The sequence below is a fragment of the Ammospiza nelsoni genome, chromosome 1, assembly GCF_027579445.1.
Source record: "Ammospiza nelsoni isolate bAmmNel1 chromosome 1, bAmmNel1.pri, whole genome shotgun sequence".
Classification (NCBI taxonomy): domain Eukaryota; kingdom Metazoa; phylum Chordata; class Aves; order Passeriformes; family Passerellidae; genus Ammospiza; species Ammospiza nelsoni.
Window position 1 is genome coordinate 40,467,052 of NC_080633.1, and position 144,179 is coordinate 40,611,230.

Genomic DNA, 144,179 nt, shown 5'->3' on the forward strand with positions numbered 1-144,179 from the left:
CCCTGGCAGAGAAGGAAAAGTAAGGAGTCATTGTCTGTCTGGGAACAACAGATTCTGTGTGTTTTTTTTTTATTCCTGTGTAGGACAGGAGCTCTGGGATTCTGCTGTGCTCCTTCCTGTTCCAGCTGTAGCCAGCATTCATCCTGAAGCACAAAATGGACAGCCTGGCAGATCACTTGGTTTCTGTGAAAGGCAAACGCTGCTGCACTTAACTGTGCTCTAATTTCAACCAGAAATCCTTATGTGCACGCAGGCACTGATGATCCTGCATTTGAACATTTGAAACCTGAAAATTTCTCAGCAATATTAAAGCTGGCCTGCCAAGTGGCAAATACCTCAGACATGCTGAAACTTCTAGAAAACTCTGATAAGTAAGCTTATAGCCACATTCTTGGAAGAAAAGACTGCAGCTGGAAATATGTGAAAATACCTTATTCACCTGCCAAAAAAAAAAAAAAAGTATGTAGGTATTGCAGAATTAAATCTCCTGGTTATGCACTCTGTAGTTTCAGTCTAAGCAGTATCCCTGGAGAATCAGAGCTCAAGTCACCCCTTGCACCTTTGCACTGTACAAATAAGTCTGGTGTTCAGGATAACCCTCAGCAGGCAGAGGCTTTGCCAGGATCTTGTGTCTATATAGTCAGGGTACTTCAGGTGGAAAAATACAATCCAGTAAGTACGGAACATAACAAATACATTCTTACATTTTCATGTTGCTGAGCAGCACTGGTATCTAATTAATAGGATCCCAGGTTGAAGGTAATTTTGTGGTATTTGAGGTAATTATTAACTGAGTTAATGTCTTGCATTTGAGTAATTAACAAAGCCTATCATTATTAAACCAAAGTAAAGCAGTGAATTAACTGGCTTTATGGCATACTCACTTCCTTTCTGTGACAGACTCCAAACCTACAAGAATTTTATGTGCTTCAGTGGGTGAGAAGACATGGCATTCCCAGCCCAATCTCACATTACCCACCTTAAGGGCTGCTAGTGGTACCTGCAGGTGCAATCACAGTGCCCAGGGAGGGTAGACTGGAGAGCAGAATGGGATGTGCCAGTAGGACTGGGAGACAGGATTGCAGCATTTTAGTGACTGAATTCTGCTCCCAGTTATTTTCATACAGATGTGCTGGTGCTCTGTATTTGTTTTCTAGTCAGGATAACATCCTTCCCTCTTTCCCATTTCTCTGTTGCTTTCTATGCAACTCAGGTCTGTTTGCATTTCAACCTGTTCCAAGTGCTTTTTTTTCCCTAGATTTGTGCAATCCAATGGCCTCTATTGAGGAACTAGGTTTGACTTTTTCATTTCTTGATGTTAGCATTCTTGCTTACACAATTCAGGTCTTGGTACTACAATGACAATTTCCTCCCTTAGCTGTCACTTATACTCCTTACAGTTTTGCCATGTACCCTCCAAAAGGGTAGCTATATTTTTAGAATGATCAAAAGGCATTTTATCAAATGAGTGGGACACATCCCTAAATTTTCTGTGTCAGAGTTGAACTTATTTGCGTAGGCAGGTATTTTTCTTGCCTTGTAATCTTGAAATACTGTGGTCACAGCAGATTTTTGCTTTGCCATTTTCAAATGATAATGTGTCAAAACCCTCCTGGGTCTGTCCTGCTCACTTAGTTCTAATCACTGTGCCCTTTCTTCCCTTGAAGTTTTCTTTTCCAATCAAAATATGTTAATTCAATCTCCCTAATTTCAGAGGCAGATGAAGTGCAGCTGACAATTCTGAGGCAGAGAAAGGAGGAAACCTGGTTTGGTCACTTATTTTTTGCTATGAAGCACTTCAAAGGCCCGGCCTATGAACGTGGAGAGAGCATCTAGCGCACCTGGGAGCCCCTCTTCATAACAGGTCCTGCGGGCATCACCTCAGCAGAAACAGCAAATGTTCATTTTCCAACTGATTCCAAAATCCTAGCAGAACACAAAGCACATTTTAAGCTGTAAAAGCCCAAGGGCCGTCCTTATGTTTGCGTTGTACCACATAACCAAATAAGCTGCTGGCCAAAACACAGCTGCCAAAGGCCAGAAGAGGATTTTGTGCTGGGTTTCCCTCCCTCCCTCCCCGGCACCCAGGTGTTGTGCAGAGAGCTCTGGGATCGGCCCGGCTCCAGCCCCGCTCGCTCGCTCGCACCAGAGGGCACTGCAGGCTCACACATCGGGCACACGCACCGGGCACGCGCACCGGGCACACATCAGGCACACGCACCGGGCACACACATCGGGCACACACATCGGGCACACATCAGGCACACACATCGGGCACGCGCACCGGGCACACGCACCGGGCACACGCACCGGGCACACACATCGGGCACGTGCACCGGGCACACATCAGGCACACACATCGGGCACGCGCACCGGGCACACACATCGGGCACACATCAGGCACACACATCGGGCACACACACCGGGCACACACACCGGGCACACACACCGGGCACACACACCGGGCACACATCAGGCACACACATCGGGCACGTGCACCGGGCACACACATCGGGCACACACACCGGGCATGCACACCGGGTACACATCAGGCACACACATCGGGCACGTGCACCGGGCACACACACCGGGCACACACACCGGGCACACACATCGGGCACGCGCACCGGGCACACACATCGGGCACGCTCCCCAGCCGCACCGCGCTCACCCGGGCACAGCCCGGCTCTGAACTGCTCTGCTCTCAGTGAGGAGCCCCCTCTCCCCTCACCCAGCCTGGCACCGTGTGGCACTGTACACCTTGCACACACAGCAGAATGTATCACTCTGGGCTAAAATACATACCCAACTTTGAATCAAATTTTACAGTTATGGTTTACCTGCATCCCCAGGGATTTGAAGTCAGGGAAAATATCAGAAGCGTACTTAAAAAAAATTTGAAATCCCAGTTTATGCTACTGAACAATCTTCTGTGCTTGTTATAATGTGAATATTTAGATTACATTGCCAAACAGAAACCTAGATACTCATTCAAGGAACAACTTAGAAAGAGCTCATGGCAAATTCAGGTGAAGGGTAGTAAAAACTTATTAGTGTGTCTGCACATTTGTAAATAAATAAATAATGTTCTGTCCCCTGGATTAGAGTGTTCAGAGTTTCCACTAATTCAGATACAAGTAATAAGCAAGATAAACCCCAAAATATCAGCCTGCCACTAACACAACCTATACCTGTCAGAGTTAGTTAAGTTTGGACTCCCCACTTATATTTATAATGAATATTTAGGCTCCCCACGGTTATATTTGTAATGAATACCAAACAGCAAAAAGGTGAAATACTTATGTCCTGTCTCAGCACCTCAAAGTACCCAATGTTTGTAGCTCTCAAAACAAAGTAAGGTAAGTCTGTCACATGGAATTGTATTTATGTTCTGATTTGACTCAAGTACTGGGTGGAAATGTAGGCTATTTAGAAAAAAAAAAGTTCAGGATGGGAAAAATTAGAAGATTAAAATAATATCTAAATCAAAGAGTGGCCATTCCTGGTAAATCAAAGAGTAAGAGCATAAGCAAACCCCACTTAGGCTTTTAGAGTGCTTTTCATTTGGCACTGGTGATTAACAGAAGTGGTTTGAAAAGAACAAATCTCAGCAACATGGGTTGAGATTTCCAGTGGGGAAATCTGCAACCAAATTTTTGCAATGAAAGGGTGTAGAATTTAAGGGGTTCCTATGGGGAATCAGGATTAAACCACATCAAGGAAGTGTTAAGCATGATAGTCCAGAAAGAGCTCAGGAAATCCTTCAAGCTGGTGCCTGGAAGCTCTCAGGAGAGCTATCAATCCCAAATGTGTCTTACTCTGTATTAGCTGCTCCAGGGACAATCCCTGCTCAAGGCAGACTCTTGGTTAATGCCCCATGACCTCTGTGTCCCTGTGCCCCCCTTGGCACACAGGAACCCCTGGCCACACTGACCCTGAGAGATGACACATCAGGCCTTCAGCCTGGGTCACTTCACCTTCCTCTAAATGCTAACATGCAAAGCACAAAACTTCCAAGCATTTTCCTGCTCTTAACACCTTTCTTGTATCTCCTTTTATTTCTCAGCCTCACTTTTACTAACTCTACATCACTGAAAAATCCCACAGCTCACCAGCCTTAGTTATGGCTTCTTTATGCTGTTTTATCCTAGCAGACTCAGATTAAAAAGGCAGCTAAAAGTCTATGACTAGCAGCTGATATCAATTAAAATTTGCCAGGTCTCAGGACATCTAATAAATTCTGAACTTATTAGCAAGATAATTAGAAAGCCACCTAGTCACAGCCTCTCTCTTTCCTGTTCTTTCTTCTTTGCTTTTACACTTTTGTCTTCTGCTGTTGCTGTGAAGCAGAGCTGGACAACAGAAAGCACAGCAAATGCTCAGCAGACTTCACCTAATAACAGGACGTGATACCATCCTTATACCATATAAAAATCAACCAAAAACCTCAACCACAAAACTGTCTTTGAAATAGAATTGCAGATTTTTTTTTAGTTTAAATCCTCTCTGGAGCTAATAAAAGGGAAGTAGGGGATATTGGTACAAACTTTCTTGACACTACAAACATTTATGTCCCTCCATATCTTCAGAAGATTCAACGTGCTCATTTTTTGGCACAGTATTTCATAGACCAGTATCTCTGTTCCCAAAATGTCAGAGAATGGTTACTTCTGTATGGTGACAGTGACACAGAGACATCATGAGCTCTGAGTCCTTTATTCCAATAAAAAAATAACACCGAACATGACATGGAATCAAATAAAAATTCTTAAAATTCTCAGCAAAGGCACAGCCTAAACCCACATCTGGTGATCCACCTCTAGATTTCCTAGGATTTATCTCCCATCTTTCTTGTGCCCAGACACAGCCATAAATTTCTCCTACTTCCATAAAGATCACCTTTTGTGAATGGAAAAGTACTTTTCTGCACTCAGTGCTAGCATTATAGAACAGAAGACTTGCCTATCTCTGAACCACTGCAAACAACACATGTGAGGTTTGAAAAGCTGATGGTGTACAGCCAGTTCTAACATTTGCTATTTACAAAAACAAAACAACTAGAGTAAATTAATTCTACCAAGATCCTTTGCACTAACCACCGGAGCACTACAGGTGCATTTGTAAAGCCAAAGGGCATAGCACTAAAACAGAATAATCCCTCGTGACATACAAAAGCAGTGTCTGATTTGCTTCTGTCATCCAAAGACATTTGCTTGTAGCCCTGTGCTACCTAAATCTAAGGTGTTAATGTACTAGCCTGACTTCAGAAATCTCAGGAGCTGCTCACCCCAGGCAAAAGATATGCATCTTTTTGGGGGCCTATTATGGAATATAACACATGAAAGCTCTATTTCTAAGAGGAATAAGGCAGCACCTTACATAATATCTAAAGGAATAGATTTTTTTTCCCTCCTTTTCTAGGCTAATTCTTCTCTTATTACATTTGTAGGAAAAATAATCATGTTGTTCTGCCACCAACCATCCCCCACACCTACAGAAAACCTGCCAGAACAAAAATCCCAAATCCCCTCAAACCAACAACTCTCAGAGCCAATGCAGCACTGGACCATCTCTGTTCAGATCCATTTTAAAGAGCTACAATTTTGTGTTACTAACCTAGGGCCAAATTCAGCATGTTCTACTCATATTAACTTCAACAGTGATGCACAAATAAACAGCATTCAGTGGGACATGTAAGCACCACCTATCAATGTGCAGACTGCCCTATCCAGGCCTTTGTGACCCTGTCTCTCTTAGCTACTCTGAGGGCACCCTACCTCTGGAAAGTCTGATTCCAGCCAACCATTTCAGAAACATTGCCACTTCTTCGGGAAAAGTTTTCCTACTTGTATCCTACTTGATCTTTCTCCTAACCGCACTCCTTTGCCTTTTCCAAGCTACATGTGAAAAACTGCATGCTAGATCATTATGCATGTACATACCTTTCTGCATATTTAGGAGCATGCTAGAGGGTCCATAACCACAGAAACATACCCTGTTTGCTGTGACAAGTGTTACATTTGCAATCAGAAATGCTGGAGAGTTGCAAGCCCAGAAAACAGGTCTGTAAGGCTTGTATGAATTACTGCATGGAAGCTGACACTATTAAGTTTATGGAAGTCAGGCATATCCCTCAAGGCTGACACCTGGAACCTTCCTCCACCCTGGGAAGGCTTCCTCCTAGGGCTGTCCTTTTTAACTGACGTATAATTCTTACCATTTAGGAACAGCTCCAGAAGTGAGAAACACCATGCACAGATGCAGGGGCTCCTGATGGGTCTGAAGTGTGCTGATGGGTCCAGCTCAGGTGCTGAAAGGAAGTCAGCTTCAGAGCAGACATGCACAAATGGGATGTAATAGGGACTAAAATCCTGCACTGGCAAAGAGAATCCATGTGCAACTCCTTCCCACCTCTTCCTGATGTGACTCTGTGCTGCAGAACTGGACTTCATTTTGTGGAAATAAGCAAGAAGCTCCAATTTGGCTTTTAAAAGCTGCAGCTCAAGGGCTTGTCCCTGGGAAGTGCTGGCCACTTGATTTTTGCTGCAGTCAGTTCTTTTTTTCAATGCCCAGCAGCCTACACCCTCTGTAGATCCACACTCTTCCTTAGGGATTTATGTCCAACTTTTCATCAGGAGCTCAGGCAGGGAAGATACCTGACTTACTCAGAAAAACATGAATATCAGAGTTCAGCTGCTCAATGATTTTGTGTGACCCACAGAAAAAAGCAGCAGACTGCCAGGACTGTACAAGAAACAAACAGGGAATTTCTCATTTGGAATGGAAGAGATCAAAAGTGTCAGAGTATTACATGGAAAGCAGACACAGGAGCCAAGGAACCAGCTCCTACTGATCCATTTCAGTGGAAGTTTTGCTCTCATATAATGCTGCTTTTAATAAACAGCAGTGAACCCAAGATACTATTTGCCCCTGAGTGCTGTCAGAAGGCAGCTAGCTAAATATACTTTTACAGTTGTAGGCTGAGGCCATAAAGCAAGACTCTGCCTCAAAAAATCTATAGTGGTAGAAAACATTCAAAATTATTTGATCTGAAGCATTTTGGACAGTTGGAAAAAATTATGAGCGAAAACCTTCTGTTTAAATTCAGCCTAATTCCATAAGAAGGGTTATTGTATCCCAACATGGTAGCAGAATATTTCCATCTAAAAGACAGCAGAACTCTTGCCTTATTCATTACATTGCATGGAATTTTGGACCAACTGCTGCAGCAGGCTACTGCATAGAAACTTCAGTGGTATTTTCAGTACAGGTAATACAATAAATACCTTTATTTACCTGGCAGATTGGCACCTCTCTTTAGAATTTTGACTCTCTTCAGCAATTTAAAACATTAGTCCAAGAAGAGATTTTCTTGATACTAATTTCCTGGTACTATATCATTATACAACTGATGATGAGGCTGTAATAATTTATGGCACTCTATGAGCTTCTCACACAGTTGCAAAATAGAAACTGAAGGTGCATTTTGCTTATTAATAATAATAGTAGCATCCAAAATTCATACTGCATCAAACACACCTGTGACAGTGACAATTCTGTGACTGAGGGTTAAGCATGACTTCCTAGCAGTTACCAACACTTCTTTAAAACTGAAATACAGTGTTTATCAACACAATTCCATAAAATGCTAACTCTGGTTGTAGGGCAGTTAACATCAGATTTAAAAAGGTGAGAGAATTATGTAACACAAAACACTATGTTTCCATTAAATAAATTTTCTTGATAAAAACTCTTCAGCTAAGTCTTGAAAGGTACATCAGAATCCTGGAAGGCATCTGGAAAAAGCCTCTAAGACCATGAAGTCCAAGCCATTTACCATGCACCACTGTCATGTCCATCACTAAATAATACCCCCAAGTGCCATGTCTAAGCTTTTGGTGAACACCTCCAGGGACAGCAATTCCACCACTATCCTGGGCAGCCTGTTCCAATGCCTGAGCACTCAGCAAAAACATTTTTCCTAATATCCAATCTAAACCTCCTCTGGTGCAACTTGAAGCAGTTTCCCTTTGTCCTATTGCCCATTATGTGGGACAAGACCTCCCACCTGCCTACAATCTCCTTTTGGAGAGTTGTAAAGAAAAATAAGTTTTCCCTGAGCCTCCTTTTCTTGAGGCTAAACAGCCCCACCTCCCCTCAAAACACTTGTGCTCCAGGCCCTTCACCAGCTTTGTTGTCCTCTTTTGGACACGCTCCAGCTCCATTCCTCCAGCAGGATTTGTTTGATAGTTAGCACATCTTCACCCCTGCTCTGCAACTGACCCTCCTCAGATCTCCATTCTGTACCTCCCTCTTCTCCACTCCCAATGCTCCACAGTGGCATGCCCTTCAACACTGATCCAGGCCTCCAAGTTTTCTCTTTTCCTTGGGTACCCACCAGAGCCAGGCCTCCCTTTTTCTGCTACTGAGCCACCCCACCAACCTCCAGCCTGCTCTAGATCCAGGCTCCATCCTTGTGCAGGCTGCTGCTGAGCAGATGGAACTGGGTCCCCACACCAGTCAGCAGAACACCCTAACACCAGCACACCAACCCAGAGAGCATCCATGCAGGACCCTACTGCCACTGCCAGGCCCTGAGAGGCCTCACTCCATCCACCACTGCCTCCAGAAATGAAACCTCCCAGCAGGAACTCAAGGTGATGCAGGGCTAAGGCTCCACACCCCAGACAAGCTTCCCTCATGGCTCAGAGCAGTAACAAGCTCAAGGGCTGCTGGAGCATCCAGCTCCTGCACTGCCACCAAACCAGTGCAGAGAGAAACTAAAATGCTTTTAGTACTCCCACTTACTTGATGAAAAGAGACAAGAACAAGGCACTGCTGAAAGAGGGGTGGGCACTCAGGGAGAGACAGAAGGAGTGAGAAAAGGGCAGCTCCAAAAAGCAGCACTCACCCCTGAGGATCTGAAATCCCAGGGACTGTGGCAAAAAATCCCAGAGGAACCTACAGAAAGCACCTGCAGTCTGAAAACGGATGTAAAAAGGAGATTGCTTGGTTACCCCCCTCACAGGGGTTATAGGATCACAGTGGGACAGCTCACACAGCTGGACCGCTGCCAAGGATGAATCCAAGCTCCTGAGGACAAACACACGGGGAAGGTGAGGAATATGGATGACTTAGAGTCCATGCAAAGGGCTGGCTGCAAGACACACTGCTTTGCTTTGAACAAGAGACAAGTGAGTCCAGACATGGGTGAGGATCAGAGGGTGAGGTCCAACCTGATGGCTTTGTACCAGGGGCCTGCTACCGACCTCCTGGGAGAAGCCTTTGTTTGAAAGCTGAAGGAAGCCCCATGAGCTGGTACTCCAGAGCTCTGGTCCCCACGAGTACGGAGGATGAAAACAACCCTGATATCTGCAGACAGGGTGATGCACCTGGGCAGGCACAATTTCCAGTTGATGGTCATTTCTTTGTGCATGTGACTGATGAGTCTTCTGGACTTCTTACAACGGGATGTAAAGGGCAGCTGTAAGATTGGGATTAAAGCTCTGAGAAGTGAGAAGACAAATAATACAGTTACAAAATGACACTTCAGGGCAGAATTCAGCTTAGTTCAGAGTTGTTCTTGGTTAGGATCCCGTGGAAGACTGCTGAGGAAAGGAGAAGGAGAAGGAGAAGGAGAAGGAGAAGGAGAAGGAGAAGGAGAAGGAGAAGGAGAAGGAGAAGGAGAAGGAGAAGGAGAAGGAGAAGGAGAAGGAGAAGGAGAAGGAGAAGGAGAAGGAGAAGGAGAAGGAGAAGGAGAAGGAGAAGGAGAAGGAAGCTTGTGAGATCTGGCTGGTCTTCAGGAACCACCTCAAAGCATGAGAAGCCCATTCCTGAATGTAGAAAGTCAAACAGGAATGGTGGAAGGCCAAAGGGATGAACAGAGAGCACCTTACTGCTGAGTTCAAACACAAGAATGAAGTCGGTGTGTCATTCCTGAATAAACAGCAAGACCAAATCAAGAACCAAGGTCTTTACTGCTTTTTGGTGGGTTTTTTTTAAGACTGAAGAATTACAGCCCCCCGTTTCTGAATGCACACATCAGCTTTTTTAAATGAGACAAAGATTTGTGTAAGCCACTCAGACTAGCTGTGCCTGACAATGCCCACCACACAATTGTGCACTCTTTCTCTCCTCAGGTGCTGGTGGCTGGAATTTCCAAGTGTGCTGTGAGATGACAGCAAACATGACATTTCCTATGCAGCACACATGCACCACATCTTAATCAGCCAGTCCATAATAATTAACTTCTAGTTTTTTTCAAATTAGCACAGCCTGCTACTACTCATACACTGGATTTTAGCTTTCTCCAATGGTAGCTTCCTCCCAAAGATAAAGGAAACATTTTCCACTCCCAGAGCCTGACACAGAAGTTGTGAATTCAGTGCATATCTCCCTGTTCACAAATTAGTCCCAGGAAACCTATCCCAAAAAGGCTGTAATTAATTACAGTTAAATTTGGGTGATATTGCAGGGTCACCAGCCTGCACAAGGAAAAGTCACACACTCCAGCAATATGTGCATTACTGTCTTCCCTGACATCTCTTCCTATCTGATCCGCACATTTCCTACAGCCATGGCACAGTGAGTGACTTTCCCAGGGACTTTGGCCTTTCTGGACACTCAAAAGGAACAGAAAGACATGAAACATTTATCCCAACAGCCTGGGAAAACACCGTTTGATCTGAAGGAGAGAATTTTGTCTTTCTGAATGATAAAGCTGCAATTTTGCATCACAAAGTGAATCAACATGAGACTACACCAAAACCAGATCCTGCCCTCTCCTTGCACTGCCTCTGCTCTGGCTGGGCCTTAGCTGAGCTGACCCAACTCTAGAACCCAACAGAATGCAGCTGTCCTTTTTTCCTGGATGTGTTTTCTGCCAAATCTGTACAATGAACCGACTCTCAGAGAAACCTGGATGAGCCCCACAGCTGGTGCAAGGTAAGAAATGGACCTGCAAGCCAAGCCTAAAAAGGAAAGAGATGGGTTCATATCTCTTTCTCACAGTAAGTGGAACCATGAATGAGCCCAATCCCCCTCCCACAGATTCACTCTTCCTCTTCAGTAAAGACAGCATAAGAGAGCTTTTAGTTTTAATGCCATACTTGAGAGCTTTGGCCTATTAACCTCTGTGGCTGTTATAATAGAGAACGTTGAAAGACAAAAGGACTTAATCTACCTGCTGCCCACCAGGATTTTTTCTAGGTGTGGTTATGGTCCATCTTTAAACTTTTCTATAGAGAGTTTTTCACTCTATATGTCGGTGATCTTCAAAGACGATGGGCAGCCATTAGCACCTCTCAGCAGAACAATTTGAAATATCAGCGTGGAGAAGGACGAAGATCAAGCGTGATGAATGTGAACAGGGTGGAGGAACAACTTGTCTGCTCCCTGCTGCTTTTGCTCTCCCTGTAACTCCTGGCTTGGAGAACATCCCACCAACAAGAAAATGGATCTGTGGGTTTGGGTTTTTTTAAATTTCCAGTCCTGGAATTATTTTTTAATTTTAATCCCAGGCTAGGTTGAGAAAACATTAGAAGGGCATTGTTTCTCATTTTCTAGCTTTGATGCTTCTCTACAGAGAAGCAGAATTAAGAGCAGAGGGAGACACCTTAACCACTTACCAAAAACACCCACAATCCAGTCTAGCAAAGTCAGTCATCACCCCGGAGTTCAGAACTACCCTATCAATAGCTGTGGGATCTATTTTTTTATCTCTGTGGTGACATATTGCACTATTTTTTGCTTGTCAATTTCTTGTATAGTGTACTAGAGCCAAACACAGCCCTTGTTCCAAGCCAAATGTGAAATGAGAAGCAGCCTGCCATAGAGCATCCTTCCTGCAGCTCCAGGATACACTGCCCTAAAACTTCCTAAACTCCTAAAACTTCAGCCCATTTCCAGGGGAATGGATGGCACCTCCTCTAAGGTTGCTCAGTCAGTGAGAATGTCAGAAAGAAGAACTTAACCCACCTGTTAATCACAGTTTTTTGGAGCAGAACCACAGTTGCACATGTTCCATTATACTGTGCAACGATTAAGCTTTTTGTGGTACAGCAAAAACAGGGAGCTCCTGTTTGCTGATACCTATGGGAAAGGCTCTCTCTTCCCATGGTTGGAGAAAGGAAATTTATAGAAAGACCCAACCAGAGTCAAGGAACCACAAAGTAAATTGTAGAACAAGTGCATGCCCATGGACAACTGTTTTGGGGTATGAGATGTATGTAAACCTACATTTCACCATATGCCCACAGACAGCTCTAAATGCTGTGATTGTACCACTGTGGCATCTCCATCCTATCCAAAACTCCTCTCACCACTTTCCAGAGTGTTTATATCAGCCTGTTTAAATGCTTTTGAAGTTCATTCAGTACCTAAACTGGCCAGGTCAGCATCCAGACATTCATTGTCATGTGCTGTAATTGAGTGCTGAGGGGTGGTATGGAAGGGGAAAAGATAAACAATCACAAATACTGCTGCTTAAACTGCTGGAAGCACTCACCAGCACCCCTAGCAGGAATATACAAGTTTTTCACTCTTACATTCTGCTCCATGTCTTCTCTCTGCTCAGTGCCAGCATGAGCACTTCTGCTGCTGCACAGTGAACTGAAATAGAGAATTTATGTGACTGAAAAAAACCTCGTTGTTCTCTCCCCTATGCTGAGGGAGACATTTCCAAAGCATTCTTATGCACACATAATTTAAGCAGATGAAGTAGAGAAATATGTTGCATATTTGAAAGAGAGATGTACAATGCAGATTTATCTGCTGTTCAGGATCATTACTGGCACAAACTTTAAAAATAAAATTTTTCCTCTGAGTAAAAGTAAGACCACTCAAATTTTGCCAAAATCTTTTTTTCTGGATCAAAGATATTTCCCCTCAAAACAAGAAATTTACCTGATAGTTCCTTTCAAATTATGCTGCAAAGGAGCTGAAAGACAAAGGCAGCAGAGCTGAATCCTGCCTTCACTGAAAGAACTAACAGAAGAGTTGGGTTAACCATAATCTTGCAATATACAACACAAAGTTAATGGAAAATGAGCTAATCAAGGTATCAGAGGACACCAGGCTACACAGGTGAGGCTTTGTCTGTCCTATCTGGAGCAAGAGATAGGATAAAATTCACATGCTCTTGTGAATAGCTCCTGAAAAGAGATCTTTGCACTGACATGCTCTCTGCAGTGTCAATTGAACAGGTCTGCTTGCTCAACTCATACCTTCATCAGGGCAGGAATATCATCTTATAGTGTTTGGAATGAGAAGTGAGGAGAAAAAAGCAATAAAATTTCTGTTATTGAGAGCTTATCACTAAAAACAAGCATGCTCTAATATATTACCAAACTATTTTGTTTCCTAATAAAGGTTGTTTTCTTCCTCAAAGGAAGTTTGAAACTATGCCAAGCAATTTGCAAAAACTACATTACTTTGTGGACAAATGGAATTATAACTACTCCATGAAGTTTAATGATCAGTGCCCTACCCACAGCACAGAAACCTCACCCTGCTCCAAGAAATCCAGGGATCACTACAGAGCAGAGCCCTTTGCTCTCCTACTGTGTACTGCCATGTAAAACCACAGTGCAGAGGAACCTTAACACAAAGTTTCCTTTTCAAACCTGCTAAAATGACACTACTTCATGGGTACACACTTTAGCAGTGCCTACTTCATCCACAAGAGTCCTTCTATAAACCAGTAAAACTGCAGAGCTCATGCTGCAGCAGAGGAGAACACGGACACACATGGAGCTCCTAATACAGATTTGTTAATGCATGTCCCACTCCACACATCCCTTCCTTATTCACAGACATCACACCCCACTGATGAGAAAGAGAACTGATATTTTTTCTGGGGGGTCTTTCTTTCTCTGTGGAACACTCCGGGAAGAAGGAAATCACTTTGCTTTTTGCCTGAGCTTGATGATAAAAGACAAGTGACTTTGGAAAAAGTTCTAAAAACACCTGATCAGATTTGGGTCTCAAAGAAGTCTGACAGTGAGCAGATGAAGAATACAGGCTCCTTTTCAAGCTGCAATCATCATCATTATATGAATTTAGATATCCATTACTTTAATTCATTTTAGTGGTGTGAACCAAGAAGTGGCACGTGCTAGGAAAACCCACGTGCTCAATGCTTACCCAAAAAAGCAAGAGGGATGAAGAGCAGTCAGCCAGGGTTTAGTGCTGTTACAGGAACCACATCATCTGAAGCCCTGTCCCATCCATCTTCTCAGACCACCTTTTGAGGGGCACTGGTCAAAATAGGTTGGAAATCAACCCCTCTGCTAATAAACATCAGCAAGAAAACAGTTTCCTGCTGCAGATGAAAACTGAACTGCACACAGCAGACAGAAAAATCAATTTTGCTCTGCAGTCTGGAACTGAGCTAACATTGAAAGCCTGGGCAGGAGAAGCACTCTTCCTCCAGAAACAGAGACTTCCTGCGCCTGATTAACATCACTCACAGGTGGAAGCCCTCTGCAGGCAGGTATTTTCCCCTGCGACTAAAGTTAGGCCTTTATTTTTACTCACCAGGATCAGAACTGCAGATTTACCCCCTTTCCACCCAGCACTCCCTGTGTTTATGCAGTCCACACAGCATTCCATCATCTCTCCTGTATTTCCCCTTCCTCTCCTGCATTTTATCTGACTCTGAAATGAAGAAGGGGGAGAGGGTGGCAGGTTAGAGGAAAGCCTGCAGAGGATTCCTCCTCCACAGATTAGGATTTAATTGTATTCCTAGTGAGTCCCTTCTGGTTGCGCTCGGTCTCTCAGATGAATGTTTCATCAATATGATTAGGATCACATCCCTCAGTCTCCTCCAGCTACACAATCGGTTCTGACAGCTCAGAGTATAGTACTCCCTAAAGGAAATATTAGATACCACCCTATCTTTTTATTCAAATCATATTTTACACTCTGTACTTTCAGGCTAATGTCATTCTCCCCTGGATTACATATCTGTGATACCCAGAAAGCACTAAAATCCTTCCAATAAGGATTAGATTAATATTTACATTAGCCATACCCGCATCATTATGATCATGGCTATGAAGATCTGGGGAAAAGGATGAGTGGGCTACAGAGCTCAGGGGGCTGGGGAATTGGCCATGAATGAATGAATGAAATAATAATAATAATAATAATAATAATAATAATAATAATAATAATAATAATAATAATAATAATAATATAGTAGTAGTAATATAATAATATTGTCACAATTTCATTGGGTGGACGGGCATGAGGAAAGTGCCAGCAGCCCCCGTCTTTCTCACCTCGTTCCCTCCCGCCTCGACTTTCGACCCAGAGCCGGGACCCCACAGCGGACACCCCTGGCTCGGCTGGCCGATATTCCCGTCGGGAAGGGGAATTTCTGAAAGGCAACGGTACCGCAGGAATCATCGGGGCCCTGTTCCACCGCCTCAGAGGCAGCCCTGGGCGGGGGCTGTAAAAATTCACCTCTCCGGGGAAAGCCCCCCTCCATGAAGGCCGCGCTCCCCTCAGGGAGGAGGAGCTGGGAACACGCGAGCAGGTGTTAACGAGGCGGCGGCGTTGAGGAAGGTGGGAGCGGAAATTCAGACCGAAAGTAAAACCCCATCCCATTGCTCGAAGAGAAAACATACCGAAAAATATCTGTCCCCTCCTCCCTGGAGCGCGGTGGCGGCGGCCCTGAGGAGAAGGAGCCCTTTCTCCCGGGAGGGTCGGGGCGCTGCCGTCGGAACAAAGAGCTGCGGGGTCGTTTCGTTTTCCGCCCCGGGTGCGAAGCCGCGGCCGTAGGGTTTGGGGCGAGCAGCGAGGGATGAAGTTTCGTTGGAAAAAAATTACCAGAGGGCTGTTCTCGACGTGCCAGGTATGCTTTAACGAAAGCAACACAAAAAACCAGAGTCTTCGCCGAGGAATGGCCTCAATCCATGGGACGAACCCGTCTCCGCTGTCTCTGTTGCCCCGTGGGGCGTTTATGCTATTTAAAAATCAGGGCTGCGCACCCAGAGCACCGACCCGCTCCCTCGGTTCCGGGAGGGAATATCCCAGAGAATTGCTAACTCGGGGGAATGGCCCCAGGGTGCGCAGCCCCTTCTCGGGGCCGGGGACGGAAGAGCCGAGCCCCGAGTCGGGCAGAGCCTTTGCCCCGCCGGCACCGCCGAGATTCGCATTCTCCCTGACCTAGAATGGAGCTTCCCTCTCCATCGGGCAGGGCTCGCCCTCCACCTCCCGCCGCACAGTGGTGTAAACAACCATTATTTATTTCTTTATTTCGCTCTGGACCCGCCGTGCCCGTCCAGCTCGCGTCTCAAACTCGCACGCAGTTTTTCTTTCATGCGAGAGCGTCGGAAGTGGCGGGGCCGGGGCCGTTCCCCGCTGGCTGCCAGGCCGAGGTGGTGCCGCGTTTCCCGGCACACGCCCGGGGCCGTGGGGCTGCGGAGGAAGGGGCGCTCACCCTCGGGGTGTCCCCCTCCCGCCAAAGCCGCCAGAAAAAGCCCGGCGGGGCGAGGCGGAGCTCCCCGCCCGCAGCCCGTTGTTTGTGGCAGTAAATCACATTACGAAGCAAAGTGCAAGGGTAGTTAACTTTATCTTTTGTTAATGTAAACAAATAAAAAGCATTCAGTTCCTTGATCTTTATTTAAACCTGGCGTTGTTTATCGGTGTCATCCTATGAAGATTAATTAGATACCTTTATTCACAATTTGGCGTCTGACACCCCATTTTAGGAATGCATTATAATCACAAGGTGTTAATTGGGGCCAGCCAGGCACTTACGTTTCTATTAAACAGTGTGAGGACTTTTCACAAGTATTAAGTTATTTTTTCACCGCGCGGTGCAAAAACATACAGCTTTTATTAAGAGAGCGCGGCGGAATCGTGCTGTGTAATCGGCGTTTGCAGGGCGGGTGGGGACGGCCGCATGCCGCCGCACCCCCGCCGGGGACAGGGACAGCCCTTCCCGGGGCTTTTCCGAGAGGGGATGGCCCCACTGGGAAAAAAAAAATAAAAAATAAAAAAAAAAGGAATAACATGCTTGGTCTTTATTATCTTAAAAATTGCCCCCATCCCGTTCCAGATGGGGCAGAGGAAGAGCTGACAGGACAGCTTGGCACCGCGCAGAGCGGGAGCGGCGAGGCGCTGATCGAAATCTCCCCGGACACCCGCCGTGTCCCGCTCCGGAGGAGGGGGAGCCCCTGCCGGTACCCCCCGACAGCGTCACCTCCACCGGGGACAGCCCCGGTCTGAGCCCCGCGTTTATTTGGTTTGCAGCCGGGAATCGTTAACAGCTTAATCCCATTACTGCCTGCATATCCTCAGGAAAGGTCCCGCTGCCGCGGGAGCTGGGATTCAATCGCTCTGCCAGCAGCTTCGCCCTCAGATAAGCGGGCAGGGGAATTTCGTGCCTTGTTCCGGGAAGCAGAGGGGATGAGAAGGGGGCGGCGGGAGGAGGCGGGCTGCGTTCACAATTCGCTGTCCGAAGAGGGGGTGGAAGGGGACAGGAGGCCGTCGTATTTTGGAGCGAGCCGGGGACTCCCAGCTTGTGCAGAAGATGCACACGAAAATGCAAAGCAAAGAGACTTAAAAAAAATTAAAGGAAAAAAAAAAAAACCCACACAGCGAGTACAACAGATAAAGCGTCAGTACTTCAAGGGATGGTTAGATATAAAGGCCCCTCTCCCCTCGGATCGCGCTCCCTCCTCCCCCCTCCTCCCCCTCTGCTGGACACCCAGCAGAGGCAAAGATGAGGCAGAGCCATATCGTGTTATGCCTGGCACCACCACATTTATTAAAAATTATTACTATCTACATAGAAAAAACAGAAACAACTTTATTGGAAGGGGAAAAACTTTGTGGGCCAGTTGCTCTGGGGCAGTTTAAAATGGCTGAAAGTATAGGCAAGAATGGGTAAAGTTACATCACTTCCAGTTTCATACAGGGCAGCTGTAAAAGTCACTTGACATACACATAAATAGAAATCTCCTTTTGCAATGTGTCATAAGCTAAGTTTGATTAATCAAAAAATGCATTTTGAACTTCAATACACCACCGGATGTCCTTCCAGCTGAACAGCTATAGGTCAACTATTTATACATTATTCCACAATATTCTACAGTGTACCTAGACAAAACACCAAATTGTACACTTGGTTTTTGGCCACCTTAATAAAGGTTAGGCTTTTGGGATGGAGGCAGGGTTTTTAATGCAAGTTCTAAGCTAAGAAAAGTCAGATTTGTCATTGTAATCCCGTTGGCAACAAAACCTTCAAGTCAAAATCCTGCCTGGCAAGCAGGCCTTATTTTGGCATTTCTGCCAAAAGAAAAAGCTGTAGCTGAGCAATATCCAACTCAGCCAACTGTGTTGTAGATGGGTTGAAAAACAGCTCGGTCTAAAGCAGAACATAGCATTTGTGCATTTCCCTGCAACCCAGTTCCCTTTTATTAAGCAGGGAAGGAAATGAAATTTGGGATCCCACCCCCTCTTTCCTTGCTCAGGAGTGCATAGATTTAATCAGGCTTCTGAGCAAACCCAGACTGTATACTTTAGTGTCTCCAATAAATATGCCACATATTTAAACACTAGAGTATACTCCTTACAGCTTCTGCATATGGTTCCTTCTAAAAGAAGGGGAAGAAATCTCCTATGGTTTGCTCTTTCCCTTCTTTGTTACCTGCAACAGTCAAAAAGCTTTGGCACCTTCTTTAGAATTGCACACAACAACTCAAGGTGGAAGGCAAGAGTCTTTTTGGCAATTGTAATGCAAAAAAAACCCAAGGCCACCCTGAAAAAAAAAATAAAAAAAACACCAAAAAACCAAAACAGCCAATTGGAATAAAAAAGATGCTCTAAGAACTAGCATAGAAGGCATAGTAGCCCATGCCTTTTGAAGTGTCTTTGCTATAGTCCTCAGCATTAATGTCCTCACATTTCATTGTTGGGGAATTTTCGTTGCTGGAAGTGCTAGGGGAAAGCCGCCTTCTCTTACAAGCGCCTGTGTACACCCCAGAATCATTTGAATCTAGAGACTTTATAGAGGGTGGAGTCTCTATCCATGACGAGCCAATTTCTTCTTTCACCTTGTCCTTGGAAAGCTGGTCTTCAGTGAATCCCGGGGGACTCGTTCTGGAGGGCCAAGTTAGTCCTGTCGTCATTTTCCGCTGGTAAGAGCCCCTGCTCCCCCAGCCTGCCATGGACGGGAACGCCGGGTCGGGGTAGTATCCCAGAGCGTGGGACGTCTGCAGCGGGAGGGATTTGATGCCATAGGGGAGCAAGGTGCTGTGAGAATACTCTGTCTCGTAGGAGTTCATGTCCAGTTTGTTGGCACTGGGCTGCTGCACGGGCGTCACGAACCAGCGCTGGGGAGAGCTGGCCACCTCCTCGTTCTGCTGCGGGGACAGCAGGCCATTGCTCTGAGGGACAGTCCTCTCACCGTTGTAAAACCTGGCTGGGGGCAGGTTGTTGACAAACTGTTCCTGGAAGAATGGCTGCACGCTGTATCGGGCACCAGGGACGATCTGGTGGGATCTAGGAGAATCCGTGGGAGATGGAGTTAATCTGTCATTTTCGGAAGCTGTGTACATGCTACAACATAAAAGAGGAACACTGAGTGTTTTTCTTTACAATTCCACTATGACAGTAACACAACACAAAAACAAACACAAACTAGGTATTTTTTAATTAGAATCATAACTACATTTAATTGTATGGTGATAATCTGATTTAGCAGGTGCTTTTCCTAGGCCACTGTAAATTTTCTGCTACTGATACAAGCAATAGCGCAAGTGAAGGTAGAAAATTATTGCAAGAATTCTGCTGACAATTTAAAGACCCTGTCTGTTCTGTGGAGACACCCAACATACTGCTGCCAGTAAAAACTGCAGGCCAGCTGGGTTCTGCCAACACAGGTTTCCTACCAAAATTCAGAAGCCAGCAGAAAGACAGATCATCTAGACAATACACTATTCAGACATTTTAACATAAGCAAAATCACCAGTAGAAGCACTGCTAACACTGAATAACTGAATTAAAGTCTAAAGAAAAACCCTTCCACAGACATTTCAGGCCAGAATCATGCCTCCTAGACTGACACATCTGCAAATGAGAATAGAGGTATACTTACGAGTCATAGTTGTCTCTGAAGCCTTTTGCAAAAGGATTATGGTCAATTTTGAGCTGTGTAATCTAAAAGTGAAAGCAGAATATATTAACATGAGATGCTGAACCCACAAGTCAATTTTGTTCTTAATTGCAATTTTATACATCGATACTTACATCAGTGTTTTGATATGCTGTAACTGCTATGAACTGCGTTTCAGGAAAAATAAACGTTTGAGTCTTTGAGGAATCATTCAGATCTTCAACACCATCTTCGGTCACTTCCACAATGTGAAGTCGGGGCTGGTACTTGTGTAGGGACTGAAGTACTATCATCTAAAAGAAACCATGAAAGAGACAACATCGTTAGACAAACAGCATCTAACATTAAGAGACTTATTTTGCAGCATGACATTTTTTCCCTGTAAATTGTAATCTCTTGGTTTAGAAACGGAGCAGTTTTAACTGTTATCAGGAGCTGAGTCACAGCTTGCAGCCCTGCTATACTGAGAGCTATCAGCTATCCTCCCACTTTTTGACCAACTCCAAGGGATCAATATAATAACTAAAACAAAAGTGATTCGCACATCGCAATCGAACATTTTCAACTATTCATACGGCAAAACAAAGAAAACAAGCTCTATGACCCAGTTCAAGAAGGGAACTAGTCACAAGCACAGTGATGTAGCGGCTCGATGAAATGTTGTAAAAGCCCCAAAACCCCGCTGAGCCACCAAGAGCCCCCCAGGCCTTCCTCTCCCTCCTTACCTGTGCGTTGTTGTTGTTAGCACCTTTATTGTTCGTTAGCTTCAGCTTTCCGAAGGAAATCTCCTGCCTCATCCAGTGCGCCCCGGTGTTGGGCGACTCGGGGTGCACGTAGACCTTGTTGCCTGGGGAGGACAAGGCAGTGAGAGGCGGCCCGGGCGTGGGGCTTTGTTCCCCGCCCGCGCAGCCCCTCGGCCCCGATGGCCACCCCCACACAGCCCCGCACACCAACAGCGCTGCGCAGAAAGAGCCGCAAGACGATCTTAAGCGAGGAGCTCGACCCTCAGCAGGATGCCGGGTGTGGGAAAGACCCTGGGGGGGGGGGGGGGGGTGGGCAAACTGGGAACCCTTCCCGAGAAACCGACCCGCGGCGAAAGGGGGCGAGGAGACCCCCGGAACTTGCATCTACCTTGCATGTTGTTGTCGGCTTTGCCGCAGGTCACCCACTTGCCCCCCTGGAAACGCCAGTGGTTGGGGTCTGCCAACACCACCTCCACGAAGACGTTGTAGTGGGCCGTGGGGTTGAGACCGGTGATGTTGAAGCTCAGGAAGGGAAACATTCTCCTGGGGAAAGGAGGAAAACCACAAGGCATGGTGAGGCGGGCGGGGGGAGGGGGCGCGGGCTCCGGCGGATGCCGTAGGCGGCCGTGGAGTGCCCCGTCCGTCCCAGCACCAAAGAGACTAAGGAAGCGGCGAGCCCCAGCCGACCCCCACCTTATCTCCGGACCGCCGTGTGTGGGGAAACTGGGGAATAGTTTCTCCGGGAACACATCCCGGGGCACCACCGACGGACAGAGCATGCACCCCGCACCCGGGGGAGCGGGCAAGAGCCGCCCGACGCGAAGTGTGCCCGGGGGTGCCACCTCCCCCCCCCATTCCCAACCACCACACCACTTCCCTCCGTTTCCACCATCCCCCGCGCCCACTTACCGGCCCTGCTTGGTGATGATCATCTCCGTCTGATGCCGGTGGAACTTGAGCCAGAGGGGCCGGTTGCAGAGGAAGACCTGCGCTCGCATCCCCGGGCCGGCGGCTGGCACCCCCAGAGCCCCGAGCCCGCCGCAGGAGCCCGACGCGGGCGGGTAAGGGCCGTAGAGAGGTCCGCCGCCCGTCGCCTGCCCGTACTGGTACCCGCCGCCGCCTCCGAACTGCGTCCGGCCGCCGGGCGGGCACACGGCGCCCGCGAAGCCGCCCGGGGACAGCACGGAGCCGTAGGGGTAGCGCGGCCCGCCGGGCTGCTGGTAGACGGCGCCGTGCTGCGCCGCGGGCGGGTACGGGAACAGGGAGCAGGGCCCCCCCAGGTCGGCGGCGGGCGGCCCGGGGGACTGCAGGTAGTAGCGCTCGGGGCTCAGGCTGTCCATGGAGTAGCGGGCGGCGGCGGCCGGGGGCAGCTCCTCGTCCCCGCATGGGGTGGCCTTGCGACCGTCCGGCTTGGGAGCGGCGAAGGGCGGCTCGACGGCCTCCGTCTCGCTCAGGATGGCGGGGGCCGCTCCAAACTTCTTGGGCATCTTGTCCAGGTCGAGGCGAGGTGGCGATCCCGAACCGGGCGGCCCGCGGGAGCCTCCAGCAGCGCCTGTCCCACCTCCTGCTCCAGCGGCTCCGGTGCGTCCGCCGCCCTCCAGCGGGTAGAAGGGGGCGCCCGGCAGTGCCCCCGCCGCCGTCAGCAGCGGCTCACCCAGCTGCATCCTCGATGGGCGGTGCGTTCGAGCTCCCACTCTATCCTGTGCCGACCCCGACCTGTGGCTGCACCGTGCTACGCTCCGGCACGGCTCGGCCGAGGCAATTTATACCACACTGCTCGGGCTGCCGGGGAGGGGCTTGCGCCGGGCTGCCTCGCGTCGCCCTCCACCCCCGCCGGCCCATTGGCTGGGCCGCGTGACACTAATTTAATTAGACAGCTACTAATTGGAACAAGTCACCTGTGACTTTGGTGCGCGCCCCGTCCCCTTCCATGCCCCCTCCCCCTTCCCGCAGCCGGCTTCCCGAGGGGCTCTTGCCCGCTCCCTGCGCCCACGTCGCTCGGACTGAGGGGAGCTCTGCATCACCCCACGGTGGCTGCAGTGGAGGGCCCGGCTGCCCCTCTTCCAAAATAATTAAAAAAAAAAAAAAAAAAAAAAAAAAGACCTTTTGCTGAGGTGGCACCGTCCTACCGCTCGGGCGCGTAAGGAAGAATCCGCCGCGCTGAACGAGAGGTGGGGACGAAATGGAAAGGTTTGGGTGGGAAAACCGGCACCCGCCAGGTGGGGAGGGCGGCGATCAACCGGGCCGCTGAGACGGGGCGGGGGACGCCGGCCTCCCGCAACCTCCCCGCCGGCCGCCTCGCCGCTCAGACGATTCGGCTTGTGTCTCTGCTGCGTCCAAGAGCCTCCTTCCTCCCGCTCCGCTCCCCGAGCAGCATCCTTATCATGAGGTTAACACGTTTCACCTTATCTGTGGGAAGTGGCGGGTTCGGTTCGCAATTCCAGTTTTCAGGAACTCTGCAGTCGGTTTCTCACAAGCCGCGTTCCCCTTCAGCATCTCCCACCGGGAAGGCAGATTTTTAATTGAGGCGGGTGCCAGATCTGTTTAGCGCTTTCTCTCAGTGCAAATCCCCGAACCTTTAGCCTCAGAAGGGTAGGGAACAGCCCTTGGGAAGGGGTAGATGCCCGTGTGATTTTGTGGAGCGGGCAGAGCCGCCGTGAATGATTTGCAGCTACAAATCCGCAGCCCCTCGCCCTCTGCTCGCCACCGGCCATCTCGCAGGGAGCGCTGCAAACACCTGCCTCCACCTCACGGCTGAATTTTGAACCAGACCCGCTGAGCGGCCAGGATTTCGTTGCCTGACAGAAGGATCTGGCCGGGCTGGAGCAGCCCAGCTCTGCCGCCCTCCGCGCCGCCTCGGCCCGCTAGCCCCCCGCTCCCGCCGGGCCGCGCCGCATCGGGCAGCCGAGATAAATGGGGAAGAGCTGACCGGGGCCGCCGAGAAGCCGTGGCCGGGCGCTGCCGGAGCCCCGCCGGGATGCGCGTCCTGCGCAAGCCGGGCACCGGCAGGTGCGGGTGGCGGGGCACTCCTGGTGGTGCCCGCCGGGGACGGGCAGGACTCATCCCCCATCCCCGGTGAGACGGGGGAAGCGGCCTCTGCTGTGCCCACCTCGGGCTGCGGCCACACAGCCGGCAATGAAATACCAGCCCCAGCCCTAACCACACGTTCTCTCCGAGATAATGTTTGCCTCAGTTTTTGCGCGGATCTCGTTCGACCGAAAAAGACAACCATGTGTCGGAAAAGTCCGACGCTCCGGCACGAAGCGGAGCAGGCGCTGGAGCCGCGGGGTGCGAAGCGGAGCAGAGCTCGGCCGAGCTGCCCTGCTTTGAAAGCAAAGCAAGGCGAGGAGCGTCCTGCCGGGCGCTGCCGAGGCCGAGCCGCTGCGCCCCTTGGCGCGGCCGGCGAGCCCGGAGCGGCTCCTCCCGGCGGGGCTGGCTCCGGCAGCCCGCTCCCTCGGGCTCTGCCTCTCCCCGGCCAGGGCAGGGACGGAAGGAGATTTTAGAAAACCACTATGTAGGTTTTAAGGGAGTTCATTTTGCGGTCTTATACACTGAAAGAGTCACATTATTTCAAACATTCCTTCGGGTGCCGCGTAGTTCAAAGCTATTGCGGGTTTTCCCCCCAAAACTCAGGTGGTCTCGCGTTCATCTGGGCAAGGTAGTAAAGCTTTCGATGTTGCTTAGGTTTCTTGCGGATTGCACCGAGAGGAGGGCATAAAACCTGTGGCTGTCCCGGGAAAGGGAGACCCTTCCGTTTTGGTTCGAAATATGCCCGGGATGAAGCTCTCCCTAACGAACAAAGGATTGATGAATCCTTCTCAAACTTGGGGTTATTTTCAGCTCATCTCGGGAGAACAGCAGCCTGGCTTCCATCCCTGCCTCCTATTCCGCATCTCCCGCCGAGCCGAGGCTCTGGCGGCGGTGGCGGGGGAGGCTGGGGTCGGGGCTGCGGCCCCGGGAGTCCCGTCGAACCAAACTGCCCGGAGACCTTCAGCGAGAAGGAACCCCGGTAACGCGGGGGCTTCTTCATTCACTCTGCACGCTGAGGAAAGAGCTGTAATTCACCCCCTCCAGAGTCCCGCAAATTAAATGAACAGTCACGTTACCAAATTCTTGGTACCCAGTATTTGTCATTCCTATCGCTGCCAATCTACCGTCCCTGGGAACCAAGGGGGCAACCGGGCGAATGCCCCCCAGCGCCCTACAAGCCGTCTCCGTCCTTTCTCCCTGCCCCGGAGCCCTACGGGCTCTGCCCAGGAACTTCGCCGCAAGAACTTGCGGGATGTTTCAGTCCTGTGGGACTGGAGACTTCTGAATGGGTCCCGCAGCCCTTAGCTGTTATCTTAAAAATAACACTGCAGAAATATCAGTCTGGTGAAGCAGAAAGGAGCATGTTAGATTTGTAAATCTACCAGAATAACCTCTAAACCACACACAAAACCCAACAACAACAACAAAAAAGTTTTTGAAAGAAGACGTAGGTCTTTGAAGGGTTACAGATTATCTTGTTTCGTTGGGCTTTATTCAAATATATTCACGGGGTTTATTCAAGTAAGGAGCATCTCTGGCTCTAAAAAAGCTGTTCTTCTCCAAAAGAATAGCTTTTTTTTTTTTTTTCCTGCAGCCCAAGTTACAGCAGTGGCACACTGGACTGAAATATTTAATATTTTGCTTTGGGGCTGAGATTGAGACCTTTCCTTTTTCATCAGAGTATTGAAAAACAGCCTCTGCTTCAACAAATTGCTCGGACTCTTGTGACTGAAACTGTACAACCTGAGCACCCTGCTCAGGAGGGCCTAAGAGGAGAAATTGGGAACAATGGGATCTATCAGGCTGTTACACACTTACATATGTGTGTATGTACATATGGAAATCCACATATCACCATTTATAGCCATATATGACCTTTATCCTTATAAATATGGATCTGGATACATATACATACTCCATTGGATCTATATGGACACTTTAAAAAGGCTGCTTATTAGAATGACGTGTCACACTATTCCATTGCTGTATTCTTTTCCTGATGTTCTGCTGCCACCATGGCAGGATTCACAGGTATTTTCTGAATGCTACATCTGCTTAGTTTAAGTGAGGTAATTTTTTCTTTGTTTGATTTTGGTTTAAAAGTAGCTGTAAGTTTCTGGATATCCTCTTCAATTTGCTAGCATCTGGTTCCCAAACGGCTTTAATACTTTCACCTTTATGTCCAGCTTGTGCGGAGATTTTGCAGATTTTCTTTCTACTTTTCCAGTAATTCATTCTGTTGAGTTTTTTTCCCCCTCTTCAACTTACACACAGAGTATCACACTGGGCAAATGAAGGAAGACACTATTCACTTCCACTCTTGCACCACGTTTCAATGGCATTTTAAAAATCACTAAAGCTGGGATTTTTCAGATAGGGCCAGAAAAATATTAGTGCTTCCTTTTAAAATTCTTTACACCTTTCTTTTCACAGCCACTGAGTCCTTACAGCACTCAGAATAAAATCAAGGAGGTATTACTATGGCTGTGCAAGGCTTGGCATTTCAGCTTGTTGCTGAACTTCAGGGGCTGTTTTTATGAGGAAGCCAGCTACACCCTTTCAGTGCCCAGGGACGTTCTTCTGTCACATGCAGTCAATGTCCGTCTCTTTCATGGGAACGTTAGGAGACTGAATTAACTGAAAATGCTCCTTATTTTCTCATGAAAACAAGTCCTGCTATAGCTGCAAAAACCATCAAGCCATTTTATTTATGCCAAGTGGGATTTTCAGTGTGCAGACATACACAGTCCTGAAGAAAAAAGTGTTGTTTAAAATCTACTACGAGGCTGAGATAACTTGAACCCAAAAGGGTTGAAAAGTAGAGTCAAGTCTTGTTGAAACACATGTATATGGACTTTAAATAGTGGAGATCAATAGTCCTACAAAGCCAAATAACTCTTATCTTTAATATTGACCAGGAAAGGTGTCACATTAACAGCAATTTTATCCTTTGGTAATGATTCAATTTAGCTGCCACTTTCTTTAAAAAGGCAGCATACAGACATACATATTTTTAAAAATGGCCATATGTGGACATAAACCCCATAATAAAGGCAGGGCTAATTTATAAAAATCAGAGAGTATAGAATAGCCCTTTCCCCAGAACAGCCCTTTCCACCCCAGGTATACAAAGCAGAAAGGGCAGACAGAAGTCAATGAAACAGGACCTGGAAGAAGCAATTCAGGATTTGAAAATAAAGTGGTATTCAAAGCAACTTCATTAGTCACTTCCTTTCTCCCCCTTCAAATAAAATAGCACCTAAAAATCTTTAGTTGTAATTTTAAATTAAATGGAAATGCAATGGTTAGTAAAAAATATTTAAAGTCTGATCCTAATCGGTAAAATATGAACAGACAAGGGAAAACATATTCAATGCTTGAAGTGAATTTTTTGCAGTGGCTAATTTTGCTTGGTAAGACCATACACCAACTTTCTCTTCTTGGGCCTAGGATATCCTATTGGCTAAAGAAGGAAAAAGAAAGCGTTCAAGAAAGTGTAGGTCTTTCTAAGGTGAATGCCTTTGTTACTTTAACCAATATGTGGGAAATGTATAGTAAGGGAGATGGGAAAAGTATTAAATTGTCATTAGCTTCCAGATGACTTTCCTTGCTCCAAATGGAATTGTAGAAACTTAGTGAAAGAAAGAGCCTGAAATTAGGATCACAAACACAACCATAGCCATGACCAGCATTTAATATTTTTGATGTGGCTCATGGCTTGGGCAGGTGGACACTCTGTTGGGTGAAAAAACATCTGGATGGCCAGACCCAGAGAGTGGTGGTGGTCTGAGTTACATGCAGCTGGCAGCTGGTCACAAGTGATGTTACCCAGGCATCAGTGTTGGGCCCAGTCCTGTTTAACACCTGTATTGATGATCTGGATGAGGGGATGAGTGCACACTCAGCCAGTTCATGGATGACACCAAGTTGGGCAGGAGTGTTGATCTGCTGGAGGGCATGAAGGCTCTGTAGAGGGATCTGGACAGGCTGGATCGGTGGTCCAAGGCAAACTGTATGAGGTTCAACAAGGTGAAGTGTCAGGTCCTGCAGCTGGGTGATGAGAACACCACTGGACACTGCAGGCTTGGGGAAGAGCAGCTGGAGAGAAGGAAAGCAGCCCAGTGGAAAAGGACCTGGAGCTGGCTGGACATGAGCCAGCACGTGCCCAGGTGGCCAATGACATCCTGGCCTGTATCAGCAATAGCGTGGCCAGCAGGACCAGGACAGTGATTGTCACCCTGTGCTCAGCACTGGTGTGGCACATCTCAAATCCTGAGTTCAGTTTTGGGGCCCTCACAGCAGAAAAGACATTGAGGTGCTGGAGCCAGTCCAGAGGAGGGCAACAGAGCTGGTGAAGGGTCTGGAGCAAAATTTATCCAGAGCAGATGAGGTAGCTGGGGTCATTAACCTGGAGAAAAAGAGGCTCAAAGGGAACCATTCTGTTCTCTACAGCTGCCTGAAAGGAGATTGTATCAAGGTGGGGGTCAGGTTTTTCTCTCAGGTAACAAGCAATAGGATGAGAGGAAATGGTCTCAAGTTGTGCCAGAGGATGTTTAGTTTGGATGTTAGGAATAATTTCTTCTCTGGAAGGGTTGTCAAGCATTGGAACAGGCTGCCTAGGGAGGTGGTTGAGTCCTCACCCCTGGAGGGGCTGAAACAACTTATAGGTGTGGCAGCTGGGAACACAGTTTAGTGATGGACTTGGCAGTGCTGGCAGCTGGACTACATTATTTTAGAGAGAGGTCTTTTCCAACCTAAACGATTCTATGATTATTTATGCATAGGGATCTCCAAACAGCTCTTTGTAAATGCTTGCTTTTTCACCCTTCAGTAAATTTAGTGAGGGATGCCTAGCACCTTTTCCCTGGTTTTAAAGCAACATTGTCTAATCACATATAGATTTGTGCCCATAACCATCCTGACAGTCACACAATAGAGACGTGAGAACATAATAAGATCCATGTCATGGGTGTGACAGCCACAGATCTGGGCAGTTTGATCCTATTTGTATTTACAGATCTGTTACAGACAGTTTTAAAGAGCTAATTTTGGCTTGCTTCTCCTGTGTTGTATGAGAAATGACTATTAAAAAGCCTGGATTCAGCAATCACAGTAATTAAAATTAGCAGCTCAAATCCAGTAGAAAGATGTTTTGCTTTTTTATTTTCTCACTTTAAAAAGTACAATTTCATCATGTGAAGGCTCTGATAAACTTCATGCTGCTCAGGGCTTATGATGTCAGAGCTATGAAATATTTCCTGCTGGTAACATAATAGCTGAGAAATATGAGTTTTGGAAGGTTTGGGGTTTTGTTTGCTCTCTGTGCATTTGGTATGAGGCGTACAGTGGGAAAACAATTAACTCTAGGGGCTGAAAAAGCGAATAGCAGTGGGCTACAGTGTAATTGCAGAAACAATGAGGAATTTCACCTGGTATTATTTGTGACAGCAATCAAATAGCAAGGCCTAGCAGGGAACCACATATTAAATAACCGCCGTGACGGGCGAATCCGCTATAAAGATAAGCAGAAAGCAGAACGGGGACGACATATGTACTCTCTGGGAAGGTGAGAAGATAGCTGTAGGGTTCCCCTCCCAGGGAGGGCTCAGGCTTGCTAGCTGCCCGCCCCGGTTCCCATCAGCATCCCACTGCTACCGGGGGCGGGATGGAGCCGGCATCTTCCCTTCCAGCCGCTCCGCACCTTTTCCCGGGATAACCGGGGCGGGAGGGGAGCCCAGCGGAGGAGGGACCGCCGGGGGACCGTACTCCGAAGGCGCCCCCGCAAGCGGGCGGGGGTCCGTGGCGGGGCCTGCGGGGCAGCTCCAGCCCCGCTGTCCCCGGGCGCTCCCCGGTGCGAGGGCCCGCGGCAGCCGCCGGGACGGGGCGGGACGGGCCGTGGGTGGCGGGGAGCTGTCCCGGCCGGCAGCTCCGCCCAAGGCCAGCTCCTCACACGCTGCCCCGCAGGCAGTTTCAGGCTGGGGCGTGGTGGAGGAGGGGGACGAGGGGACATGCTGGCCTCCGCCTCTGTCCCCGCTCTTTTAACCAGTTTCCAAATATCGCTGCCAAATCTTCCGACCTGCGGAACGCCTGGGCACACGTCGCCCCCCGCAGCTGCCGCGGGGAATCCCGGCAGAAGCCGCTGCGGCCCCGCGAGTGAGCCCTGGTGGGCAGGCGGACATGGCATCCCCATCTCCATCCTCATCCCCATCGCTTAGCGCGAGATCCGGCGGGCGATCCGGCCGGATTAACGCCGGGCGCTTTGAAATCGGGTGCCGCAGTGATCCCGGGCCGGGGTGCTTAGGGCTCCCCTTTCAGTTGTTAATTACCACTAAGCGTTTGTAAGTACCTGCGCTCACAGACCTCAGCGCCTTCAAAACAAGGGCATGCACGCAAATAGCTCCAAAATTACCCATCTGGGTACCGGCAAGACCAAAGGCACAAGCGAGCGGAGTCGTTAGAAAATAATTGAAGCAAATGGGCACTTTCTTTGCCACGTGAATTTCAGCTGGGAATCCCGTTGGCAGGAGCGGCGGTTTCAAAGGTGTCCGCACCTGCGGAGCCTGCGCCCGCGGGAGCGCCGAGCCCGGGGGGTCGCCGGGCGGGGTGACCCCCCCCTTCCCCTCCCTGCTCTGTTTAAATGGCCCGAAAAAAAAAAAAAAAAGGAAAAAAAAAAAAAGCCATCAAAACAACTTCCACCAGAAAAAACATTAGCTAAGAAGGAAACGGCTGTGGACACCCCGGTGGGATATCTCCTGACTCCGGGCAGGAGGGTTCCTGCCATTGGTACCAGTCCTGCGGAATTGCCCTCCTCGCTTTTGTTTGTTTAGCAGCTGAGATTTAGAATATACACAGCAGAAGGAATTATCTTCCATTATGAAGAAACAAAAAAGATGTGACCTACATCTTCACCCCCGAGCCCAGCAACCCCCCCCCCCCTCCCCACAAACCATCACAATTTACTTTTCGGTGACACAAGGACAATGGGAAGTGAGTGATCCTTGCACCACTTTTCTCCAAATAAGTTCAGTGTGAAGTATAAGCACCGTGTTTTCTATCACTGATGACTGTGTTGATTCCTAACACATTAGTGAAGGAAACTTTTAGCTAGAAGAATTTGAATTTTACAGATGAGTACAGACAAATGAGCAAATGTCACAGAAGACCGTTAAAACATATCACAAATGCATCTTCTTTTCTTATTGCTTTTTCATTGTCTGTTTTTCTGGGGTTTGTTTGTTTATTTTTACCATTTTTTCCTTTTCCCGCTATTCACATCTCGGGCAGTTACTGGCTCTCCTGTTGCTCATGGGTATGGATTGAAGGGTAGAAAATGATGTAACAAATAGGAAAAGGATTTAAATTAAAACACGGCGCTCTTAAGGGACGGCCCATTAGAAAGTAGCAAGGAACTTGGTCTGAGCAGCCAGACCTTGATGTCCTCATGGTGGTAAGGCCTTGATAAACATTATCATGGCAACATTTCTGCCTATTTTATACGTTATTCAGCTCTACTCGGGCTAAAATCCCACCTTACAGTTTCTCTTGTATATAGCCTAAGGCGTGGGGTTTGACAGCTGGGGAATAACAGGGCAAGTAAAACGCAGAACCTCGGTATGGTGATGGAAAACAGGGGCCGTATCCTTCTATCCTGCAGATGTCTTCCTAAGGCCGCGTTCCTGCTACCTGCAGGATGGATGTCCTTGGTTCCTGAGAGGAATGCCTGCCTCTGCTGCTCCTCCGGATCTCTTCCCAGCCTCTTCTCCTAAATGACACGTGAGAATGAGTCAGAGATAAGCAGTCGGCCGGGAGGTATCACAACAAAGCTAAGGACACGCTTTTCCTTCGGCCCAGGAAGCCACGGGAGCAGGGGCTGTTTACCCGCGGGGCAGATGGAGGCCACAGCTGAGCCGAGCACGGGATCTCCTCCTCCGGTCACCCCCCCTCGGAAAGAGGAGCGGGACCCACAGGGTCTGTGCTGTGGTACCAGCAGCGGTCCGGACAGCGAGCAGCGATTAGCAAGCGGCAGAGCCGGACCCAGAGGAACTTTGGCGAGCAGGTTAAGCTGAGTTGTGTTTGCGTTTGAGCCATTGGCTGGATTGGGATCCTGGCGTGCTCCTGCCAGGCAAGTGCTCTCAGTATGCAAGCCTTCACCATTTATTTCAACACTTCTCTACATGGAGTGTAGTAGGTAGGAGGTTCTAAAGGGGTGGATTTTTAGTGCATTGCCTGTCTCTGAATGCTAACTCTGGGGACTATTTGATGAAAGGTGGATATTGGCAGACCCTGAGTAGAATAAATGTTCTTTAAAAATCCACATTTGAAAAAAATCCTGCTGCAAAAGTGGAAAACCATCCCATCAGGCAGCCATTACACAAGTTTCAGGAAAAAACAAACAAACAAACAAAAACAGAGCGATGCAAGCCTGTGTTTCTATCTGGTAGCAGAACAGCTCTGGAAGTAATTGTCCATTTTGTTTCACCTTTCTCCTCCTGAAGTTTTGGGTCTTGCCTGTCACGTTTCACCATCGAGGAGACCTCAGTGAGGAGCTGTGGGGTGGGTGGTGCCTGTAGGGAGGGCAGGACCCACGTGGGGAGCAGCAGCAGCACCCGCTGGGGGACACCAGTGGGCACCAGTGTGAGCCGCTGTCCCGGTTCGCTGAGCACTCCGCCGGTCCCTGGGGCTCCCCGATTCCGGAGAAAGTGGCCAATTATTTTTCTGTCTGAAAGAGTCTGTGATGTGGCAGAGAATGACAGCTCCAAGGGAGAAACCACCTCTTCATTAAAAAGTGCTGCTAAGCACACTGAATATCCAGATCCCAGCACCCAGTTGCACAAAGGTTAGGATGAGAGCCAAGAAATTATGCATTTTCACAGATATTTTTGTACACACATACATATATATGTGTGTACAATGTACATGCAGACACAAATACACACACACAAATATCTACAGGCTCAGGGTAGATAGATAGATTTCAGCACAGGGTAGCCAAAATCCTTTAAGTTCCTACTGAGACAAAAACTCCTGCAGAAGTCAAGTTTTGCTATCAGTTTTGATGTGCTAGGAAAAAACCCAATTAAATTGGTTGCCAAATGCAAGAAGACAGTCAGCTTTGTGGAAGTAAATGATTAGGCATTTGTTGAGGAAAATATTAAACAGAAAAGAGAAAGCAATAATCTCTGTTTTGCACACCTCTCTTTGAGAGACTACTTGAAGTGAGGGCCAGGCTGCTACATTTTGTAGGTTTCATTTTAATTAATTTCATTTTGGTGATTTAATGATTGCAGGAAGCAATTTCAATGAATGAGAAAATATTTCTAAAAAAAGATACAAAACACATATGAATAATGTGACAATGAAGAATTGGGTTTACTGGTGAGGCACATGGTGTTGTAGAAGAGAACCACTTCTATACCAAAGAAAGATCAAAATGGAAGCTGCATTTTAACAGCCCCCTTTTTCTTTTCCTTCAGAAATTCTGGAAGGCTGAGAAGAAGGCAGTTTAAGGCAAAGGTGGGAGAAAAAGCAGTGACATCCAAGGCTACCGCAAGCAAGCAAGGTAGAAGTAATGGTTTCCACAATGGCTCTGTGGGAGAGTTCAGGCTCCAAGATGAACAGAAGCAGCCCTCAGCCTTAACCTAACTCCTCATGGCCCAGCAGCTTTCCTCAGCCCAGGTCCCTGGCTGCCTGCACTCATGCCCTCAGCTGCCTGGGCTCAGCAGGCTGCTGCCTCTCTCCCTGGTTACCAGCCTGACTCTCCCTTAGCCTACCCCAGGAGGGTGGCCCAAGTGGGATGCTCAGAGCGTCACACCGAGGTTGCTTTGCAGATGAGCCCCACTCCCTCTTGCTCACATGTTTCAGTGAAGCAGGAAACAGAGTGAGGGCATGGCAGCAGTCAACCCTCCAGTTATTGCTATCCACTTTTTATAGGGGGACATACTGAGATAAACCACCACCAGTTCCATCAAATCTGGGGGAATATTCCAGCTGAACTGTAATCCAGGGGCACAGTGATGAATAAGGAAAGAGACAGATTCCCATATTTGTTTTTCAGAGATGGGCACTGAGAGATGTGAAAACCCTGTGCTGACAAAAGGGTTAAACCCCTGTGACTTTGAATATGCTGCTATTACTGACTTGTCAGAATCACTAAACAACATTTTTCTAACCATTCCTGCAGTTTTATTTTAAAATTTCCACCTCCCTGTGTCCTCTCACCTGACCAGATAACACAATGCCTTCTTCAGCATCCTAAAGAAGGAATCTAACCTGCAGCAGGGCAGAAGTACTTGAAATAGAACAAATATGTTATTCTCATAAACAATTTACAGAACATAACCATTTGTTCTCAATAAGGATTTTAAGCCAAAATCACTATTTTCAGTAGAACTTTAAATTCTACAACAGTGTATTTTTGTTCCCCTGTTGCAATGCAGAATTGCTGGGGTTGATTCTGTGATATTCATATTTGATTGTTTTCTGTTTTAAATGTGTGCAAACATAACCACAACATGATAGTGCTTTTCCATGCTTAGCATATTCATCACCTTATCTTCCTCTCAACTTCTTGATTTGCATGCAAGAAATCTGTTGTTAGAGAGAATGCAATCTGCAAGGCAACAAAATATTGTACATACTTCATATTCTTCATCTGATCTACATGTACCACTTTGACTCCTTCCCATGGGGGGGAAGGAGTCAAAGTGGTACATGTAGATCAGATGAAGAGTATGAAGTATGTACAATAACCTGATCCTGCATCATATGAAAGGCCCACAGTCCAAGTGCAGTGTGCCAGGGAGAGAATAACTATTGCAAGAAGCAGTGAGAAGACTCTGGTTGAAGTTCTACCAGGTATTTGCTTTATTGACAGGAGCAGACCATGAAGTCTCTAGTTCCCTGGTGGCTGCCTGCCTAATCCTGTGGCTCAGGTCTCTGCCCCTCAATCTGTATGAACATTTGGAAGGCTGTGCTGCAAATCAAACTTTGAGGGTAGTTGTACTTAATAATTACCACCTCCCACAAGAGTGTGATTTTAACCTTGATTTTTTCATTTGGTGATCAGTGCAATCTTACCAACAGCTGCATCAGCACAATGAAGACAACAAGCAGCATTCCAGGAACAAAACCAAAAAAAACCTGTAGGGTAGGAATTTCTTCCATTGGTTTTGCAGGCATCCTGTTGAACCTTCCCTCGCAGATGAGCAGGGGCAGGTTAGCCAGGTTGTTGCTGGTTGCCTGCCTTCAGCACCCAGGGCCAGGGCTCTGTGCTTAGCAGGGCTGCATCTGTGCACTGCCCAAGAACCCATGGTACTCCTCTGGCCCAGTTTAGGCTCAGGCACGTGGCCACATTTCTGTCAAATTAGTCCACACACCCATTAGAGGTTTAGCCCTCTGCAGGTGAGGGGGCAGCACCCAGCTCAGGGCAAAGGCTGCTGGTGCAGAGTCAACCTGTTGCCATGTTTTGAAGAAATCAGAGCCCAGGCAAGAGTTTACTGACCAACGCCCTGAGGCCCACAGTGCTTCTGATTTAGTACTAAGAACCTTCAAAACAGATTTGTGGAACCATGGTCTGGTGGGCTTGCAGATCCTGACCCACTATAGCATCTTAAGGCATATGAAGATAAATGATAATTTGCTTGCAAATGTTGCACCCTTGACTCTGGCTGTCTGGCAGGTAGTCTGGCCACAGCACAGCAGTATTTACAGCAGGGGCTGGAGCAGTAACACTGTCAGGCCTTCTAGCTCCAAGCAGAGCAGCAACTAGAGAGTTAAATCAGTCAGCACTGGTTTTTCTCCCCAGATTTGATCTCAAACACCCAGGACAGAGGCAATTACACCTCTCTGAAACAGCTCTCCACTGCCTGCCTTCCTCTATATTCACTTGCATAAAACCCAGAGTCAAAAATTTGCCAGTCCAGAATAGTAATAGGCAGTGGCAGATCACACCTAGTTGCACTTTCTGTCTCTCTCACCAAAGTGTAATCCAGTGGTATCTGATATGGCTAAGAGCTAGAACGATGATTTACTATGCTTGGTTAGCATAAAACAGCTCAGGCTGCTGCAGGTTCACAGGATTTTGCTTTGGGGCACGCCCTTTTCATCACTCCTATTCTCAGCTATGGCCTGGTCAGGTAGTCTGGTCATGCCATTGGTGGGATCTCCTTGTCAGCCAGAAACCTAAATTAGTGCTTAAAATTCATGCTCATATCCCCATCCCCATGTGCTTGTGCTAGGAGTCATATGCTATGCTGCAGGAGCCAAAACCCATTGCAGAGGGGCTAGGTGACCCCAGGAACCCCTATGACCACTAAAGCATGCTGAAACCACAGCCTTGCAAACTTCTGTAGCTGCATTTTGTGCCCATTACCTGAGCAAAGGCTTTGCCAAACTTGACTTTGAATTTGCTCCCCATTATCCAACCTCTCCTTCCAAATAACTATGAGTCTGCCAGAGACTTCTTATTTCTCTGCAAAGGTGCAGAGTCTATACAGTGCTACTCAGATGAAATTTGCCTCAGTCTATTTATTCAGCTAGTCACAGGTCTGTGTGAAACTCTTTAACCTACTGCAGAGCCTATCGCACTAAGCATCAATAGTTTTCAACAGATACATCTAAAGCACCCCCAAAAGCTGACTGAGAAAAGTATGTTCAGCCATATATTCAGTAAAACTGCAAGAGTTTCAGAAACATATACTATTTTTTAAAGAATATGTTGCATTTTCCATAGAAAATATTCAAAGGTCTGTGAATTAGAAGATGTGCTCAGCTCTGCTGTAGTGAATCCCTGAAAGGCACAGGTGAACAGCCTCCAAAGGAAAGAGGACCACAGTGATGTCTATTAAATCCTGATTGAATACTTGATTTGCCACAGCTTGCTGATTTTGGAAATTCTGACTTAATAGAAGTTGCAAGCAGTTATAAAAAACAAGAAGTGGAAATGATGTATGTAAAAAGAAACACTAAAAATTGCTTAGCATAATACCACTACAAAAATGTAGTTAAACAAAAATATTATATAAAAGGTGTAGCCACAGTCCTGCTAAGGCAATCTGCTCTAAAGCATACATGCAGGGGCATTTGAACGGTGACAGCTGAAAAAAGTTTCACAATTACATCAACTTTTCAGGCTGAACTGTTACTATCATTCACAGGAAAACAAACCAGTGAGTAAATGAAAAAAAAAAAATTACAAGGTTCCCTCCATCATATTTCTCAATAGCAATGAGAAGAACTCTCCCTGGCTGCAACTCACATGAACATGTCTGAGATTTACTGGGGTTGAAACATCTCCGCTCAGTTTAGCTACTGTGTTTTTCCACACAGCCCCATCCCAAACCCTTCTCCCCTGCGGCCTCAGCAGGTTCTATCCCCAGCACTCCAGCAGGTTCTATCCCCAGCACTCCAGCTTCACCTTTCCTACTTCTGCTTTTTCAGTATGGGCAAGTCTGTGGTGCAAGCATCCTTACTATTGACTCTCCTGGTCTTGCACCAGCACAGGTCTGTCCCAGTGCCCAGGCTCAAACCTACTTCCCACCTTCCCAGGAGCACTCTGAATCTGTGTCTTGCTGTCCTGTGAGCTGAACTGTCTGTGTGTTCCGCTGGGGGTGACCAGGGTGGCTGCATGCTGAGAGAGGCCCTAATGTCATCCCACAGCTGCTGGTACCCATGCACTGCCCCAGCAGCCTCTCAGCGCATCACATCCAGGGAGCTGGCTTATCCATATCCAGCTGGGTTTCCTGTAGCCAGCACTGAGGTACTCCAGGGTATACAAGAAGCTTTTTCTGGTCTCAACACTTTAAACTTCTGCTGGAGGAAAAAGCAGAGCAGATGGTGCCTGGACTGGGAGCAGCTCACCTTTGACGTCTTCTGAAAGCACAGCCTGGCCAAAGGCCACTAGCAGTTCTGAATAACCTGAGCACCTCATCTCTGTCCTTTCCTGCTCTTACTCTGGCTCTTGTTGCACCAGCCATATGAGAGGGGCTCAGCCCCCAGTGCTGATGCTCTGGAATTGAAAATGCCTAATGTTAGAAATTGATTATGCTACATTCTAGTGGACAGGTGTAGAAATATTTATAGGTTGAGCTTGGCTACCTTACCTGTCTTGGCTACAAAATAATTTGTCCTTCTTTACACTGAAATAGAGACAAATCTTACTAAACAATCTTTTATAGTTAAATATGTTTTTGGGAATAGTGATGGCAGTTGAAATACAGCATTAAAAACCCCCAAACTCTTGGTCATGTAATTTATTTAGAAGAAAAAAAAGTACAATTTTATTTTCCTACCTTCTCCTTAACCCCTACAGGCTGTGATATCACATGTGTAAATTCAAATTAACACTTCTCCCATCTGGATTTCTGTATATTTTAATAGGAGTCTTGGAATAACATTTTTCTCTTTATATAAATGCTTGTGAGTAACTACCATGTTTGAAGAGCAATGGGTTGGGTTGCTGACCAGTCCTCATGCCCAGCTAGGAAAACCAGAGCCAACTCTGAAATTACTTTGTCAAGTTTTTTTTTCATGTTTAGCCTTCACAGCCTGAGGAGACATTGGTGTCTTTGAAGGCAGGACACATTAGCTGATAAATGTTTTTCTGCAACACTGCTAAGCCTTTATTTTTACCATAGGCATGACCTACTACCTCTACCTTTTTTTCCCTCAGTCCCCTATGCACCTGGGCACTGCCAGCAGCATCAACCCCTACCTCTGGGGCACCCTGCCCCATGGGGGACCATGGCAGCTGCTCCACTCACTCCTCACTCAAATCTCCTCTGTGAGGCAGGAGGGCACGTGTGGGTATAAAGGGATGAGTATAAAGGGATGGGGATAAATGCTCCTTCAGCTGCTGGGAAACCCAAATCCCCAAGAAGAAACTTCCCAAGACACCCATTGCATCAGTAATTGGGGCAGAGCAGAGCATCACCAGAGCCAGGCTGCACTGCCCTGCTTGACACCCTTATTGAGAGAGCCAGCACCTCTACCTGCCCCCTTCCCCCTGGCAGATGGGCTGAGCCTGAGTGAGTGCTTATGATTTGCCTGCACATGCTCCACTCAGCTGTAGAAAGGTGTTAAAGTCCTCAAAACCAAAAGCATCAGTGGGCAGCTCCCACCTCTCTCTCTGTCGCACTTTTGCTTGCAGCTTCCCCCAGCTCATCCTTCCCTCACAGCAGGGCAGGATTCAGAGAGGAAACTTTGCTTTTCAATTCCCGAACATGCTCTGCCAGAAACCCACCAATGAACAGAAACAGCTGCTCCTCAGCTTCCTCCTTGCTCTCATGGGTGTGTGAAGAGTATTCTCCATGTGGAGAAACAGGGAGGAAGCATTCCCTGGGCTCTGGATGCCCCGTCCCTCTCCTCCCTGGTGCCAGCACAAGAGGCAGGAAGCAGCAATAGCTCAGCAGATTTGCCTCAGCTTGTTTTGGCTGGCTCAGGGGAGGAAAAGCCTCAGAAGTCAATTGGCACAGCTTGAAAGGAAATCCCAGCACTCCCCACTCCCATCCTGCCTGGTCCAGACTCCAATGCCTATTCCCAAACCCAACAAGCAGTATTAAGCTGAGATGCTTCACTTGACTTCAGCTGCTGTGGATCCCCACTCTGCCCACAAACGGGTAAGGGGAGAGCTGGACTTCCTGGGACTGTCCTGAAGCATGGATGTGAGCAGCTGGAGGAATGCTGCTGCTAGTGCCGGGGGTCAGCATGGGGTGCGCCACAGTTTCAGCAGGAGGCTGGGGGGAAGTGATGGGCTGTTTGCTGACATGATCACAGCTTTTTAAAACAAGCTTATGCTGCAAAGGCCAGGACATCTCAGATGATGCTTTTCAGCATGCTGCTGGCTGGTGTGGTGGCTCCCAACAAGTGGAATTCAGAAGGGCTCCACGTGAAGCCACACACGCACCAGAGAGCAGCCAGAAACCTGGGGCAGGATGCTGCAGCCCTTGGGCCAGAGGGGAAGCTGTGGGTGATGGGCCAGGCAGAAAGATAAACCTATGGGCTTTCAAGGACTCTCCCTTTCTCCATCCCCACCTGCAGCAGCCACACACATTTCACTTTGCATGCTGCAGTGTCATTTCGTGCTCTCAAGTAAAGTTTTTATGTGACTGGAACTGGTGCCAGGTCCTCCCCAGCCTGAGCTGGTGCCATCAGGCCAGTGGGAATCCAGTCTCATCTCTTCAATGCAGAATGAATCATGGATGGCTGGTGTTCCTCTCACTCCCAGTGCATCTGGAAATGCTCCTTCAGCTCACCAGGTGGTCATGCACCAGTGTCACAAAGCCCTCATGTCCCCATATGCCATGGGACAGGCACAGTGCAGAACAGTGCAGTGTCACTGTGGGCACAGCAAAGACTCCAGCAGCTTTCACCCATGCTGGGTCTGAGCCAACAGCTGCACACATGCAGTGCACAGAGCCCAAGTCTTGCTTACTTTCATTCAATCGGGAAACAGGACTATGGATATCATGGACAGTGGGAGAGGATGTAGCCTTTTCATAGTGGTATCACTACCTCTAGAACATATAAGTTGAGCATGTTTTTGTACATTATGCAAGTAGCCTTTTTTCCCCAAAAATGAAGCCCCAAAAGAGCTGCAGTTGATGAATTTCTGCCTCAAGTGGTGACCCCATTCCTCTTACACTCCACTTCTCCATTTGCCTGTTTTTGTCTCAAAGACTCCTTCCCACACTGAACTCCCGGTTGTTCGTGTGGCCCTTCAATTCACTCAGCTGATGAAGAATCCTCAATATGATTTTCCTGTGGCCATTCACACGAAAATCATGATTTACTGTGTGTTAACATTTTGCTGAGTGGAGTCACAGCAGGGTCTGAGGAGCAGACTGGGCAGGTGGAGAAGAGAAGGGATGAGCAGAAGGAAACAGGACATCTTCCTGTTGATGGCAGAGACCAGCACAGTTGCATCACCTCAACTCCTCTGATTAAACATATTTTACAGAAGCAGCTTTGTTGATTATTAAAAAAAAAACTTATTTTAACATTAGAAGATCATCTTACCAGGCACTTTGTCACTCTTCCTCCAGATCTGATGTTTAACTTTAGAAAATGCTCTTGCTCAAGCAGAAAGACCATGCTTTATGCAGGACTGACTAACAAATCCTACAGCTTGTGTTGCAGAGAAGGGAGCTTAGAGGCACTCAGAGGTGATTACCAGTTTAACCAGCCAAAGGCACCAGGTAAGGGTACAATTCTACTGCAGGTACTCAGTGCTTTGCCAAAGCCAGACCTCGGTGTCCTGCTCACACTTCACTGCACACTCTTACTGCCAAAAGAAGTAATTGCTGGCTTTCTTGAACTCAGATAAGTCTTTCTGTAGTTAATCAGTAATATCTTACACTTCTTGAAAGATGTGTTATTATCAGCATTCCGGCCCATCCAACAGTGTTTCCAGTTCCTGCCTCTGATGTTCTTCATTTTTGTCAGGGGGATCTGAGACAATAAATGTTAAGTACCGCAATTATTGTGTGTTGTTACTTATCATGGGTGGTTACCGTGCATTGTACTTGGAGAAGCCTGAATCCCCAGGGTTGGAGGCACCTTTAAAAACCCAAAACAATTAAGCCCATCAACGATTTATCTGTATGTTTGTTAATACAATGGAACTTGATCCAAAATAGCATACAATGAAAAGACCATATGTCTTCAAAAGAATTTCCTTTTGACCACACACATAAATGTCAAATTATTTGATTAAAGGAGCTGAGATTCTGCAGTTAATTTATTCCTGGCCAACTGCATGTTTCATCACATGCAAATGTTAATTTTTTTTTTCTGGGGACAAAGGAAAAGATTTTTGCTGTGTTGTTCTATCCACTATCTCCTTAAGCAAGTTGAAAAATCATTTTGGCTTTGCTGGGATTTTGAATCAAGTTACACAAATCTGCTGATTTTATTAGGCAGTTTGGGTCTGACAACAATTTAAATCACCTAACAAGGTTGCCACCATTGCATGCAGTTCATCTGGTACATTTGGCATATCCAGTGCTCAGTTGATGACATAGCGGGCTGTAGGTCCAGCATTGTTTGACTGGCTCTTACCCCAGCTCTGGGGTAGAGCTGCAGTGCATTCAGGAGCAGGGAACCCACGGCAGAGCTAGCTGAAAAACAAGCAGAGTGGTGGGAAGGATCAAGTTCATGGCATAAGCAAATACTCTACAAATCATCAAGAGACTAACTGGATGGCCACAAAGAGATTTTTGTCAAGGGTTTTATGCAGCTAAAATCAATTCATTCACTTCATCTGTTTTGAACATACTGGAGATGCAGCTAAAGATGTCACAAATGGTTAGAGTTGCCTGGAAACCTTCAAGGTGTCAATTGACCATATTTTTAGGTGCAGGAATGTTACATGGACACACCACAATTTCACCAGTGATTTGTTTAAAAAACGAATGGAGTCAGAAACCTACAAGGGAATAAAAATATCAGGAGAGTGAAGCTGAGTTGAAGCAGGGTAACTCAAAATCAATATTTTGCTTTTAAACTCTTAAGGGGAGGCCCAGGAGGGCTGCACTCATTTTGTCCTCCTTCCTTATTGTCCTCGGAGGATTGGCTGAGAAGTGACAAGGCTGCTCCGTTCTTACCGCAGGACATTCCTCACTAACAAGCCACTTGTTAGAGTATTCGCTTCCCTGCCCAGGGCCCGGCTTTCATCACACAATGGTCAAGCCAAATTTGAAACTAGAGATGGAAAAAGGGCTCTTCTCCTTTTGCCGTAGGAATATGTTGAATGTCCCTCTGTCCACAAACTCGGATCTGTACAAGAAAACGGGTCACTGCACCTCCAGCATCCTCAGCACAACCCCGAGGGTTTGCATTCAGGAAGTAAATTCAATCTGAGATTGCTCCACAGACTGAGCTTGTGATGAGGGGAAGAAGTGGCCACATAAGTGTACCCTGCCCCTTTTGCTCGTCGTTACTTGTCTGTGGCTTTGTCTAATACGACTGGGAGGAAAGAAGGCAAACAGTTTGTAGATGTTTTTCTAAGTAGAGGTGGACAAAAGGCCATGAAACTTCTGGGGTGCCATTTTCTCTAGCTTTTCCAGTGTAAAAAGAAATGTCTACAAATTATTATGAGGTCCTTAGATGCTTGACTCCCAGACTGGCTCCTTGGGGCCACACATACCCAGACAAAGCACAGCCACACTGAGGGATGGGTTTCAGGATGATGGGCTCAGACAATTCACAATGGTCATGATAAAGATGCTGCATTGAAAAATTCAGAATCTGTGCTCTCATGTGGTTGTGTTTGCTGGACTCAACAGCTGAGAGTGAACTACTCATCCTTTCATCAGGGGTGAATGAAACAGAATTTTTTTTTTCCTGCCTTAAACAAGGACTACTTTAGAGACTAGTGGCTGGCCAGCTGAAATTCTGGATGGTCCATTAAAGACCTTAGTTTACCAATACCCACCTGTGCACCCCTCTCACCTCTGCAAGACTCAGAAAGGGGCCTGTGGTCCTGCAAGCCCTGTCTTGGCAACACAAGGGGGCTGTAATCATAGCAGAGCCTCTTTCCTGACCCATGAGGCAGCAAACACACCATGAGCAGGGCTACTAAGGAGAACGGGGGGGACAGCAGAATAAATAACAAAGCATGTAAGTCTACAAAGTCATCCAGCACCAAACTTCAAAAACTATTTTATGCAAGTCCTAAGCTGACAGAAGCTGGGTGTCTCATGACTTTCAAAGCTCTGGACCTAAATCCTTACAAAAAAGCAGGGCAAGATCTCAGCCATCCCTTTGGACTCTTTGCAAGCCAATAAATCAGAATCAGCACAAGCAGAGGGTAGAAGAGTCATGGTCCTTGTCCCTGCTCTGCTTGGTTCATAGCTCTACAGTTCAGTAGGAACTTTGCCTTGCGTTCAAGATCACCTCTTGAAAGAATATTTCCAGAAACGTCTGTTGCAGAAGGTGCAAAGATTTGTGGAGCCTGAGCCTTGAGATCAACACCAGAGCAGGGTGTGAAGGCTGTGTAGTATCTTGGGAAGCCAAGGTTCCCGTTTCCTTTCCCTGTGAAGCAAGGAGAGTCACAGACAGAGCCACAGGATTTCGTTTTTACGGAAGTTCAGGCAGCATGAGAGCTTGCTGATACAGCTGAAGCCTGGAGCTATGCAGTCTTCATCCATCTAAACCATCCCTGGCCGTGTGCAGCTCAGCTGCCCTGATGACAAGCAAGGCTGCCTTTCCTGATGGGAGGCCCTCAGCCAGTGCAGGCTGCAGTGCAATGCCATTGGGCACTTTTCACTCACTGTGTCCTGGGGATGGAGGGGTGCCTTGGGAGCTGGCTTCTGCTCACAACAACAAAAAAAATTCCAATCAGAGGGAGGATTTACACTTTGAGGTTTTTTTTTGTTTCAAATGAGTCCTCCCCCAGTGGTGCTGCCCACTGAAGGTTTGATTGGCCCAGACAGTCCCCTCTGAGTAGAGCTGCTGGTGGACCATGTGCTGGACTTCAGATCTCCCAGAGAGGACAGATGTGTGCTTCAGTGCCACCTCATTAACTCATTTGTTTTAAGCCCCCAAACAATCCACTTCCATGCAGATGGAAATCCCAGCCTCCCCCTTTGCACTTGGATGTGTATTCGCCTGCAGATACAGCAGATATGTGCTGATCTGCTCAGTTAAAAAACCTCAAACCCCTAAAGTTCTGGTCTTTGACCCTACCCTAAAACTAATTTGAACTATTCTCAGCTGATCTGAAGTTGAAGGAGATGGCTTTTGACTAGAAATACCTTATCTCTAGACAAGTAATCGTTGTTAATTAAAGCAGTAAAAAGACATTAGCCTCTGCTTACTTAAGTTTCAGCCAGTGAATTAACAAGCAATCTACGGTGTCCTTTTAAATGAAGAGGTTCTCATGGAATAAGACAGTCCCAGAATCAATATACTTTTCCTGTGAGATTTGAAAAATAAACCCTGCAGCATAGACTGAGAGTAATTTCTCCTGCAGAAAGCACACATTTCTAGAACTTGCTTTCTCTCTTTAAAACATACAACTCCTTTCTCTCTTTAAGACATGCAACTTCTCCAATTATTTTAGAAGTAGTAGATAAAAATCTGGAACCAGTTGCTAATACAGAAGTCACCATGTGGAAAAAAAAAGGGGATGCATGTGTGTGTTTGTACACGGAGCCTTCCCTCACTGGCATTTCTGTATGAGTAACAACGAGCAGGTGCTGCAGTTGTAACTGCAGGAAGCTTGACAGAAGATGGAAAAGGAATAGGCACAAGATTTGACAGTGGAAGAAAAAATATTTACGGTAAAATACTTCACATTTTATAAAAAAACTCATTTGCCTCACTGTTTACCTGCAGAAAGACAAGGATTACTGTGATAATTGCAAATATGGTGATAATACACCGAGAAAAGCTGCTGGGGAGATGGGAAAGGGCCTGGAACAGCCCAGGTAAAACACACCCAAGATGGTGCTGCCAAGCACATACATGTGATGCAGGAAGCCCGGGAAGCATTCCTTGATGAAAGTGTGGCATAGGTACCACTGCCAGGGAGAGGACAGATGGATGTTTGGACTGATCTACTGATGTATACACACACCCCCTATATAAAAGTTTTCTACTTGAGGTTTGACTCTCCTAAATCATTAGTCTGTGTCAGCCTTTAACATGGGCCAGAGCTAAACACCTCCAGTGAGTTGTAATGGTTATACTTGCTGATCTTCAGCGTCCACAGGATGGATTCTCTGTGCACTGTGTCCTTTGCACCAGGGGAAAGTGATGCCAGCTGCAAAATGCCAGCACTTGACACTTGTTTGCTATCAAAAATATATTGCAAAATGATTACACAGAAGTTTTCGCATTGACTACAAACTGGAGAAAGCCACACACAACAAATTCTGCTTGTGAAATATCATATACAGAATGACATTTCTGTTTTTGCAAATTAATCTAGTGGTCCTAGATCTCTCTTATCTCTAGAACCTTCTTTGGAGGTTTATTCCTTCTGTAGAGTCCTGAAAAAATGAAAAAAAATCAAACCCCAATTATTCTCTATACTTAAAATTACCATTTCCCTGTCAAATGGTAGATTTTAAAAGGTTGTGAAACCTGGAAGAAACATTCTGTCTGCACAGAGAACTGCAACCACCTCAACCACCTCACTTTGTAGTGAAGAAATACCAATGCATCACAGGCCAAGTGAAGCTGAACTTTTACAGCTTCACAGAAGTTAGCAAACTTGCTGGAGTTTCTCCCATCAAGTTTTCATGGCTATTCTCCTTTCAAATGGCATCAGTTTTTTTTTTTCCTCTCTCCCTCCTCTGTCTGTTGCATGCAAACATGATTCCTATTACCAAATCAAACCAACAGAGTACATTTTCTATGCCCTAATTAAGGTTTAAAATTGATTCTGAAATTTCACATATAGCAAAAAAACCTGAACGTGATCCTCAGCTATGATCTATTCTTCCAGAAGAGCCTGTCATTTAAGGTACTGAGAAAAGATAAAGATGAAGAGCAGATAGAAAGAGATCAAAGAAAAAAATTCCACTGCCATTAAACCCCCTCTGTGTTTCAAGTTACTGACTTTGAATGTCCCATCCAATATTTGCTAAAGAAAGCTACCTAATGTCTGTTTTCCCCCTCTTCACCACCTTAGCTACAATGGGTGGGCACGTGCTTAGGGGACATTGGGATACAACAGGGGAAAATCAAAGCTTTGAAGTGCACAGACTGGCAGCCACAGCTGAGGCCCTGACCTGTCAACACCGGGCAGCTCCAGTCAGAGCAGACATTACAAGGAGACTGCACAGCACCCCTGCAAAGGGCACCTGCACCCAGGACCTGCCTCTCCTTTTACCTAGGAGCCACCACAGCAGCAGGATAGGAGCAGAGGCACAATCTCATCCCCCTGACCTACCAAGTTCACAGAGAAGAGAGACACATTATTAGCATTTAAATGGGATCTGCAGCGTGTTTGTTGGTTTTACACATCTGGCTCGGGGAGGGCAGCAGCTGGGATGACTCCAGACAGAAAATACAGACTTCGGTGCTTCAGAGTCCCAAAGCCTCCTTCAGCAAGTGGAGTTCATAAACCTCCTGGCAGCCCCAATTATGATATCCTCACTCATAACAAGCAGTACCTTACTCCAGGGGAAATATCTTTGATTTTTAATTTAGCCTAAGTTGTCACATAGGTGTAAGACACCAAGACTCAAAAGTTCCTGGAGAGTTAGAGAATACTGGCATTTGCATTTGAATCTCAGCTGTTGGCTTCAAGTGTGAGGGAGGAGAAGGGGCACAGTCTCCCCTCTCCTTCCTACTTACACTTCTTGCATATGTTATTTTGGCAAGAAAAGGAATTCTGGAAGAGCAACAAATGCTGGGGTAGGTCCCAATGTTTTCAAAGGCTGTCATACTAAAAATGAACTTCAAATTTGATACTTTTTTTTTTTTTTTAATTCAGGCATTTAATTCTTTATTTGAGAGACTTTGAAGAAGTGTAGTTACAATCTGTAATGAGTTACAGAAGAGATCCCTAGCAGTTTTCTATGCCTGTCAGCCAAATCTCCTGCAGAGCCACTGGTTCTTGCCATTTTAGCAAGTAAAACCCTCATGTTAAAGATAGGAAATGGGGCCATCAAAAAAGTCTCACCACAGCCAGTAAAAAAGTCAGAAATAGCACCTTTGTCCTGACTGCTTCCCGCTCGACCCACCAAGCCATGCTTCTTTCTTGGATGCAGAGAGAAATTTTTGCTTTTTAAGCTTAGCACAAACTCTCAATTTTCTGTTTCAGTTCTAGCACTATGTGCCTTTGCTCTTCCTTGTGGTGTGTTCTTCATTCAGCCCCACTGCACCCGCGTTTTCCTGCCCACAAACACCCTGTAACAGCTCCTGCTGGTGACTCAGCTGCAGTGGAGTTGGGCATGGATGGGGTGTCTGTCCAGCTGCCACTGCTGCTTTGTCCCCCACATTCACTGTGAAGGGTCTGAAAAATTTTCTGTGCTGAATGTAAAGTGGAGAGAAATGGAATTAGTGCAAATATTAAGACACTAGTGTGATTGCATGAATATTTAAGAGTGTGTGTGTGAATTTGATGGCTAAGTGGCCACCAAAGGAAGGGAGAAAATAAACCCTGACTGCACTGCATCACAGGCTGTAATAGCTGCAGATGAGAGACTGCTTTGTATTCCAGTTTTTCAGAGGGTAATAAGGAGTCACCTGTTTGAAAAGAGATAAACAGGCTGGATCTTCAACCCTCCCATTTGGGAACATTGATGTTTAAAGTGAAATGTTTATTGGCTCTAATGAAGTTGATGCAAAAGGGTGTTGGGTATTTGCATACCAATTTCTAAACCTCCAAAAGAAAGGTGGTGATGTCTGAAAGCATAGAATGACACCCACAAGCACTTCTCTGGTTTCAAAGTAGTACCGGTTAGAAAAAAAAGTGACATCCCAGATATTTTTTTTAAATGCAAGAGCAAAGAAATTTGCAAAGTAATTAAGAAGCAAATAGCCTAAAACCATCAAGGAGACTAGATTTTTAAGAGTTAAAATGTTGTTATAGGGTTCTCTGGTAGAACCTACCATTAGCATTAAAAAGAAGAATTGGACATTTACATGGTGGTAGGCAGAAGGAGCACAGTTCTTTCCTAGACAGCGAGACATACCAGGATAGAAACACTTTGACATTAGAGCATTAACAAATCTGTAAATGATTAGCCAAGAAAAGAAATCTGGCTGATTGTTTGTCAGTTCATTAACTATCCACTGCAAAGTATATGGCTATTGTTTCCTGCAGGCAGAACAGGGTGATACAATATAAATAATAAAGATAACAGCCAGAAGACCTATTTCACTATGTGGATTGTGCACTTGGTCTTGTAAATCAATTTTTGCATACCTTGTCTCTCTGCAAATAATATCTGCAAGGTGAAGAGACAAAGTAACACACATCTAAAATAAATTGAATTAATCTGGAAAATAGGCTCACTACCATTTTTTGATCCACAACTTAACGTAAGAAAAAAATTAGCTTTGAGTCACAATACAAATGTCAGTGTTTTACCTTTTCTGTGCACAAGTGAAATGAATTTGATTTGGCTGAGCATGTGCCCAGCTTTAGACCTGTGCCCAAGTCCTGTTTTTAGCAACTAAACACTGCTTGCACTACTTTGCTGAGTCAGGGATTGGATTCAGTGCTCCCATGCATAGGCAGCCATATGCCAGGCACATTTTGGTATACAATGCTTAATTTCCCAGGGGAAAATAAACCTTGCAGAAATTTTTCTTCATCAGGCCTTTTATTAGACACTGCTAGATCTGAGTCCCAGGAGAACATGTTTTCCTTGGCTCCAATGGCATGTACCCTCCTAGAAAATATAGAAATTGGCTGGACACACTATAACCAGAACTGGTAGCAATGCCAACAGCCAACTAGACCCTGGCTTGCACGGTTATTAAACAATGATCAGGAAAATATGTGATCACTACCTATTCCTATTTAACTCAAGGGAAAACTAAGCCCACTGCTGAAAGGACACTGCCTATGATCTTTTTGCCTTGAAATGCCACGCTCACCCAGGGGCACTCTCCCCTTCCCCCTGGTGAACAGGCAGTTGATGCTGGTGTAGGATGATATACTTGATGGAAACTTGCTGACTGCTGAGACATAGGTAACTGTCCCCTCTCAAGATCACCCTTCTCTTTTCTTTCATCTTCCATCATACATGCATGGTAAGATTTTTTGAGCCAGGATTTCTCTTGCCATATTCATATGTAGCAGCTACACTGGGTCCTGGTGACAGATGGGCACCAGAGACAAAATCCAAATCAGTTTAGTTCCTGATGATTTATTTCTTACCCTAATGTTGAGAAAATTATTTGCCTTCCTGCTTTTCTACCTTCCCTTAACTCATCTTGAGAAGAATTCATATCCTGAGATACACTTGCATTCAACAGGCCAAGGGAAGGGATCACCATCATAGACCACTTTTAACACAGATTATTGTAACTGTAATTTTAAAGTCAGTCAACTCCTTGGCTTTTTAATCTACAGATTATCTTGCTATGCCTTACCTGCATCTCAGAAAGTGATACAGATGGCCAGAATTTTCAAGTTTCTTACTGATTTTCCAATAAAAAGGAATTACACAACAGCAGACTTTGCTTATCACCTATACATGATCTATACATAATTAGCTTTCTTATGGTTAGTAGATCCAAGGTGGAAGAAATCTGCCAGCTGAAGACAAATGGAATGCAACAAGTAACTCTTAAAAAGGCTTTAGAAAGAAGCATCCACTTGTGAATGGAGAAACAAGCTCAGCTTAAAAATAACAAAGCAAAAGCAAGGTAAAGATTACCCTTAGAAGCCATGGACTCCTAGATGATAAAAGCCCTGCTCAGTCATAACTAGGAGCTGCTGCAGGGCAGGACAAAGCAGCCAGAGGGGAAGAAAGTGCTGCTTCAGCCCACTTTGCTGCTGGGAGAAAAAAAACAGCCATGAAATCATTCATGCCCAAGGAGGGGGTGTTAGGTGACCTCCATCCATCTGAGAAGAGAGGACATCCACACAGGACTGATCATAGATCAAACACAGACTCTGTATCTGTGCAGACTCCTGCTTTGCTACACACCCAGGCATGAAGGAATTAAGGCCTGATCTGCAACACAAAGTTAATCACATATTAAGACATCTTCAAAGTGTGGAACTTTTCTTGTGTGCTCCAGGGTTAGCATAGTCCAAATCAAATAATTAATAAAATTTAGTACTAGTCCTGAAAATATTAAGCATCTCCTGTTTTTCCATGCTCCACAGGGCTGTGATTTCATGATACAAAATGTTTGGCCACAAAACAGGTGTGTGGTATTGTTGGAATTCCATCCATGGCTCTGCCCTCCTGTTCCCTCCAGCTGTAGCCACTGATTTCTGCTCCTATACTGGGAAGAAATAATCAGGCTGGGATGTCAGAGGACACATCAAGCCATGTGAATATGACCACTGTCTTCATGCCTAGATGTTGTTTACTGAACCAAATGATCTATGAGGAAGAAAGAAGCAAATAATATCAACACACAAAAATAATGGCACACACATTGCAAAGAAAGGCAATGTATCAGACCAAATAGGGTTATTGTCTCTGTATCTCAAATATTTCTAATCTAAGTCCCTATAAAAGATAAGCCTCCTTCATCTCTTCCACAACAGCTTCCTTCAACATTGCAGAAAAAAATCCCAACTTAGAAAATGAGAAACACAAATTAAACTGTGTATACTGCAGGGATTTATCAATCTATATCACCAAGGGAGCAGAAAAGGATGGACCAGCCATCTTTGTCTAACATGCTGTAGTGAGAGAATTGTCATTGTCTTTGGATTCTTTTATAAATAAAATAAATATAAAAAGACAAGTAATTTTCTCACCTAATTTTCCTGTAGAACTGATAATTAAGTGTTGTTGGCTGCATCACCAGCACACATTTGTGATAGTTGATTTAGTGTCTCTGCACATTTAAAAGCTAAAAATTTTCTCTTTTCCTGAGTAAAAATACCTGTTTCGTGGCCTTTTCTCTCCTTCAAGTAATAAGTAAGTTTTATTTTTTTAAAACTTGTCATCCGTGAAAAGTGTTGCTTTTTCAGCAATCTTTCATGTGTCTAGGACCTCACTGAAAAGTAATTATTGTGTATGTTGTAGAATGACTCTCAAAATATTAATAAATATGCAAGATGCTAACCCATATATTTTTAAAGTATATATTGCAAAGACACTGGCTTGAACACAAGGTCAAAGTTTAGAGGGACAAACCTCTGAATGGGTGGAAGTCCTTAACTCACTGTGTGATGTTTTGCACATCCAATAATTTATCTTCTTAAGTGGGAAGTGTTGAAACTACAGCTAAGACAATACTGGACATGGGAATAAACCATCACCTATGTGGGAAGGACTTGAGGCTTTCCTCACAAATGTGTCCATCCTTTTAGTGTGGTTCATTCTTGCCATAGCAGCAGCAGCCTGGCAATATTGTATTGCTGAATAAAAGCTTCAAGGCTGAGAGCTATGCAAAAGGAAGACAGTTTGGATACAAAAAGGAGAAGGTTTAATTTAAGGTGCCCAAGCTGGAAATAGACAGTCAGAGTCTTTGACCTGTGTCTTTTGCACATCCTCAGAATTAGGTGCAGCTAAGGGAAGTGCTCTGTTCTTGCCTCTTCCTTTCTCAGTGGCCTTAGCTCTGGCTCCGGAAGACAAATCCTTCACACTGTGATGTTAGAATGTGTCTGGATGTGTCTGGCACTCCTCTCTGACCACACTGACTGACAGGCTTTCAAGAAAAACAATGTCTCTATGTAAATCTAGGGCCTCAACACCTGTGCCAGGGCATCCAGTACCTTGCTTGTAGGCACACACCTTCCATTTAGTTCCACTTATTTTGGTAAAAAAAGAAAAAATAGCTCTCCCCCAAGAGGTGACATTAAAATAAATCGCATTTAAACTGAAACCAAGTACTTGTACAGTTTTCCCCAGTGTGAAACTTGTTTTAAGTTAAACCATTGAAACTTTCCTGAGTACACGAGGCTTTGAAGAATGCCTACATACTACCCATGACACCGCAAATTTCAGCAATAACCCACAGTAACTCCCACGTCATGTACACAGTGCTTGCAAAATTGTTGTCATTGAGCAGTCTCTGTACCTAATCAAAGCCTGCGCACACACACACCAAGCTATGGCCAGAGCTAATGACATGCCATGGGGTCATTTTTGCCACCCTGAGTTGGCAAGAGACATTAAAAGAGACATTAGAAGAGCCTCCCTTGAAATGGCCATGTGAGAATAGCCATAAAGGTAGAAAAATAACATAAAGTATGCAAGTTTTCTTATGAAAGTAAGTAATGAGATAGGACCAAAGTCCTAATATAATTCTCCTAGCAGGATCAATGCTGTTTCTGCAAACTCTATTGCCTGAATATTGCACTGTAAATCCTTGACTTATTAGCTTCTGCAAGTCCCTCTGGGGCTATTTAGGAAGTTTATTGTTGTAGGTCTGTATATGGAGGCATTAGGAGAGATGGGAATTGTATGCAAGCCTTTGCCACCACAGTGTGCAACCTGGAAAATTAACTGCTATCAGTCTCACCTTATGTTAGTATTTCAGCCCCTTGGCAATGGCATTCTGAGTAATCCAGTATTTACAAACATATATGGTTTTCAATTTGGCAATTAAACATCAGGGACCCTGAACTGAAGCCCATAGCTGCCTGCAAGGACAAAAAGCCATTCTGACAGCAGCAACTGGCATGGGCTGAGCATGGGAGCACTTTCTCTTCTGTCCAGCTTTTACCTGTGCTTTTGCCTGTCTGTCACTGAGCCTGAGTGTCAGTGTGTGCAAAGCCCTGGCAGCAACATAATATTCACCAGTGGTGCTTCAAAACTCAGTCTTTTCAGGACTAACCCTGCCATCTTATAAATTCCAGATAACATTTAAAAAGGCATTTCTAATGAAGGGCTTGTTATTTCCCAAGTAGAGACAGGCAGCCTCAGCTTTCCCCTTTCTGTGTCTTGCCTTTTTCCTTATCACCATTGTGTAACAACCCAAAAGATACATGACATTTATCACAACACTTCTCATCCATTCACCTGACAATTAGAAATGCCCAGTGGATGGGCTGGAGGCCTGGTATTTATGTTTGTATTTTTGAGTTTCAGCATTTCTGTAACCCTTCGTTACCACTAGCAGAGCCAAAAGTCAGCACTCGCTTCATACTGCAGGCACATCCACATCACTAAAACACAGGACTGAGAAGGGGCTTGGGTGTGAACTCTGGTTTGTGTAAAGAAGCACTCTCACCTGTATTTTTTGCCAGCTGTCACATCACAACCAGTTGCACTTACCACCAGGAAAGGTTTGTCACAACCTCTTCTCCCTCTTGGAAGACAGACCTGAGTGTGGGGCAGTGATGCAACCTGCTGTTTATTTGCCCATGGACAGCTAAGGCCAGATCCTGCTCACAGCAAAACCAGACTGTTACTTTTTAAGAAAACACATCCTGACTACACTTCTAAACAAATGATAATACTCTATTTCCTTTTCATACCTGGAAAATTTTATTGGCCACCACATCTCCCACTGGTGATGCAACTCCATTTGCAACCCATTGCTCATGACCATCCTGTATTTTCAGGTGCATCACACGGGCACACCATGCTCAAGGATGACTAGAATTTAAATAAACAGAATTATTTAGGGCAGAATTTAAATGACATTATACAAATTATGATGTATTTATGGCTAAATCTAGGGCCAACTGAGCTACTAAGATCATTACTGCTGAATTTATTTGCAGAATAAGTAAATATAAGAAAAGCAGGTTCTTGCTTAGACATGTCTGCAAATAATCAAACATCATTAACATGCAAGAGACTTGTTACATTTTGGTGGATTTGATTTTCGAGTACCAGGCTGGGTTTCTTGCTTGCCAGTCTCTGCAGCCCTGCCATCACCACTAGTTGCAGGAGAGGCTGTTTCCAGGCAGTGGCATTCCCCTGCAGAGGCTGTAACACCACACTGCCCAGAGGCACGGCGTGTTGATTGAAGCATGGTCTCTATGTGTCATGTGTCAAGGATGATATGTCACCAAGTCAGCCTTGCATCTCTACACAAGGTGTTGAGATAACACTATCAAATCATGGCCTCGTGACTGGTTTTTTGTGTCTAATACAACAAATGACTATAAGCTCACTCTGGATTAATGTCGGTGTCATGAATGTTTACTAATGCATATCAAAGCTGGGATCAATGCCAGGAAAGGATTTTAAGTGTAAGTTTAGAATGAAACACAGACAGAGAGCTGACTTCCCCCCTCCAGCACAAATTACAAGCAAGTTTACACTGCATTGTGCAGGGGCAGAGGGCAATATTCCTGACATATTAATGAGAAAACAAAGCTTCTCTTCCTTCTTTCTGTGAAGGAACAACATCATTTTAGTTATATTGGTTTACTGCTTGAAACTGTAAGATAAATCACACTGTGGGCAAGATGTAAGCTCTGGCTTGCCAATAGACTGGTTACACATGTACTTACAACTCTCACTGAACGACCCACACCATCCAATTGGACATCATCATGTTTTTTCACTTTTCTTTTTATCATGTTCCACAGCTGGACATGTCTTCCCAGACCCTTGAAAACTGTCCATGATTGTGTCAGCAGATGCAGCAGCATGCCACCATCTGTGCTCACAAAAATCCCCACCCTGTCCCACCAGGTTCCTCCCAAGCAGCTGAAGTTTTTCAGGGTGCCATAGCTCAGAAGTGAATGCCAAGGATGCAATTTGAGAGCAACATACTGTTGCTTTCAGTTTTAATGTTTTGCCATTGCTGCCTTGAAGGGCTTTGCAAGCTTGCCTTAAGGATTGCCTTTCTTTGTCAAATGGCAATATTTATTTGGGGCAAACAGGTTAAAGGAAGAATCCTCCACTTTTAACTCCTTTTCTCTGGAGGAAAGGAGGAAATTCCTTCTTCTGCATTGGAGCTTAAACTCTGTATGGGCAATTCCTGACCTGCTGGACATCACAGTCTGCTACTCAGGGCCTTCAGCCCACTCCTCAGCAGGCAGCAGCACTGTGGGGTGTTTAATGGGGCCAAGGCATACAAGAGACAAAGGACAGACTCATCCCTTTCCTCTTTCATGCACCCTCTCTGCAGCCAGCTAATACATCCTTTTGCATGTGCTGAAGCTTGCCCAAAGTGGCTGGGACCCCTTGTTCAGCAGCATTTGGTGCGCAGTGCTGCCATACACCATGTCAGGCTGCACACAAGTAAGGCAGTGCCTGAGCCTCACACATATCTGTAGGAACCTGAGCACTGATATCTCACTTCAGCCTCATCCCAGATATGTGTTTGTGCACGTATGCATTTTCACAGCCTTACAAATGAATAAAAAGTATGGTTCTTTCAAGCGGTGACAGTGTCACAAGGAAGTGGCAGACTTGGGACATCAACACTGCAGCTCCAGTCTATCAACCTGGGAAGCCCCTGCCCTGTGCATCACTACTTGCAGCTGATCTCAACAGGTACATCCCACTCTCCTCTTGGGTCCTCACCATTGCAGCTCGTCCAAGAAAACACGTGTAAGCTGGACCTCTAGGAGTTACAGACATCTGAGGCACACTGGGTGTTGTAGGTGTTACTGCCCCTGCCTTTCTGCTCTCACCCCAAAAGCAGGCAGCAGATGCTGACTCACATCTCATCAGCTCCCAAGTTACAGCCTCTGAGGACGGAGAAAATCAGCTTGCAGAAAGGGGATGGTGTGTGAATTGCGGCTGCAAAACCGGCCTCAGCCTAGCACTGCCGTGGCCAAGGAGCCAGCCAGAGCAGCAGAGCAGGACAGCAGCAGCCTGTGCAGCCCCACAGAGCTCTGGGCAGCTCTCAGTGTCAGAGCTGGGGCTGAAGCAAGCTCTGGCAGGTTTAAGGCAAAATGGGGTAGCTGTGGCTGAAGGTCCTGGCTAGCAGTGAAGCCGCACGCTGCTCTGAGCCATCATCCAGCCTGGCCAGGCTTCCTTGCCTGATGCTGAATAATGCAGCAGCCTGCCACAGCCTCATGCCTTGCTGTTCCCATTTGCAACCCAGAGTCCATAAAACTTCCCTTCCTTCATGGAACATTGCAAAGTGTTTGGACCCAAAGCTGTACCTAAGAGCCGGCATTACAGGTGTTCAGCTGATGATGCTGAAGGTAAAACTGCAACAACCTTGAACTTGGGGGAAGGAGGGAAGGAAAGAAAACCTCTTCACATGGACTCATGCCAGCACCACAACTGAATGCATAAATGAAAAACATTTTTGTTTTGCAAAGAGTGGGCATGTGCAGGCCATTGTAGGGCAAAGCAAAGCAGCTGAGCTGTGACCAGCTAGCAGCCACAACTGGCAGCCACAACTTCCCCACTCACAGCATCGTTCACTGAGAGGCAGCAGTGGCTAAATGGCCCTGAAAGAATCCAAGAAACAAATTTTGAGCTGACAGCCAACCTCCTTTGCTGTCAGTGAGGCAGTGGCACAGGAGGAGCTGGCATCTGACGGGATGGGCACGTGGGCTGCGTGCCTCCACACGGCAGCAAGGGGAGGGCAGAGCCCTGCTCTGGGAATCACCAGGATCAGAAATGACTGCTTGTCCAAAGTATCACAACTACCACTTCAGCTACTCCTCTCTGATGTATTGTGGTTTCTTTATCCAGCACCTGATATCAAGCTTTATCAAGCACACAAAACATCAGAGGCTGCATGATGTTTTTAATCTATTAATCTATCTTTGCAACACCCCTGGGTTTAGAACAATTTAACTTTTGATTTCTAACAAAACCAGCAGTTTATAATCCAGACTGCCTGAATCAGAAGAGTACAAAACTTGAGTTTCAACCCCCCACCCTCTGCTTTAATTTCCTTCAGCAATTTATCACCTCTTTGCAGCTCACACATACAGAACAACCAGAAAAATTTCTTAACACCCCTTTGGCAAGCCACAAGGAAGCAACTGCCACAGTATTTTTTTTATTATTGTTTTCAGGGCCTATGGCAAAGAAAATCTAAAAAAAAAAAAAAAAAAGCTCCCAAACTAAACTAAGAAAGAAAAAAATTAAATACTTACCTTCCATAGGCAAGACACATGCAGAGTGTGAGACTCCACATAAAAGGCCAAAATATTTTTTTTCAAATAGAATTTCTCCAGAAAACATATTGAGAATAGTATAATCTCCAAATAAGTATTTACACTACCTATATACACATGTGTTTGTCCGTGCATCTATTATATATTTATAGAAATTATTTTAAATGCAGTAGAAAAGGTGTTGCTTGAAGTTTCACATAAAAGCAGGAAAATAGGAAGCAAAATTAAGTCCTTGCTCCAAATCCACTAACACTGCATATTAATTTAATACTTTTTCTATTCTATTGCTCTGGTCTTCTATTAAAATCAGACCAAACTCAGGCAGCCAGTGTAATTTCAGGACAGATGGAATTGCCCTTGCTATTTCCCGTCCACACAGCAAAGGATTCTCTAATGAGGTGAATACCTGGGGCTCAGGTTTTCCTCTGCCCCATAGCCCAGATTCTCATTTTGCAGTGCTGTGAAGTGGTGTTAAAATGATGCCTTACTAAATGGTAGCATTTTACACCCACTAACCCAACTCTTCAAAGCAGTGTTAATGACTATGCAGACTGCAGAGCCAGAAGAATCAGACCTTAGGTGTTTATGGCGAGGAAAAGTGAGAGCAAGCAGCAGCCCTGCCACGCAGAGGCTTGTGCAGCTCCTTCAGCTCTCTGCATGACCTGCTTGCAGCCAAGCAGCTTTCTTTGGACTAGGGTGTAGCTATGCCTTCTCTAATTTGCTGTTTCATTGACAGGTTTTGTGGCCAGGACTGGATGTCAAAGGCCATAGCTCTTATTCAAGAGCCATCTTCCCTCACCATGCCCAGCTCAAGGATACATGGAAGCCACATGAAATGCTAGAAACAAACCCAGCCCAGTTTTGAGACCACCCTGCAACAGACATGTCATCACCTACCCTGGGGCTTGTAACCTTTTCATCACTGAGATTCGTCCCTTGCATCCCACACAAGTGTGACCAGGTTAATTAATTCCCTTCACTCACCCTTATCATTCTTAACTGTGTGCTTTGCAGCGATGCATTTCCACAAAACTACATCAAAAAGCAACAATATGATTCCAAATTCATACTTCTTCATTAGGTCTGTTGAGGGAGGACCGAGCAGAAGCACCCCACTGTTTCTGGTTGTTGTACAGACCCGTGTCTCAGTTCAGAGATTCTTGTCTGACTTTCAGATCACAGGTTCTCCAAGGTGGGGAGTATCTTTCTGTTGGGAATCTGCCAGTCTGCTGGTATAGTGGAGTCCTGACCTGGGAGCAAACACAGACCAGTTTTTCATCTCTTGTACAGAGAGCACGTAGAAGAAAAGAATTCTGCCCAAATCACTTCAACTAGTCTTCTCTGAAAACTTTTGTTATACTGCAGGCTGAATACTTTAGATGGGACAGGTAATGGTTCCCATCACCCTTTGCTCCTGAGACTCTTTTCAAACACCATGTCTATTGCAGAGGATAAAAGCATTCATGTAGCTGCATTTTGCTCCCACAACTTCTCAGTATGTGGCAAATCTTTCTCTTCTATATGTGCCCTTGATGGGCTTGCAGAGCCCACTGAGAGGAGGCTGACATGCAATCCACTAAGTGCCAGCATTGCAGTTCCCTGCTGTGCCCTATCTCTTGCACACCAGAGACATTTGCCAGCTTGGGGCAGTGGTGTGTTGGCACTGGGGTATCAGTTCCTTCTTTCAGAAAGAGGAAATATAATGGACATGTTATTTTTCTTCCTGGGACCACCTATCTACTGATGGCCCTACAGCACTGTTAATGTGCAATCCAAACACTGCCTAATTTGTTCACAGACAAGTTTTCCTCTTAAGCCCCATGTGCTTTGTACCAGAAATATGTGTGCGCATGTGAATTTCTGCTGCTAATACCAGAGGCACAAGGGAGTGTACATGTGTGCAGATGGATGATGCTTGCACAGTAAACCCTATGCAATCCAGAATAGAATATGATACCAGTCAGTCATTGTGTCACTTCAGATCTGCCTTTTTCTTTTCTTATACTACATATAGTGCATTTCCAGAAGTTCTTCCACAGCGCACAGGATTTTCTTGGAGAAGAAGAGGGATTCGTCCACTCGATGTTAGGCATCTTATTGAGACTTCTAAGCTGCCTGACTTAAATTCTCTTTAGGAAGAATTCTAAACTTGGTTTACTTCAGTCTTCACTCCAGGCTGATTTCAGAATAATTATTATTCCTGAGTTTAGAGTGAAAAATCAAGCAGTGTAATTTTGCTGCAATGCAAACTCAGAGTGACTGACCCCCTGGGGTAGGCTTAGTGAGGGATTTGACCCTGTCCACCAGGGAAGAGGGACAGCACCAAGGGGCCAAGTGGCAGTAGTCATGAGATAAGGTATGGAGAGGCAGGAGGCAGTCCTCAACATCTCCAGGTGCTCAGACCATACCCATCACTGCTGTTGGCTGGAAGGGTCACTGGAATTGACACCAGTTTGGGAACAGACAACTCTTCACAACTACCCATGGGGGTTGATGCAAAAATGGCTTATAACCAAAAATTCAGTAGTGCTGAAAAGGCTGGATAAATTTGCACTAGAAGAAGACCAGTTAACATTAGCTGTGCCCTCCATCCGAGGAACTGCTTCTGCCTACAGCATCAGGCTTCTGACAGTGCAGCTCACAGGGACACCACAAACTAAAGAAGCTGTACTGGTCATAGCTTTTACTTTTTCCTTAATTTCAAACTACAGAAGCTGTACTGGTCATTGCTTTTACTTTTTCCTTAGTGTAACTGCATTCACAAAAGGCTTTTGGTAGAATAGAACTGCTGTTTTAAAAAATCACACTTCAAATCAAGAGTATTTTTCTGGTAGAAGTTGCTGGAGTGTGATCTTTAAAGCACTTTACACTTGTGATTCTCCTCTGTCGTGCTCATCCCGCACCACAGCACTGCAGGAATCAGGAGCACTCACACAACATCAGTAGGCAATCTTCCCCAGTCACAGCATGTGCCCAAAGTGTATATTAAACACCCATCAATATTTGGCACAAGGACACTATTTGCCATCCCACTGTCACCCAAAGACATTTCAGCTTTAAAGGTGTACCCGTACAGATTTAAATTAAACCTGCACCTATACAGCTTTAAATTCAACCTGCCAGGGACTGCTTTTGGCCACTGAGGGCAGCCAGCACAGTATGGCCTGTGTCTATGCTACCGGCTGCTCTCCTTGTCCAAAAGCTGCCTCCGGTCTGGTCCCTGGGAATGGCCCATGCTGGCTCCCAAGCACTGCCTGCGACCTGCTGGGAGGGCTGCTGCCTGCTTGGACCAGGTAGCAGCACAGATGACTGAGTTCCCGTCCCAGGGATTTTCCCTGCCGCTGTTTTCTGACTCAGATGGACGCAGACAAGGCGTCTGCACAGACTGCAGCATGTGCTGAAGATCCTCGCTTACGTTATTGCACAGAAGGATCGGGACTCCATAGGTTTGGGTCAGCAAACAGCCTTCACAAAGAACAGCTCAGCAGAGCCTTTACACATATGCTTGGCTATGAGTCAGGTAAAATCTGGGCTAAAGAATCCCCTTTCTGTGCTTTTCCATAGCAAAGTGGAAGATGAGTAGGAAATGCAGGTCCTCTGGATGCCTCCTGCAGCTTTGCAGCTTATGTGTGGTAGTCATCATGATGTCCACGCAGTATTTAACCAGAACCTGCCCACTTTCAGCATGAAGATGGTGTCCCTGCAGGTCTCTCATGTCCCCCAAGTGACTTGCCATATCTCTCAGGGACTTGTCAGCTCTTTAGAGACGAGGAAATTGAGAAACCACAGAAAAATACAACAGAAAGGAAAGCTCTCCAGGGGTAAATAATGATTTTTACTACAGCAATTAAGACAGCTGGAAATAATAGACTTCAAAGGAAATAATTTTTAAAATTTGATGTTTCTGAAAGGTTATCCCTTTTTTCCAACTATCACTTGAGCTAGTAACACAAATTGCCTCCCCTTGCTATTTTCCTTAGACCAGAGTAGCTGTTACTGTCAAAATTACTCTCACTCTCTGCAGAGGAGCAGATCACCTAAAAGAACCACACCTGCTGCTTCTGGACATCATGAAAACACTTCCTACCAGAGCTAGAGCAATCTGCATCCCTTTCCATGGCATAATCCCATGAAACCAGATCAACTTGAGGACTAACCAGCCCAGCTATTAAAATCCCCATGTCTAAAGCAGGGAGTAACTTCCCAATCCACTGTGTGGGCATCATGTCTGCAGATAAGAAAGTCCCGCTGGTTGGACAGACACGAGATTAGATTAGATCAGATCAAATTAGATTTGATTAGATCAGAATTAATTCAAGATGGGTGCTTTATTATCTCTTGACAAGGTTCTTGCTCTCCTGCTGGGTTTTTAGGTAGCCATGAGACATCTTGAATGTTTAGAAAACATAAATACATTTGTATTCTGCACAGACTTTTTGATTTTGTTAATATTAAAGATTTAAGAGGGGACTGAGGTGTAAAACCAAATTTTCATCCTGTTGAAGACAGATATTACCTGTATTATCAACAGTGTTGGAAGTGCTAAATGACAATGTAACATGGAAATTTTTAGCTGGGAAGGAGAGATGCACTTGCAGTTTAAGAGATAAATAAACAGTGCATGTTTAAAGATTCTCAGAGCAAAAATAAATACAATGATTCCTCTCGCAGGACATGGTTATTTGTTTGCACCATACAAAACCAACAGCAGTCTCAACCTGAAATAGCTGCTATACTTCTGTTCTGAAGGTTATTAGACCAAATTTTTGCCCATGCTCAAAGTCTGAATGCATCAGTGAACTACAGAAAACTTCCCTTATGTTTAGCACTGTGCAGATTGAGTTCTTATTTACTCCATGGCAAGATTCCTCAGCCTCCCCTTGGTCTCCTTTTTTCTGCTGAAGTAAGGGCTCAAGTCCAGGCACCCTAGGTTCTCTCAGCAGGCCTGGAGGCTCTCACTGCTCCTGTGCATATGAGAGGAAATGCCATGCTTCTGGTTTTTGCTTGGGAGCTTTCAATGAAGAGTTGAGAGAAAAGGCAAAGTGGACACTTCTCATTAAGGGAAGAAGGAACACTGAACTTTCTGAAGAAAGTTTTGCTTTATATACTTTATACACTTTTAATATACTTTTATATATTTTATATACTATACAGCTGGATTTTTTAAATTATCACATATACACATGTAATAGCTTCACTCTTGTGTTCTCCAGATCTCCTTATCCCTCAAAAGGTTTTCCAAAGTTAAACAGGAAATAACTTCAAGGCTCATCCACAAACTATCTGTTCTATCAAGGGATAAGGCCATTAGATGCATGTGCAGAAAAGCAGAATGAAGGACAGGGCTGGAAGGTTTTCCAAAGATTCTCAGGCTCCTCACTGTCTACAGAGGGCATCAGAGAAACAACTTAACTTAAGCCACTTAAGTGACTTAAAAGGCAAAAGCAAAATAAATTCTCCAAATACCACTGATGTACAGTGATGGGGCTATTCAATCAAGCCATCAGTGGCCTCAGGTTTATCCTGAAGGCATATGAGATCCAATCAGCTTCCTAACTATCACTGGCTTTTACAGATTTCTTACAGGAAACAAAGGAATTAGGCCATATTGGTACTGAGACTTCTCTTTTGGGGGTTGCTTCTCATACATTGTTTGGTACCATTGTACATGTTGCTTTTCTGTGTTGTTGGAAACCCATGGTCACAACCACAGATAAATTTGAGTTCTAAATGCAAGGGCACATGCATATTTATGTGCTAAGAATGGTTCAATTAATAAGAGGAAAAAAACTGAACTAAATTTAAGGTATTATTTGGTTTCCTTCTGTGCTTTATTTGTTTTACTGGTTGCAGTGCTCCTTCACCATTCATTAATTTTGGAGTGGATGAGGCAGACTGCACCATCACTCAGTCACATTTCAGGGAAGTCACCACTGGGATGGGACACCTGAAAACATCTCTCCTTGGGCTGTCTCTTCAGACTCACCACAGGACCACAGTGTCTTTTGTGCTACTCAAAACAGTTTATCCTCTCATGGAAAAGAGATGGAAGAGGAATGTGAAGGCAGACACCATCCAGGACACATACCAGGTTTGTGATCAACATCAAGAGGCTTCGCTCCCATGTCCCCCTCCTGCCCTGCACAGTGTGGTTCACATCCATCAGATACAGCCTGCACACAGCTCTGTCATCCACACCACATTTTGACTGAAGCTAGTCATATTGAATGAAGCTAGTCATATTTTTAGGAACTGGGTATTAACCTGCATTTCTATGGATTTACCTTTGTCTGTAATTCTCGCATCCTCTTGGATAAAAGGAGAAATAATTTTTGAGAAGGATTTAACTGTTTTCATGTGTCCTTGTGAAATACTGCAGTCAGGCACTGCCCTTCATATCTGTATACAGGCACTGACAAACAGCAGCAAAGACAGAAGTGCAGATACAGAGATAACATATGGTCACCTCGAAATTTGGCATCACTATTGTCTATTGAAGCCACTGAGATTGCTTCCAGTGAGTGGGCAGAGGATTTCAGATATGACATTTAAAAGGCACAAGCGAGAAGCTTTAAACTATAATGTGTTACTAACAGAGCTAAAGCAGTCTGACAGCCCCTAGCAGACATGAGGCAGCCTGGGAGCTCTGTCTCAGCTGCTTTCCTTGGTCTCCACCTGACAGCAGCAGCCCTTGAGCCTCAATAGGTACAGACACAGCTCCTGGGAGACATTACTGGGAATGTGTTTTGCTTTTATTCCTGCTTTAAGTTAAACTCTTTGCCTTAAGCAGCCATGGTGGCAGGTGACAGGTTTCCCTTTATTTTGCCTCAGGTGAGGGTACCAACCACTAAGTTTCAGAGGCAGCAGATTTATAATGTGAATCACCACAAGAGCGCTGGTTTAAGCTATTTTGTCATAAACGTGGCTTTTAAACTCCAGTGGCATAACTTAAAGCACAAGAGGGGCAACAGCCTGGCCCTGAGTAGCTTAACTGACTAAAAATGGCAAATTTATTGTCTATCAGCACTGGCAAACTGAAATAAGGCCACAGCACACCCTAAGTCTGGACTGATGGTGCCAGTTTGGGTGTGGTTTGCTTTTACAAAAAACAAAGCATCCTGAGACTGACACTGTGCTATGCTATCTCATAGTTATAGAAGTTATTTCATTGTCATTTGATGCCATTTTGCTACAAGGATGTGCAATGGAGGGAAAAAGAAAACAAAACCCAATAGCAAAATCACCTAAAGACAGATGGTGACATAGAATTGTAGGATCATCCAAGGGTCTGGGTTGAAAGGGACCTTAAAGATCACGTAGTTCCTGCCATGGACAGGGACACCTTTCACTACACCAGGTTGCTCAGAGCTCCATCCAACCTGGCCTTGGACACTCCCAGGGATGGGGCATCCACAGCTTCTCTGGGCACCTGTTCCAGTGCCTCACCATCCTCACAGAAAAGAATTTTTTCTAACTTCTAGTCTAAATCTACCCTCTTTCACTTTAAAGAACCCCTTGTCCTGTCACTACATGTCCCTCTCCATCTTTCTTGTAGGCTCCCTTCACATACTGGAGGGCTGCAATTTGGTCACCCTGAAGCCTTCTCTTCTCCAGGCTGAACAAACACAATTCTCTGAGCCTTTCCTCACAGGTGAGTTTCCCCATCCCTCTAATCAACTTGGTCTCCCTCCTCTGCACCCACACCAACAGGTCACTGTCCTTCAATCTGATGTGTAGAACAGTCTATACAACCAGGTCTCATCTCATTGCTGTAAAGCCTGTTCTAAACCTGGAAGTGGTAACCAAGCCAGAGAGGAGCCTTGTTTGTCACAGACAGATGTATCAGGAAGATGTCACATGCAAGTGCAGGTATACCAATATAAATGCACCGTATGACTACAAAAGCACAACAGCCTTTAATCTGACCTGAACCTCTGCAGGGAGGAGCATTACTTTAGCTAGACAAATGGACCTTATTAGCCTCTATACACTTCAGCAGCTTAAGCACCTTGTCAAATAGATTTTTAGCAGTAGAGGGCTCTTTAATTTAGCTTGTAAAGGCACAACACCATACTATGGCTAGCAGCTGAGGGAAAGTGCCTTTGGACAATACCCAGTAAACAGGACTGGATACCAATGTTCACTTTCATAGTGTTCTTCATTTGCTAATTTATCATAGTTTTAAGATTCCTTTGGCCAGGTGCTCCCCTGTGTCCCTCATTTAGAGTTAGGGATAGAGTGTGGGGTCCACCTCAGATCTCTTGCCAGTGGAGGTTTTGCAGTCCAGCCCCAGATGGTCTGGTGGAGGCAGATCCTACTGCTGCAGCAGATGATTCTGTTCCCTTGGATTTGCCAAATCCTACTTCAACTGACTGCATGGTCACATGCTATCTGAGGAAGTAGAAGCCACTAGTGAAAAACAGGGTGAAGAGGTGACACTTTAGTTTAGGTGTTGTGTTTGCCCTTTCTTTTTTCCCCTAGGCAATAGACAAAATTATTCAGCATAGACCTGAATTTAATTATTGCACCTCACAATAGGAAAAGGGATGAACTGAAAATGTGCTCAGTTTTTCTGCTTTAAGCTTTAAATCAAACACACTTGAAAAATATGATCTAGTTTAAACAGATATTAGAAATCTCCTCAAATTAATGTCCTTATGTTGCCTATCTAACTAACATCCATCTATTAATCTAAAGGCAGCTGGCAGGTATGGGGAAACCTTACTGTTCTTGTGCTAGATCAGTTACTGCAACAAAGAAAATGTGTTTGTGAAGAAGTCTTGAGAAAGACAAGTAAGAACTTGCAGGTGATGACTGAGGAGGTCCATCCTGCTTCCTTGGCAGTGAATGTGCAGTAAGCATAATGCTGCTCTAACTTGCTCCTTCAGAAGAAACTGGACAGTTGACATACAACTTAGCCTACTTTACATCACTGTCAACTTTTTCCAAACTAATTTCTGAACTTGACTTCCAATCAAGATGTCAGCAAAAAGCTGAAGTATTTTTGAAGACTGGACAAAATTACCTGCAGAGAGTTCAAAAGTTGGACTACCCCAGCAATGTGTGGGGTGGCAGGGAGGCACGTGCACACAGTAGGATTTTTCAGAAGTTATGTTATTAGTCAAAAGGTTATGAGTGGGTGTACAACTTAGATTTAAGTAAATTTAAGAACTTAGATTTAAGTAAAGTTTGTCTTTTTTATTTTCTTGTTATTCAGCCTAGCAATAACCAGTAGGAGTACATTGCTTTACAGAAAATTCTGCAACTTGGAATCATTTTAGAGCAGTAAAAGAGTAGTAATGAAAAAGACCAGCAATGAAGCAGAGGTGAAGCAAAAGGACAGATTTGAGCCCTTTCTCTTTAAGATAATTTGCACTGGGCTCTGCTCACTTCTCTGGGTAAGTCCCAGCCATTCTCCTTTCCTCATTCCTACCTTCCCCTTGCAAACTTTTAGCTCCATTACAAAATAAAGCTCTTTTTGATGTCATCAAGCACAGTGATGGGTTTGTACAATAGCAAGCATTATTTCAAAAGCCATCTTTCCAGGTCCCATGACTTCTCATTGAGCTACTTAGTAGAAGTTTCCTCAATTATGTCTGAACAGGTTGCTTTTGAACCAAAGTGAAGTTTTTATCAAAAGAAAACAAAGCTTTAATGGCATTACAAAAGCTCTTCAGAGCTATGTATATCCTCAATCAGCAGCCCCTCCTCAAAGCTACAAGGATGTTCAGAAAGCACACCCAGGCAAAATGAAACATGATGACAGACTGCAAGGATACAAGAACTGGCATTAAATTAGAATGTGTATACAAAATAATCAGCTATCACAGAATATTCTGATTTGAAAGGGACCCATTAGGATCACTGAGTCCAGCTCTTAACTGAATTCCATACAGGCATTTAACCTGCATCCTTGGGGCTAGGAATCAGCTGTTCCCACAAGCTTTGAGACTCAAAAAGCAGTGAAACCAGAAAAGTAGTTGCAGAAATGCAACATCAAAACAACTTCAGGCAAGACAAAGCCAACTTCAGCCAAGATGAAGTCTGTATCTCGAGGAAAATCTGCAAAATTTTTGGTTTGGGGCTAGTTTGATTTTCTTTTTTTTTTTTCTTTTCTTTTTTAGTCTACATTTAAACAGAATCAAAACCACAAGGAAAAAAATGGTTTACAATATTTTCAGCTCCCAGAAACTTCAAAACATGATCCAGAGAGATGTGGAAATAGAATTAAACCATTGTCAGCATTGCCAGACTACAGGATTCTAAACCAATGTAGATTCTTAATATTCCTCAATGTTTTGAAAGTTTCAAAGCCAGTTTGCCCCTTTCTCATAGAGGTAATGCTACAAAAGTTCAAGAAGTTTGGAGCACTGATTCTTGGTTTGTCTCTGTCCAGTTTAAATACAGACCACACCAGAAGTGGTCTGTAGAAGAAGAAGACTTTTCCCATAACAAAATTAGGAATATAAAATTCTCTACAGATATTTAAAATAAGTTTAAATTAATTAGATTATCTTAAACCAGTGAAAATATAAGATAATCAGTAGTAATATGGGGTTTTTTTCCCCATATCCCTTCTGCTTCATCACCACCTATGCATCTTGGAATATGCATATAATAGTTAAAGTCTCACATACACTCTAATTGTTTTAAAACCATATAATTTCATGTATCACAGCAGTTACTATTATTCTTCCTGTACATTTTAATTTTTTAATCTAGTCTACTAAAAATAAACAGTTAAATTACAAATCTAGTGTTAGTTGTGATCAGGTACTTTCTTAATATACTCTATGAAAGATGCAGCTTCTCTTTACCCACAGAAGGTGCCTGAGAGGTTTTTAAAGTTAAAAAATATACACATAAAGGAAGGCAGCAAAGCTTCTGATTGTTGTCTGCATACAAATTACATTTTTCTAGTCTCTGAAGCTAGAAAATTGCTAAAATTAATATAGAAGACACAGGAGAAAGAAGAGACCTGATTTCTGTGGATGGGACCTGAAATTTAAAGTCTGCAATCTAGCATGTCTTTATTTTTATACTTATGCAGCTTTAATTCTAGATTAGCATTTCCGAGAAGGGACATTCTTAGAAATGCACATGTTTAAACACTTTAAGGTGAGAGAGACACAGTAATATCTGTTTTTAAGTAAAACCAGAGCATCCTCAGCCTTTCTATGGAGAAAAAGGCAATGGGAAAATAGAGAAAACTTCAAGTCAGCCTTATGTGTCACACAGCAGTGACACAGAAAGACCACAAAGCTCAGATCTTCACAGCTGATTTTCATTCGATGGAGATAAGCAGACCAGAAAAAAAGCAACCAAAAAAGAAAAAAAAAAAGAAAAAAAAAGAAAATAAACAAGAGAAAAAAGCAGTGAGTGCTATGGCAGGAAATTTAAGTCCAAAAGGGAATTCCAAGTGTTGCAGACGATGGGTATGTTACTCCCTGATCTCTCTGAATTAGCTTTTGTCTTTGTTACCAGGTGAAGTGGACAGGACCAGACCTGCACAGTCCTTGCATTAACCAAGCAGTGCCCAAGAACCCCCTCAACTGGCAAGTCAGCAATGCTCCTCATGCCTTCCATGCAGAGCAAAAGCCACAAGGGCCATGTGTGTGGCACAAACCTGAACTGTCCTGTGCCAAACAGGCAAGGCAAAATCAAGGTGGGGGAAAGGAAAAAAAAAAGCCATTAAATCAAAATGCAAATCATTTATACATCAACATGTTGAAAGTCCTGCTTTCAAGGGCAGGCAGCAGACGGAAACCACTTCTCTTTAAAACTGGCAGCATATCAAAATGTTTTTAAAAATAATCAGGGAGGTGCAAACCACCAAGGGGACCCTGCTGCTTACAAACTGGAAAGTGGCTTGTACTTCTCAGGGCATGACTGATTTCAACCCTGTTGTGGGTCAGCACACTTCCCACCTGATCCCGAGATATGGATCTCTGTCAATTGATACAGCCAGCCCCAGCCCCACAACTGCAGTGGGCTCTGTCTGCAGTGACACACAGCAATCCCACACAAGCTTCCCACCACGCTGTGTCTGGCAGGGTGGTGGCTCTCTTCCTTGTCAGCAATCAAGAGATGTTCAGGAGATGGACTTTTTTGGCTGTGGATGGTCACCTCGGGACCCCTCACAATTCAGGCAGGGCTGTAGCACTCCAGGGCCATGCAGAAGGATGCTGTGGTCCTGCAGCAGGCCCAGGGTGCCAGTGCATGCTATTTGGGCTAATGGAAGTGTTGGCTTTTTCCATGGTACTTTCTTCCCTAAAAGTTACTTGGCAGCAGGAATGTGTCCCTTGTCTGCTTGTAAAGCGAGGGATGGGCAGAGCCACTGCAAAGGCTCAGCCCTGAAAGGTGACCTGGGCCTCAGCTTCACCTCCTGCAGCTATGATTTCCTGGTGTGATATGTTCAGTGGTGACATTGGTGGGTGACCTGTGTCCTCCTCCTCGCTGGGCTGCTGATCCTCTGGTGCTCCGGCACCTCCCACAGCAGCTCGGGTTCATCAGCCCCTGCCAGTCCCAGTGACCGGCCAGCAAGGCGGTTTCAGGGGAAGGAGCCAGCCCTGGTTGCAGAGCAGTGCTTTGGCAGGGCCAGGGTCAGGCAGTGCCCCAGCTCCCCTTGGCCCAGGCCCACTGCCAGGCTGCGGAAGCACTGCACAAAGGGATCCGCGGCTGTCTTGCCCTCCCTCCGCAGGTTCCCACCCGCACAGCCAGTAAGGCCTGACAAACAACAGAGGATGCTCTGCTAGGGCTGTCAGAAACAAAACCCAATTACCCTCTGCCGATTGCTTCAAGTTGCAAACAAAAGATGACAAACAAAACACACAACAGATCCCCCTCCAGGCCCGCAGAGCAATCAGGAGGAGGCTGACAATGGCAGGGCCCCTCCAGCTCCGTGCCAAGGACACTCACCCCCAACACAAGCACACGCTGCTGCCTCGCAGAGCCCCTGGCCACCCGCCATCCCTTTTGTCTAGCACGTATGGAGCCCATCCTTGCTTGCAGACCGCCCTGGCTATGCCAAAGCTGCATCTACCAGCGGCTTCCGTGCCAAGAGTTCAGTACCTCTCCCTGCTGCAATCTCAACTTTCCACTGTCAGCTCCTGCCCGTGCAGCAGCACCACCACCATCTCCTCCTCCTCCTCCCCCGGGAGCTGGATGTGACACAGGGGTTAACACGAGTTACCCAGAAATGAGTCAGCAATTTCCTTGCCTTGAAGTCACTGCCTGGTTTCCAGAAATGCTATTTCCAGATCAGCCCAGCATCTGAAGAATAAATGAAAACGTGACTCGGAGCCTCAAAAGCTGATGAACACATAGCTGATCACTGTGCTCCCCAGGCCAACACCTCAAAGTGGTATGTAAGAACCCAAGATCACTTTTTATTCAAAGCCAATTTGACAACCAAATCTCTTCAGTTGGGTGCCATTAGGTCTGTGCAATCAATGTACTACATTTACCACTGTAATACCGAAAAGCGCAGTGCAAACTCCTCTGGTTGCACTTGTTTCTGAGGTTTGCAGTCCCCATCCTACCTCCCTTCCCTGCCAGAATTTCCTTTAAAAAAAAAAACGAAGCAGAAGGACACAATGTTTTTTGCTAAGTAGAAAAACATTTGTTCTCCTCTCACCTAACTATGAAGATATGATGATCAGGGCTGATGGGATTAGGAAGTTAAGGCAGGTCTGGCTGAGTACTGGGGCACTTGTTCAACAGGCTACCCCAATCTCTCACAGCTTCTAAGCAACACATGAAGGCCAAAGAAGAGAATACATATGACCTCTGTGAGCTGTAGCTGCAAGAGTGGCAGGAAACACTGTGAGAACACTTTTTCTCAACATACATCAATGTTTCCACTTCCAGACCACGAGGAAATCCTCCAAAGAAAGACTTTAAATTGAAATGTTCAGTCAGTACACAAGATAATCAACATTTTTAGGAGTTCAAAAGACACAGCTAATGGCCCCTGTGGTAAAGACTTCAGACAAGGGACAACTTTTCACTTCATTATGAAGCACTAGGAGCAAATGGTCACATTTCTATGACTTCCCATTAATGTAAGCACTGTTTTAGAGACAAATGCAATGTACTTCGATAATGAAACTAAATTTGGAAAAGAGCAGCTTAAATGATAAGGGTCTGTATATCACAATCAGTGTATGCTGACTTTAAGTGTTGTCAGCCTGTACAGATTATTTTAAGTCTCATGAATGTATCACCTCCACTAAAGACTTAAAGATTTGTATCCTAAAATCATGTTATTTGATGACAAGCTCAAACCAGCTTCTTGGCTGGTTTGGGGGTTTTGTTTGTTTTGTTTTGTTTTTTGGGTTTATTTTTGTGGGGTTTTTTTGTTTGTTTGTTTGTTCTTTTTTTTTTTTTTTTTTTGAGGACTAAAAGCAAATCAAGCAGATCCATATTCATTCATTCTAATTAAATAGCCCACACAGATGATTTTGCCAAATTTATCAACAGCAAAAAGTCAAAACCAACTGGGAAAAAAATTTGAGATTTGGTGGGGAAGGAGGGGAAGTCAAAAAATCTGAAGCTGTTTCAACAATTTCTCATCACTATGTACATATTTTTATAATTTTTTCCAAGGAATATTGATTATTATTTACATGAAAAAAGATAGCAACATGTAAAAGAAAAAGTGTGGTGCTTTCACACAAACAAAAATGAATAATTCACCTAAAAGCGCTGTATATTTCTGTCCATGATTTCACTGATTTTTTTTTAAGAGAGTTCTTTTTGTTGAATTACTTTTTCCCCCAATTTGTCTCACTCCCTACCCACTCTCATTCCAAAACTAGTCTCCCACATTATATCTGAGCTCTCACTTAACATAACCTACCTTACAGCCATTCAGACTAAAATTCCGCTTATTAAAACTGATTTCAAGTGATCATTTTTATTTTGGCTCACCCATTCACATAAATTTAATTTCAAATTAGGTTCAAACAGTCCCCATTTGCAGCTTGTGAGTAATTTTTAATGTACTTTTACCACAAATAAAAAAAAATAAAACCCCATTGGTTTATTCAACAAAGTCTCCATTAGTCATCATGAACCATATAACTAACAAATATGGTTTTTCTTTCATATACTCATTGGGTGTTCAGGGTGAGGGTGGAGGTATGAGTGGGAGAAAAGAGGTTACTGAGGTTAAAAAGAGGAATGTATGACTGTGTACGCCCCTGGTACTTCTGCTGCTTATTCCCTCTTTGTGTTGTGTGCTGGTGGGCACAGAGCCAGCACTCTTGCACAGAGATCAGTTGCTCCTGTGGCAATTTCTTCTGCACATTTTAGCTAATGGATGTGGTTGTCTATGTGGTTTTATTTCAGCATGTACAAGTCCAAATAGAACATTCATTTTGGCATATGTCTGTATTTTCCCACAATATTTATCTAGCATGCTAGATAAATAGCTATAAAATGAAATGTGTGTTACTAGAGGTGCCCCTAAATTTGTGTTGAGTTTATTTATGCCTAATATATGCTCACAAAGGCAACAACACCCAAACAGATGCATGTACCTGTATTAAAGGTATGGATTTTCTCCATGTTCTCATCTGACTATTATCAGTTTGGAGAGCTCTGCACAACTAAGAAATCACAGACTCCAGAGACTTAATGCCCTGGCCTGTCTGAGCTCTGCACAGTCTGAGAACCAGCAAACAAAGACAATTCAGGGCTCAGTCGTCCTGGCAGTGCAGTCATCTTCATACAATAAAGTGGTCACTGTTCTCACTCTGCTGCGTGCCTCTGCCACTGTCCCAAAACCCTGGTGTCACATTTGCCAAAAATCTCTGGGTAAGATACTCTTTGACCTCCTACGACCTCAGTGTCACCCATGAAGATATTCCACTGAGGAAACCACTATGGAGTATTTTCTTCAGAGTCCCTGCCATGCAGGGGACCATGTACTGGTGAGCTGCTCCTCTCTAGGAGGCAGATCAGGTGAAGGCTGCAGCTGCACAAGCCAAGGGAGATGCAGGTCAAAGTTCTCTCTCACAGCTAGATCAGGCAGCTTGTGTAGGTTTTATTCTGAGATCATCTCACATTCACCCAACACTAACCAGCACTGGCAGGTGTCTCTAGGCACTGTTCCACCCCAAAACAGAAGCCCAGCAGTGTCTATGCAGGATCAGTCCAAGGACAGCTCAGCACTCCCAGTGAAACCTGTGGGAGGCACTGAGCTGGAAGGGCCACCCTCATGGAAATCTCCACCTCTGCTGGAAAGAGAGGCCCTCTTTTCCTCTTCTCTCCTGCATCATACTTTTCCTGCTCAGCTCTACTGAATTTTCTTCATTATTTATAATTAGAATGTGGAAAGCAAGTACTATCTTCCCTGTTGTTCATACTCTAAAGCAATACTTAAAGAACAGAGAAACAGCTGAAATCTAGGCCATTTCAAAAACTTAACTGCACTCCTAGTCACTACACCTGTCCCTGAATCCCCCCAATGTTTGTGGTTTTGCATCACATTTTCCTATGTTAAAAAATATATTAAAATTATCTTTTTTGTTGCCAGTTGAAAAACCCACAAACAAATGGGCAAATCTGACTAAGTGCTTAAGCAGAGAAAACAATGGAAATGTGTATGCACCAAAGGCTGTCAACAGTCCCACAGAAAGAATTGGAAAGACAGAAAAAAATTCTTTAAGCTCTTGTAACAACAAAATGTCAAAACCAAACAAATAACAGACAGAAGTGGGAGCTAAGTGTTGACTGTGCCTTGTTAAGAGTTTAGTGAGCAAAGCCGTCCCAGCCTTCCCCTGGGGCGCCCCAATCCGGCCCTGGGACTATCTTGCAGCTTCCAGGGACAGCTATTGGGAATGCTTCCTCCTCCCCTCCACCCTCCTTAATTATTGTAAATAAAATATATCTAAAATTCTGTCCTGACATTGAGATACTGGTATTTGTAGTGCCTGTTTCTTTTTCTTCTTATTATTTTTTAAAATATTTTTTTACAATCCCCTTTTTATGCTTAACCTAGAATAGGTTATGAATTTCCTGGCTTTTGTGGGTTAGATAGGAAACTCAATGTTACTATTTTAGTGTAGAATGCAGACATTTTTGTGGTCATACTTACCATAGCTGAGCTAAACTCAACAGGAAGCAGCATTTTTATTTGCCTGATGGCTCAGGGTGCATATCCCACATGTATAGTGCAGAAATAACTGATAAACTAATGAAGGACAATTTAGAAGGAATTGGGAGGTGATATGCCAGTGGTCCAGGTATAAACCATGCCAAGAAAATACAATGCTGCTTTGCATTCAAGGGTTTGTATGAATTCAGGACCAGCTAAAAAGCCTTGGTTACCAAGCTGCCCTTGTTTTTATGCTTAAGTAAGGAAGGAGGCTTCCAAAGGGAGACCTCCAGGAACAAGCCTAGAGTTTGCCTTCACTTCAAGTATTTTCTTCTCAAGTAATTGTCACAGCTAATTTTTTTTTTTTTTTTTTTTGCTATAGTCACTCTAAGAGATTGCTGCCAGAAATCCATGAGGGGAAGAATCAAACCTAGGGAATCAGAAAATGTGTATTTATATATTTGTTTTCAATATGTCCACACAGAGGTAAGTTTACAGTACACTGTACCCATGGGAATGTTGCAGCTTGGAAGACTTCCAATAGCACTACAGGTCCCTTCTGCCCCCAAAATCAGGAGCCTGCAGCAAGGACACTGAAAAATATCTCTAGTTTGGGTAGGTATAGAGTTGGGTCTCAAATGACATTTTGAGGGGTATGTGTGGGAAATGGTGCTGTCCACCTTGCACTGACCCAGCAAGGTACTGATCTTTCTTTGCCTCTTTTAAAAGCAAATGTTTCTTGGAGTTAGTCCTCTACAGGTTCTAGCATTATGATTAAACTCAAAGGCAAACATAATTTGTACAACATCCTTGTTAGGTTTGTCTCATTCTTACTCTGTCCAACCACAATTCACTCACTCTTCCTCTGGTATACTACATCTCTGGGACCTCAAGAACTGCCTGTCTCCTTGCTCGGGTAGGTTTGGGGGTGGAAAGCGCTCCTCATTCATCACTTTCCAAGCTGAAAGTCCCTTTTCTAAATTTGAAAGTCTTGCTCTGTATGAGAATCTTGGGGAAGCATGGCACAGCCCTTTTCAGGTTTTATCTTGGTTGATACTTTGTGGTATCAGTGTTGAAGGGGGTCACATACTTCCTCTGTGATCTCCACCCAAGCCACTTAAAAAAAAAGTGCTGTGAAAACCTAAAGCTCACTTTCTATCATACAACTCTGTATTCATGGCAAGAAAAGGCAATACAGAATATAAGCCTCAGCAGGGGGGATTGTTAGAAGCAAGGTTCCCATTTGTGCCTGCATCTGGCAGTGCTTTGTGCACCGACAAATTCAAGTTCTCCCACCCCGGCTGCTCTGTCGGCTTTGCCCACCATTCATGTGGCTTCACACAGGGGAGAGAAAAACGTATTAAACATAGGAAAATGTGACTGTCAAACTCCCAACCTTGACAGGTGAAACTCAGAGAGTAAAAGCGATCTCCAATATCATATACAATTTAATTTTGTAATGACTGTATTCTGAATCTTTTTCCACATTCAATCCCCCTGCTAAAGGAAATCTGGGGTATCCCAGGAGTGTTTCATGTCCTAACCAATTAGTGCAATTTAATAGCCAAACCATGACCACAGTTAAAAGGACCCTTGGGGAACAGATCCCTCTCTGAGAATAATGACAGATATTGGGCAGCTTAGGTAGCCAGGGCTGGTTTTGTTTGCAATAGTCTATAACACACCACTATTTTCTGAGCCTCTGATCCCCTTGTAAGCCAGATCCTAAGCACCACTTTGGTCTATTAAACTAGCTACACATTAGCTTTGGTTGGCCTGAATATACTGGGTAGCATGGCTGTTGGATGAAAAAAGTCAGATATTCCTGGTTAGATGCAGAAACACAGAATAGTTCAGATTGGAAGGGACCTTTACAGGTCACCAATTCCAATAATCTGGCAATGAGCTGGAGTATCTTCAGCTAGATAAGGTTACTGAGAGGCCCATGCTACCAGGCCTTGAAAGCCTCCAGGGATGTGGCATCCACCATCTCTCCAGGCAACCTGTTCCAGTGTTTCACTGCTCTCACCATAGAAAACTTCTTCCTAATATTTAGTCTAAATTGACACTCTTTTAGTTTAAAACCGTTGTGCCTTGTCTTATTACAACAGGTCCAGATAAAAAGTTTCTCTCCCCATCTTTCTTAATGGTCTTGTTTAAGTACTGGTAGTCTGGAATGAGGTCTCCCCGGAGCCTTCTCTTCTCCAGGCTGAACAGCCCTGACTCTGTCAGCCTGTCTTCATAGCAAAGGTGTTCCAGCCCTCTGATCATCTTTGTGGACTCACTTCAGCAGTTCCATGTCCTTATGTTGGTGGCCCCAGAGCTGGATGCAGTGTTCCAGGTGGGATCTCATTCAAGTGGAGAGGCAGAATCCTCTCCCTTGCCCGGCTGGCCATGCTGCTTTAAATACAGTAAAGGACATGGCTGGCCTTCTCAGCTGCGAGCACACACTGCTGGATCACATCCAGCTCTTCATCCCCCAAGTCTTCAGCAGGGCTGCTCTCAATGTGTTCATTCTCCAGCCTGTGTTGATACCAGAGCCTGCCTTGACCTAGGTGCAGGATCCTGCACTCAGCCTTGAACTTTGTAAGATTCACATAGGCCTGCTTCTCATGCTTTTTCAGGTCCCTCTGGAAGGCACTCTGCCCCTCAGGCATGTCAAAAGCACCATTCACCTTGATGCTGTGGGCCAACTTGTTGAGGGAGGACTTGATCCCACTGTCTGTGTCATTGATGAAGATATTAAACTACACTGGTTCCAGTACAGACCCCTGAGGGACACCATTTGGACCCACTCATCTCCATCTGGACACTGAGATGTTGACTATTGCCCTCTGGATGAGACAATCCAACCAATTCCTTGTGCACAAAACAGTCCACCCACCATCTCTCTCCAATTTAGAGAGAAGGATGTTTTAGGAAACCACATCAAAGGCCTTATAACAAACATCCACTAGAAATGTAAGGAGGTTGGGAGAAGCAATTGCTTCAGCAAAGACTAGAAACTCAGAAATACTGCTCCATAACTTTCCTCAACCACCTGAGCCAACACAGTTTCTAACTCAAACTCAAACTCATCCTACAGAAAAAATGCTGTACTGGTTGTATTGGGACCTTATGCAGGCAACTGCCTCCAATACACCAAGCCATCCTGGCATAATTCCAAGCACAGGGATTTGATGTCTCTGCTGCTGAAGGTGCAGGCTGCCCTTGCCAGCACCACTAGACACTACAGCAGCTTCACTGTGACCTGAAGCAGTGCAAAGTGATCAGAAAATACAATGATATTTTAAAATCCAGGAGACAGAGCCAAGCAGGAAGCTTTTAGAAAATGCCTCTTGTCTCAGGACACCAAACTCTCCATGGAGGTCCTCTGCTGGGTTAGTGAAACTTTCTACTCTCTCATTGCTCAGAAGTCTTTGTTAATATCTATTACATACAGGTATGCATCTATTAACTGTATATTAATTTAAGTTAAGAAGATTCTGCTTGCCTTGTTGCAAGGATCAATCTTATTATTAATCTCACTTATCTTTTCCATTTCACTCTAGTGGTGGCCACTGTGGAAAAGTCATTAACTTGTGTGTTGGCAATTTTAAGAGCTTGATGCCATTTTGTGTCTGAAGAAAGAAATCCATCTGCTCTTTTTGATCCTGAGCTTACCTTTGTTTCTCACATTTTCTGTCTTTGTAAATCTGCTTATTAACAGTTCCACTATATTGCCCTATATTCAACACTGTCTCAGTCACACTTCTGCTGAAAGTCTTATTCACACTTTTGTCTTCTCCAGGCACGATTATTGTAATTTTCTCTCTCCATGGCCTTTTCCACGAGTCTCCTTTGTCAAGGCACAAGAAGTATCATAAAATAAGAATAATGCTCACTTTGTCCTGTATGGAACAGAAAGAATAAGGTGATTGAGAAGAGATGAAGAGAAGTCCTCAGTTTGCATTAAGGACCTGTACCTTCAGCAGCTCAAGGCACAGCAGTGGGCAGTGACACAGCCAAGATAAGCAGCATAGTCTCACTTCTATTTTGAGCTACTCCCTGGAAACAATATTTGCCCCCTTTTCACTGTTGAGCTCAAACATCTGACCCTTGTTTCTCATTACACAACATTTTGTGTTGATCAATACACCAACATAGTGGGGAAGACCTTGATGCAGATGAAGTCAAAATATTTCTGTCCCAGAGACAAACTATAGGCCCTAATCTGTCTGTATGGCTCAGGCCAGAGGTGGGGCACACTCAGTATCCTGGCCAATACAGTGCCTTTGGGGATGCAGCTCCACATAGGCTGTGTACACTAGGATGGCCCAGGTTATAATGGCATGTTCCTGTCAAAGCAGAAGGCATCACTGAGAGCAAAATGAACAGGAATGGGCCTGTACACTGTCACAGCAAGTCGTGATACATCTGTCAATCAAATAGATTAGATGTTGATTCCCACTTTCACTCTACAATTCACAGGGTCTTCAGACAGTCACACCTACACAAACAGGACCATACTAAATATCTCTTGCCAGCCAGAGTTGATCCAGCAGTTTAAGTTTCCATGCTGTAGACAAGAATTTGGATTCAGTTGTGGCAGAACTGCAGAGGGGCAGGGGTAAAATCCCTCACTGAAGTAAATGTCATGAGCACAGCAATGCAACCAAACTGGCTAAAACCCTGTCTGCACACAGTCCCAATACTATGCAAAAGTTAGTATGAGGTTATTCATCCAGCTCACAAGACGCTATATAATATTTATATAAAATTACTCACAGTCTCACAGAGTTGCACCTAAATTGAGGAACACTTATGTGATTAAACAAATCTTCTAAAGAAACATCTTACCTTGTTATAAAAACACCAAGAAGATGAAATTCTACAACTGCTGCTAGTGGTTTCCACCAATCATTTATTCTCCTCACAATTTAACCAACTCAGGCAGTACATCATATTTCTAGCATTAATTTACTTAGCTTTCCTTTTCAGGACATGAACAAATGAAATAATAAGTCCATAATATAGTGTGGTCTTAAAAATCACCAGCTAGTCCTCACCAGTTGTACATATGCCTATCATTACTCCATTCAAATTCAAAGGATGACAAGATATAAGGTACATTGCTGTAAGATTCCTCATAACACAACATGTGTAGAGCCTGCCAGGATGAAGTTACCTTTGAAAAAAATCACTTCTTTGAAAAAAATTAAACCTCGCAGAATGAGTACAACACTTGTACTAGGAGCCCTGTGACTGGATTTATTGTCCTTTGGAATCAGTCTAACAAACACAGACTCATTAATAGCCTTTGATTAACACAGTTCTCAAAAAAAACCCTGAAATCAGTTTCATGCTTGTTAGAGAAACTGTATCAGAAACATGTTTTAGACATAAACCAAGATAAATCAACTTTAGCAACAGAGAATGCAAAGCATTGGATTACATGATCCAGAGTGCAAAGGTTTTTGTTTGGTCTTTTGTCTCTTAAATTAAGCAAAGCATTGACACAGTGTTTTCTCTAGAACAATGTGGCCTCTCTAGCCTCATGTGGCAGTGCTTGTAGAGTAATTTTGTTTCCCAGTATATCTTCCTCATGTCTGTAGTATAGCCATGTGGATTTGCTGGTTTTGTTGTGGTAGTGTTCTGGGGACAGAAAATGCTTTAAGATCACAATTCAGAAATTTTGCTGGCCACTATTTATATGTTTTGGTTGCAGAGTTAAAGGAGTCCAGTGCTCCACAGTTGTCCCCCATGCAGCCCCATCAACACACAGAAACCTGTGACCTGATCTTAGCTATGTTTTTGGAGTTTTCAGCTAACAATGCCACTGAGGAACTTAAAGTTTGCTTTCATTTTTCTCACTCAAGTAAACAACCTGCTCACTTTGCAGTAAAACCCACTGGCATCCCAGCAGTTCTCCAGCACCTGTCCATGACTTTCCCCTTGGGCCAACACCAGGCATGTTTTACACCAGTTTGGTAGCACAGCCTCCCAGAGCAGACCACGTTCCTGCAGGGCTGGGAAACATGGGATAAGCCCCACGGGAGCAAACAATACCAAGGAAGAGCAACTTGTTTGTCTGGAGTTTTTATGTGTGACTATTCCTCCATGAGCAGCCCAGAGCAAGGTCACAGCTGCACATGGTTAGCTGCACTATGAAGCTACACTTGGGACAACTGGGAGATTGGTTATTAAAAAATGAAAGGCATGTTGTTTATAAACATTATATAGAATCTGGAGAAGGGTTTTCAGTTAGAAGGAGCCGTAAATTCATCATGTTACAGATGCACTAAGAGATGCACTATCAGAAATGAATTCAAAGGCCAGGCTGTGCTGAAACACAAACAGAAAATGTTGCTGCCTGAAGGGATTGAGGGTAGCCAAAAAGTCATTGAACTAAAATGTTTTAGGTTGCCTCTGTTTTGTAGTATCAATATAGAGATGAATGTGCTGTCTTACTGACTACTGCTTTAATCATCAGCATTTATTAGAAAAATCTACGTTTAATAAAGCATGAAATTCTCTAAAATATAAAAATTCTCTAAAAATAAAAGGGAGTTGTGCTATTTTATTAACTCTTGTCTTAACTAACACCTAAAGTTACACTCATTAGAAATATATTATACATGTAAGTATTTAGAATGCTGCCCAATTTTCATTGTTCTTCCTCCCCCCAGTTTTTACTTTCTGCTTTTCCTTGCCTTTTTTTTTTTTTTTTTTAATATAATCAGTTTTCTGTTTCAAGAAACAAAATATTTCAGGTCTCCCTTATCAGGAATTTTCTTCATTTAGAAGAAGCTTTTCTATTTAATGCCATTATTTGCACAGTGAGATTATTTCTTATATTTTGCATAGGGATATCAACAACAGTAAAACCAGTGGAAGATGAAAAACTACATCAAGGGATACACCAAGATACAAAGCTCTAGCACCTTTTTTTTTTTTCTTCTTTTAATGGAGCAGCTACACACTACTGAAAGCAATCCACATGTACCTGCAGTGATTCAGACACTTTAAATGCCTAGTTCAAAATGCCATGAAGTGAAAATGAAAGTAAATGCTTCTGATAGCAGGGGTACTGCAGCTTAGATAAATAATTGTAAGAAAAACAAATAAATAAACAGAAAGTGGGAATTATCAACACTAGACTACCCTAAAACCAAGACAGGTCTATAGAACACAGTGAATGTGAGAGACAGTGCATGGCACACACCTAAATTTCTGGGTTTTTTTCCCCTGATATTGGTAACATCAGGTCAACTCTTGTCTCTCTCACTCTTATGTTTTTCCTGCCACCCTATTTTTGTTAATGATTAATGAATTTTAAAGCAGTTTCACACAATTAGAAACATGTTTAAAATTTCCAACTTACATAAGAGAGTATTTTAGGATTCCTAGGGGGAAAAATCAAGTGTTTCAAGGTCTTTTCCTTCACTTTCCCTCACTATCGTGAGTTCAGAATATCTCTTGGCTGGGATTTGACAAATGATATAATTATAACATCTATTTAAATTATCAAAAGAGAATTAATACCATCAATGTCTAAGTCAAAATTGTGGCAATGAACACCACTGCTCTGTAGCAAAGATTGTTTCTGAGGAAGAAAGAATTATACAACAAAAAAATTAAATGGTATAGCAAATTACTTACATAATTTTGAACATCCCATTGAGGTTCTTTGCATATTCAGTGGAAAAACAGATGTTTCATTTAGACGATGGTGATTTAGATGTTAGTATAAGTTACTTCTTCCACCATTCACTGGGATTTTCTACTGCATCTGGTTTTTTTCATCTAAAGTTAGGTAAGCTGAAGTAAACTTTTATGGAGTAAAATAATGCACAGACTGATGAGAGTTAAGCTTGTTCCTGGGCTTTTTGCTAAGTTCCCAGCAATCTGAGTTTGAATTCAGCCTGTGCTTCAGTTCCACCTGTTCACTAAGGAAAGGTGTTGCTTTCCCTTTCTACACCTTGACAGGTGTTGTAAGGCAAAGCTGCAGCTCTTACAATGATAAGACTTGATTGGTACTTAGAAAAACTACTCCAACAGGTACAGGAGAAGAATAAATTACCCCTACCTTGCAAAAACTGGATATATTTGCTGATGTGTTTGTAATTGTGCTTCCTCCTGTATTTCCTTATCTGCTTCTGTAGAAGTTCTTCATGAGAGACTTTGTACTGAAGGCTTGGGAAAAATGACACCATCAGGTTGTAATTGGATTATCAAAAGCCAGTCTATTATAAGAACATGTGCCAGGTTCATCAAAACTCTTTAAGGATGTTATTATTTGTACAATAACAGCTATGTGTAACAGGTACACACAGGGGAAGAAGCCCAGTCCAGGAGAGATTTCAGCCAAAACGAAGTGTTCCACTGTTTCGCACAGAGAGAACTGAAGCACAAAGATGTGATTTGCTCAAAGATGAGAAACCTCTGGGAGACCAAGAAAGTGAACCCAAATCTACTGAGCTGGTCCTTGTTGAGTGTTACAACCACAAAGCTCTCCTTCCTCCCCATCTTGTTGCTCACTCTAGTTTCTCTTTTGTTTCTTTGTAAATTTAGTCCTCTCCTCTCTTTTACAAGAAACCATTACTTAAAATATGTGAGATGTAAAGATCTTTCTCCTCCCTTGATTTACTCCTTACCTTGACAAACCATATCTATACAAGTAACTGCTACTTAATTACATGCTATACCATAAAAGATGTACCTTAAATCCCTTTTCTATGCTTTATGCGGGTCTCTACTTCCTACTTTGTTCTTAGGTTATAAACTAATGTGGTAGTCTGAATCTTTCTGGAGCAGCTTTTCTTCTCAGATTAGAAAATCATATGTTAGTGCATGGGGAAATGGCAACTCCCCATGAGAGAAACAATTCCTTAAAAATCACCTACACAGTGGAAACTCTTCTTGTTGCAGGAGTAGCAGCTGATTTTTAATTCAACGATGGTTCTGCAGGCAACTGACATGTAAAGAATACTAAATTCTTTCCTCAGTGTTTGGGGACCTGACTCTAACTCTTAGTCATACTGCTGAATACTGAGTCACCCAAGGACCACTTCTAGTCAAAAAAGGTATTACTCACACAGATGGTCCCCAACTAGGACAAGAAATTTGTTCCTAATGTGTTAATAGCTAGGAATGAACCTAAGCAAGGTTTTGCCATGCTTGGGGTCTGTCCAAGAAAAATTAATGATGAAACTCTTATCTCAATGGGCTCATTCCTTTTTAACTCTCTTTCAAAATCTGTGGCAGTTGAAGTGAAAACATATACAGTCTTAAGAAAAATCCTCCTGGGTTATTCCTCAACAACTGCTGTCATAGGTGAACACATGTATGACAACAGACAAGCAAACAAACCAAATTTCTTAGTTTGTCTGGGCCTTTTCTGAATTTGCTTTATGATTGCAGTTAGCTTCTCCCACTGAACTCTTTTACTTCTCAAGTCCAGTAGGTAAAAATACAGTGCAGAGAAAACTAGAATGTAGATAAGGGGGAGCTTGAAGGAACATTTTCAAGGAGGAAAATAAAAAGTTCAGCAGAGCTTGTTTCAGCACTGCAGCCACCACATTGCTCAATTCAAAGGAGAGTCATGTCAGTGTCACATGCTACAAGCTTTCACAGCCATGTGAAATCAATCATGTGTGCTTCATTGCTTAAACTCCAGTGCAGAGACTGTCATTGTGAAGCAGAAAAATGGAAAAGATCACTGTAAGACCATGACAACAGCTAGCTTATTTCTTTTGGGTTTGGTTGACATGGTCCCTGTGGGAAGAGAAAGATGAGATAACCTAGTCACTAAGAAGTCTTCCACTGTAAGAAAGCAGCTACATACAAGATCATTTGTATTTCAAGCTCTGGTTGTGTACAGTGTCAGATGGATTACTGATCCCTGTATAGAACCTCATAAATCTGCTTCGTTCCTCCCCCTTCCACTTCTCCCCCCTAAAAAATATTCTTGGTAACTGGCACCATTTTGTTTGTTAGCAAAGGCAACAGACAAGCTGACAATTAGATCGAATAGAATTACTTTCTGTTTACACTAGATAAACTGGCCAGAGCTAACAGCAGGTGGCTGCAGTTCCTGTAGATGGGGAGAACCTTCTGCTGGAGCACAACCCCAAGAAGCTGTGCTAAACCATTGTTTCAAGCTGCAGCCTAGGCAGGACTGGCACGGTCAAACTGGGATTAGGAAACGTGAATGAACCCAGTCGCAGCAGGAAATGACTGCTCACCTGTGCCTGGCGCTGTGACACAAAGTCTAAGAATGGTCTTGCTCAAACATAAGTCCACGGAGCCCACCCATCCTCCTCCAACAGTGGCAGCAAAGCATCTCAAAACATCCATCCTTTCTTCAGCGATGAGAAGTGCAGGGACACTCTGAGCTAGAGGAGCTTTGTTTGAATTTCAGTTAAACGCCATTGGCAGCCAGCGGTACCATGCTATGCATATTTAAATGCAAACTAAACCATTTGGGGATGCAAGGGGCCAAAAGAGCAAGCTATTGTGGTAAAAATCTGGAATATAGTTTCTCTCAGACAGCATCCAGATGCTACCTTAGATGTGCTGGTTTGTAAAAATGCAGATGATCAGGGTATCCAGAAAGAAAGTGCCTACAGGACAGGCAAATTGAGTGTGGTAAAGATCTTATCTCTCCATCTGCTTATTTAAAGACAGCTAATGAATTTCAGTCTCCTAAACTGCCTTAGCTAGGTATTTGTAACACATTGACACGGATGGCATTTGACTGCAATTTAGGGAATTCACAAACTACAGTACAGGTGTTTCAGGTCTGGCATTCTCCTTGCTCAAACACATCCCTTCCCCAGCCACCTGACATCCCAGCAGTGCTAGGCACAGTTCAGCACTCAAGAGGAGCTGCCTCAGGTTGGTTCCCAGCAAATCCACAGAGGTGGGACCAACTAGGGCTTTCCTCCGTCACCCCTCCTTTTTCTGACTGATGGTTGTATATTGACATGTTTGTATTATTTTAATGGTTGCATTACGAAGTACTTGCCATTGGTTCATGCTCTGAGCAGCATGATTCTTTTCCCCCTAACACTTAGGTGACACTTGGTAGCTTGCCATGCCAATAAAGCCTCATTTTAACTGAGCTCGAATTGCACTAACAAGATGCAGAGGAGGAAGTTAGCAGTACCTATTACAATGAGTCTTTGGAAAGAAAGATAGAGGAAGAAATTCATTCTTCAAAATTATATATCACACCGAATTGCAGGAAAACATCAACTAGTACCTCTTGCAGGGATTCACCTGTGATCTTAATCATAAGTGTTATGTGGGTCTACATCAACATGGGCTAAAACAACATTATGTCTATGGAACAAGAATGACAAAAGAAAAGTAGAAAAGAGAGAAAGACTACAAGCATTGACAAAGCCAGCTGTGGATCACCAGCCTCAAGGAGCACTTGCTTTGCGATTCCAGTCTTTAGATAGCTAAGCTTGAAATCTACCCCTCCATGAAGACATGCCAGGGCTTGCAGCTGTACTAATTAAATACGTTAGGTGAAGGTTTCTGATATGATAATCAACAACAAAACGGCAGCTTTAGCATTTAAACCATCTTAATGAGGTGTTAGAACTGAAGCCCCTTTGAGGTGAATGGGGAAAGTTTGTACACGCTGCTATTGTTCCAGCCCGTCTGGCTCTCCACTCGAAACAACAGCGCAGTGATTACCTTAACAGCCAGGTAGAAAAGAAGTTGAATTCCTCAGCTGTTTTTTTTCTCTACGCCCTTGAAGTTTTCAGATGCTCGGAAATGTAAGGACAATGAGAAAAATTAACTGAGATTGAAAACACCGGGAGGGGGAACAAAACTCCTTGAATCACCAACGTATGCAGATTTGGGTGTGCCTATAAGTTATTTGAAGCTTCAGTCTATTTTGACAGTGGGGGAGTAAATGTATGTTGTGTTTTTAATGGCTCATTACCTTGTTTTTTCTTTTTCCCCTTACAGAACAAGACGCCTTTTTACCAACAAGCACTGGGTGCTCATCCGTGTGATTAACCAGCCTGTATTTGCACAGGACTTTAAAGACAAGAGAAAGCTGGTAGAAGTCCTGCGGGTTATTACTGCCCAAGTAAAACTACCCGAATTCGACTTCCTTACTAAGCTAGTCTTGCAAATAACTGCCAGCAAATAAACAACTGAAGACATAAGTACATCTCTCCATTCTTCTCAGAGAAATATTATTTTCAAAGCCAAATTAGGACCATTTAAATTCAAGTAACTCTCCAAGGAGGCTGCCCAGGCACCAATAGTACAGTCACACACGAAGGTACTTCTGTATACAAGCATCAGCCAAGAGACCGTGCATAACTTATTTTTTTACCAATAGCACTGGAAGCAGGCTTATTTTCTCATGCAGATTTCAGTGCTAAACACGGAGAAAGGTTCACAGGAATAAATACTCCCTCTTATTTTTCCAAGAGACACTTCATCCTAGTCTGAAAGGCAAATCCCCAACCCCGTGTAAGGTAAAGCTGCTGCCACTGGTCTCCACGCATTATTTTAGTTGTGCAATCAATTTTATTGTGTTATTAAGCTATTTGTTGGAGAATTTGTCATCAATCAAAACACAAAGTACAGTTCTGGTGTATGGCTAGCCCTTGCAAAGAAATAAATGCTTTGATGTTAGACATCGATTTTGTTCAGCATTAATAAAAATATTTACTTGTGTACTATGCCTATTCACTGTGTAGATGGTCAGACTATGGAAAATGTTAAGGGTGTCTCCCAGAATAATTGTTCCCTTTAGATATTCTGTTGTTTGTGTGGGCTTGTTTATTGTGTGCTTTTTTAATTAATTAATTGACTGACGTAAAGCAAGCAGTTGATTACAAAAAAAAATCAAAAATAAAACAAAATAAACAAACAAAAAAACTCCACAAAAAACCAACAACAACAAAAGAAAAACAACAAAAAAACCCAAAACAAAAAATTAAGTCCTATCCCTAGAAAGGAAGAAAAAGATTTACTTAGACCACTGAAGACCTCAGTGCAAGCAAGAAACTAACAGGCTTACCTGTGTCCTTCAAAAACTGCTCTTGAAGAAAGTTTTATTGAACCCTCTGGTCCTTATGCTTAGTATTGCAAAACCAGATCTCTGTACCCATACATGGTGTAACTGAAGTAATCAAGACTGTACATAACTCTTTGTCAGATGCAGATAACTCTGTGAACTATTTTCATAGTGAACTCTCTTATCTGACCCTAACTTTAGATTGATGTCTTTAGTCGCCCATTCTGCAAAACCCAAACCAAAATAACAGTACTGGGGCTGAATCCTTCAAAAGGGCCTCAGGAGAGCTGAAGCACTGGTTCATTCCTGAAAGCAGCACAATTAATTTTCAGCCTCTGGTGAAAACACTTTTAGTGATAACCAGAACTGCACAATTTTTCATATAGATTTGGTACTAATATAATTGTACTATGCCTGACTTGCTGGACAGAAGGTGGGAGAGATTAGGCTCATTAACATTTTGTAACATAGACAGTGACTAGTTCTACAATTGCTAATGACAATTACAAAACTTCAGTTGAGGAGAGAAGGTATTTCAAAGGCATTTTCCTCCCTAATTTTCATACTTAATAGGAATATTAATCTGCAGCCACAGCCCTGCCAAGAAACAGAGCCTGAACACAAGAGTGCCAGAGAGTGAACATATCAAATCCACCTTTCCAAAGGTAAAACTTCCAGCAAGAGCTAGTGAAAGCACCTGGGTGAGTAACCCCTTGAAGAACCTGTGGTTAGCTGGAAGGAATGGGAAAATGGGGTGCTGCTGTCTGCTCTTGCTAATGCCTCCTGGGCCAGAAGTGCCATGGCTCCCAAAGAGGCTGTGAGTGCAGTTTCCTCTGCTGCCAGGCAGGGCCTCAGGGCTTCAGTTCCAGTTGCTGCTAACAGCACTTGTTCCAGAAAAAAGATTTTCTGGAGAAACTGTGCACAGCTAAGCATGTGCTGCATCTCAATTGAGTTGTTTAACAGGCCATTATGAGGACAATATCCACCTTGTTGCACCAAGACTTCCTATCTCCTTCCTCCTTGTGGTTCATTTTCCACACCTCTAAGGCAAAGAACCACCCATCACAAAGCCTAGATAGCTCTCTCTCCAACCAAAGAAATCCAAGAAGACTCCAGAAGCTGAAACTTGAGAAAATCAAAAGAAAGGAAAGCCATTTCCTTCAACTTTACTGATGATTTTTTTCCCCTAAATTTGCAGAGCATGGAAGAAAGATGCTTTTATTGTTTTTTTTTCAATGTGAGAAAATATCCCCTCATTTTCTTCCCTGTTACTGGGAGAAAATGAGTAGTTAGCTCATTACACTGACACCAGAGACAATATTTTTGGTTTACTGATTTACATCTTCCATTTTTTCTTATTTACAGACAGACATTTGCTTCTAAAAATGTCCAGCTATGGCTGTAGCTACAGCCCTTTGCATCACACATCTAGCTGGGGAGTGTGAGACACAAGGTGTTCACAGCTATCAGGCCTAAGACCTGAAGCAAAACTGTACCTGTTCCTGCTTCCACTCACCTGTACATCCACTGGTTGAGGATGCTGTGTCAAGAGGAATTTGCCTATCTGGGGAAGACATGTGTGTTAACGCCTTTACGGAAGCCAGCGTTGATGCTGTCAGAAGAGGCAGGAGCAGTGAGTAATTTTCACTGTGACAAAAAGCCCAAAATCAGGCTGTCAACCACCCAGTCACCACCAAAGGGAGTTGCTGGGGGTTGCTGGTGAGGCAAAGAGGGAGAACGTGGGAGTTTGTTAAGTTTTGACAAAGGTGGGCTAGAATTACCCCGGAAATCGTGACTCAGATGTTTTCATGGCCCCAGCTAGCATTACTCCCAGGAAACTCTCTGATGCCAAAGTCACAGTTTAGTTACACCAGTGACTCACAAGTGTGAAGATTCATATTTTAGCACTTGACAATCAGAGGCAGCATTAAACCATTTAAAAATGGGTTCTGATGAAAATTAAGTACTTGGGCTCTTCTGACCATGGGTGTGCATTAGGATCCTAAATTGAGATGAATGGTTTAATTGTTCTTTGTCACTTATTTTGGTTAACAGTTCAGAGATAAAATGAGCGTATTGCTGTAAGAAAGATAATTGTTTAAACCTGGCAGGAGAACCTACATTAATTTTCACTTTGCCTTATGTGCAAAGTATAAGATGTGCAGAAAATCTAAAAAGAGAAATCTTATCTGTGAACACTTCTGTACACTGGACTGCCTTTCTTGAGCTAATAGAGAGCTCTTTAAATGATGCCAAAAATAACATTTTTTTACCACTTTTAGGAGAATCTTTCAAATTGTCAAGAGACTTCTTTTATTTTTTTATAGTATCCAACACAAAAGAGGTCTGCCCTAGTAGCCTTTCAGAATGAAAATGTAAAAATTATTTGTATTACTAGTTTTGCCAAACCTTGCAATTTTTATCTCTGGTATTAATTTATGAGTTTAGAAGTTACCTGTTAGTACTGATTATTCAAGTCTTGTGATTAAGTGGAAATTTTGGTCCTCTTTTGATCTTCTCAGTGGAATAACTCTTCTACCTTGTGCAACGATAGCTAGAAAAGGTGAATGCAAAAGGCTTCAAAAACCAAAGGAAACACTCCTCTGAGGTTTGTAAATACGCTTATGCATTTGCAAAATGTTGTGATTTTTAACTTACTGTCCTCCTTTCTTATGCATTTTGAGGCAGTGGCTGAGGGCATTGAACAGCCATGAAAAATATTGTAACTATTTCTTCAGTGTCTCTTTAGTGTGAAGTAAGTTAAAGGAATCATCACTAATGCAGAACTATCAGTTTACCTGGTGTCTTGAAATAGATAAAGCATGACCCATTAGACTCATCCTTTTGCCCCAAGGCATTAAGATCTAACGCATTTTATTAACTGAGAGAGTGTAGCACAAAGTGGCATATGGCCTTTTGGCTGGGATGATTTATGGTGACACACTCCAAAGGAGCTAAGAGAGCTTCAGATTTCTCTGTGACTCTTGAAGCTTTTCTGAATCAGACATAGGAAACTGAATGGAATAAACCTGCCTCTAATTTACAGTGACAGGAGTGAGATGAATACTCAGTAAAAATAGTGACACTGAATGAGAGCAGCAGTCCCAGTTGTTCCACTGGTGAACACTGCTGGAGCAAGGGATGAAAAAAGAAACAAAAATGCCTTTAAACTGGGAGCTGTTTACATTAGCCCTTCCTAATGCTGCATGTCAGCATTAGGATCAGAGATTAAAATCTCTGTAGAAGCAAAAGGCAGGTAGCTCATTCAGAGCCACTTAGCATTGTATTTTGTTTTAGTTTTGGCAAGGCAAGATGAACTAAGATCAACGGGAAGCAAGTTCAATGTGCAAGATTCTGCTTTACTGCCTTTACTTACTGCACTCAGTTTGCTTTCTAGTTTTTACTGTGCTACATGGTGAGTGACAAGTGATGAGACAAACCAGCAGTGTTAAAATAAGCTGCAGTCACACTGTCAAAGATGTATAGTGTCTTTTCCTTTTGGAGCTGCCTGCCTGATGCACAGGGAGGTCTGGATGGCCCTTTCTTGGGACACTGGCCAAAGAGGCCATGCCTGCTGCCAGGTACTTGTGTACCAGGGCAGCAAAGTCACCAAGTGAGCATCCAGGGCTTCAGAGGGTGAGCAAACAAAGGTCCTTTTATCAAAGGGGCTGTGGGGGGAAGCAAGGGCTGAGGCTGTATCACCTGTGTTTGCTCAATGGCACTGGTGGAGCAGCCTGATCCTGATGTCTCCCTGCCCCCTGCACTGGCTGGGGCATACGGAATAAATGACTGGGAGTGGACAAGCCCTTTGCCCAAGAATTGTCACTCCCTCTGGTGTTGCATCACACCAGAGAGAGATTCCCCTCTTCCTCCTGTCCAAACCTCCCTGGAGCACAGGAAGATGATGGGCCACATGCCTCAGTGAATGGGGCAGAGATTGTGTTCTGATCCCTTACTTTCCACTGGTCACTACAAGAGACAAGCCCCAGCCATGGGCTGCTCCACTCCTACATTGCACGAGTCTCTACCTCAAATCCCACACAGGTCCTCTGGTTTTTTACAGTGTAAGGCTCTGTGCAGGCAGTGTTCCATGCAGGCAGTGCCCAGAGCTGGGCCACAAGGCAGTGATGACCGTGCAGTGCCCATAGCAGGAATGCCATTGCTTCCATTGGAGGTGATGCTATGAGACCAACAGGAACAGGAGCTCTACTAGGAAGGCTCTGGCACCCCATGGGCCCTTGAATTCACAGAAAGAGCATGAAAAAGCAATGGATCCAAGGCCCATTTTTTTTAGATTGGATAGAATGGTATTGCAGCTGGGGATGGCCAAGCAAGGCACTCCTATGCAGTGGTTTCCAGGGCTGGGGTTGCAGGCCCTAGAGCTAAGGAGATCATGGTGGGACTTGCAATGACAGACTTTGCCCAGTACTGCACAGTACCACAAGACCCTGCCTCCATCACAAAGCTGGTGGCAGGTAATCCCACCCACATCCAATCCCACTCCTAATATATGTCTCAATGACTTATTGACTTCATGTCACAGTTTGCCACACTGTGTTTATCACTGTGTAGGGGGCTGTGCTGCAAAGTAAATCAGTAAAATAATCCCAACCAAAAATAAAAGTGTTTGGTTTGTTTTTCTCCTGGATTCTAAAGCAGTATAGCAACACAGCGGAGAGATAACTGCAGCACAAAGACAAGAACAAGCTCTGGGAATCAAAGGAACCAGAACTTTTAAAGATGATTGTGCCACCAAAAATGGCATATTCTGAAACTACAGCCAGAATCTACACAAAGGGTCTGTACTTGCGTCTTTACAAATTTTCATAACAAGAAAGCCTTTGATGTCAGCTATCATTGGCAATAATGAGTGCTCTGTGCCAGACCTGCACGTGCCACTTCAGAAATGTATGCCTAAGAAGGGAAGTTCTTAATTTGATTATTCAAGCAGGCTTGAGACTGGTTTGCAATCTCTTGCATCAAGATTCCAAACATCTCCTGTCAGATTATATATCTTCACTTATGCCCCATAGCTACTGCCAACAGGATCAGAAATGCTGTTTTTAATTAAAAATGTTATTTCTAAATACAGTTTGCAGTGTATATTCTTGGTGAGAAGTGCTCCTCACCTTGTGAACTTTCAGATTGCTGTACTGCAATCAAAATATTGCAAGCCTTACTCTGATGTCTTATCTACACAGGCTAAGAAAATGTGTCTGGGTTCCTCCAAAAGGCTTTCCTGGTGTAGCTGTGCTGGCTCAGAGTTGAAAAACCCATGCTGGCAAAAAGCTAGAAAATAAAAGGGCAGAACCTCCAACCTTTTGCCATCATAGCTTATTTAATTTAATGTGGGCATCTACAATCCCAAAGGAACTCTCTTGCAAACATTATCTACACTTCACCTATCTTCTGTACTTCTGTACTAGAAAATTGCCAGTTATACTGCACTCTCAACCCCTAGAGACCTCATAGGAGAAACCTAGTAGCAGATTAATTCATTACCTCAAATGATTTTACTAGATCAGGATGGGCCATCTCTCCAGGTGCCCAAACCAAACTCATTCTTACTTTTGAAAGTGTAAAACTGGACTCCTGCAAAGAGGGTGTTTTATAATGGAACTCTTTTGCTTATATAAGCTGAGTTTCCACTGAGGTATTATTGTACACTTCTAGCAGTTATTGTTTTCAAGGGGAGACAAGCTTAGGGCCTTGACATGGGTTGTAGCTTTGACTTAATAATATCCGGCCTGGTTTTCCCCCATCCTGCATCTTGTATGGTCACTTATACCTGTCATACCTATGGCTGCTAAATGCTACCATGTGAAAGCAGTCCTGTCTTACACCCTCCTTTATTTACTTGTCATAGGAGTAAAAAACTGATTTTGTTTCAGGACAATGGAAGTTCATACCCAACATGCTCTGGACCAAAACATGCAGGTGAAAGTGCTTTGATATACAGCCAGGTTCAAAGTACTCAAGTCCAACCAACCAAGGTATTTCCCTATGAATTTCTCACCATTCTGCTACCAATACAGTAATTCCCCAACAGAGAAGCCACATAAAAAAAAGTGTAAAATATGGTCACCACCACTTTTTCACAGGTGCACATATTAGCTGCAGAATTAACTCACACTCTCTAACTTTGCATGTTCCCTTGCCAAGAAAGCTACTACAGATTACACCTGGGGTAATTCAGGATGATTAACTCTCTGTCCTGCCTTAGGGGGTGAACTCCCAAGAAAAACCTTCTATAAGGGGTCTCTTAACTCTCTTGCTTTGCAATGAACACAAAACTGCTCCTTGTGGTCACCAGTCCTCCAACATCTTCCGTAATATTCTGTGATGAGATGGGAAGAAAAGAGAAACCATTTCACAACAGACTAGGAAAGGATCACAGAGCACTTCAGCTTACCACACTCATAAATTTCAGGGGACAAATCCTCATACGCCCTCGCAGTGCCTGTAACTGGTTCTGCCCTGTGACTGCTCACCCTCTACAACAGCTTAAGCTCAGATGTTCATCCACATTAATGCTGCAGTGAATCTATTCCCATATTGACAGGCAGTAAGGCAAGAGAGGCCACACTAGCTAACGATGCCTGCGAAGTCTAGCTGTCCTCTTTGGGCTCAGAGAAAAGCTGGTATGACAGGGGAAGGCAAGGTTTATACACACAAGGCTTTAGAGAGCAAGCAAAACAGAAGTGCAACTGTGTTCTTATCCATAAGAAGCCAAAACGTCATAATAAAAATTGGTTCACTGTTTGTGACTTTACTGCAACACTTGTCACGTTTGATCATTTTCTTAAAGGCCACACTCTCAATTTTCTTCTTGAAGAAGCTGAAGGAACAGCTTTCATCTAAAGAATATAAAAAGTATCCCTGTGGTTGCAGGGCAAACCGTGAGAACACAACCCACAGCAGTTAAAAAAACAGAAAGCATATCAAAACAGCACATTGTTGCCTGAAAAAGCCATGCAGTATTATAATACTTTCATGACCCTGTGAGGCAGAACTTAGTGTCTTTTTGAGTGTTTGGCACTGGCATTACATTGGTTCCACTGCAATTTTCTTAATGTTGTGAATTTGCCTATGAGCCTTAGCTCTGAGTGCGTGTCCAGCGCTCAGCAACACAGAATTCCTGATATTGTCAAACACCTTTTCACTTTTCTACAACACTTCTTTTCTTAGCTTATTCAGTCAGCTTGTAACTTCAAACAGACAATAGGATGCTCACAACCACTGTAGACCTTTCCCAAGAGCAGGCTATCAATTTGCATGAAAGCAAAAAAAGCAGAAAGACTCATCAAATTGTCACTGCATCTGTACAGAGCTTTAAAAAAAAACCTGTTTTTTTTTTTCCCTTTTCTTTCCTTTCCTTTTATTTTTCATGGAGGTTTTCCCTGAAGCCTCAGCTCTCATGCACTGTTCAGCTGTTGCTGTGTTTCTGAGAGCAACCCTGTGGATTCCAGGGGTCCCTTTCTTGCTGAGCCTCTCTGATACCGCTAAAAAGAGAGAAAGGAAATGTTACTGCGTGCTACATTATTTTTCTTTTTTCTCATCTCTCATGTGTTTTTAGTTATATGTGCATGTTGTTGATTTTTTTTTTTGAGACTGTTCTAAAAGCTTTTAACTTCTCAAGCTTTCAGTCAAGCGCAGAGCTGAACATTGTACAGATGCTCGTTCTGACAGATCCTGAAGAAAAGGGACAGAGCCATTTGTAGCAAATGGGAACCCACGTGCATGGGCATAGACAGGGACACACACAGGGCTATGGGAAGCTTTGCAGGAGGAAAGACTGCAGGATGGACCCACACAGGCCCAATTTTGTTGGGGTTTTTTGCAAACACACAATGCCTTTCCTGCAACTTTGCTTTCACAGTTTGCGGCTTCCAATATTAGTAAGTGACTAGAAGAAGAGAATGGCAGCCGATGTGTTTGAGAAGAGAATATTTGGATTTCTATGCACATTTCACAAGAAACTAATCCACATGAATCCCAGCCCCTTCCCTATTCTATGGGAATAGGCACTGCTGTCCATCAAATAGAATGTGGTGTATGCTTATTGTAGTAGTATTTTACTTTTTTGCCAGCAGTCTGTCTTTTCTTTTTCTTCCTGCTTCGCAAACAGCGAGTACAGAAATCTGCAATTCAGAAACTGTCCTAGATTCTTCCACTGCTGCACTGTTAAATCACACATTTGATGGAAAAAGACAGCCTAAACATTCAGTTCAGTTATGAAGACTCAAACATGAGATCCAGCTGTTCTCATGAAGCACGTTTTGATGGATGATATAGGCTTCAGACAAAAAACCACTCCAACTCCCAGTGCCACAGAGCATTTGATTAGAAACAATTTTAAAAACATAGCTTTTTAATTAATGAAGTGACCCAGAATTTTAAAATATGAAACCTGACTTGCAAGATCTAGGAAGCGTCTGCCCCCCTTCTGGAGTCCAAGGATGAACCACATGTATATGCATCTTTTTTTGCTGTTAGTAGTAGTATATGGTCTCATCCAAACACCAGCTTTAATGGAGCACTCACACTCCTCCCCATCTCAGAGGGAGATTTGGGCCACACTGCCTATCTCTTGGAAAATAAAGAAACACCATGAAAATTAACAGCTCTGTAATCTTTCATAGAACTTTTTTTTTTTCCCCAAGTCACTAATGCCTGTTTATGCTTTCCTCCTGTTGCAATCAGCCACTGTTCCTCCTAAGCTACAGAAATATCACAGCTGTAGGGAAAATAAAGTGTCCATGCAGGTCATGCTGCTACAACTCTTTGTTCACTGGCACAAAAGGTAGCACAACAAATTTCCAAATTAGAGTCTTAGTTAACCACATACATGTTTGATCTGGAGCAATTCAGAGGGGGGATCCAATTAGCAGTTTAAAAATAGCAACAGATCTTTAATACTAAACAGCATTTTGCTCCCCCTGCTCCCCCCCAGCCACTTTGGTAAGATTCTTGATGAAAAAGTTGCTGAAACTCTTTTACAAGCCCAACCTGGCAAGAAAGGTCCAAATGGATGACACTGATTTGATCAACTCAGTCATTAAGAGTGTTACTGCCAGCAGGGATATTGCAACCTTGCCTGACCTGAAAGAATTGATAGCCAAAACAGCTCTGAGGGAGACACCAATTAATCTACTTATCTTCCTGCAGAGTCAGAATCCCCATGTCCTCCCTTCTGCTTTGATTCCCAGTTTCCTCTGAGTTTCCCCACTGAGTAGCTTCTAAGTTCCAGCATTGAGGTTATACAATATACAACCTCAATATAATATATATAACCTCAATTTGCAGCACCAGCTGCAGGTCCAGTCTGCTCAATAAACTGGCTGGTGCATCAGTCTTCCAGCACTGCAGCAGCAGCAGAGGTGAGCCCAAAGGAGCCTGACCCTGCCTGACAGCGAACCCCAGGAGCACTCAGTGCCTTAATAAATAATGCAGGGCAAGTACAGAGAAGGCATGAGACATGGGAAATGTGATATCTCAGTTCTGAAACCCAGGTGGACCAAGTCGGCAGCCTTGGATAGAAACAGAGTAAGTGTGAGAAATCACTCATCCTTAATAAATACCAGTTTCATAGGCCTTGCTGGTTGTGAGAAGCATTCAGCTTCAGCAAGTCATTGAAAACAAAATGTGCATTTTTTCACTTCAGAGGATTTAGGATTTGATTAAGTACAAAAAGAGGGAGCTCAGTGAGTAAAAGGACGAGACTCTCACTTCAGGGAATTCAGGTCAAGCCCTCTGTGAAATGAGTTCACATCTCAGCTCAGCATCTCCAGCAGATACTAACTCACATCACAAAACCACTGTAAAGGATTTGGCACAGTATGGCACATCTGAGGATTTCTGCTCAGAAAGGGTGAAGGAAGGGATGAGGCTTAGCCTGCACTAGTGTAAGACTATCGTCCCTCAGCTGCAGAAAGGATTATCTTTAACCTGGAATCAGATCTGTCAAGTGGAGACCATTGGAGTTTTATTTTAGAGCTGAAATAAAATTCTTCTCCCTCCTATCTGGAGATGGTGGTGTTGAAGAGAAGGACTGAGGTACCTTGTGCTGGGACCTCTTTGAGAGAGGAGGAGGGAAAGTCCACACACAAAAGAAAACAACTGACCATGGGTGAATCAAAAGCCACACTGATGTCTTGTGGGCTGTGTCCAACCAGCCTGCAGCCAGTTGTGTGCAGATCTTCCTGCTGCAGTGTGGCTCAGAGACTGCTCTGCAGCTACCACATGAGCTCCCCAGGGTTCATAAAACCTAGTGTACCATGGTGAAGCCACAGCCACCTGCAGTACTTAGAAAAACAAAGGCAATCAACCAAACCTGTGAAGGGAGCATACCTAAATTAAATTTTATAAATATATGTAATTCTTTTGTTCGCAGGAACAATTAAAGCATAGCAAAGAAAGGCCATTGTATTAGATACTGAGAACATTCTCCTGACTTCCTTCAGCATCTCTATGTAGATTAATTCCAAGTGTATTCAGAGGGGCAGTAAGCAAACTGAGTTCCTCCCTCTTTCTCTCCAAGCCCATTTGCTCTCTCTGAACATGCAGGAAAATAAACAAACATCAATTTCTGTTCATTCAGGATGATCTTTGTCAAACTTTGGTAACCTGCAGAGCTTGATATACCATCTTAAACTTGGCTTATTAACACATTTCAGTGTATTCTTCTTTTGAGGACACAAAGCACAAGGATGTGTTCATTAAAGAAAAAAAAAAATGCTGGAGGCATTGAGATCCAGGACCTTTTTTTACCTTTAACTGTAAATACTGGGCTGACATTCTGAAGGGGTGAACAGGATTCCACTCCAGCTGTGAGCAAGAGTAGATGCCCTCTAGTGGTGCATTTATTTCAAATTTCTGCTGCTGTGCCTCGAACGTGCTTCTACATGGAGCTCCATGTGCCTTCCTCCACAGTGCTCTGCACAAGGGAGCCAAAGCACAGAGCAGGCAGAAAAAAGAGAAGACAGCATGTATAACCTCAATTCTTGGTAAAGCCAGGCTGTGGCACGACACTGAATCAGAATAGCCCTGTTCCCGACTTGCTGACCTTTCCAATCAGTAGGCCTCCTGATAAAAAAAGCGCCTCCAACTTGACCAAATGTGATATCATCTCCAGGTTTCAGAAAACAATGCATTTTCCTGTCAATCTCAGTCCTCCTTGACAGGCATTCACCCTCTTTGTCTACCCATTCCCTTCCAACATAGACCTCTATCCTCAGAGCGGGAAGCTCCATAAGAAGCACTCTCCAACAATTAGCTGACAACATGTGCTGACTTTGCCAAGAATTGTGAACAAGCCTTTCTGCTCTGTGATAAAGGTTTTGAGAGATCCTCAGACAATACCAACTAGCCAAAACACTTTAATGAAAAAGTTGGGAACTTGATGGAAAATTTTCAACAGTTCCTTGTTACAGTTCAGTCCCTTGGGGGGATTGTCTGTCCCTGTTTTTCTATAGATCAGTTGGAAAACGGTTTATCCATTTTGCATTTATCCACTCCAAGCAGTAGAGAGCAGACTGCAGCTTAAAGTATTTACAGTTCTAGCTGCAAAGGCATATATAAACTAGTCTGATGCATTCATGGGGTGTTTAACTCACTACCACTTTATGATAGTGGACAAAATGACAAAAACTACACCTTTGTTCACCTACTGTAGGCAGGTGCCATTCACTGGGACATGTCTAGCAAGCAGCTCTTCCCTCCCTTAAAGGGAAACTCCTTTAGATTCTTGAAACATCTTAATTACTGGTTTTAGAAATCAACATCCTATTTACTAGTTTAGGAGTTACAGTCAAAAGCCAAGAAAAGAACACCAGTCATTTTGTGGCTCTTTCTGATCCTGTGTTGTCTATCCCAGCCATAGTGAGAGGCTCTCTTGCAAGTATAGCTGTAGGAATTCCAGGAGTTACTGAGGACAGAGGCTCTTCAAATGAACCTGGTTCTGCTGGCACTGTGAAACAGGAGTGCTGGTGCAGCTGCTTGTTCAAATTCAGTGTTTGAATGAAGAGATGGGGTGGTGATGCTTAAACTGCTTTAGGTTGTCTTGCAAGAGGACCTTTCACTGTGAACTTAGACTATAAACCTTATCAGGCCTTGGAAGAGACAGCTAGGTTGGGAGTTTAGATTACATTTTTATCTGAGATTGTTGTTCCCAATATGTTTGAAAGAGGTAGACACTGCCTCTTGTTGGCTTTTTTTCCCCCAGAGGACAAACATTTCTGGAGCATTTACAGTAAATGTAAAGAGAGACAATAACATTTGAGTCCTGGAATGAGGTTCAATGGTCTGTCCAGCCTAGTATATTGTTACACTATCAGTCAATCAGCCAAGCCATTTAAACTAGGAATGTAAAATGTTTTCTAGATAAACCCTAAGGTTTTGTGCAGCAGCTTGCACAATGATTGGGGCCACTAGAGTTACCAAACTATGAATAAGAATTATGACAGAAGGGAGCAGTGACTAGACTGTGAGGTAATATTAATGGCCAGAGTGCACCTCTGAGAAGCTTTTTGCCAGGGTGGGGCCGTAGGATCAAAAGAAACATTGCCAATGATGTTTCCATTGAAAACAGTATCTGAGTTGAAGAGAGACCTGAAGAAATGTGTTCCTGATACCCTCAAATCTTAAATTCCATACAAATACAAGATGGACAACATGGGGAGGAATGGGAATATAGATGGATTTAAGAGTTGCTCCATGCTTTTCAAGGAATGAATCATTACTGATGACCAACACATGGAGGGGGGTGGCCAAGGGCCCCCGAGGTTGTCTGACACTCAAGGAACAGCGTTATGAAAGCAGACATCTTATAAATAATTATAAAAAAAATCTGTTCCATCCTTTTGCACTGACCCCAGATGGGCAATCCAGCCCCTTAAAGATGGTCTTTCTCTGCTCAGTCAAAAATTGTATGAAAATGAAGCATTTGACAAAGAAGCTGTGAGTTTTTGCAAAATACATTTTTAAAGCCCACCCCAGAGTAGCTGCCTGAAAAAGTCTTTGTATATCTAAGTTTCAAGCCACTTGTCAACAATTATTATCATACAGAAAGACCATTAGCTCTTCTTTGATATTTGGACCTTTATGACTACTTCTGAAATAACTGGTTTTTTGGAAAGGAGCAAAAGGGAAAATCACACAGTGCTAATTACAGCAGGGCAAGAAGCATAGACTTTTAATGTTAGTTGTGATTTTTACCTAACAGGCTGTGCTGGTCTACACCTAATTGGAAGATCCAGCTTTTAGTGTTTTGGGTATAATTTCTAAAAAATGTTCAGTACATCTCTGTTGCACTGCCAAAAAGAGTCATCAAGGCTATGCATTTTGAAAAGACAGGTATTCTCTCAAGGAAAATGGCTGCCCTCTCAGTTTATGTACATCTCGTTTAAAGCACTTATTACACTGTTTTATTTTGGCACTTTGCTTATTTTTATAATGGCGCTTTTGCCTGTAAACCCTTTTTCTCTTCTGCATCCCTAAACCTTTCTCCAGCTGCCTCTTGCATACCTTTTGTGCTCTCTGCAAGTCTCACTGCATGGAATTGAATCCAGGCCAAGAAATTCTTGCCTCTTTCTGGGTCCCATGCTACTGCTCATGGGGCAGTGCTGCATGGCCTCTAGCAATTAAAACCACAGGATTTGCAATCACAGCATGCCCCATCTCAAAGCACAAATACAGCACTCTTTGGCTCTAGCTCCAGGGAATTAGCCTGCAGAAAAGTGGTCTTGGGGACACAAGTCAGGGCTGGTTAATTACACACAGGATTTTCCCCTGCTTCAGAATGGTCTCTTGAGCTTTGAGATGAGAGAAAATGCTAAACTTGCAGAGAGGAAGACCAGATATTTTAAGCAATTCCTATTCTTTGGTCCCCACTGGATTTAGCAAAATGCAGCAATATGTAGAGGTAGCTGTGCTGCATTTAGACATGTTAACTCAGGAGCTGTGTAAGCACAGCAGCATGCAGCTCAGTACAGGGCTAATTTGCCTTGCTGCTTGTTTAATGCCAGCTTGTATAATTCCACAGTGATTTGCAGTAGCCATACCCAATTTCCACATCAGTTGCAGCTGGGTATAGTTTTCTCTACTGTAATTGAGTTACATATCCTCTTTGTGCACTTGCAGCTTTAATGGCTCTGATTTAGGGAAATGTCTCAGGCTGGATAGGGAAGGGGATTAAAATTTCTGTTCTTGGACCTGTTCTTGTGTCTAGGACTTGTCTATAAGTGAAAGACAGGTCATGACATGAATCTAATTAGCATGGAAAACTGTTGTACTTCAGCTACCAAAGGGAAGGACCGTGCTTAGTTCTCTGCCAGTGTGGATGTATGTGCAGTACCCAGCCCTGAGATCAGGAGGGGCTCAGTTCTGCACAGTGCTGAGTGGTAACTCTCACACCAGATCAGCAGAAATCATGACACACAGTTTATTTCCTCTGGCCTTGCTAGCAATTAAACCCTCTTCAGGAGTCAAATCCTTAAATCCTCCTTGCATTATTTGTACAAAAAAAACCCTCCATGCCTTCAACATCCATATCCTTACTCCTGTGTATAGTTTCTCAAATTTCCAAAAAGGAGCCATAAGTATTGTGCTTTAAGTTGCAAGGTGAAGGCAAAACAAAGTAATTCTACCAGATGTAGCACAGGGGAAGGCTGTGCCCCTCAGCAGGCTGAGGATGCTGTTTACAGCATTGCTCTTACTGCACCCAGCTATAGGAGTAGAAAAGGCTGAGAGGGAAGGGCAATACTTCCTAAAGGGAATGGTCACTACAAAAATAATTCAGAAGTGCAAACTGACTTCTTGGAAAAGTCAAAACAAGGCAGCATTCAGCAGGGCAGAGCTGCCACTGAGCCCCATCAAGCAACTCACACAACTACATGTCAGAGCCAGAGGCAACTCCATGGCCCCCAACACAACCAACTGCCTCAGGACTCACACAAGCAGCCAGATGCTCTGTCTGGGAATCACTCTTCCACAGGTCGACATCAAGATCCCAGAACTGTCATTTTGAGACAAGGAAGAACAAGTGCAACATGGTGACATAAAACAAAGGTTGAACTGGACTATATTTGGGGTTGTTTGGTTGGATTTTAGTGCACTGAGTTATAAATAAAATACTTATTTCTGACTTACTTTTGCTTTGCTGCATGGCTAGATTTAGTTATTAAAAAAAAAGTTCTATGTCCTCTTTATAAATATTAAGGATGGGCCCCAATTACATTTTTCCCAGCACTACTGCCTCAGGCTTGGGAACCCAAGGACACCAGCCCCTCATGCTCCTTTGAAAAACAAATCCTCAGATTACAGGCTGATTAGGCAAACAAACCCCTCCCTGTCCCAGCCATGGTGACAGGCTAGGGGAAGAAACATTTACCTAGCTCTCCACCCTGCTCTTAGATAAGAGTCTGAGCCATTCTTAATTTCAGTAATCAAGGATGCAGCCAATGACAATTGCGAAATCTAATTCAAAGGCAATGTCCATCCTTGGAGGCACATCCATCTGGGAAAAACAAACTTTGAACAGTTAACTCACTCATACCAACTTCTTTACCACCAAACAAAAAGGTAACAGAATGATCAAATCCAATTCTCTTGCCCTGATATTTTAACAGGATCACAATTTAAAGGAGAATGCCTAAAGTCTAACCTTACAAATTACTGATTTTTGCAGTGGGATCTTCCCATCATTTTTTCTGCTATTGTAAAATGCACAACAACTAAATAGTGCCAGAGAAGAAGTCTGCAACAAAAATTAGGAAACTTAGGCAACTATCAATTTAATCCATAGATACCAAAGTTTAGATATTGGGAAGCAGCTGTGGTGTGTTAGATTCAGCTTTGCTGGGTCATTTTTGCCTTTGTAGCTTCATGCTGCTGCTGTTGCTCAGCATTCCAGTACAGGAGGAAGAAACGCAGGATATCTTGCAAGAATGTAGGAAGCATCATGTGTCTGGCATTTGGGCAAAATTTGTTCATGTGTTACACCTAGATTAAAAAGAGTGCTTCCTCAGTAATGGAATGACCTGGCCAACCTTCTTTGCATGAAGTGTTGTTTTTTGTAATTAGGCCTAGCATTTTGTTGTTTTGTGAGAACACATCTGGTGTATATGTATATATTATACCAGACTGTAAGTAGAACTGCACAAAAGGGGATCTGGGGAGATGACACCCTCCAGCAGCTCCATCCAGCAGGTGGTACAACTGCCAGTGGTCTTTGCTCCAAATCCCACAAGAGGAGAAGAGAGATCCTTGTGTCCAAAACAGAAATATTCATCCTAGAAGCAAAAAGTGTTTTTGCTTTGGTATCCCCACAAGGATCCCCTCAAGCGACTCTGTAGCAGCAGGCTGAATCAGACTAGATCAGAGCTGATGTGGCAGCAGTGACAGCGCTGCCTGCTCAGGGCCAGCCGCAGCGGGATGTGCGCTGCCAGGCTGGACTCTGTGGCTGCACACAGAAATGGTGACTGGCATCATTCAGTGTTTTGCACCAGAGCAGACAGACAGAGGGGAAACATCCCTGACCAGCACTAAATTCAATTGGATCTGTGTGTATTGTGTGATGGGAGTGGGGACTGGAGGCTTTTCTGCATCTTTGCAATGACTGGACCTTCAGACTGATCTATATGGGAGAAAACTCAAAGCAACTACAGCAGTAAAGCTGGAAAATGGTGAAATAGAAGCAATTAATGACAAATGTTATGTGTCAATCCATCATAACATGATATAAATGTTATGGACATAAGCACACTAGGAATGACCAGTGTAATGATTATCTCCTCTTTTGTATCTCTTGTAATGCCCTTAAACTCATAATCATCCATAATTCTTGGTATTGCAAAACCACACAATTTACATTTCAATACAAAGAAGAAGCAGGATAGATGTGAAGCTGATCTTACTGCAAGCTTCCAATGAACCACCCACACAAACTCCTTCTAATATTCTGTATTCTCATTCTTAAAAATGAAACTCCAGCACAAATTTTGGTTTAAATGTCAAATACAACTTCGGAAATTCCAAACAAAATGTCCTATGACATTTTAGGGGTTTTCCATTGTTTCACTCAACATTTTGCTACATTAAATCTCCATGAAAACTGCATCTTTCACTGCAATCACATCCCACTCATTTATGTGAGTGATGCCTTCAGAATATTCATATATGTTGTCAAATGCCTAGGGAACACCACAGGACCTAAATACATGCTCTAGACATACTTTTCTCTTAAAGATATTTTAAGAAGGAACTTCTCTCTCATCCTGAGTTTACCTATCAGGCACACATAAGCATAAATGTGTGTGTGTTTCAAACTCACAATACTTTCCATACTGTTTTACACAGCACCAATCAGGTTTAAAAGGGTCATTTCAGAACACCAAGACTGAGAAGAAATCACAGTAATAAAACATTGATTCTGGAGTGTGGGAAGTGTTAACACACAGACAGTGGAGAAATAATACTAGAAAAGAACTGCTTTATCTGTTCTATGTACACAGTGTTAAATAATCTGTTGACTCAAATCAGCTTGAATTTGTCTGTGTAGGTGTCACGCACAGGACTGTTCGAATACACCAATCCACAGATGCAAAGATTTTGCCTGCAACAACAGCATCTTTCCTTGTTATAGATGTGTTGAATGATCTGTGTTTGCTGAGTGTAGGGGGAGAGAGTGTGCTCCCACTAAAGGGCAGAGGCCCACAGGGTTTTGCTCCATCTCTGGGTGATCAGCTACAGCAGTTACTGCAGCCCATTGCCCACATGCCCCTGCTGGCAGAGGTCACAGCCCCCTTCCTATGGATGTCAGTGATTTGTACTTTAGGAAAAGTAATTTGTAATCCCTTGTCAGTGATTACAGCACTTTAGGAACAGGTGCTGCAGTATTTATATAATGCAACCTAAGTTTTGCTTTAGGTTTACTCCCAGGCTGTGAATTTGGATGAGGAGCAAGCCTTGTTGTGCTATTCCCGATTTAGGTCATCTCTCCAGCAGATAGGAAGGGAAAGGTAACAACATTTTCACCCAGGACAACTGACTCAGGGCCGTTAGCACTATGTAAAGGGCCATTGTAACACAAAAGTTTTACTGATAATGTATATTCAGGTAAGTATCTCACCTGTAGGAGCAGGACTTCATAAATCGCTTCTTCTGGCCTTGGTTATTTGCTGTATACTAAGGTCAACTAACTGCTGGAGATCCCCTTGCCTCAACACAGTCTGAGTGCCCACAAAGCAATACATGGGATTTCAGGGTACCAGTATTAGGTCTTGCATGTCCATGAATAGCTTGAAGTCTGTATCTTGCACTCCAGTTAATTCAGCCCAAGAGTAAGAATGCCTGGTTCAGCACAGTCAGGTGATTGTTCAGTGTTGATGAACACAGAATTAAACCCCTTATACCAATTCTGGTACTTTGCCAAATTTAATTCCACAGTTTTAACAATGTTATTTTTTGCTACCTGTTATGGTTTTAATAAAAAATCCCACTGTATCTGGTGTTCTGTCTACTTACTGAATTACTAGGGTCAAATGATCATCCAGGAACCTCAATATTCTTTAATCTAGGAGAAAAAATAAAAAGAAGATAACATTTTTACCCTTTGACACTGAGATGAAAAACTTGGAAAGTGAAACCAAGTCTTACCATTGCCCTAAAAAGTAGTCAACACTTACTGTTTAAATCTAGTTATTTGGGGACCTTCAGTCATTCTTTTTTGAATGTTGGGAACCATAAAAATGTACTTTACTGTTATTAACTTTTGAGATAGCCTGGAATAACTAATCCATCTCAATCAGCGATGTAGATTTTTTTCTGCCTCTAGCATCATTCATGTAAGATTCACTAATCATTCCTTGTGTTTTCTATACAGTTATGGTGTCCCTATTCTTATTTCCAAGATCAAGAAGATTACTTGTCTAGGGCTTCCAGTTAGCCTCATGAAGTTGGTGAAACTGGCCTTTGGAGGAAGAAGTCTTTAGAGGTTTCTGTTTTATACAGATGGTTAATTTTAAGAAAAAAATATTTGTTAAAATCTTTTAGATAGATTTAAAGCTAAATTAGATTCAAAGCAGATGGAACTATATAAGTGAAGTGTTCAAAGGTAGGCTACATGCTTTTTTTCTCCCTAGAAGTTTATCCAAACAATAATGTGGTTTGTGCCTAGACTTACACAGGGCATGAAACCAGCCTCATTAAAATCAGTAGGAGCCTCTAGACTTCACTGGAACTAGAATTAAATCCAGAAAGTTTTACTTCTCCAACTTTACAGCATTAGAGCATTCAACTGGAACACATCCTGTATGCAGAAGGATGTTAGTATTATCAAATCAGGGGAGGCCATCCTATAGGACTGCACCAGGCTATGTTTAATACCCACTGAATTTGCTCTAGCCCCCAATGACTGATTTGTTTTCATTGACTTCTCTTGATCAGAATCACACTAAAAGAAGTCCAATTAATTCCTTATAAAGACTCAGCAGTGACTGCATATGAGACACATAGCTATTTATTATCTGAGCTATTGTTCCTAATTTTCTCCCATTCCCATCCATCTTTTTAAAAGGATGCTGCAGCCACATCACTTCAGCATTCAAACATTGAAAACACACTCACAGTTTTCACTGCTTGAATATTCTTGACTTTTAACAATAAAAACTGGAAAATTTGCCTGTAATGATTTGGCTTAATTATGTCATTGATGGGCTGTATCTCTGACTTGTACCAGAATGTAGTATAGCTTCCAAGTTCAGGAAAACAGTTACATGTTGGAGGTGAGCAGAGTGGAGTTTAGAAAATAGGTTGTGGTGAATAAAAAATATAATAAAGGACAAAGAGGAGACAAGTATTTTGTGCAGGATATGAACTGCCTGCAGACCAGATTGGTGTTAAATCCTGAACTTTAGTGAGTGGGTGATGAGCTGGGTTCATCTAACACCAACAAACATGATATAGCTACAGGGTATTTCACCCTGGTTAAATACCAGATGAATTAAAGGCTGCTGCCAGCAGCTGTGATGAATGTCACTGGGATGCTGTCTGATTGCTCTCTGGGTCTTATGAGTGAAGTATGTCGGCTCCTTCTTTGTTAAGGTCAGCATGTATTTCTAATGGTTCATCTGCAGGGCTTTGCTGAAGGCACCAGTGAGAACACAGGCGCTGGAAAATGTCTCTTTCATGCAGCACAGACTGAAACAAGCGGGACTGAATAGTGTAAGGAGGAACTTTTGTATCAACATGTTTGCAGTGTAGAAACAAGGCTCACAGATCAGGACATAAAGTGACAGGCATTTGTGGATGGGATGAACATACTGCCAAAGGAGAGGGTATTTTATTTAACTTCTATAAGCAAATAATTTGCCTTGAGTTACCTGCTCAGAGAGACTTGCACAATTTTTATATAAAGGTGCCATCTCTATGACATCCTTATCAAAGGAGCAGAAGGAAAACTGAAGGAGCCCAAGGCAAAGATGCCTGAGTTACATATCACAGCTCCAAAGGTCTCCATGCCACATGTTGATCTAAACCTAAGTGGCATCAAAGGTGCCAAAGGGTGATATGAATGTTTCCATTCCCACCATATGAGCTGATTTGAAGGGTTTTGAACTAAAGCTCAAAGGTTTTTTATTTCACTGTATAAAAATCCTACTATTTTAAGAAAAGTTCTACTATTTTAAGAAAAAAAAAAAAAAGCCACACTGCAAATCCTGTGCTCAGTTTTGGGCCCCTCACTACAAAAATGAAATTCAGGGTCTGGAGTGTGTCCAGAGAGGGGCAACAAAGCTGGTGAAGTGTCTGGAGCACAGATTTGATAAGGAGCAACTGAAGGAGCCAGGGGTGTTCGGGCCAGAGGAAAGGAGGCTCAGGGCCTTATTGCTCTCTACAGCTGCCTGAAAGGAGGGAGTTGCCAGGTGGGAGTCGGTGTCTTCTCCCAGGTAAGAAGCAATAGAACAAGAGGAAATGTCCTCAAGTTGTGCCAGGGGAAGTTTAGATTGGATATTAGGAAAAATTTCTCTACTGAAAGGTTTCCCAAGCACTGAAACAGGCTGCCCAGGAAATGGTGGAGTTCTCATCCCTGGGGGTATTTAATAGATGTGCAGATGTGGCACTTGAGGACATGGCTTAGTGGTGGACTTGGCAGTGCTGGGTTGGCAGTTGAACTTCATGATCTTTTCCAACCTAACTAATTCTATGACTTAATGATTCTCATTCTTTCCAACCCAAAAGCTGCCTACATCAAAGGAAGAAAACATTAATAGAAAAAAAGGAGTGGCAGCCCTGTAGCCCACTTAAGTTTGAACAAGTTAAAGGGAGAAGGTTGGACTTGATCTTGGATGTCTTTTCCAACCTTAAAATTCTATGATTGTACATTTAAAAAAATCTCAAAATGAGAAAGGACCAATGATTGCCTGTTTTCAAGGCTTGCAACGTCTCAAGTACTGGGTTTTGAGACAGTGATTCAGAGAAGGGGTTAGGAGCTTTTTAACACTCCTGATCCTCTCTGGATGATTACCTATATTAACTTAAGTGCTTCTTTTTCTCTGGTGTTCCTTTGTACAGAATAAAGTGAAGGTTGGCTTTCACAGTAATGGGAAATTTCAAGTCGCTCACTTTCCCACCCATTCTCAGCTGTTCCTCCTCCAGTCTGTCTCTACACAATACTGTCAGAGGAATAATTCCTGAATTTTTGTCATGATCAACACTTGCATAACAAAATAGGCACACTACGGCATCTTATTGTTTCTCAGTGAACAGATGAACTGGATGTACTCCTGCCCTGGAAACCTCCATGCATTTCTTTAAAGAATATTTTAAAAGAAAATTTTATCATTACTACCAACAAGCCAAATTATTAAGCTGTTCTAATGGCAGGAAAACATGTTCTAGTTAATTCTCACCTTGCTCACTAACAATCTCTTGAGGTAAGAGGATAACTAAGACTTTGCCTACACTCCAGAGTAAACCTAATCCTGAATGTTGATAATGGGTACAGGTAAATATAGTCAGACTGGAGCTTGCATTGACTGAAGGAACCTACCCAACATCCATCATGATCAGAGTGATGAGAATCTGACCACATCCAGCAGAGGCCTACCAGGCAAGTTCTGTTGACTAGCTCAGCAGAACTAACACGCTTCTGGATTTACTTCTCTTTCCATGAATCAGCTTTTCTGCATGCATGCACAGACTCACTCTCACACATGCTCTCCATGCTTGATCCCACTGTTCCACATGTGCCATGAATCCCCAGTGTCTGAGACATGTTGAAAAGCCACAGATGCTTCTCTGCATGTATGCAGTGATCACTTGTCTGGCCAACTGGCAATTGATTACTGCCAAAAGTGGGCACCAGGCTCTCTACAAGATGGTTAATGTTGCCATTTGGGTGTTAGAAACATCAGTATAAGTCCCTTTGCCTTCCTTTTTTCTTAGCACAAAGTCTCTCTAATGTCAGGAGATCTCAGGGGGACAGAATGAGTGTTTATTTGGAGCCTCTTGAGATGTGGGTAGCAAGGCTGACATGATATAATTAGGGTCAACCCTAAGACACTTGGAAAAAAAAATCACCCCACCATTTAAAATAGTGCACAAAATTCATTAATATCTATAGGAGGCACACTCTTAGAGCTTGATTTGAAACACAGGTATGACTTTGTACCAGCTATTCCACACATCAGATCCAGTCTGATACATGCCAGTCTAATTCACTAAAAAAGAAAAGAAAAGGAAAACCCATGACAGTTTTCTATTGTTACAGTGAATTAAATTGGCTCATGGGAGAGCTCAATGACTGCTACAGATCAAATAAGGGAAGAGGCATGGAAGTAGTGAGGGAAGAGCAGAGGAGGATAGTTACTCTGTCATGGCAGTTGTCTGTTGCTTCAGGATCATACTGAAAGCTAACATAAAAGCATATGTAGCCAGTTCAGAAACAATCAGCATATTTTAAAGTTATAACACAGAAGGTGGTGGCAACACCTGACTTGTAATCTTTGTACCAAAGACTTACAGGAAAAAAAAAAGGAAAAAAAAAAGGAAAAAAAAAAGGCAAATATATAACTAGGGAACCTCAGTTAGTACAAGTACTTTGTCCCAGACAATGTCCCTTGACACAAGTGCCCTCTTTGTCCCCTTCTCTGTTATGCCCTTCCACCACAAAATCAAGGTGAAAGCTTCACAGCCCTGTCACTTCATCATGGCTTGCATTGCAGTAAAACAGAACTCCAAGTAAAGACAGACAAGTCTTAGTTAAAAAAAAAATTACTGTCATTAATTCTGCAAGTTCCCCATCTGACAGATATCATCAGGGTCAACCACAGTATATTGGGATTTTTCCAGTGGTGTGAAGTTAGATGTGTTCCCCAAACCAGGACTGGGCTCAAGACACCATTTTCCACCATCCCAGCTGCAGTAAAATTTTCACCAAAACTCAGTGAACATATAGTGAACCATATGCTTTAGGAGAAAATAAAGCTCATGCCACTTGACTTGGTTTTGGGTGCTGCTCATGCAAAAACATTCCCATGACAATTTACAGTCCTGGTGAGATTCTTGCTGGGCTTCTACAGCCATACAGGCCAGAGCTGGGGCTGGCAGTCACTGCAGCAATTGCCCTGATTCCAAATCACACCAGTTTTTCCTTGCTGTAAGGCTGGCAGTGACTGAATGCAACAGAAACCACCAAGCTGGTTCCTTACCAGTAAAGGCTGGTGCAAGTCCAGCAGATCTGTGTCAGACAGACTCAGCTACGTTTAAAACCAGGTTGTAGTAAAGTGAAAGAATAATGCTGTGCAACAGGACTTGGTCTTTCATTTAATTCTCTCCATTAAACTGCTCATTTGCACTTTGAAGAATATTGACCCTGAATGCTGAAAGAAAATTACTGAGTATACGTTTTTCTTCATCTTCACAGCATGTAATTGTTCTATTTCTTTTTGACAGATGTAGGGCAGTACTGACTTCAATTACTCTCCTTCATACCTCTCACCTAGTTCTCAATCTTCCCCTATTCTTTCCCATTTACTCTCTTACCAGAAGCAGTGGGCTCACACTCATAAACTGAAATGAGATCCACAGAAGCTGATGTACAAGAAAGGGACTTCTATCTGTCACTTACAAATGAAGATATTTGAAACTTCAGCCAAAGAGTAGAATAGTTGCTTGGCTCAATAGTGTCCTAAAACACTGTAAATAAATCTATTAGAGCCTTCCTCTCAAAAGGTCTCAAACTTTTGCCATATCTTCTTTTTTCTTAATAGCTTCATTACCTTCAATTATGCTACTTTCAATTTGTGTTTCTTAATTAAGGTCACCAGTAACAGAAAATGAAACCAATTTTTACTTTAAATGCTTGTCTGGTTATGATAAACAAATCCCTTTAGTAGTTTCTGTGAGCTTGAAAACATCTGATTTCTTCTTCAGTACGTAAAATGTGGTTTTCTACCGGGCTCTGATAGCACACTGAAAACCACAGCATTGACAAGGTTCATGATTTCACAAGTGAGCACTAATTTTTAATGACTGAACTTTTGCATGGAAATGGAGATTGGTGTCTCATTCTCCAAGCTGTTCATGCACTGTAGCTCTACGAAGAACCATGAGGTACACAAATCCTGTAGTCTGCCATGTCCCACTTTTAGTCCAGACATCCACCCAGAATGGACCCCTCGTGTATAGCAAGTATGTTATTAACACAAATGATTGATGACAAGGCTACTTGGGTCAGCAACAGCACTCATTGCTTTGCTGAATCAAACTTGTGCTGTACTAAGCTAAGCACACACACACACACACACACATACACACACACATATTTATACTGCAGTGTGCTCAAAGCAGCACTGTGAAGTGTCTGCTTTTTCAGTGCCTAAGCTGAGGGGACACTCAGAGTTGAACAAAACAAAGAACAGCTCATGAGACTAACTACGGGGCACTAACAAGTACCTAAAATTATTTGGAAAGAGGGGATAAATGGGGTTTGAGAGCTACCAGAGATTTCTTATAAAATGACCCAATATAAGATATTCCAGGCTTGTCCTCCTCCTGTAAGATTTATTTTGTACAAAAGTATTCTTGCATAAAAAGCAAGCCAATGTTGCAGTGTAAAACCTGCAACTGACTTCCATCATGCTAGCTTTTTATGAAAAGGAATTATGGAAGGAAAAAGAAAGGGAAAGGAGAGGAAAAATGAATTCCTGTACTACGTAAATATCTACAAGGATAAGAGCTTTGAATTGGATGACACCACCACAGTGGAATCTAAAGTTCAACTATGTCAAAAACTCCTAAGTAAGCAACAGAGAGTTTCACTTTCACACAAGATTACTCACTGGAGTCTTTGGAACCAAATAGTAAAAGATTAAGTTTTTCTGAGTCAGGAACATACAGGAGTTATTTTGCCATGTGTTACATTATGCCATGCCATAGACAGAAGCTAAAGAACAAACATGGAGGAGTAATTAAAAAAACATTAGCACTGCAAAGCACCATAGTGGTGATGCAAAAGGCTCAAAAACTTTGAACTGGTGAAAGCAAAGAGAGGGAAATTTCTTTCTGACTTGAACACTCCCCTCACACTTTAACATGACTGTACTGTCTGATGGTTGTCTCTTCCTGAAAGCAGTCTGTGAAAATGGGGATGGGATGTCAGACACATGGAAATAACAGTGAAAACACAAAAGAGATAGGACTGGATTTTACACTGTATCCATTGTTGGTTTGATTTTATCCCACTGAAGCTATTATACAACCTTCAATAATTCAGCAGAGCAAAGCTATAACAGGACTGTGTCCTTCCAAAAATTTGATTTTTTAAAGAAATGCAACTGAAAGACTTCCAGAACAGTAGGAGTCCCCAATCAAAAAGCAAGGAAAAAGAACCTCTTTCCTTATTTCCAGTGAGGAACTTGAGTTTTCTTACTTCTGAAGAGGAACTAGCTCTCTGAAGTGAATCAGCACACTTGCTAGACAAGGCAAAAAGAGGACCTTTGCCTTTGCTGTCTGACTCTAAATTGTTGAGACAATTACTGCAGTTTGATGTTTGTATAGAGAAAGTGTGGCCAGGAAGGAAAAAGACTTCCTCTCCCGAGGACACCTGTTCTAAGAAGCTCTGATAAACTGAATATGCATAGCACAGAAGAGGCACTTGCAAAGTGTTAAGTAAATCACCTAACAAGTAACAAGGGAGGTGGGAAGAGGAAGAACGGAAGGATACAAGACAGACAGACTATAAGATAAATCAAAGCATACACAGAATGCCACAATGAATGTGTATAACAATATTTAAGCTATTTGATTTTTTTTCCCATTAGAAGAATGCATTTCTTTCACAGTTTTCAAAGGCAAGCAGTGATTTCATTAATTTTTCCACCTTTCCAACTTGGTAGATTAAAATGAGAAAATACTTCATGTTAGCCTTATGATTCATTGTTTTCAACATGAGATAACTTCATTTTAAATCCAAAATTTTTACATTTCCCACTTACTCAAATTTGTGACTTTTTAGAATTTGATCCTTAACACTACCTCTTTCTGATTACCTTAGGTCCATGCAGAAATCATTCTAGAATGGCAAGATTTTTAGCTAGACAAAAATTCAACTTGCTGAACAACTCAAATATCTATCTTTCCTCTGACAGCTGCATTTGGTGCCCAAGACCTATGAAAAACATAACATAGCTTAGATTTATTGTATTATCATAAAATTTTAAGCATAACCTCCTGAATTTGTGACTGATAAGACTGCATGCTGAAATAAGATTTGAGCAGAATTAAAGATTAATTAAGATTACTGAAAATATGGGCAAACCTCACATCTGAGATGCTTCAATAACTTGCCATCAGCTGAAAGGAGAGATCTGCTTTCCTGTTGCTCTACTCCACTGGTACATTCCAATGCCATATCACTTCTTCCAGCCTTACATGGAGTGGAAGACTCCATGACAGCAGCTCTGGAGCAAATTCAGCACTAAACTGTTCATACTTTTGCTGCATAATGACCTGTTGGTTTAGCAAGTTCAGCAGTATGGGATCAGGAGAGAACAAGAGGTCGTGCAGGGTGGAAAGGGTGCCAACAGATCAGCCTCACTGTTATTATAGAACTTAACAATTTGGCATATTTTTCAGGCTCTTACTAGCTTTAATATATATTTTTGTTATCTTTAATTGCTAAGAGAGAACTCAGCCCTAGAGCTATTTTTCTTTTGTCCGGTGTACTGAACACTATCTCCCACTAGTCTCGGGGAGCAGAGGGAAGTCAGCCCTGCACAAAATGTCTGTCCTGACAGCTGCCAAGGAAGCCACTGACAGATCTTTACTGCTCAGTGCCTTCTAAGCCCATCCACATGCTATTTGTCCTGCACTTTTATATGTGTCACATTTACTTGCTTAAAAAAATAATATCTGTGGTCATCTCAAGCATAGATATGATGGCTTTTTGTTGGTAACATGTTTGCACTTTGCTAGAGGAACCTCTGCCCAACTGAGGCTTATTGTTGATTTCTCTTAAGAACAGCAGGTAGGCCAAAATGTTCACACATTACACCTATATTTAGCACCAAATTGACATGGAGGACTACATGACAGCAGGATGGCATTAGAAACTTTTGCTGGTAAAGCAGTGTGCAGCACAGAGCTGGTTAGAAGTGTGATTTTCGTGCAGCACTGCTAACATCAGCCAGAGCGCTAGCACAGACACAGTTAAAAAACTCCTTCTTGCCTGTAAAAGCTTATTTCATTCAGGGAACTGACACAAGATGCAGCAAAAAGAGGTGTTTTGCTGATAGAAGTTGGGATGGACATCAACAATGACCTAAAGCAAGTGGGTGCACAGCTGTGATCACATTGTATCACAGAAGTACCTCTTCACTGGTACATACCACAAGGTTATTGTTAGCTGGCAAAGCTGCTCCCAGTCAAAGTTGCATTTTCCAGAGGGGAAGGCAACAATAGGACTATACCAGAACCAGCTTTAGGCAGGAAAGTGTACATCAGGTTTGGTGTCTTGCCTTTACCAGGACTCCACAGAGCTCAGGTACTGGAGTGTTTGTGAAAATTTCAAATGCTAAAGTTGGAAGTTTTAGGTACCCATTCTTAATACCTATGTTCTGAATAGCTGGGTTCCTAAGTCTGTCCTCACAAAGACAGTCTGGGACACTTAAAGTATCTTCATGACATCTCAAGAAATAATTAGGATTAAATGAGTGAAAGCTGAACCCTACTCTGTGTGTGTGTGTGTGTGTGTGTGTGTGTGTGTGTGAAAGAGAGAGGGGGCAGGGAGGGAGGGAGACAGAGAGAGAACGGAGGAGAGAGATCCTTTTCCTCATAAGTGTGAAGGAAAGCTACCAACATACCACTTCACATAAACATCACGTTAAGCCCTACTGCTGTCAGGGCTAATTGAAATTTACAGGATTGGTACTTGCAGTATTAACCCAGGAACTGTCAAACTTCATTATTTCCAGTGGAATATGACAGTCTTGTCTTAACATTATGAAGTGTCAGTCTCTTTTCCTTTGATGACAGAGAAATAACATCTGCATTTCCCCACCCAGAAAGGCTGAAAGGGCATGAAAACTAGTGTTATGGTCAGTATTTCAGTGTTCTCAAGATCGTGATGGTCTAGTCACATCTCTTGTCACAAACACAAAAGAAAAAAAAAAAACAAACCTAATTCTGTTTACTTTATATTTTTACCTTTATCATTCCCTGTTGTGTCAAATAAATACAACAATTTCCCCTTAGCAGAAAGAATGCTACAGTTAACACTTTTGATTAAATTAATATCTAGAAAAGTGTGGGATCTCAGCACAGCAGTCCTGATGTGCAGAGTCACCGAGACAACCCTTGGGGAGCTTGGAGGTCCTGGAATGTTGCCAGAAGTGTCTGGTGGTTGGACTTTGATCCTGCACAGGAGATGAGGATGGGAGGATTTCACTGGGGTAAATGGTGAAGGGATAGGTTAATTATAGTGTGAAACACAGGGTTTAGAATTTCAGTACAGGGGGCTCTAGAGAAACAAGATGGAGGAATTAGGGCGTGTCCTGTCCTTCTTCTTCTTCTTCTTGGCCTCCATCTTCTGTGGTGATGGTGGCACTTTGGGATCGGTTCTTACTAAAAGTGCACTGGTTAATAAGGGTGAAAGGTATTGGGGAAAATAGGTAAATATCTTATACGTAGTTTTGGGTATAAAGATAAGTGACCGCCCCGAGGGCTCTCAGTGTGCTCATGGCCGATGTACTGTGCGGACTTCTGTCGGGTTGAGAGAAAATATTGTAGATAAAAACTAATAAACACTGAAGACCGAGAAAAAACCTGACGACTCTTTTCGTCCTTTGGAGCGCGGGCTGTCCCAAGGCCATCCCGAGCCTTTCCAGGCCATCAAAAACAGCCGAGAATGGGACAGAAAAGTCCTTTCTTCCTCTGTTTACAACTGACTGAAAGGACTGAGCATAGCAAAAGGCAGACAGAGAAAAGCAGGTTTTTGTCTTCAGAGAGTTGTGTTCAGCTAAAAGCTTGGGCATGATGTAGAGGCTGTATCCAGTACAAACCTCCTTTATTGTTTCAGGTTCTCAAGTGCTGTCCACAGGGATGAATTTAATGCCTTAAAAAAAAGAATAACACCCCTATATTAACATGAGCTGAAGCCTTATACAGTGTTCCACACACAGATCTTTAACCACACTCTATTAAAGTCACTACTGATCTTTTTCCCAGCATCATTGATACCCCTGCCTGGCTGAGATGTTTATAGCCACAGATGTTCCTTGGTAAAAAAGAGTGAATATACAGATAAGCAAAAACCAAAGTAAAACAAAAGCACACACAAAACAAAACCAAAATAACTCCCCCTACAAAAAACCCCAAACAAACAAACAAACAAAGCCACAAACACCTCCCTCCAAAAAATAACCAAACAATAAACAACCAACATCACCCACTCCCCCTGCCTTCAACTACGCAAATTCAAGAACTTGCAAACTAACTTTCTGACATGTCACTTAAAGTGACACTGGCAGTGAGCAGCTCCAGGTGGACTGAGGAGGGTATCTGGGGCCAGGATGGATGGACAAATCCATCTTCCCCAGAAATAAATAATTGGAGGTAGCATTATATATACAACTACATTTATAAAAGTTACCACAACCTCAAGTTGTGGTAACTCTTATAAATTTTCTTCACTTCTTAACTTCTTAACTCTTATAGATTTTCTTCACTTTTTCTACAGAAGTGAAAAAAATTTATCTAAAATGAAATAAGTTGCAGCTGTATTTTTTCAGTTCAAATCCAAGTGCTAAGTTTTTGCTCCTAAAAGCCTGTGCACAGATTTGATCCACAGGACAGCTTTTTATAAAAATAAGATTCCACTTCTCCCCAGCGGTGCAGGCAACATAGAAAGCGAGATAATGTAGCAATATACATTGCAACAGTGCAAACCAGTTAAGCCAAAACTAAGTAAAATGTACCAAATCTGAGCAAATTGCCCTCCACAAACAGTCTGAGATGAGCAGTTCCATCACAGATATTCCTTCTCTCACTTTCCCTCCTGTAGTTGCTTATCTCCTCTTTTCCCTATTGCCAAGTTGCAGTGTGTGAACCCAAAAACAGTGAAGGATTTTGGCTTAGTGGAGTCAGAGCCTGCTGCAGCAAGTAATGCTTGGGCCATGACATGGTGCCCACAAAAGAAAAGGGAAACAAAAGACTTGGGGCTGTTGTTTTGTACAAAACTTACACAATGAACATTACCACCTACAAGTTTAAAAACACATTTCCAATGATATTTCCAATGTATCTGTCTATAGACAGATAGAAAACATTAGAAATGTAGAAAAAATTAAAAATCAGTGGATCAACTTACCACCACTCCATCAGGTTACCCGAGATAACTGCTGGCTGTGAGTTACTCATTCTTATTGTTAGTGTGTTCAATGCTCCCAAGTTCATTAAGGTGCTAACTTGAATGTACATAGGCTAGTATCTATTTTCACATTCAACTGGCTAAAAGAATTAAAATAATTTCTATGATCATAAGTACAACAGATCTCATAAACATTCAGAACTGGCATGTTTCCAAGTACTCAAAAAACTTTCTTGACAAAAAATGGATTAAAAAAAAAGATAAGTAGTTTGATGAGGCTGAGAGGAAGAACATATTTCTTGCTCCTTTTCCATCTCAGTTCTTTCAGCTCCAATAAAAGCACAAAAGCAGAGGTGAGAGATCATCAGCTCCTGTTGATATACACTCTCTATAACTGAGAATAATTGACAAAATTCTAACTAAAATCAGTGATTATAATCACAGAAATAACCATAGCACACTTGCCTAATCCATTTATTCTGCTTACCTGCAGGGAGGCAATATTCCAAAGAACAAGACACAACCTATTTGACATTCAGGTCCTTGTTACTGGAGAAATCAGGAAAAGAGAGAATTCAAATGGAGGTCTATTTTAAAAATGCACAGTACAGGAGAATTCCACTCTACAAGGATAAGCTGAACATTCATTTACATTGGAAGATGCTTTAAAATTTTGAGGATTTCTTTTCCACACAAGTTTTCCTTGGACTGTAGAACTGTCATGGGAAGCCAAGAAACCAAGAACACCAGAAGATGAAACAGTGGATTGGACTTCATTATACAGCTACCAAGAGAATCCATATATGTCATAACCAACCACAAAATTCCTGAATGGTTCCTAAACCTGGTTCACTAGAACTTAATTATTAGAGGATAATACACCATCTTAGTGCCATTCACTGTCAGGCATTGGATGTCTTTACTAGATCAGACCTACTCTAACTGTAGGTCTGATCTAGTAAAGACATTTCCATATTTCTGATTTGGCTGAAAAACTAAAGCTTATTCACACATTTTATCATATGTGTATCCTTTTGATAATCATAAAGTAATTTACAGCATTTGAAAACCATCCATAAGTGAGCCTTTTTATTAGCATGTACCTAATCCCATGTTTGGCATCTGTTACAAATATTTTTCAGGACATAAACAATTAATGGTATAATTACAGCTTTCATATTGGCTAATATCTTTAATTCTGGGCAGTCATTTATATTATAGGTTTAGCAGCATTTAGCAGCATTTAGCAGCATTTAGCCTTGAAACAGAGTCCAGCATTATAAATATTTGCTAATAATTAATAGCTGTTTTGATTATTGCGAAGTAGCATTTAATAAACAAAAACAACAAAAAAAAGCAAAAAGAATAATCAAACTGCATTTCCTGAGTATCTTCCAGAAGCTCTGTTATGCTTACCTAGCATCATCTTCTCCTGTTTATATAAATTATATCAATGCATATACCATGGTAAATGCTGATATATCAGGAACTTATGGGAATAAAACCCCCCCACATTTAGGTTGGCAAATTCATTTTGTGAAAAACAAGAAGTCCAGGCAGAGGATGAAGATTATTCTCACTTGAAACAACAGAACAATTGGTTTGGAAAACAGAGCTTAATGTGTGAGCTGGCAGCTATCCAAGTATCCCAGAAAGATGTTCATTTTCTTTGCTCAGATGCTTCTCAGTCTCTTCCTGAACTCCTGGTTTATTGTGACAGTCAAAAGCTGCACAATATAACCTCTCACTAGGTTTGGTGATCCTTTGAAGGAAACAATTTTCACCTGAGGATCTAGAAACAAGAGAATGTGGGTTTGATTCCACAAACGGTAATTCTTAATTGTATGGATAAATTGTCTGTGAGATATATCTTTATGGACTGGGGATTTTTTGTGTACTTTCCTTCAACTACCCTTTATAATTTTGCTTTCATCCTCTTTCTGTTTTTTTGCCTGGAGAAAAAAACCAAATGCCCATACTACAATGCATTCTCTGACACTCAGTAAGAATTTACGACAAACACTGTTGATATTTTTCTTTAGCAGAGAACTGGATGGATTTCCTACTGGTTATTCCTATGATTTATGTTTTGTATTATTTGTATATTATTTACATTCTGAAATATTGCTATTTGTTATACACAAATTCATTCATTTCCTGTTCACACTTCAACCTCCAATACTACACTGATTTTTGTCCTCTCTTGAAAGCCATTCATTAAGTTGAAAAATTAACAGACATCTTCATTCTTGTGCAGCTAAACTCACAGGGAATCAGTTGCCAATAAAAGTAGAAAAATAACTGCTTAAAAGTGTCAAAGATGCTAATTGAATTCCAGTAAACTTGGCTTGGCTGAAAGCCAGCATATCTGGTAAGGACTGACAGGGAGCAAAGATCTATCTGCTGCCTATGTATTGTGTATGTTTTTCTTAATGCCAAAAAGTTGTTTGGAAAAGGAGTAGTAGCAATGTGTGCAAAGCAATTTTTTCTCCTATTATATCACTTTGCCTAATGTGTTATTGTCTTATGGTTAAATAGTCATTATCACTCAATGACCATGATTTAAAAGAAAAGAATGAGTAGAGAATGATGTACACGATGAACAAGAACTTCTTTAAGTACTATTTGCAGTTCCATACCTAAAAAAAATGACAGAGCAAAGCTAAGAAAGTAAGGAGAACAGCAAATAAAATAATAAAGTAGAGAGAGCTCCTCCTTTGTGAGAGACTAAACTGGATGGAACTCCAAGCTGGAGTTCCAAACTCCAAACTCTAAACCTGTCCTCTCAGCAGATGGCTGAGACGACAGGTCTAGAGGCTTATGGACAAGGTGAATGGTTGTGCAGCAAGTTCCAAACTATTTTAACAAGGGGTTACAGAACAAATAGGTGACCCACCTAGAAATAATTTTTTAAGTGGTTAGCTTGGTTTTAACCAACAGGAATGAACCTCTGGAATATACTGCCACAGGCAGTCGTAGATGCAGAAGATATCATCAGATTAAAAGAAGTCTGAATAAATACATGGACAGCAGTAAGTAAGTAAGTAAGTACACACTAACATTAACAGGCATGATGCATTCTCAAACATTCCTTATCCAGCAGTTGTGGAGGGTGGGAAAATGCAAGAGAAAAGGACTGCAGAGAGTAGCTAGGGTTGCATGCTGTTCCCAAATAGCATCCGCTGTTGTCACTGTTGGGAGAATACACTGGATAGGAAAAGGAAATCAAAAATTGCCCTGCTGGATTAGACCATTGCTAACACCAGCATCACATCCTCTATGCTCATCCTGTACTCTGATTTCAACATGCTTGTACCATTTCCAGCACAAGAGCCTCTGTGCCAAAGGCTCAAGGAATCAAAATAAACTTTAAGGTACACCCAAGTCTAGAGAACTACCTAACATGCTTGCTGGAGGCCTGATGCAGATCCTAGTTATTTGACAACATAATTTGTTCCAATTTCCCCTCCTCTTTTAAAAAACAACCTTTCCTCTAGAACTTTCAATAATGCATGCATTCTACCAATGAGGTATGTCTAGTTAGATGTGATTAGAGGCAATAACGCCCTATTAACCTCAAGTTAGACTTACAAAGGTAAAGCAAATACATCCCATCGGAAAACCAGTGTTCATTTAAGAACTTCCCTTTATTTTTCCCTGCTGGAAATCAATACATTGCTATGGTAATTCACCTATTTTATCCTCAAACCATAATAACATACAGATCCAAGGAAAGAAAATTAGCCTCTACATAAAAGTATAAAATTAGCAGCACATGTCCTTACTATGATAATCAGAAATACTTAAAGTTGACCTCACAGCAAATGTAATTGGGTTTCTGCTCTTTTGTCTCTCTTAATTATCTCTGGAGGGGATACAAAAAAAAAATTGTCTTTTCTTTGTTTTCTGCATTAGAAATGCAGATGGTTTTTGCCTTGGAAATCTTGAGATCTAAGACTTCACATAAACCTGGAAGTGACTAGCATAGAAGGGAAGAATTCTTATGGTTTTTTGACCTTGAATGTCATGTAAAGACAAATGGACAGAGCACTAGACTAAATGGTCCTGAGAAAAAGCATTATGCATGCTTATGCCTGAAAACAAGGCAGATGTATCCACATGCTTGATATCTACAAAAAACAGATGCAGTTTGGATTCTTTAACCTGGAAATGATTTATATACATTTATTTTCAGGTAAGCCATGGACTTACCACTCACTTATGCACTTTACAGAGTCCATACAGTTCTTCCACATTATGTTGGTAGACCTAGCTCCTCCATCTATTCTGCTAACAATTCAAGTTTATTTATTAGCCCTTGCCACCAGATTATGGCATGTGAAATATACCAAGATTGCTGCTTGGTATAAACTCATGAGCACATGTTTTTGTAATGAACACATAGCATTCTTCAAGGAAAAGAGAAAATAAAAGAAAACTGTCACACCCTTTTGAGTAGAGTTGTGTTTTCTGAAAGGGTTTTCAGTCAATCTAGGTATGAATTCATATCCCCTATTCCTTTTTGTCTGTCTAACAAATCTTGCAGTGGATGTTATTATTCTTGCATTTCTTGATTGGTTGTTAGCTAAAAATGTTGTTATTTTCTACTTTTTAACATAGGAAAAAAATCTGCTTCTTCGTATTTACAATTATCTTGCAAATAATTGCAACACGTTCTCTAGATTCCTACACCAGGGCACATAACACTACCTTATGCCATTCTTCCATCACTGACTTTCTTGATAAAGACCTGTAGTCTGTAACACCATATATTAAGAAACCTAAACCCAGATTACCAAATAAAATAACAGCTAATTTCTGCAGATAGTTCTTCTCTAGGAATAGCAAACATCTTTACTTCTCATACGAAAACCAAGGGAAGAAGTACAACTTTATCCAGTAAAGCATGGTCAACACAAGTTTAACCATGAGTAACATCTTTTTAAAAAAATGCTTGAAATTCAACCAAGTACTGAGAAACGTAGGTGTGCTGCTGTTGTAAAATTTGCATTTCTGAAAAATGTTGTTTCTCTCCCACCCTGCTTATGTGTCATTTTCCCGTTCTTATTTTAACCTCCAATGAAATAATCAGATTACACAAAGCCCAGTACCACCTCCGTGCCGAATCCCTCTCTGGCAGGAGATTGTTAAAACATTCCCTGAAAGATCTACTGACGTGATGTCCCCTGACTGTCCAAACGTAGCAGCACGCCGGCCCTGCATCCCTGTGCCGGGGAAAGCTCCCTGGGAACAATACCTCGGTGCTCGCAGGCAGGAGGCTCTGGGTGACCGTTGAGTGCACTCGGATTTTACAAACTGTCATATGGCGAGATAGTGGTGGGTTTCAATGCCGGCACCTATTCAGTCAGCGCAGATGAACTAGAATCACCATTTCAGTTATATCATAGCTCGGGGCGAGAACATGTCACCCTCTTTATTTCCAGCTCGGAACAAGCTGCTTAGGCAGATGCTAACTGTGGTCCTCCCTGCCATGTTCTGTAGAGTGGCCTTTGTCTGGGTTAATTGAGCCCCCACTCCATTTAATAGGCTGTTGAAGTCTTATTGAAACAGAGCTAGTGCCGCAGGTTAAATACATTGCAGTGCTCTTGTTAATCCCCTCATTAACGGAGCTGTAAAGCTTGTTGAGAGCTGTGAGTTTGCATATATTATCAGAGAGTTCTTCACTCAAGTGCTATCAATAAAATGACAAAGCCAGTTTGCAAATAGTGAAATCAACAGTGACACAAAGCTAGATACCTTAAAAAAATAAACAAGTTAATAACTGATAAATCTAATTTTCACACTTGAGGGATAAAAAAACCAAGGTTGAAGAATCTCCTTCTTTATTGCATGAATTTAAAACATGAGTTATACAAACTCAATTACTTTCCCTGAGCAAGAGAACAAGCAAGAAAAACACCACTTCTTCAACAGGGGCTTCTGGCAGTGGTTTGGCTATGGCTGTTCAGAGGTAATGTAATGAGCCATGCACAGACTAGCAGCACTTAGCAAACTCAAAGAAAACAAATGAACTCATAATACAAAATAAGAAGTGAAATTAGATATAAAATACAATGGAGAATATTAAGAAAAACCTCATCTGGTCTCCACAGGAAAAGGAAGCTGAGTAGGCTCTGGAAAAAGGAAGTTTAAGAGGAGCATTTAGCCTATCAGGGCTCTCTCACACCTCCCAGGAGGGGGAGCAGGAGAAAGGACTCCCCCAACACAGGCTCAGAAGGATATGTCTGACTGATGAACAACAAAGAAATAGGACTGTGTGGGTGATGTTCACCAGGAAACACGAGAAGAGCTCTGACCAGGAGAAGCAGCCTGAAAAAGCAGATGAGAGCAGAGCCAAGCTATGGTGCTGATGTTGATGTGAAGCAACAATCTTCCTTGTTCTAAGACAGAACTACCTGAAAATATATTTTTCATGTCTATTCATCTTTTATCTTTTATCTGCATTGTAGGTATGATCCTACAATTCAGAAATCAGTTCAGAATTCCACAGAGAAGGCTTGAAGTGAAAGCAGTGACTAAGATCATTGAAACTGAACCATTGTAGTTAGAATGTTGTTTAAATGCTGTTCAGATTCTGTCTCTGATCAATGAATGCATATATTTTAGAAAAGTCCAGTAGGGTCATTTCAGAAACTTGACATCAGCAGCCAAGGCTTTTACAGATACTTTCAGAAATTATTTTTCTAAAACATCACATGAATGCCTCTGGTTGCCCCTGATTTTCCACTTCTTGTTCTGACTCACTGGCCTATAAGAAAAACTGATTTGCATTCTTTTCTTAACAGTCCTATCTATACAAATAGCTGCAATTCTGATCAGGATCTTCTTTAAAACTCTGGAATAAAGCACAGGCAATATTTGCCCATCCATGCTAAGAGTGTACCCTTTCCATGCACACCAGTGACTGGGCTGGATGATGTCTGTTAAAGGCAACTCTTCATGGTATAATGAGAACTGTGTTTTCTTGGACACTTTCACAACATAATCCTGAGTGCTTTCTTCTGGGAATGAATATTATGCCATTTCTTTTCTACTGTAGTTTGATGTTCTACTATTTTCTTTCTTTTGTTTTGTTTTGGGTTTTGTTTTTTTTTTTTTTTTTTTTCCTCCTTGGAAGCAACCAGAAAGTGGGGGTTTGGGGTTGTTATCAGGGTGGGGTTTTCTTCCTCTTTCTTTACCTGTATACACTATGTCTATAAACTATATACAACCTGATGTAGATGCAGAATATTTCTTTTCCAAATCACCAGGATGCTATATTTGCACAACAAAAAATTCTGAGAAAAAGTGGACACGAGATGATAATGTGCACCTACAGCCCAGAAAACCAATTGCATCCTGAGCTGCATCCAAAGGTGGTCAAGAAGTCTAAGGAGGTGATATTCCCTCTCTGCTCTGCTCTCATGAGATCTCACTTGCATTCAGCTCTGGGGTCCCCAGCACAGGAATGTCACTGACCTGTTGGAGAGAGTCCCAGAGCATGGCAATGGAAATGGCCAGAGGGCTGTGAGGAAAGGCTCAGAGAGCTGAGTTTGTTCCACCTGGAGCAGAGGTGGCTCTGGAGGGACCTTATTGTGGTCTTTCAATATATAAAGGGGGGCTTGTAAGAAAGATGGACAGGGATTTTTTACCAAGGCATGTAGTGCTAGGTCAAGGGGCAGTAGTTTAAAGAAGCTAGGTTTAGATTGGCCATAAGGAAGAAATATTTTACAATGAGGGTGGTAAGATGTTGGAGCAGGTTGATGATAGAAACTATGGATGCTCCATGCTTGCAAGTATTCAAGGTCAGGCTGAACTGGGATTTAAAGCATTTGATCTAGTGAAAGATGTCCCTTGCCCATGGCAGGGAGTTGGATTAGATGATCTTTAAAGGCTTCTTCCAACTCAATCATTCTTTGATTCTAGAGAAATAATATAAAATTACCAAAAGTTGCTCCTTTCATCTTATCTCAGTACTTAAAACTTTTTTTTTGTAGTATTTATACTTTAATAGTAGTAAAAAAATGGTAATTTTTTTTTCAGTGCAATTGGCTTTATGTTCAAGTTTAATTTCTGTCATCATGTTTATTTTTATCATATCTTAAAATGTAATCAACCTGAAGCAATAATAGATAACATAAATACCTTGTTATGTCCCCTGTTACCAAGGTCTCACAAGCCAGTTTTTCACAGCAAATATGTAATGCTTATATATTGCACTCACTTTTTTCACCTGAGTCAGAAACCATGTTGAGAGAAAAGGTGGCTACAGTCACAAAGCTGTACACAATGCTTGAGAATTGGCAAGTCTTGCAACAAATAATATTGTGTTTTGTGAGTCTATCCACTCTTCAACACAAAGGGTGCTATGTTTAACATCCCAACCACAATGATTGTTTCTTATTGGTTGAATCACTATTCACCTAACTGCAGGCAGTGCTAATAACAGCTTCAGCTGGTGTACTCCAGAACTTAGTGCTTGCCTTGCCATGCTGGAGACTTACTGTCATTTGTATGGAGATGCCTTTACTAAGCTTAAGCAGCATAAAATGTCTGTATGCCCATGCTTCTGCACAGACTAGAGAACAAGTAGCAGGCTGTTATTGAAAACTGCATTAGTCCCTTAGGCATTTCTGCGAGGCTGCACTCAAGAGGATCTTTATTACATGCACAGAAGACTCACGGTAACCCACAGAATCTCTGCAGTGTTTTCCACAGCAGAAAATATAGTCCTCTTTGGTTCAAGTCAGCCCAACCAATTGTTTTTCACTAGACTTAGCAAAATGTGTTTTGAAATCTTCTTCCCTATATTTTTTCATTATTCATATTAATGAAAATATTAATATACCTTTCTCCCCATTCTTGAGGTCATCTGTAAAATTAAAAAAAACACAAAAGGAAAGGATGCCATAAATGGAGAAAAGGGTCCTTCATTACCTGGCATAGTGGATGTGAGTTGCCAGTTTCCATTTCAATTTATACAACTGCTGTCAGTCGAAGGAACTCACTTCCTTTCCACAAAAAGTATACTGTTTAATAGTATTTCTAATAATAATTAAAGCCTTTGGGTTGCAGCAAGTGATTCCCAGAACACTTGCCAGAACTTGCATTTCTTGATCAAAATGATACTGTTGGTGAGTGTAAGCCAACAATTTTAAATGGAATTTCCTTTACTTCCTCTCCTATTTCCCTCTCAGGAAAATATTCCACCAGAAACATTTTTCACTGGCTCTTTCAAATATTGAGCTTGTAGGCAGGCAGTGGCTGAATAAATATAATACTGCTAGCATGGGTCCAATGAATAACTGTCCATCTGTACAAAGCTTGCTTTGCTCCCCATGGATCTAAAATGGCACCTGTTAAACAACACACAGATGGGTTTTATGTTTGCCAGTTGATCTAAATAGGGATGGTTGTCTTATTGATGGTGATCCTTGGCTGGCTGTAATGATCAAAAAAACAAGGAAAATTTTGGCATAGAAACACTATTAATATACTTTAAAAAATATCTGTTTAGATATATTTGAGAAAAATGTCTTTTTATTGAATTTTTCCTTACTGCTAAGCAAAAACCCCTGTGCTTAATCTGAAGAGGTGTATACCTAGCATTAATCAATAACTCAGCTTGTGAGTATATCAGAAAAATCTCTTCAACCAGCATCTTCCCTCTGAGGCTACAACAAGCAAACATTGTCTGTTTGACTTTATCTAACCTACATTGCCTTTCAGGTCTAGGGAAGCCCATGTGATATGATATCCCTTCAGTGTTGTGTTCTACTGTCGTACACCAATGTTTTAGTGCTCAGAGCCTACTCACTCACCCAGCTAACATCCAGTCTTCCACTGCACACAGCTCCCATAATCTTACAACATGCCAACATTGTCATCTCAACCCAGTGCTGTACTTTAGCTAAGCAACAGGGATTTGGAGGCTGTGGTAACATGTTCCCTTTTTCTCTCAGTCAGTCAAGAGGAACCTTTACTAGGAAGAACCAGATTGACAGAAAAATTAACTATTTATTTATTTCACAGATTTTTAGTGTAGAGTAAACCCTTTAGGAGTCTTTGCTGAATTTCTCATGTAGCTTGCTGGGAGTAAACTTTCACACTAACAGTGTAGGAAATCAGTTTCGCATAATATCTCTGACTCTCAGTGCCAACCCTTATCTCTCCCTACCAAAATGTCTCATAAACAGCAACATCCTTGCTTGCTTACAAGGGAGAGAGTTGTCTTCTCAACTTGGGTTAAGCATATGCTGAATTGTGCTAATAATCTTTGCAAAAGATGGGTATTTTTGATGTTTGTTTGATTGGTAAGTTGGTTTTGAGATTGCTGTAGCTTTTATTTCTACAGACAGTTGAAGGAAGAGACTTGGTTTAGAGCACACTCAAACATATAATCAAAAGAATTAGGGCTACCTTCCTGTGGAGCCTGGAGTTTCATTTGTGGATGAGCTGCTCTCCCTTCATAGCTTGAGAGGGTTTTGGTCATTTTTGGAGATCACATGGTCAGAAGAGTGCTCCAAATTATTTTTGTATGCTCTTCAGGAACACTACCTAAACTGAAGCCATGTTATAATGAATTGTAAACAGCTGCATTTGCACACTAGAAAGAGAAGGATTTCCAGGTTGTAGAAAAGTTACATATACCATGAAGAAAGAGAGAAAAAGGAAAGGAAAGGAAAGGAAAGGAAAGGAAAGGAAAGGAAAGGAAAGGAAAGGAAAGGAAAGGAAAGGAAAGGAAAGGAAAGGAAAGGAAAGGAAAGGAAAGGAAAGGAAAGGAAAGGAAAGGAAAGGAAAGGAAAGGAAAGGAAAGGAAAGAAATATTTATGTTCAAATGAACTTGAAAACACAGATGTAAAATTCAAGTAAATTCAGCACCTTTGCCCCTACAGAGGGAAAATAACTCAGTGAACTTTTCAGAACATTAGAACATCAGTCTCTGCTAAGCTCTTTCCCTCAAGGAAAAAATGTTCTGATGACATTGACTGTATGTAGACTGCAGTTTTTAAGAAAGCACTAAGAGTGATTGAAACAGTTACTTCCCCCTGCTTGGGTGTTGTGTACCCCATGGGCACTTTGAAATTCTCATGCATGATGATGGATGAATTCAGCTAGACAGTCTTCTGGATTGTTTTCCTTCTAAAAGCATTTGAATTATCTCAGACAACTCAACTGAGAAATCAACTATTGCCTCTTGTGTGATATGAAAATGTTTCTAAAACTACAAATTTATTTTTATGTCTTTTCCCTAGAAAGCTTAAAGAAGGGAATCCACAAGTTAGGTTTAGTTGATTTTCTGGTATAAACTCCTCAAGATCATTCAGAAATGGAGAGGGGAAACTCAGAAGGACAGTCATTCACTAACACTGTAACCTTGGAACCAAAGATGAGCTATCTGCTAATATACTGAGCACTAAGACCAAGAATCCCTTGATAGTTATCTCTCCATAAAATCAGCAAAGAGATTTATTTGACTAAACAATGAAAAAAGAACAGCCAGTAAAAAAAACACCTTGAAGGAAAGTGAATTAATGAAGTACCAGGTCTTCACTTTTGATATGCTAGTTGTTGGCTTTGTAATGAAATGTGTGTTGACCACTTGTACAGGAGGAGCTCACTGCAAATAATTTGTCTTGTCATGTACTGTAGAAGCCACAAAATTATACATATTAGCATGAAAACAGGGAAACAAAGTTTTAACTGTTCCTAGCCAGGTACTGCTCCAGACCTGAGCACTCCAGCAGAGCTTGTTGCGTCAGCTCAGCTCAGAAGATGACAAGGCCTTGTCTCCTCATCTCTCTGTTTCACTTGGCCAAATGTGTTAATAGAGCTAATGCCATCTCATTTTCTCACTTTGGTTCTAAAGAAGGTGACCAGACAACGAGTGTGAGGTCATTTTGGAAAAAGGAGGACTGCTGAGGTAAGGGTCATTGAAAAGGCAAGGTGCAAGAGTTCAGGATCTTGCCTCCTGGGAACACTTAAGTTTGCACTCTGATTTCTACATTTTTACAAATTCCTTGTCATGAATTTAATATCTCCACCTTTTTAGCCCATTTATCTTCTTTGCTAGAGTTCATCTCTCCCTAGTTCAGTGGGTAGGGAGGAATGTTCAACATTTGCAAAAGAACACGTAGTTGTGATTAGATAATCGTAGGTAGAACACATCACCATTATGGATCATAATTGTCACATATAATTGCAGTGTCCTCTTCAGAGCTAAGTTCACTTTCTTCTGTGGAATAGAGATGCCCAAAGTTGCTGTGACCTGCTGCTGTAGCTGCAAAGCAAAGAGCTGCTGCTGCAGCTGGACAGCCATAGGGGACAATATCATGAGCTGTATTTCCATGTTCCTAGACAGAAGGTGCAATTAGAGTTCTGTGGGAGCTGTCATAGGAGTGGCCTCTCCAACAGGATCTCCAGGAGGATTATTCTAGAATCACTTTTTGACAGCAGATTTGTCTCTGCTCATAATTAACCATCAGATCAAATCACAAAATGACCCCCAGCTGTCTGCAACAAATTCTTCCTAGTTTTACTCCTTGTTTTGCTAAGTGCACATTCCCAACTCCTTTGTTCGTTCTGAGCTCTAGTATATCTAGGTATGCGTCCAGAGAGAAAAGAAAACTCAATGCGCTTGTTTCCAGATGTTGTAGAAAAATCAAGTTAGATTTTCCACTGTAATAAGAAGCATTTTTATTTTAAGGGGCAGACTGGGTCAGGATATGCTACCTGAGCATCCAGGAGTCTCTGCTCTAAATCCAAAACAATCTAGCAGAGAAGGGAAGACTTCTGAATGCAGCCATCATCCCCCATGTGCAAATACTCACCATCCCAGGAGCAGCAGAGTAAGACTGGCCATTTTGTGAGAGTGCCAAAAAGACAGAAGGCCATCTGGTGCTATAGACTAATCTAAAAGCAATGAAGTCAATACAGCCTGGTTGGTATACAGTACATAAGGCTCCCTTACAGACAGATTAGTCCCCGTCCCCATAGTCAGGAGAGACTGGACATTACGTTATCTGCACTAGAGAAGCAAACACTGACAAGCTGCAAGAGACAAGCTGGCAACAGGCCTTCAGAAAGAGCAGAGAGTAGGAAGTGAATCACAGATAGATTTGTTCGGGATTAAGAATTTTGGGAAAGAAAGGGGCTGAATGTATTGGACCCAGCTGCAAATCGCTGTGTATAAATTCCTGCCTGTCGTAACTTAAGACATGTTACCATTTGTACAGGTAGTTCAGAAAAGCATAAAGTTGTTATGAAGACAATATGGGAAGAAAGGGAGTAAACTGTGAGATTCAAATCAAGAGAGTAAAAGGTGAGTGCTAACACATGCAATCACACCAGCATAACCCAGTGTCTCAGTGGTCAGTTGTGTTCATTGCATGAAATGTGATAGTACCATGTGCTTATGCAAACATTCAGTACTGAAAGACAGGACATTTATACACACAATTTTTTACTGAGTGGGAGAGCAGGATTGACTGCCGTACTTGAGGGACAGTCAGTGTTGCACAAGCAGTTACATGAAAGAGTGAGCAGTCATCCAATCACTTCCAGACCAATAGTTTCCTTTCAATAACTGGTAAATTATTTGCATTGTTGCCTTTAAGATACTTAATATAAAATGAAATCTATAGATTGTGAGCTCTGCAAAGGAGCTAAATTGTAAAATTTATTTAAATGAGTCAGTAGTTTAGCAGGTAAAAGAGAGGACTGACATAAATTATGAAGTTCTCTGGTCCTTTGGTCCTTAGCTACAGAAGCTAAGTGGGCTAAGTGGAGAAGGCAGAGGAGACAAAGTAGCTGCACAGATCAAAAATGGTGAAGTAATAAGAAACAAAAAGAAAGATGGTTGCTATGGCGTAAGGTTATCTGTGGTTGTGCCACAAGGTTCCATCCCAGGGCATCTGTTGTTTATCAACTATCTGGAAAGTGTTTTGCTGACATTCCAAAACTATTCAAGTAGATGCAGACCAGAGAAACTGTGAAAAACTTTGAATGTCTTAAGCAAGTAGAGTGAATATAAAACACGATGGCAGATGAAACCAAAGGCTGGCAAGTCTTGTTGGAACACTTTAAAGGAAATCACTGGAACTGCTCACTTTACTGGGTTCTGAACTGACTGTACCTCAGAAAAAAACTCAACAAACACTGTACTAGATCAAAAAATGATTATTCATGAAGAAACAGTAGTGGAAAAATCAAGCAGTTAGTGGGCTATGCATAAAATACAATGGCAATAGAACAGAAATAAAATTATGTATGTCTATGTATTGCAATTTAGTTAACTAAGAAATATCTTGTCATCCGGAACACTGCACAATTTTAATTACCCCTATCAAAAAGGTGACAGAAGAATTAACTGAGATTAAAAAATAGTAAAAAGACACTGACAGACTCTCCTATGTTTGCCTTAGACAGAAGGCAATTAAGTGGGAGCACACAAAAAGAATCACAATAACAAATAGCACGTTCTCAGTACAAGGGAGCATCCACTGAAATGGAAATTTAGTGGCAGAGCAGCAATAGGAAAATCTTTCACACAAAGCAAAATTATATATAATTATAATTATAATGTTAAATATTACACAACAGATAATTTCAACAGCCAGCAATTACAGCTTTTGGAAGCACACCCTTCTACACAGTCACCCAGCTCCCTGGCAATATACTGCCAGACCTCCTGCAGTTTCTTTGACATATCTGGTACCAGGTACTGCTCAAGGTGGGATGATACACTTCAGATCTGATTTACTCTGGACACTACTATGAGTAATTACTTGAATAAAAATGATTAGTATTGTATATAGTCCATATTGACATTAAAGCTATCAGTTGAATTACTTTATTTCAAAACTTTGCTGCTTGATCTGTTTCCACTGTTGTGGTTTCAAATCCAGCTGGCAACTAAGTGCTATGCAGCTGCTCACTCACAAGCCCCACCTCAGTGGAAAAACCCACAGGTTAAGAAAAGTTTAATAACGACATAAAGCAAAATATAATAGCAACTACAACAATAATAGTAATGAAGAAAGGGGGAAAAAAGAGGAATAAACCAAAAGATAACTTCTGCACACTACAATTGCTCACCAGCCACTGATCAATACCCAGCTTGTCCCTAAGCAGAAACTGGCTCCTCCTGGCCATTCTGCTGCAGTTTATACACTGGGTATGGAATACTGGTATTATGGAATATCCCTTTGTCCAGTGCAGGTCAGCTGTCCTGGGTATTGTCTTTCCCAGTTTATTGTGCAGATCATTGCTGACAGAGCATGGAAAACTGAAAAGCCCTTAAATTAAGGTAAACATTACTTAGCAACAACTAAAACATCAGTGTGATATCAACATTATTCTCAAACTAAATACAAAACACAACACTGTACCAGCTACCAGGAAGAAAATTAACTCCATCCCATCTGAAATTAAGGTACCACCTATTTTTAACTGTAAATAAAAAGCAAGGAAACCAGCAGCATTCAACCCTTCCCTGTCTCATTATATTTATAATTTGTTGTAGAAGAAGTGTTGTAAATTCCCTTTTCTCTGATAGGGGTTTGAGTGGGGGAGATGCAGGATACCTCTTTGATCATTAAGTTGCTACTATTGATAGCAGATAGCTATTTATGTTACACATTCACTTACTCATGCTTTCACTCACAGTTACCAGTCAGAGCAATAGTAGGGACAACAATGCCACTGTACATTTGGAAGCTAAGGACCATGCAGAACCATCAATGGCTACCAGGTAGTAATTCAGAGAGTCCTGTTTCCTGAGGTGGGCATACAATCCTGTATTCTTTTCATCCAGCTGCCAATGTCTCCTGGATGTGGTCCAAGTTATCCAGCCCACTGTTAGTACCAGCATGTTCAAGCAGCCTTGTAACAATTCAGCAGACAAGGTGAGTTTGCTGGATGTTGCAAATTCAACATGACTACTTGTCTCCAGATCTTATCCTGAGCAAACTTTCACTAACTGCCTTCTCAGCACCTACTTTTCCCCTCCTTGGCTTGTAGATAGTTAGCTACCAGAGTTAACACAGGCTTATGAGAAAGTATTGATTCAATCAATCCTGCCTTGAGTTTTTTTTGTGACAAGGTTTCTGAGTAGAAGCAGTGCAAAGACACTTCTGTCCACCAAAGCTAATTCTTTTACAGGGGAACTTGCTGCCTCCACATGTGCTATTAAAGTGTGGATATAAGCCAGAGTAGAAAAGCAGCAGCTGAAGTGGCAGGAGGGGGTGGCCCTGCCATAATATTTTTTTTTTTGCAGAAGTGTCCAAGTCTTCTCCTGAAAGTTGTGTTCACATCATGTCTTTAAAGTCTGAGGTATTAACACTTTGCCAAACCAGCATGTTGTACAGCATATCCTATAGCCGAGCTTCCTCTTCCAGGGGACTCCTATGGAAAAAAACCTATAAATGGATATTGTTCATATCATATATGTCAATGTAGTACATTCAACAGCTCTGGTTCTTGCTCCACAAATGCCATGCAAAGTAACAATAATAGCAGAGATCTCAAAATAAATTCATACTACTAATCTTTGCCAGCAGTTTGGGTTTTATATTGTATCTTACTTTAAATATCTCTGCATTCATTAAAACCTTCCTGCAAAGAGCAGGAAATCTTGCTTAAATTTTACACAAAATCAATCAGAATCAATCAGAATAATTTAAGTTTCTGGAGGGCCAATTTAAAGGTTGCCTAAAAGATCAACACTGAGACCTGACTTGCAAGTTGGACCAAGCTGCTCAAGCCTTTGATGAATCATGTTGTGAATGTCACCAAGGATGGAGATTCCATGATTGGTCTGAGTCCTATTTCCACTGTTCCTTCATCCTCACTGTGTTCTTTTCAACAGCCTTCTACAACAGAGGCTTCTCTAATTGTCTTTCTGACTCTTCAATAGATTTGCTCCTGCATGTCACAGAATCACAGAATGGCTGTGAGTTAGAAAGTGACATCTGAAAGCCACCTTGTCCACTGCTCAAGCACAGCCACCTAGAGTTAGTTGCCCAGGGCTGTGTCCACATAACTTTAACTATCTTCAAGGATGGAGACACCACGACTTCTCTGAGAAGCAGAAGCCAATGTCAGTGCTTAGTCCCCTCTCAGTGAAAAAATGATTCTTTATGCTCAAAGGAACCTTCCTGTGTTTCTGTGGGATTGCCCCTTGTGCTGTCACAGGGTACCACTGGAAAGAGCCTGGCCCTGTTCTCTCTGCACCTTCCTTTCAGGTATTTGTATACATTGGCAAGATTCCCCATATACATGGATAACATGAGTACTATAACAAAGTATAGACCCCCAATATGTACCCAGTGCCTCAGAATGGAAACCAGCTGGCACAAGGGATTTTAAAGGTACCAAGTAGTGGGGGACAATCATTTCCCTCAGCCTGCTGCCTTATTTTACTAATGCAGTATGGAGCTTGCCTTAATCAGGACTCTATTGACTCATGGTTAAGGACCTGAATGCCATATCAACATTTCTATACACAACCACTCAGACACTCATAACCTAAATACCAAAATCTTCCCATTAACCCACACACATCTACTGGGAAATTCCCTGGAGCTATTAAAAAAAGAACTATAGCACATGGGAAAAATTTGTACAGATCACACATTCTGATGAACACCAAATATAATACTTATAGTTTTTACCTTCTTTGGATTGCAGTCATGACCTGCATCAATTACAACCATGACCCACAACAAATTAAAAAAAAAAATCCTGAAAACAGCAGTGCTTTACAAGGTATTAGGATGTATTAGAGAAAAGAAATAACCAAACAAATTGTCTGTGGATTAACAGTCTAACAAGTGGTATCTTCTTTCAGCACTCTGTCATGTTATATGTGCACCCATGTGAAATTAGCATTCTCCTTCAGAATGAGATCTAGGCAGTATCACTCCTTGAGAGGCATGCAGAGATTCAGTGTAGAATCTGTCTTGGTCTATAAAGAAGGAAGAAGCCAGCTCTGCTGATGGTGCCTTTTAGGAAATTTTAGGAAAAGAGAATCAGGCCTTGAGAAGGCTGCTGAAGTTGCAGAAGCAGAGAGACTGAAGCTAAGCCTGCAAGGAAGACAGATGGTTCCTGTGTGGTCAGAAGAAGGTGGTAAGAATGGTTGATGATGCAGGAGGAGAAGATGTAAAGAGAGAAACATCTGTAAATATTCCCAATATTTGGCTTCCAGAGCAGAGACTGTGGCAAAAACCTGGTATTCTTTCTCTGATGTATTTATGAATTATTTTAAATGCAAATCTACTCAACAGCAGGAGGAAGATACAAAATTAAAATGGAGCCAAAATCAGGACTATGGTATGAGGTGAGGAGGAATGATGTAGTGAAAAAGAAGACACTATTAAAACAAACATATACTGAATAAATACATCCTATATATAGGATGGTTCACAAGTTCAAAGAGCTATGAAAATCAGACAAAAAGGCAAAACTTTGCCAAGCCATTCTAAATTGTGCATCACCTTTAATGTAAACATGAGCCCACAGATGTATAACAAGGAATAGGGAATTTCATCTCTGATCTTTTGCCATATTCTTTTAGCTGTTAAGTCAACAGATAAGTAACATTTTCCGCCATCTTGCGTTATAAACACTAGTTCCCAGCTATTTTAATTCTTATCAAGAAACGGAAGTATGTACTTCATCATACTGGTGGTGACATTAATCTGTGGGTGACACTGTGCACCAGACATAAGTAGCAGGAACAGATAAAAAAGAACAGCAGAAAATGTAGAAACAGATAAAAAAGAACAGCAGAAAATGTGGAAACTTAGTCAAAATTCTTCTCCATGTTTTTGAGAGTAAAACTTTTTCTGTAACTGCCAACAAACAATGGTCAGCAAGATTATATCCCCAAGGGTTGATAAATTTGGTTGAAATTAATCTCACTGTATGTATTTTCAATTCTATTTTATATGTTTTTAAATGGATTTGCAGAAAATAAAAGTATCACTATCTGTGTGTTTTTTCCTTCATAGATTTAATATATTACCTGTGCAGGTCACTTCAGAGATGAGCAAAATTCAAGGAGTGAAAAAATGTCACATTTAATTAGGACTATGAAGATAGCAGTAAAGTACACTCCTCCAAAGCTGTTGAGAAAAAATTATATACATTTCATATGACTTTAAAAAACACCGTATTCTGAGGTAGATTTGTATGTATCCAAAGCTGTCCACTGAAGTTATGTTGGTGTAAACCTGGAGAAACTAAAATTGAGGGCTGTCCCAAAGCACTTTCCTTCTATAATTTTCTGGAGAGTAGGTTCCCAAATACTATACATTGGAATAAACAAGAAAATAACTCTAATACCAGCAATAGAGTTATTTGTAATATGTAACTACAGGAATGAAACCAGAATCCTGTCCTCAAAACTGCAAATATTCCTGCTGAGTCTCTTTTCTTGTGATGGAAACAGATGGTTGGATACATCAAGGCCAGATTTTAATCTCAGCTGTAATCATGTAAGTCTAAAGCTGTTTTGCTGAAGTCTTTGCAGGGTCTTGTTTTACAATAGAAAGTGGTCAGTGGCTTAAGGTATTCCCAAGCCCTGGCTTGTTTTCATTGGCATGCTCTCCCCTCGGGGATTTGGGTCGAAAGAAAACAATTAATAAAGCATGACTTTTACAGCTTGGATCAACTCCCTGATTTCATGCACAAAACTGACTCACAGCCACTTGCACCAGGACAACTCGGAGGGTGATGTCCTATGACAAACACCAGAGCAACTGGGACAGGAATACTATTTAGCCAACAAACATGAAGCTGCAGCCTCAGAGGGTAAGCAATGACCAGAGGGCTGACACAGTGATGTAAAGCAAGAACTCGGGCTAGGGAAGGAAGAGAACAAGCCAGAAGTTACTTTGATAAATTAGAGTTTACTAAATTACATATACCTGGTGAAATTCACTGTGGCCTAGAGCTCATAGGGAACTGGATAAAGTAATTTAAGCCCATTAGAAATTATTTTTTACAACCTTCAGGATAAAGAGTGCCAAAAGTCCAGAAATAAGCAACCAGCATGCTGGCTTGTACGGGCAGAAAGAAAAGCTGATAATCATTTTAACCCAGTATATGTGTATGCAGTCAATGGACAGGGCAGGCATACTTTGTCCCACACATCTGTCCACCTCCCTAGTGTTAGCACTGTTATTTTTCCTATTTTCAGCTGTGTGGTAAGCCAAGTGAAGGAACCAGTTTGTCTGAAACTGAAAATTCCTCCCATTCCCTCTTTACTCCGCTCCTCAAAGCTGCATTAGTTCTGCTGGAACAAATCCTTAATTTTACTTAGCATGTGGCTGTGTAGACTCCAATGCCATGCAAGAAAAAAAGAACAAGCAAATAATGTGCAAGGAGGAAAACATGATAGCCCAAGTTCATTTTGGTAACACAACAAGAAGATCCTACCTAGAAGCTGGCCGGCCTAATTCAGCACAATTAATAATGACATACAAATCCAGGATCTAATAAAGAGAAAAGCAAAGGCTATGATACATTTGTTAAGATTAAATCAGGTCAGGCAAACCTAATTTCCATCTATGACAAGCACCAGACAAGGATAGAAGCAGTACCCATGCCATAATTAAATGTCACTTAAGTTCTGCCACTTAATTTCTGCAACATTCTTGTAAATCAGGTAAGGCAACATGGCCTGGACAACTAACTGCTAGATGGGCATACTTTGTGATCAAAGCTGGAACACAGAATTATGAATGTGCACGTGAAATAGGAACAAAATTAAATGAAAATACCACTAATAGAGCAGAGAGGCTTTTCAACATTTTCATGTGGGAGCAATATTTTAGTATAGTCAGGAGCTAGAAACAGCAGACTTTCTTTATACTACTTTCATTTGTAACAGAGACATAAAGACTAAAAACTCGACAGAATTGTATCTTCTGTATTTGGCCAGCTGGAATTTCTTTTCTTCTTGGCTTATAATTCAGGCATCTTAGAACTGTGCTATTGCTGGTATTGCTTCCTGGTGGCTGAGATTATATCTATCACATCCCAAGGGAATTCAGCATGAATGAACTAAAAAGAGTCAACACAGAAGTAGGACTTCAGTTTCTTCCACAATAACTTACTTAAACTTCATGTTTTAGGCAATAACTGAACTGACACACCCACTGGAGTCTATTTCTATAGCTATATACTTGATTATGTAGAAAAATACTTACATTTCATGGTTTAAATAAGAGTTTTGAACTGTTCTACTATTTTAAATTATGTTAACACATTTTGCCTTTCATACAAATAGTCTTTTTTTTCTTCCTAGCATTTAAAATACCCATTGTCATTGCCACATTGATCTGGCTGATATATTTATCCACTTGGGGAATTAGTTCTTCCACCTAAACCTAGAGTGAACCCATGGAGTTTTCTAATCACTACATTAGAAACCCTTGTCTCTGAAAATGATGCAGAATATCTTCTGGAATTGATAGTATGTTCCAAATCTCTGATATGAGTTTGATTATCTCTGCTTTTGATGTTCCTCAAAGGAATTTCAAATAATGTCTATTCTTGCAGCTCTTAATCTTCTTTCTCTCAAATAATTCTCCACAGTCCTTCTGTATCAGGACAATTAAAGCTCAGTTTATTTTTGTTTGTTTCCCTGTTAAATCATCACTTCAATTTCAATTCCTTTAACATGGCATCCAGCAGGTCGATCAGTCATTTTTGTTTCACGTCTACTGATCTGTCTTGGCTAGTAGGTGGCATATATGCCATATTTGACTTCAGCACTATTTAAAGGTCTATAGCTATTTGATCTGATTAATCTATGACTCCACCGGTATTTAAGCATCCACATACATTTCTGCATATAAAAGACAGCTAAATTTGAGGGAGTCTTTTTTGAACTATAAATATCTCTAAAGTAACAGCTAAATATTCTAAGTCCCACTGTACAGTAGAAAAAGAGAGGAAAAATATCAAAAGCTCCCCTGAATATCCCATTTCAGTAAACCCATCAGCAATGCAGAGTTCTAGCTACTTTCCCTTTTGTTCCTTTGATAAATGCAGTAAACTGCAAGGCTGTGACACAAACCAGTTGAGAGCAGCTAGAATTACTATGCCCAAGAGAAAGATCCCTGTGAAGCTTCCACAAAAGGTATAACATTGACCAGCCATAAAAAAATTACATATTAGCAACTGAACACATGCATTGTGTTGGATTTGTGTTAATCTTTGACAAGCTACAAGATAACAAAAGTAACTACATTAAGAGATTTCCACCGGATTTGTAATTTGTGCTGCTAAATATCTCTCAGATCTATAAAGGCTTTGCAAAATAACATTTTTATATTGCACACATGCTAGACTCAGCAGAGAGACAGTGAATGAAATCATGAGTCACATAAGATGTACTCAAACTGCTTTGAATCAATATGTCTCTGGCAGGTCATCATTTACCAAGCAGCTTTCTCACTGGGGTTGCTGTATTAGGTCTGAGTCATTTGATGCAGGTGAAGTGTTGCATATGAAACTACCTCCAATACAAAAAAAAAAAAATATATCTCCAACATGAAACCCACAAATAAGTCATATGTACCACTCCTTTCAAAGTACCAAGTTGTTTATTTTATACTGGTGCATAGTGTTCTGTGTGATAAAAACCAAATTAATATAAGGCCTGACAATTCCATAGGGATTTGATAGTGTGAAATGATATCCTCTCTCAATTATAACAGCTATATGAAAATTGCTTTTCTTCACTATTTCATTTTGCACTGGGGTGTATAGATGAGGAACCAAATCATTTCTGGGTATCATTTCATATCATCTCTTCCTGCCCTGCAGATACTCATGGGCTGAAAGTTAAAAATCCCTTTGGAGACCAGAGCAACTATGGTAGCAAAACTCCAGGTCTGTCCATGTCCACAGCAAATAGAACCTGCAATAATTTTCTGTGGCACAGTGGTGAGTATGATACACAAACCCCTTCCATCTCTGTGGATCAGAATCCACACAGGAGACCACACCAGAGCAAACTCTGACTTTCTCAGGGCAGGTGAGCTCTGTTAGAGCTGCAGAGCAGGGAAAATGAAAGATAACACATGAGCTAACACAAGATGGGTGTTGATGCCAGGTAAACAGCACAGCTCCATGTTGATCAGATGTTGCCCAGCCACAACTAAGTGTGATTCCCACAGAGATGCCTCAGTGCACTCATGGTGTCTCCTTTACTAAGGGCAAAAAACATGGATGAAACCCAGCTCCCACTGAAGGCAGCTGGAGCTTTGGCACTGACTTAACTGAATAAGCATTTCACCCCAGAACATCTCTGTCGTAGGTTAGCAAGGAGATTCAGGAGCTTTAAGCCTCTTTTACTTCTTTAGTCTTCATTTGGCAAGAAGTTAGACAGCCTCAGGAAGAACTGCACCTGCAGCATGTGGCTGGCACCACAATATCCCACCCTATTCTGCTGACAACTCTAAAGAGACCATTTCAGTAAAATATTATTCACCAATTTCACCAGTTTCTAAGGGATTTACTTGGAAACTGAATGACCTGCACCACCTCTTTGACTGATGCTTCTGCTCTCAAAGCTCTTTTTCCTTTTACCAGCGTTGGTTCCATCATTCTCTGTTGTATTAGTAAAGGAAAAACAATCTTCTGAATGGTTTCCTACTCATAAACCTCCCTTGCAATCTTTAACTAATGCCAGCAGGACTGCTATTGCCCATTTGCAGGGCAAAATGAAGCTTATTGATGAGCATTTTACCTTAAGTTATCACACAAATCTCCCATAAAACACTGCTTTAGCAGAGTCATGTTTCAGAATCCCAGGATTTCTCCCCCACACCTTTTTTTTTCTTGTTAACTGGCCTATACAGTACAGTATTTTAAAAATCTTGTGATTCCTGATGTCTCCTACCAATGAAGAGTGTGAGCACACTGCTATTTTTATCTTGCCTGAAGCCAAATAATTAACAATTATGTTACACTCAGCAATTATATTGCTTCCAAGGGCTGTGCAAACATGAGTTGGGCTTCGTAAGTCTCAGTTTTTGCAATTTAAATCAGGTCATTCCTGCTTAGTATTTTGAACAGAGACCTTCCCTCCTGCCTCCCAAATCTCAGAAACTCAGAAAGGAAATATCTGAGATCCAAATGAGTGCTATCCAGAAAAGAGTAAACAATTTCAGAATGCAAACTTTCGGAATAATAAAAAGACTTTCATTTTCATGGAGTTATACTGAGCCTGGTTTTGCCAATGCCATTTAAATAATCTTTTTGGAACAGTAAGAAGACTGTGGTTTTGAATGGGAAACCAATATCAACAAACAGCAAGCAAACAACTTAGATTAAACTCCATCCCCATCCCTCCCAAACATGCCAACATTGAGAAGAAAATTCATGGATTGTTTTTCAATATACAGTTCTTCTTGTAACAATTCACAAGGCCATCACTTTCTGAGCACCAGTAACAAGTTAGAGATATGTTGATACCAGCACAGCCAGGTGGCCTCTTTGATATGAATTACAAAACCAACATCTGACCCACTAACAAGTTTCCCCAACATTTTGAATAATGGCATCAGTGTAATATTATTACTAGTAAGGTTTGGGGGTTTTTTTGCACTTGAGTTCTTAACAGTTCAAAATGATACAAACACAAGGATAGGAAAAACACAGTAATGTTCCTAAAAGCCCACCCACAAACCGAACCAATTTAAAATAAACACATTTTTAGAGTTATCACAGGAAATTTTAGATTTTTCCTTAATTAGCAATTCAGACTGATGGTAATTTATCTCTCCAGTTACTCATGTTTACTGCATAAAGCAACCTGTGCCATTCTCTATACACCTAATGCCATACACTTCAATAAACAATGAAATGGTTAATGAAGTTGACAGTTAAGTTAATGGCATTAGATCTCCAGGCTGATACTGCAATGAGATTAATGGGGCATTTCTATTTCTCAGAGATACAACTGCAAGCTTGCAGAAGGGCAAAACAGCTTCATTACAATGCTTGGTATTTGGTTTATACAGTTCCAGCACTGATAGATTTTAAACTGATGAGGGTCACATATAAACTGGAAAAGAAGGGAATGGAATTACAAAGTTTTTCTTTGTAACTATATGATCAAGTTCTCAGTTGTTCCAAGGGGTTTTAATGTGAATGAGATCAAAACCCTTACAGCTGATTTTTGCTTTAATGAAAACCAAAATTCTGGAGCACAGATGGTAGCTGAAAAAAAAAGAAGAAAAAGAAACAGCATGACAACCTACTGTAAGGCAACTCACTCCAGTCCTTGGATAAGGGTAATTTCAAAGTGTTTTCCAATACTGCTATATATTACTAACAGTTCCACTGTACCAGGAAGTGTGATGAGACTAATAAATAGCCTTTACATGAACTGAACCATTTTCAAACTGTCCCTTCAAATGAAAATTTCTATGCAGCTGCAATTTTTTAATGGTTTAATGGGATGTGTTATAGGGTTAATTTAATTCCATCCATATTTTATTTTATTTTATTTTATTTTTTTTTATTTTATTTTATTTTATTTTATTTTATTTTATTTTATTTTATTTTATTTTATTTTATTTTATTTTATTTTATTTTATTTTATTTTATTTTTTACAAAGCTGACTTAAAA

General features: G+C 42.7%; 1 protein-coding gene across 1 annotated transcript; it reads right to left on the bottom strand.

Annotated features, from left to right (window-relative positions):
• Positions 1-18,684: 18,684 nt before the first annotated feature.
• EOMES (eomesodermin) lies at positions 18,685-22,532 on the bottom strand. Its single transcript, XM_059483678.1, has 6 exons — positions 21,778-22,532; positions 21,257-21,411; positions 20,851-20,972; positions 20,260-20,418; positions 20,108-20,169; positions 18,685-19,569 (listed from the first exon to the last, which is right to left on the bottom strand). The coding sequence occupies exons 1-6, from the start codon at positions 22,530-22,532 to the stop codon at positions 18,834-18,836; spliced, it is 1,989 nt and encodes a 662-aa protein (XP_059339661.1). The 3' UTR covers positions 18,685-18,833.
• Positions 22,533-144,179: the final 121,647 nt, after the last annotated feature.

What these genes read in the sequence shown, in the direction of transcription:
- EOMES (XM_059483678.1), bottom strand. Translation starts at nt 22,532, where the DNA reads ATGCAGCTGGGTGAGCCGCTGCTGACGGCGGCGGGGGCACTGCCGGGC. An exon ending in CTAACAACAACAACGCACAG is followed by an intron (nt 20,419 to 20,850) that starts GTAAGGAGGGAG and finishes GGTTTCTTTTAG; the next exon opens with ATGATAGTACTTCAGTCCCT. An exon ending in CAGCATATCAAAACACTGAT is followed by an intron (nt 20,170 to 20,259) that starts GTAAGTATCGAT and finishes TTTCACTTTTAG; the next exon opens with ATTACACAGCTCAAAATTGA.